At 39.3% G+C, this 144179-nt stretch overlaps 2 protein-coding genes across 9 annotated transcripts; one reads left to right on the top strand and one right to left on the bottom strand.

Moving 5' to 3' along the window:
* The first annotated feature begins 27957 nt into the window (after nucleotides 1-27957).
* Scoc (short coiled-coil protein) lies at nucleotides 27958-98440 on the top strand. 5 transcript variants are annotated; one of them, XM_046459578.2, is made up of 5 exons: nucleotides 27958-27976; nucleotides 60420-60507; nucleotides 95117-95188; nucleotides 95560-95643; nucleotides 96962-98440. In XM_046459578.2, exons 2-5 carry the CDS (start codon nucleotides 60438-60440, stop codon nucleotides 97102-97104), a joined length of 369 nt encoding a protein of 122 aa, XP_046315534.1. In that variant the 5' UTR covers nucleotides 27958-27976; nucleotides 60420-60437; the 3' UTR covers nucleotides 97105-98440. The 5 variants fall into 5 exon arrangements, with proteins under 5 accessions (XP_046315534.1, XP_058440039.1, XP_058440038.1 ...); XM_058584057.1 differs by lacking the exon at nucleotides 27958-27976 and adding an exon at nucleotides 92336-92431 and having other exon boundaries at nucleotides 60493-60507; XM_046459581.2 differs by lacking the exons at nucleotides 27958-27976; nucleotides 60420-60507 and adding exons at nucleotides 89575-89590; nucleotides 92336-92431.
* Nucleotides 98441-102798: 4358 nt separating this feature from the next.
* On the bottom strand, nucleotides 102799-143868 carry Clgn (calmegin). Of its 4 annotated transcripts, none has more exons than XM_046459576.2 (15): nucleotides 143594-143868; nucleotides 132871-133023; nucleotides 129462-129535; nucleotides 128792-128850; nucleotides 125356-125497; nucleotides 118914-118995; nucleotides 117862-118054; nucleotides 114219-114408; nucleotides 108940-109053; nucleotides 108684-108834; nucleotides 107217-107432; nucleotides 106001-106126; nucleotides 105703-105868; nucleotides 104907-105007; nucleotides 102799-103336 (listed from the first exon to the last, which is right to left on the bottom strand). In XM_046459576.2, exons 2-15 carry the CDS (start codon nucleotides 133012-133014, stop codon nucleotides 103256-103258), a joined length of 1839 nt encoding a protein of 612 aa, XP_046315532.1. In that variant the 5' UTR covers nucleotides 133015-133023; nucleotides 143594-143868; the 3' UTR covers nucleotides 102799-103255. The 4 variants fall into 4 exon arrangements, with proteins under 4 accessions (XP_046315532.1, XP_058440037.1, XP_046315531.1 ...); XM_058584054.1 differs by having other exon boundaries at nucleotides 143605-143868; XM_046459575.2 differs by having other exon boundaries at nucleotides 143658-143868.
* Nucleotides 143869-144179: the final 311 nt, after the last annotated feature.

Genomic DNA, 144179 nt, shown 5'->3' with positions numbered 1-144179 from the left:
TCTTGCCTCTGCTCACTGTATTAGTTTAGACTTTAAATGCTGGTTTGGCTGCTGTAACAAAGAGACCTAAAATGCAGTGCTTAAACAAAAGAGAAGTTGATTTCTCTCTCACAGAAAAATTGAGACAAGTATTCCAGGGCTGTTGTGATGCTTGATGGTGTCAACTACCCAGACTTCTTCCGTCTTCTTGCTTTGCCAACATACAGCTCAATTCTGGGTTCAAGATTCATACCCTAGCTGTTTCCTTCACAGCCACATTCCAACTATTAGGAAAGGAGAAGACGGAAGGGGAGGGCTTATCATCTTCCCTTGAGAGCATGAACAGGAAGTTGCCCATAACTTGTTCCAATTTCGTTGCCAAGAGTCGAATTATATGGCAACAACTGGTAGCAAGGTACATTGTTTTGTGCCTCTTTTGTGGGGACCAGGGATTAAATCCAGGGGTGCTTAATCTCTGAGCCACATCCCCAGCCATTTTTATTTTTTTATTTTGAGACAGGGTCTCATTAAGTTACCTAGGGCCTCGCCAAGTTACCGATTCTGGCTTTGAACTTCGATCCTCTGGCCTCAGCCTCCTGATCCACAGAGTTTGCAGGCATGAGTCGTCACACCTGGCTGGACTGTGGATTTCTTGAAGCCAAGAATCTTATTTTGTCCCTCTTTATGTTCCACCCTGTGGTACCTTCCTGAGAGTCTGCTACATAGCCATTCTCCAGTAATTACTTATTAATTAATAGAATAAATCAAACTTGGTAAGGTTCAGAGTAGCTGCATGTTGAATGGCAGATGTTTGTCAAACATCATTGTTTTTTTAGGAACTCTTAGAAGGAGCTCACTAAGTCTTGGACTTGCTCTGTCAATCACTTTATGTAATCCATACAAACAGCTCAGGGGTATTTGAACTGGGATGCACATATGGGCTTCAGGAAATGCGTTTTTCTGGCAAGGAGGTCTGTGAGATTTTCAGTGATTGCAACCTAAGGATATTTAAGACCCCCTGACAGGGATAGAAGGATTTGAGGGTTCCAATTCATCTGCTGGAATCCAGAGCCAATTGAGCTAGCAGCTGACAGGCAGGAGGCCAGTGCCTCACGGGTATTACCACAAATGATGCCATTCAAGAATGTGGCTCGTATGGTTGTCAAGTGGTCTTCCTACTACTGAACACTAGAGTCAAGCAACTTGCCCACTGGACAGTCCCGCCATCTTGTTCCCTTCCACAGAAGTCTGTCTTCTGTGGAGGAGACAGACTTCCTGCAGCCAGTGATTTCCAAGAAAAAGAGAAGAGGAAGAGGCCCTGTGGTCTGTACCCATTTTCTTCTTCTGAAAGCCCCATCATTTGAAGTGATTTTTTTTTCCACTGGGGTAAAGTAAATGGGAGGTGGAGGTTCAGGCCGGGAGGTCTATGCTAATGGGACTTCTTGCATTGGAAGCACACGGCAGGTATAGGGAAGAAGGGCACACTCCTAACAGTGAAGGCTAGGAAATATCATTTCTAGTAATGAACCTCTCATTTCTTAATTGGAAAAATGAGAGAAAAAGAGAGAAAGAAAGAGAGAAAGAAAGAAAGAAAAGTGTATAGGTTAGACTCTGTAACTCCAAAGCCTTTCCCAGCCCCACACATAGGAAACAACTGGCTTCTAATATCATGGCTTACCTTTCTGACTGGGTTATGGGAAGTGTCCTTAGGAAGTGCCATATTTCTGCTTTTTAGCCCAGTCTTAGAACCTGCCTGTGCCCTGCACAACTGGCCAGTGCTGGAGGACAGTTGGCCCTCCCCAAATCTTTAGCCAGAGCCATTTTGGGGGAGGGCATGTGGACAGCTTCACTTGGATATTCTTTCTGCCCCTCAGCTTACTTAGGGAAAATAACAGAAAAAGTAAATAAGAGACAATTAGAGAGTCTGGGGAATGGGGGATGCATGGGGGCTGAGGAGCCCCAGTGTTCTAGTCTCTCACCTCGGTTATCCCTGCTTGTTTGATGCTTTTTCCTGTTTTGAGAGCTCTCCAGAGGGCATCCCTTGCAAACGGTAAGGAAAGTGGGCATCCAATATGCATATAAATAGCATCCTTAATCATCATTGACCAGATATGCTACATCCTCCTTCGGATGTTTCCAAAAGCAACCAGGGCACTCCCAGGGCCTTGAGAGGGATTTTCCTTGATTCCACAAAGCCCTGAGTAACACTGAGCCTCTGTAATAACACTGAGCTGCTTTTGCATTTATTCTAGTCTTAGCTTTGAACATTATAATATTAGTTGTTTAAATTTTCATAGAGTCCAAGGTTCAGAAGAGTTCTAGGGAAAGTCATTTAAATTCATCCTCCTGCAGGTCTCTGGGTAGGACTGCAACTTGCCTAACAAAGACAAATCGTTCTCTATCTGATTCTGAAAGGTCTCCAGGGGGAGATTCCATAACCAACCACAGTAATCACGAATTGCTAACACAAGTGTGTCCCACTTTAAGAAAACCTGACATGTGAAAGCTTATGTGGCAGAATAATTTATTGAGATACTAATCTGTGCTTTGTTCTATATAATTTGCCTGCCCTACCCTATCCCCCCTCCAGGAAAGTAGCCAGTTCTGTTTCCCCACTCATGGAGGTGATAGAATGTACTTCTGCTGTGCTCCTATGGCTTTCCTGGACAGAACACAGAGAAACGGGATTCTCTGGTCCCTGTGCTAGTTCTAAAGTTAAAGTCTAACTCCTCCAGTGACCTGTAAGGACGAAATGTTTCCTGGAGGATACAGCACCACTGGGGAGCAGGGGCACCGTTCAGTCCTGGCTCTTCATTAGTGAGCTATGTGTTCTTGGAAAATGGTTTTCATCTCTTTGCCCTCTGTTCAATCATCTGTAAAATGCAAGGTTGATTTAATGACCTTCCATACCTCCCTGCTCTTGATTCTATAGGGTAATCAGATTCCTCAGTCCTCATTCCTAGGACTGCTCTGGAACATTTGTTTTAGGCCTTTGGAGTAGGGAAGCTAACTTTAGCAAAAGGAAGAGGACACATGAAATATTTGTACATATTTATGCTAAAGAGTTATTTGCTATTTGAATTTCACATTTAAGTGGACATCCTCTATTTATCTGGCAACAGTCTTCCGGGGACACCTGCATTTGGGGAGATGGGAGGCCAGGGGTGGAAGAGGTTGACCTCTTTTCATTTCGCTCTAGACTGGATCTAGACTGGATCACCAAGCTTGTGTGTTTTCTCTCCCTATGAGCATGCCCATTTGATTTTTATATTTAGAGAATGGAAAAGCTTGAAATGAAAACTATCCTAACAATAATTGTCTTCAAAATCTTCAAAATAAATATTGAACAGGAAAACAATAAAAGGAATCTACTCATTTTACTAAAGGTCATTTTTTTTTTTCAACTTTATAGAAATGAGAGAGCAGGCTGCCGAATCCTCAAGCAAGAAGAGAACAGCTGCTCCACTGATCAAAATAATAGAAATTCTTTCACATCACCTTTCCCAGGGAGGGCATGACTGGTGTGACCAGTGGGAGTTATATTTTTCCCTGTCCTCAAAATTTCTATGACATGGAAAAGCAAATGGAGTCTAAATTCTGATTGCTTTTTCCTACAACACTATAAGCCTTTAAAAAACGGCCTCACTAAACTTTTCATCCTTTAATTTTGGAATCGCATTTAATGTCACAGTATGATTTAAGGAAATTATCTGGGAATCAAGTCACCCTTGATACAAGCTGAGCTCCCTGTGATTTCCAGACACAAAACAGGTTAGGATCTAAACCTGGATGTGGAAAGAAACATGATTTATATTTCATCCAATTAGTGCATATATGACCTTCGTGTGAAAGGTATATGGCCTTGGGTAAGAGGACTTTCATTGATTTATCCCATTTTTAATCAAAGTAAGGTAGTAACACATGTAGGATGCAGTAACTCACAGACTCAAGATTGAATGCTGTTAAAACTTGCAGCAGGTATAGCATCAAATATATCCTCACCCATAGCAAAGAGGTCACTCTATTAGCCTGAGGGTTTGGGCACAGTGTTGGGAAGTCCGTTGTCCAGTGGAATGGAAAGCTTTGTGAATGAAAATGATTGATCCTCTGATGCCCTGTGTGCATCTGTATTTGAATTGAGATTAACCTAAGTACAATCTGCAAGAAATAAGAACCATTAAAGATACCTTTCCCTCCACATACGTGTGGGGAGGGGGAGGGATCTGACAGACTGAGTGAAAGCAATTCATCTATCAATGTTCAGTTTTCCTCAATGTCAACCTGATCTCTCTCTCTCTCTCTTCATACTTTACAATCTAGAAACAGGTTTCATTTGAGTCACAGGAAGTGTCAAAAAAATCTATAACTTATAATTTGCTTTGTTGAGAGATTTGGCTTTACTTGCATTCATAGGAAAGGCAAGTGGGAGTATTTCAGGACCATGAAAGAACCCACCAGTGTGATGGGCAGGGAAATTTGTAAGCGTGGTCCAGATTCAGGACCCTGCTTCTCAAATGCATTGCAAAACCACTTTACATGCCCAAGCATTTACTGAGGGACAGGACTCTTGCTGTATAAATAAAACACTCCAATGTTTGCCTTGGAGAGAAGAAAAACAAAAAACAACTATTCGGGATTTTAGTTAAGTGTTTAAAAGGAAAATGATATAGATGCTTAGCATTGGTGATGGTCTGATGCTCAGCAGAGGTGGAGAGGGTAGTGTGAGTTGTGCCCTGAAGCGGGGGAAGCAGGTGCTGGGATGAAAGGTGGAGAGAACTTAGATCAGACACGATGCTGCCTAATCAAGGTGAAGCCTTAGTCTGTTGCCAGGGAGAGGAAGAGTCAGTGAATCTGATTACATAATTGTATTTCTTCTTAAAAAAAAGGCAGCGGAAGAAGAAAGGAAGGGACAGGTTTAGACTCTGTAGGTTATTTCTGAATAATGGAAATGTTTTAAATTCTTGTTATAATTAATCAAATCTATGTTCTTTCGGAGTAGAAAACTAAATGAATGCATCATTAATGGCTTACTGTAAAAGTACAATCATGCAAATGTAACAGTCTCCTATTCATTCCAGTTGAAAACTCAGCTGATAATAGGAAGGAACTTCCTCCATGTGTCTGATGCTGTGTTGAGAGCTCTGATGATTTAATTTTTCTCAATACTATGGATGAGGAAACTGAGGCTTAGAGAATGAAAGCAAATTGCCCACATCTCAGGGTTATATGTGGTGTCAATGGGTCTGGAATCCCAGAGGTCTTACTCCAACATTGTGTTGATAGCCATTATGTTATATTTTGTCCCCTACCTGCCATTGACAGACACATCCATGCAATCAGGAGCAGATTTTTCTTAAGGAATCAAAGGAAAGAAGGGGCAATTTAGATGAAAGAAGGAAAATTGTAGCAGGGCACACCTCTGTCACACACAGGTCTTTGCAAATCTCAGGTGACTGAGCTGAAATGAATGGAGAGAGTGGACTCATTTGATGCGGGGCATGGTTTACTGCTATACTGGATCAGTGATGGCCAAGGGGCCAGTCCCTTGAAGACACAGACTGATGACAGAGCTGGCAAGAAAAAAGATCTTGGTCACTAGGCTCTGGGTTGGGAAAGTATATAACTGAGGTATTTTGTTATAGTTCTAAATTGTTATCTTTCAGCTTATTTACAGAGATGCCAAGAGAACTAATACGGAATTAAGGCTTTTCAAAATTTCAGGAGGTCATGAAATGAGAATGTAGCATTTTATTGTGATAAAACAGAGAGAGAAAAAACTAGGTAGGAGAGAAACTCTTCCCCTATTGGTTGAACCAAAGAATGCTAAATAATAAGCACAGCATAGAGGGATCCATGTTTAGTGGTGCAAAGGGCAGGAAGAGCCAGCTGCCCAGCTACCCACCCCCCTCCTCAGCAGGCAGGTCCTTCAGCCTCCAGACTCAGTTTCCCCATCTGTGTGCAAGTCTGGAGGCTTACCTTGCTGGGTTGCTGTGAGGACCAGAGATCACATGCAGTCATGTCTGGCCCAGATGACGCCCTTGATAATGGGAGTTATTATGGGCCTACTGATTTTACCAGGTGGGTGAGAGAAGGCTAAATCAAGAAAGGAAAAAATATTTAAATGCTGGAGGAAAAAAAAAAAGAGGGAAAAATTGGGTGGGATGGTCGCATCTGGCCCATGTGCCCTGCTGCTGCCCCTCCCAGTTCTGTCCTTTTAATGAGCCATATGCAGCTTCCAACAGATGAGATCTGGTGTCTGCAAAGACAAAACAGAGCCAAAAGGCAATGTAACATGGAATTATGGACGGCCTTTCTCCTAATGAGCAGGCTGCTGCCTTAGAACGCAGTGCTATTTGGAGCCCAGACCGCGGAGTGTGCAGCCGCGCGCCCACCCCAGCTCACGTGCACACGGGTGGCCTAAGCACACGAACATGACTGCCAATATCGCGGTTGGTTAGCTCCCGGCCCAACACTGGGTGGTGTGATGCCGCGGGGGGCGGGGCGCGGAGTGGCTGTCAAGGACACTGCGGGAGGCAGTCACTGCCTCCAGCTCCTTGGGAAATGGACTCTCCTCAGCCAAAGGCGCACTCAAGAGCCCGCTGAAGGAAGAGGTGCCCTGGGGAAGAAGTGAGAGAAAGGAGACACTGGCTGCCACCCAAAGGGCCCACTCGGGCTCAGCTGGAGACCACACATGCCACCCACACTACACACACCACACAGAGTACACGGCACACAGAGCATGCACACGTGTGTACCATGTCACACAAGCCACCAAAAATGTAAATAAGTACATGCTGCACAAATAGCACATGCCCCACCCTCGTGCACATGCCCCTTCCCACAGCACACATAGGTACACACACACAAACCACATACACATGCAGGTATATATACTCAACGTAAAAGATAACAAATGCATACCTAGCCCAACCACACGCACACACCACACACATACTCATACTACACACAACACATAAAAAACGTGCATATTATACATGACCATACCATATGTTTACCATACACCACACACATGTACATTCATTAGATACAGCACACATGCACCCACCCATGTACACTCACTGTATATATCACACACACAGAAAAAAATCCACTCACACTGCCATACATGGAGAGTGACGTATTCACCTCTTGTCACACATACGTATGCAACCACACATGACTCCCATGTACTCATGCCACACATACATGCACACCTCATGCAGGCTACACACAGATATATTACTCTTGCTTATACTCGCCACAACTTTAGACTTATCACATAAGTACATATCACATCCAGCACAATACATATACACATATGTATCACACACACATAAACAAATCAAAACCCAGGACATATTAGCACACACACACTATGTATGTAGATATCACCGAAGTACACAAACCATCCACATCCCACACACATACCACATTTGCATACATGTGCCATGCCCACACTTCTAAGCATAGTATGTACATGTAGAAACAGACACCTCCTAAATACATCTCCCCACAGATCACACGTATACACGTACCTACCAACCACATGCCACACAAATATTCACAGCACACACCTGTATACATATCACACAAACCCCACTCCCACTGGCTACACACATCTGCACCCACTTTGCAGGCAGCCCCTGATCATGGGGGCAGACTTAGGAGTTTTCAGCTTTGCAGTGGTGGAATGTGTACACATGCAAGCATTCTGGTTTTCACTTTCAGTGCAATATTCAATTAATTACATGAGCTATTTATGCTTTGTTGACATGTAGGCATTGTGCTAGGTGTTTGGCCAGCTACAGGCTAACATGAGTGCTCTGAGTGGGCTTAAGGCAGGCGAAGGCAAAGGTGATGTCTGGGAGGGTGGTGTATGAAAGGTATTATTGACTTAATATTTTCAAATTATGATGGGTTTACTGGGACAAAACGCCATGGTAAGTTGAAGAGCATCAAACCACCTTTGGTCCCATCGTCCACTCCCCACATATTCATACCACAAAGACATACATCAGACACCACCTATACCTTATGTGGCATACATGTATTTGCCAGATACCTTATAGGCATACATGTGTATCATTATACACACGGCACACATACCTTGCCACCTCATGCATATGCATGCACACCATATATATATATATATATATATATATATATATATATATATATACCATACATACATGTCACACACTACCTCACACACATATCCCCTCCATGCACCACACATATGTACATATATGCAAATAATACACACCCCATCATGTACACACACCCTTAATGTAAAATATAATACATAGATACACAGCCCCACCACAAATACATATCGCATACATGTACACAGCCATATGCCACATACCTGATCACATGCAACATACGTGGCACACACATGCAGACATATCTTCTATGTCCACACAAACAATATGAATACCCACTACCACCCACACAACACACCTGAACACTCACACATGCACTCCATGAATACACCTAAATAAGAACACACAGACTGTCCCTTGCTGTGTCCCCTTGTGAGAGCATGCTGCTTTAAGGACCATGACTCAGCCTTGCAGAGACCTGAATGTGGGGACAGAAAGTACAGATTGCACTAGTGAGTTATTGGGAGTGATGTTAAGTAGAGTCACTCTTGCTTCTCCTTGTTGATTCCCAGACCTGGGTGTCTTTCCTACTGGGGACACAACACCACTGGGGCCCCTGCTGAAGGTGTACACTGCATCCTAATGACTTCTGATCCTTGTGGAGTATTGTCTCTGAATGGGCATTCGGCTGCTCTTAGAAGGTGGTTCCAGAATTCAGAGGCTGGTTGCTTTCAGATGATGTGGTTGGTATAGAATAGGTCCACTCGTGGGTCCACCCCCTTATTTCCTTCATTGGGACAGTTGGTCCCCTGTTGGATGACTTGTTCTTTAGCATTCTGGGAGTGTTGATCAGGGTGAGTGTTGCTGACCGAGGATTCATCGGTAGGAAAGGGAAGTTCATGTTGAGATTGGTATCTATCCCTGTGAAGGTGACCTGATGACCCTGCTAAGATGGAAGGGGACCCAGTGCAGGCATTTTTTTTTTCAACAAATGGCCCATTATCCCCTTGATGAATAACGACACATTGGGGTCTCAATACTCATCTCTACAACTGACAGTTGTGCAGCAGTCAGCTCTGTTAATTGGAAATCAATGCTGTTTGGTCCACCACGTAGCCACCATATTTGTCCCTGTGGCCATTCCATTTGTGGGTCTATTATGCCTGCCCTGAGATAGCTTGTGATAAAGAATGGCCTGCACCAGCTGGCTGACTCACTTTGTGTATTTGGTTGGTCAGTACTTCTTGTGTGAGGACACTTCAATGGGTATTAAAGTGTGGAGCAACAATCTGGACATTCAACATCCAATCCTGTGTGTCCATCCACATGCCTCTGCCCTAGGACTTCTCGTCAGCCTTCTAGTTCTGGCACTCCTGGGCTTCTGCCCTGCCAAGGAATCATGGTATCTTCTCATCTTGGGTCACAAAGTGCTCACTTCCCTGCCCATTGGTAAGATGTCCCTTCTCTTCTGCCTCCTGAATATGGCTGTAATACAGCTGTCACCCGCTTTTGGCTTACAGCCCATAAGAAGCCAGGAACCTCTATTATTTCTGCATGTTTGAAAGCAGAGGTCTTGTTTTAGTTCCCATCCACCTTCTCCAGGATTGCATAGTGAGTAGCTTTGGATAATAGAGAGCGTATCTCCCTCCATAGGAAAGAGCAGGCACGCTCACTACCTCTTACACATGGGGCTGTATAAAGCTCAGAGTTTCTCTACTGGAATGTAAGCCACTGTACATGTGGGTGTGAACCAGCATTTTTTGCAGTGCCTTATAGGAATTGGAGCTCAGGGAACTGATGCAAGAAAATGCAGGTACTCTGGCTACTGCTAGGGTGCTGAGTAATAAAGTTCTCTCTCTCTGATCTTATATCTTCTGTGGGTATCCAGGCAAGAGTGGCAGGATGACTTGTTAGCTCAGAAGCAGGGCAAAAATCTCAGACCTTTCACAGTTCATAAAACAAGCCTGGGCTCCCTTTTCCCTCCTCCTTCTGCTGGTCATATGAAACACTCCTCTGGCAAGAAATAGGGATGGACTCTGGTGCACCCATGGTGGGTGACAAGGAGCTCTGCTCCCTGTTCATGCAACTTCCTCGTGGCTCTGGTCCCACTCCTTTCCATCTTGTGATAGTCTATTACTGAGCTTTTTTTGCTGCATGACTTGGCAGTTCTGACTGAGCCCTGACTATCAAAATGGACTCCCTGGACACATGCTCACTTGACACCCGTCCAGCTTTCCATCACAAACATGTGGGAGCTTGTTCAAAAGGCATATGATTTTGTAATGGGTGGCATACCCATGCTCCAGCACCCCAGATAACTACACAGTTGTTTTCTCATGGGGACCTGCTGCAATCTTCAAACTATATCTTTGTCTATTATCAACACTTCCAGCACCATCAGGCCTGCTGGATCATATGGCCCTGGAGGCTAAAGCAGCTCATTCCATAGCCTGGGCCTGCTGCAGAACCCACTGAAGGTTGGCTGTCTTCTGTGCAGCCCAGTATCTGGCTAAAGTGGTTTTCCTGGGTGTGCCATGTGCTGTCTCCAGAGAGGCCAAAGAGACCTATCAGGTGTGGTCCTTCCTTTTTATGATATGGCATGCAAGACATGTGCCTTTTACTTCAGGGAGGATGTTCTGCACCCCTAAAAACATCACTCCAGTGGAAGCTTCCTGATTCTTCACAAATCTCATCCTCTGGAGCACATGTGTCTTCACAAGGTCTCCAGTGCATGGAAACCTCTTGTTCATCTCGCTCCATCAGTAGGCTGTCACCATTGTGATGGATCAATGTGATGTTCTGCAGAATATCCAGAGGGTGGGTCCAGATCTCTTGGAACTGTGCTATAGCAGAGGGTGAGTTTAAAAAAAATTCCAGAACACAATGGAATTATAATAAATATTGGGTTTTAGACATCAGATCAATGGCCATGTACCATGTACCTGGGGTTTATAATTTCTTCTGGCAGTGAAATCACATCTGGCACAACTGTTTTGATGGGGATAACAACTTGGCTACATCTGTAGTAAACAACAGGCTTCGTTCAGGATTCACCTAATTTTTGCAGGGACAAAACTGGTAAAGCAATCAGAGATAAGTTGGGCACCACTCCATCTATATCTTTTAGGTCTTAAATGGACTCAAATATCCACACCTATAATATATATGTTTTTTGTTTTCTTTCTTAGCTGGAGATGTGGTGGAGGTGGGAGCAATTTCAGTCATTTATCTGGCTTACAGTGATAGTGAATACTAACAGGCCAATGGTCCACTGTGGAGATTATACCAACTGCCAGGGTATCCATAGACTACCCAGAGGGTGCACTGTAAGTCGGATGTTAGCCAGGATGACTTTATTTCATGGTCCTATGAGCCTCAACTCTTAACAGATAGGATGTGAGAACAGTATCATTGCCAACTCTGCCCCTGATGTTTTCTTTTCCCTAGTGTATGTAGTCTCCTTAGGAAAGGACTGGAGGAATAATTATACTATATATTTGCTCTGGTATTGCCATGGTATTTGTCCAGATCTAAACATTTTCAGTCAATGGTATCCAAATTTGAAAATTTTTGCAGATCTTGGAAATGACCAATCATAACTACATATTGGAATGGACTCCCTTTGCCTACTGAAGCTCCCCTCTTGCCTTTTTTCTGTGTCTTTTCTGGGTGTAGGTATTAGGCAACACTTTCACTGCTTGGCCATCCATTTTGACCTCAGTATTATATTCACCAGGGGTCTGTGCTGTCTGTTGCTGGTTTATGCTAACTAATTCTCATAGCTGTCTTTCTTTCCTTATCAAACTTAACACATCCCTGACTAGTATGCTGAGATTTGATCTTATTGATCTGATAGCCAGAATAAAAGATGGAGTGGCTCCTGAGAAGGGCAACTGTTCACTTACTGAGTGCCCCTTTGCAGTATTTTTTCTGAATTAGAAAAAAATAATGCTAGTTCTTGCTTTGGGGGCCATAACTGAGAGGTCTGATGATTTGAGGGAGTCTGAAGAATCAAACATTCATTTTAGGGTCTCATGCTTTTCTAATTAGTGTTCTGATCCCGTGGGTCTGATGTAGCTGGGGCTTTACAACCTCAACAATCAGATTCTGAGTTAGTTTCTCAGCTGGGTCTGTCTGCTCTTCTACTGGAGATAAGAGCCTCCTTTTAAACTGCCTTCCTCATAAGATTTGCTGACTACTACACTTAGTTTAATCTGTGTGTTAACTTCTCTTAATTTCTTATTACTCCCCTGCAGGACACCTGCACAACTTACAGCAACCAGAAACCTCTACTGTCCTTGTAGATCAGGTTTCTCTTATATCTTTCAAATCTTTGAATCATTGCGTAGGAAAGAGCATTATTCCCCAACAGAATGTTCTCCCAGGCAGCCACACGTGAAATCCTCAATAATTGGGCTGTCATCCTGTACTAGGGAATATCCATATCTTACTACCACTCAGGATGAGATCCTCTTCATGACCCAAGTGCAAAACTGCATCTTACTTTCCCTTTTCTCAGACCACTCCTTGCATCTCCTGTGTCTTCTGAGATGTGAACACTAAGATAGGAGTAAATATGGAGTAAATTCATTAGGTAAATGCCTGTATAGAATTGAAGAGGAGCAGGAATAGTAAGCAGAGGGAGTCTGAATATTGTTTTCTTATTCTTGAACCTGACTCCCAAAGATTTTTATTAAATAGTTCTGTGGCAGGGACCCAGGAATTTTTATTTTGTCAGCTCCTTGGGTGATTTTCATGCATATGGTGTTGTACAGGTCTGACACGTGTGGAACAAGAGGGAAAGAAGGACTGGGTAGGAAGAGCGGTAGACCACAGTACAGTTCTACATAAGCCTCGTACTGGTCAATGAGAAGACCCTGAGCTAAAGTCTGTTATTATGGAATTCCATGTTGGGTGGGCATTCTGGTCCAGTACCCCTACCGTTCTGTCAGTGGCTGGGAATAACTCAGAAGAATGCCACAGTGGATTCACTCCCAAACACCATAGTTGGATTAAGATTGTACCCTCTTAATGTATCACAGTGAGGATTAACATCAATATGAGTTTCGGAGGGGAGATAAATCATCTTCCCCATTCAGCCAGAACTGATTACCCCTTGATTAAGCTGAGAAGAAGGTAAAGAAGACCCTTTATCCAAAGCACTTTAAAAAGAGGGATCAATAAACAGGGCCCCGAGCCTACTGGCAGGTATGGACTGTGACATGTGGAAGGAGAATAAGGCAGTGTCAATATCAAGGAAAGGCAGTGGTGGGGGTGGGGGTTGCAATTCCACAGGAGTTTTCAACAACTTCCCATAGAGGTACCTGTTCCAATGTGAAAACTAAGTGACCTGACTTAAGACATTACTGCCCAGTGATGTGCTGAACACGAAAGTCCCTGCATGTGTAAATATAAGTCTCTATCTAAACATCAGCTGGGGTCCAGGAAGAGATGTGGGCACTGGAGAAATTGTCTGGGTACATGTTAATGAGCTGACTAATGACTGGCTACTCCTATTCAAAGACATGGAGGAGCTAGGCCCAGGGGTGCACACCTATAATCCCAGTTACTCAGGAAACTAAGGTGAGAATTGCTTGGGCAACATAACCAGATACTGTCTCAAAAAAGAAAAAAATAAACAAATTTGTAGGGAATGAGTCCAAAATCTGATGATAGGAAATTTTAGTGGCTTTGTTCTGTTTCCTGGGCTAGAGGAGATTAAGAAGAATCACCCTCATCTCTAGACCCACTTCTAGCAAGTAGGTTTCATGTTCCAGGTTCATGTTCAAGGTTAGGAAGAACCATGTCACCCAAGCTCCCATGACTTGCCATGTTGACGTCGCTGCAATATAGAAGCGTGGACCTGATGCTGCCATCCATATCGACTTTAGTATCACATTGGCTTCCCTTTGTGCTGATCTGGACACAGCTAGAAGTTACTAGCCCATGTTCTGGCTGGTTTAGCCATTTGTTGTCCAAGGTTTTGTGTTGAAATATCTAGATTTTGTGACTAAAATAGTCTTACATGCCATCTAGTTAACACAATGAATTTGACATACGGTCTGATGCTAACTTCTCCCAGCCACCCCATACATTTCCATCTCACCATGCAATCAGCTGATATATGGCTTAGGAAATATAAGCCACATACCAGTAAAAACAGGGCATGGTTAGGAAGCATATCTCCTGTCAAGGAAGCATGCAATTAATTTCAAAGTGAAAAATAATTGGATTATCTGTGCCATGGTTTTCTTCATTAGTGCAGATAATTGGGAGATTTTAGGAGTATGTTTCCTTCCTTCTTGAAGAAAATGCTTACAATGTAATGATGGGCGCCCTCCCCTCCCCTTCAGGTTTGCACTGGGTGGGAGCTCGTAGAGCCTTGTCTGATATCTTCTGTCAAGGGGTGAAGGGTAAAGTACCAGAGAAAAATAACCACGGTTGCGTGGACCAGGAAAACATCACCAAACCCCAAGTATCACTCCCCAGGTGAACACAACACCTGGCACAGACAACTTCTGGGGTGGAAGCCACACAGAGGCGTGCTTTCCAGAGAAGCCAGTGATCAGCTGTGGGTGGGTCAGGTGGGATCTGGCAGTGAAGTAACAGAATAAATCTAGGGTCCCAAGGGCAAGGAGAGTTGGTAAGAATGGCAGGGAACAAAGGAGAAGAGAAGAGAAATAGCTCCAAGATGTCCTTCCAGCTGATTGGGTTGGGCTCAGGAAACGCTTGCTCAGTGTGGTCTCAGGACCACTTGCTTGTAAATCACCTGAGGAATTCATGCAAATACAGATCCCTGGGCCCTAGTCACAGATCTATTTCCAGTGGTACTAACCACTGGAAAAGAGCCCCAGGAATCTGCATCTTAACATGTTTCCTCCGTGATTCTTATGTGAATGAAAATTTCAGACTCCCCGCTTGCTCAGGGCACATTGTTGCAAATTCTGGGTACATTCTTTCAGGGTTGTTTCACATGCCTAGGTGCGAATCCATATCAGGTTGTGGCAGGTGCATCACGAGAGGGGGTCCCTGCAACCCCCACTGGCATCAATATTCACAAGGATCAAGTCCAAAATGGATTTAATGAGCATGTTCTTTTTGAGAAATGCTGTTTGGAAATCCCAAACCAGCCATGGGCAATCTCTTAAGGCAGAAAGGCTGAAAATAAGCAAAGATTTATTTCCTCAGAATTGGTGAGGGTAGGGCGGCTGTCTTCTCTAGCTGGATGTGCTGAATTAGAACCATGCAAAACAAATACAGTTCCCCTGGGGCCCTGTGCATGATTTATTTCCAGATTTAATGAATGGCCACGTGCCTGGGTTGTGGAAAATAACCAGCGGACTGACTCATCCCTGAAGTGCAGTGGAAAAGCCTCTCTCCCTGATGTCACTGGAGGACACTGACCCGTTTCCACATCCTAATCTCCCGGTAAAGTAGGTGACATGGCGGGTGGACAAGGTACACAGGCTGCCTGTTTTGCCTCTGAGAACACAATTTCCCCACATCCTCTGGAATGTCTATTGATCTGAGCATGTAGCTGATGTCAACACTGATTGTCTGAAGGGAAGGTACTCAATATCACAAGGTCACGACAAGAAAGGGGGGAAAAAAACTAATAATTCACTATCCTTGTACACAAAGGACAGGGCACATTGTCTTCTTTCTTAATAGTATCTTTCTGTGGCTGCCGAGTGACTCTCTGCCTGTCACTGCCCTTGCTGTGGGATTTAGGTCTTACATTCGCTTTTATTTACCTGTTTCTCCCCTGGCTTAACTTTTCAGATTCATGTCACAGCGAACATCTGCTTTATATGCTATGTCCCTTCTGCAGCCTCATCTCACACAAGGCTGATTTAACTCCTCAAGAGAAAGCCATCCTTTCGAAAGCCCTGGGACTTTTCGGAATCCTATTTTCTGCCTGCTAGGAACACCATCCCTACACTGAAATAATGTTTATCAGTGTTTAATTGATTTAATAGGCACCTGCCTCAAAGGTGTACTGTTGGGCTCAGCAAATCCAGTGCCATTTGTAAAACCCTCTGTGCTTTGTGGAGGGAACTGGTTACAGAGGGGAGAGGTCTGGCCACTGTACATGGGCACTGTTGTTGGTATCTTAGAAATGAGTCACATAAAGCACCACACCTCTGGGGGAAGAGCAGCCACCTGGAGGAGGAAAAGGCAATTTTTAACAACAATAGAACTAGAGTTTAGTCTACTCCTACTCAAAATTACCAGGTTGGCAAAGCCTGTAATCCTAGGGACCACTCTCCTTTTGCTTTTTTATCCCCCCCCAACATTTTTTATTTTTGGCCATTTGATTCATTCACCCTCTCCTGTCCTCCCAAGCCCCTTCTTTATCTCCATCCCCCATCCTTTCTCTTTCCTTCTTTTATGCATGAAACATTCCTTTCTTAAGCTCTGTAGCCAAAAAAACACAGGCTAAACTGATTCATATCAAGCGATAAGTGACTAAGAAGCTAACATCCATCAGTAGCATGTGTGTTATAAGAGGAAAATGTAAAATCAAAGGAAAAATAAAAGCGTCACGATGGTGGGAAATACATACAGCAGCACAGAGAGGAGGGAGAAGGTGGGGGAGGGAGGCTTTCCATTGTTCCAGAAATCATCTACTAATGAAAGTAACACCCTTCTTGCCTTTTCTTTGAGGTTTGTAGAAATCTGTTTCTTGGATCACACGTCATAGGCATCGATTTCATTCTACATATTCAGGTGTATCCGAAATATGATTTTTGTTTTTCCTTCTTTCTGTTGTCTTCACCTTTCATTCCTCTGGGGTTGTCGAAGTTTAATTTCAATTAATTTGGCTTCTCCCCTCCCCACCTTCCCTGGGGTTGCGTTACATTTTTGGAGGCATAGACAGTGCCAGGTATTGGGAGGGGACATCTGGTCCTCAGGATCTCTTGCCACCCATGCTGGGGTCCCTATAGGTGTCCACCTCGCCATCTGGTCTTTGGTTATTGGTTCACCAGGTGGGTGCTGAGTCATCCTTGCTACTGACCCTGGGCTCCTTACATCCAGCCAGCTCTCAGCCACTTCCACGAACGATCTTGGGCACAAAGGTATTATCCGTTTCTGCCACACAACTCTAGCTCCCAGAAATCTCCAAGAGACTGTCAAAAATCCTTCTCTATTTCTTCACCACTGGCATGAAACAAACCAGTGCCCTGTGTCATGCCAACCCCAGAGACCACTAGTATTTTATGGGATCATGTTGCTCTTCTTGGCTGCAGCTGGGAACCTATACATCGGTCCTTTATGGAGAACCAACTAAGATGGGTCAGGAGGGTTCTGTCTTTCTTCACAGCTCCTACACCTGCAGGAGGGCCCAGGAACATTTGTCAGGGACCCAGAGACTGTATGTTCTTGGAGGTGGTCTTCCGATTCCCTTCCTCTTTATGCAATGACTTACTCCTCTTTCCTCGGATTTCTGCTGGGTCATCTTTCTTAAAGACCAAAATTCAAAGTGACTAAATAATCCAGGGATGCAAGGAAAAAGGTGGACAGGGATTAGTTTTATTTCAAAATATCCAGTAAACTGTACAATATCATGCTAGCCATTGTTTTTTTTTTTGTTGTTGTTTTTGTTTTTAAGAGAGAGGAGAGAGAGAGAGAGAGATGGGGAGAGAGAGAGAGAAAATTTTTTAAAATATTTATTTCTTTTAGTTATTGGCGGACACAACATCTTTGGTTTGTTTTTTGTATGTGGTTCTGAGGATCGAACCCGGGCCGCACGCATGCCAGGCGAGCACGCTACCGCTTGAGCTACATCCCCAGCCCTCATGCTAGCCATTGTGAAGGCTATAAAGTATAGTAAGGCATAGGCCGTGTGCATGAGAAACTCACTTAGGTGTGATGCTAATGGCCAACTCAGAAGTCATGTGAATTCATAAGGAAAAGAAGTCAGTTCAGAATTATCCCCATGCTTTCCCTCCCCTACTTTATAAAAATTAGTACTCTTTCACTGCCAGTGGGAATATCTTGAAGTTAGAAGCTGAACAGAATAGGGGCCAGGGTCTATATCAGCAAATATCATAGTACACGTCTGTGATTAAACCAGAAAATCAAAAGAAATTTACTTACTTTGGGTGGTACTGGATACAAATGAATTCTAAGACAACCAAAGGATTTGTACACCCCCTTGGAACTGGAATGTCCTTTGCCTTTTTTACGAGCTACAGGCCTTTATTTCTAACACATACCACATAAAAGTTAGATTAGCAGCCACACAATTTGGGGACTGGTGTAGGAGGAAATAGTTATATTAGTTAGGTCAAGTAAGGCTTGCTGCTGTAACAAGGGATTCTTGCATGCTAGGCAAGTGCTATACTACTGAGCTACTCTCCCATACCCAAGGATGGCTCTTTTTTCCTCGTGACATAGTTCTAGGGACCTAGTTCTGCCTTTACCCTCTGGCTCCCAAGTTCATGCTGGATATCCATGTTGAGCCCACTAAAGGGGAGAAGAGAACCTGTAGGATCTCATAGGTTTACTGCCTTTAAGCCAGGCCCATCTAATTGAAAGGGACTAAGAAATGTGGTTAGCCATGGGTCTAGGAGACAAAGGCAACAATTGTGTTGAGCACACAATTGTTGTGTCATGTTCGTGACCAAAATTCCCTTACTGCATAGGGGTCCCAGTGACTAATGCTTTGTTAGAAAAGAACCAGTATTGTTCCAGCATACACAGGGAGCTGGAGGGTCAGAGAGGCATAGTACTTCCCTCTGGCCTCCTTCCCTTCTCTCCTGCCTGTCTCAGCCCATCCACCCTCTGGAGGACAAGCGAAGCCAGAGCCTGCATCTGCACATTCACCGGCAACCGTGAGCTACAGGCCTTTATTTCCAACACACACACACACTTACCATTTCTTCTGAAAGTGGAAGCAACACCAGTCAGCGCTGGGCTTGTCCTCCAGGTGCTCCAGCAGCGAGAGCCCAGATCGCACGGCACATGAATAATCAGCACTAATGAATGCCAGCCTCATCACTGGGTGCTGGCAGACGCTCAGGACAGCGCTGGATTGACAGCTGGGTGGCTGTGCTGGCCATGTGGGGTGGGGAAGGAGCTGAAGCCCGCTGAGCCGTGGCTGGAGGGCCGTCTGTGCCAGGAGGGTTCTGGTGGAAGGTCTTTTGGTCTCTCTTGTATTGTTTCAGCCAAGTACAGACCCTGTAAAGCACTCACTTTGTTGATTGAAAGGGAACCGTCTGAGGCAGAAAATGTCAACAGCGCTAGAGGGAATTCTGCTTTTGCTTTTTAATGTCTTAAGTGGTTTTAAGGTAATGGATCAACCTGGAGGTTTCAGATGAAATATTCTTCACTTTCTGTCTTTGAATACAGCATGGGTGTATGCAAGGCAGGGCTTCTTCTGGAATGAGCCACTACCTCAGGACAGAGAGCTGGTACCTCCTCAATGATGGTGACATTTATATCAATGATCAGGATTGAGGAACTGGCTGGTTTAGGCAGCCATCTTCTTCCGTTAGCCATGTTGGAAAACCAGGCCCTGAGAACGTTCCTACAATGAGCCAGGCTTCTCGGAAAGTAATAAGGGCATGTAGATCCTGGTCCAGGGAGAAAGGCAGTGTCATCCAAGAGTGAGAATTTGGGATAGAAAGGACAGAGAAGTAGCCTAGGATGTCCAGAAGGGGACAAGTCTGCAGAAGGAGGAAGAATATATCTGATGGAGGAACATACCATAGAAAGAACTTTGCTGTTCTTACATTTTCACTTCTAGTAAGTTCCAAAACAGGCATTGAATTTTCTTCCTAGGTCCTTACAGTTAAAAAAAAAAAAAAAAGAAAAGAAAAATCTATCTTTAATTCCTCTCTGTAGAGTCAGGGAGAATAGAGTACATGAAATTTGAGTCCCTTCCCTGTGACACTTTTGTACTCATAGGCTTTACAAATATTAAATCCAGCAAACTATTTACTGTTATAGATAGTCTCATGTTCCTTTTATTTACCACAGAGGGTCAAAGTCTTAATTGTAGCTTTTAACCTCAGAGATGGCAATTGCACTAAATGCTGGCTCCAGAGAGACTCCCATTTTGGTGTCCCCCAGAGCTCTGTCATGGATCATTGCTGCCAGAGAGAGGTTGGGATCATAAAAACTTTCTGCTGGTAGGATCCTTGCCCAATCCTACCTAGCTCAGAAAATTAAATGAGTCTGGGTTGTAAAGTCACAGTTACGGTTGAGCTTAGTTACATTCAAAATGTGCATTCTCCTATACACGGTCTCCCCACCATGGAATTTCAGAGTCACTTTTCCTGAAGATTCATGTTTCTGAAAAGCAGTTGCCAAATATACATAAAACATGCTTTTGGTTCCTCAAGTAATGGTTGGATACACACACACACACACACACACACACACATACACACACATTTAATTACAAAACTGTGAGACAAGGTCATTACATGTTTGCCATTTCTTTTTTTTTTTTTTGTCATTCCTTTCTGCCCTCAGCAATGAATTATTGCTAAAGACCTACCATGGACCAAGGGATAAATACCTTGATTCCGAAAATGGTATCACGAATAGAGTGCTTTGAGATTCTTGCTTTCAAAGAAGAGTTTGGGCTGGGTGCAGTGGCACATGCTTGTATCCCAGCAGCTCAGGAGGCTGAGGCAGGAGGATTGCAAGTTCAAGGACAGCCTCAGCATCTTAGCGAGGTCCTAAGCAACTTAGTGAGACCCTGTCTCAAATAAATAATTAAAAAAGGACTAGGGATGTGACTCAGAGGTTAAGCACCTCTGGGTTCAACCCCCAGTACAAAAAAAAAAAAGAAGAAGAAGAAGAAGAAGAAGTATTGGGGGAATTGAAGAAATGAAAAGAAATTATGGCTTTGATTTTGGGCCCGAGCACTGAACCATGTAAGACTGTGTAGTTATTGAAGTCCCCGAGGCTTCCTTTCCCCCATTCATACGTAAAATCGTTAGGTAAAAATGTACTAAAAATAAGCCAGATACTATTTCTAGTCTTGAAAGTCATCCTGAACTGTATCTCCAGTATGGATATCACCCTCAAAGATAATCAGGTGATTTACTAAGATTAGAAAGGAAATAAATCAGCTAAGTGATGCTTATGTCATTCACGAGAGACCAAAGTGAACATGGAGAACATTATCAAGGTGGGTGTTCCTATTCATGTAAGTGTTGAGAGCCAGTAATGAGAGTAGATGGTAAATGCAGTTACCCAGTCGAATATTTAAATGTGTCCTTACTTGACTGTGCAATCACACAGCCAAATGTATTCAAGGGTAGTTTCCTTTATAAGAAAAAAAAAGTAAATGAAATGTTCAATGATGACATTAGCTCAATTTTATGTTTGAAAACTTAATTGCACCCAAGTGAGAAAATACAAAATTAAAGTTCTCACTGCAACAACAATTGAGTCTAGTAACAAGGAGAGATTTCGCCACAAATGTTGGAACCGAATGTGATGTGGGTACTGAAACCTCAACTAGGGAACTGCCTGCAGATCTATTTCTGCCCCTCTGCTAGAGCTTAAGAGCAGCTTCTCTTAGAGGTCAGGCACAGAGCCGTTATCTGAGCTACACCCAGGAGTGCATCTGGGATGGCACCAATTGAAGGGTGGACAGAAAGAAATTACTATTTACCCAGGGTTCTGTGACTGGCTAGGCGCTTGAATTCTATCTGAAAATAATTTTGTCTTTCTTTGTCCCCTTCCCCGTGTCTGCCACAACCCCACCAATTCAGAAAGACAAGACAAAGCCCTGGTGAGCACCGGGAGGCGAACATCAGGCCCTGTGGCCCTGTTGCCAACATTGCCTGTAAGTGACTATAGAGAACCCTGGCAGTAGTGACCCTCAGTCCTTTTAATGCCTTCATGGGGATCCTGATCTGGCTTTCTTCTTCCAGCCTTCAGGAGCTTTGGGCTGCCTGGCATGGTGTCTCTGCACACACAGCAGCTGAGAAGAGCCCAAGTTCCTCCCACCGTTCCACAAGAATGTTCCTGAGTTCTGCTACGGCTTTAGGAACAATCCCAGGAGCTTCTGTCATCTTTGTGAAATATCTAGAAGGAGCCAGGAGAAGGAACATGAAGCTCCTTCTAGTGCAGTGGTTTGGGCTACTGTTCACCTAGAACTCCTGATGTGGCCAACTCCCTTCCCACTCATTTCTGTTGCATCTTAGTGTGTCTAAGGGACAATGAAAACAAGCATTGTTTGTGCATCACCTCCATTCTCTGCATGTAGATCTGCTCATTCAAGCTCTAGTGGAGAGGCTGTGCTAGCCTCCTCGGGAAGATGAGAACATGGCCCACACCCTAAAGGACTCAGGGTGGTATCTGGGATGATGCATGTACAAATACCCAGAATATCAGCTAGAATGTGAAGAGCGTGGGAGAAACCCAAGACCACGGGGCTTGGATTTGAGAGGAAACTTTAGAGAAGAAGTGGCATTTGAACTTGACCTTGAAAGGGGAAGAGTATAGCTTCTGGGCAAGGATAACGTCAAGCTGTTGGTGATATGGTAGCAGCAGACCAGGAGGAAAACCAGAGATTTTTTTTTCCCTATAGTGGAGAAAGAAGCAAGAAGTAGTTGTGCCACTGGTTCTCAGCATATTGACTTTGAAACTCCAGTTGAACATCCCAATGGAACTTTCTAGAAGGCAAAAAGAGCAGAGTCTTGAGAAAGTTTAAACTTGGGATCATACATCTGCACAAAGAGGCTTGTTGAGATATCGGATGTTGCCTAGGAACTGGAGCTAAGCGCTACAGTGAAGCAATAAACACTCCAAGCAGCAGATACTAATGTTTTCATTACTTTCAAGCAGGCCATACACCAACACACAGAGAAAATTTCAGCTTTTTCTCTGCAGAGCTGCTAGGAAAGCTCAGATACATGGGGAACTCCTGTAGATTAGAGCAGTAAGGTTGGGCTTTGGTAAATGGATAATGTGGGGGCATTTTAGCCCATGAATAAAAATGGATTGGTCCCTTAAAAAAAAGGAATGCTGCACCTTTTTTGCTCATCCAGAACGGTTTTGAGATTGGCATCACGAGTACCCCTTTTTCTCTTGCTATCTGGTGGACCCCATCTTCTCAGAATGATGTAGACACGTGTTCTGGTCCTCCTGTGATTTGTCCACTGCTGTGCTATTATAAGCATTATTGATCACACAATCCATTAGGGCACCGTTCACCATAAATAATTTATCTCTTCAGGCATGAGCTCGTCGCTGCCACAGATGCCATCAGCAAGAATCTCCTTCAGGAGGTTTGTGCTAGAGGAAAAACAACCGCATTGCAGATATAGATTAAACATGTGAGGCCTGGGGAGAAATAAAAATAATGTCTGAGCAAACCCCAGGCCTGGAGGCTGCAAGCCAGGCTAGGGGTGTGCTGTCAAAGGAGGACAGGTGTGAGGGGTTCAGCCCAGCATTGCTCCCACAGAAAGCAAGATGTCCTAACACATAGGGACACCTCGTCTTCTAGCTGTGGGAGTTTGTTTAGGCAGTATGTCAATATTTGCTGAACATACTAGAGTAGTTCTAGATGTTATAATTGCCAGGTGGCTGGAGGAAGAAGCAGGAATAAGCCGCAAAAGAAATAGGATTTGTGGTTTTGTATCTGTGTGGACCTTGAAATCCTGTTGGCCTAATGGGAAAGCACATGGAATTAAAACTACACAATCTCTGGAAAAATGCAAGAAACCAAAGAGTACAAGAACTCTAGACCTCAGACGGCATCTATAACCTGCAATCTCAGTGCTCAGATCCCTGGCTTTAAGGAGGATGACAAAGGTAAAAGAGCCACATGTGAGAAAGGGAGGTGCTGCAGTGGAGGAGCAGGATGGGAGAGCAGAAGTGTCTACTTGGGAGCTCAGGATTCACGGATGGCAGCCAACAGATGGCAGCTGGGGCAGAGATTCCATGGTACCATGCCAGAGAGTCAGAAGCCAGCAGGGTGAGGGGGCTGCTGGGCCACAATCCTTCTAACACAGTAGCAGGGTCAAAGGGGCCTTCTATAGGGTAGATAAGATCTGGGGAAATTCTACCTTTTCTTTCTTCTGAGTCCTTCTTTCATGAGCTTCCCAAAATGTCCCTGCCATGACAGACCTTGCAGAAAAAAAAAAAAAAAAAAAAACATTTAGCACACTTATAATTTGTGTATATGCTGATCTTCTGAATAAGTCAGGATCAAGAGAAGAAAATAGAGCCCAAGTCAGGTTGTTTAATAAAGGAACTGAATAGGGGAATGATTTATAGATAAGTTGAAGGCCAGTAATTAAACAGCCAATAGGAGAAGATGGGGCAGAGATTAGAGCAACAGAGATAGCCAGTACCAAGTGGAGGAGCCTGGACCACCAAGGAGGAGGTGTAGATACCCCCAGAGTCACTATGCACACACAGAGAGAGATTGGCAAACCCCCCCCCACCACCACCACCAACTTCTTCCCTCCTTCAGTCTCTAATCACCTACTAGGACTTCCTTGTGGACTGACCTAATTGGAAGTCAGTATTAAGGATACTTAAGAAGTGTGGTTTGTAAGTGAGCAGAGGAAGTGGAGGGAATGATGGACATTCTCTTGAACAATATTTGTAGATAATCTTTTTTTTTTTTTAAGAAAGCAATGCTTGACTCTATCAAGAAGATTTATACTGGTGAAATCAGGCATCAAACGAGGAAATATTTGGGGGCAAGATTTAGTGTCTGCTGTGGTCTGAATGTTTGTGTAACTGTACAATTCATATGTTGAAACCTAATTCCCAGATGGTGGTAGTGAGAGGCAGAGAAGGTGATTAGATCATGAGTTCTCCACCTCATGATAGGATTAGTGTCCATATAAAAGAGTTCCAGGGTTCATCTATTCCTCCCATGTTCCTACTCCCTATCCCACTGTGAATCAGCCTCCTTATATCAAAGAAAACATTCAGCATTTGGTTTTTGGGGATTGGCTAACTTCACCTAACATTATCTTCTCCAATGCCATCCATTTACCTGCAAATGCCATGATTTTATTCTCTTTTATTGCTGAGTAATATTCCATGGTGTATATATGCCACATTCTTTTATCCATTCAATATTGAATGGCATCTATTTTGTGACTGAAGCTGGTCTGTTTGTGCCAATGCAAACAATACTAGAGGACCCAAAACATATTTGAAAATTTATTGAAAATCAAAGAATGACTTATGGGGAAATCAATGATTCCAACATTTAATGCAACACCTGCTTTTTGTCTTCTGAACATTTTTCATTAATGGAATTTGCTTATGCTTTTTTACTGTACATACAAGGAAGTGCAATAAATAAACAAACACACATGTGCATGCAGAATATTTGTCTTCAGTTTTAGAAGAATGAGCTAAGAGATGTTCACTGTGTGGTCTCAGAGTTTTTTGAATGCTCTTTGGAAAACTTCCAAATGTAACTACAATTATACTATAATGACTTATACTTGTGATACAATTGTACCCTAATCACTAATATTCCCACCCCCTTCACTTTTGCCTCTGTGTGTCCGCCCCTCTTCCTGTTCCTTCCTCCTTACACTTCCTTGATTAGTTTTACTTTCAAGGATAATACTAAGCCGAATGCATGTTTTTAATAATTGATAATAAAATATAACTTATGCAGCACAAATCAAAAAAATAAAATAAAAGAGGTCCAGGGAGGTCTTTCATCCCTTCTGCCATGGGAAGTCACAGCAAGAAGGAGCCATCTTCCTGAAGCAGGAAGCAAGACTGACCAGACACTGAATCTGCTGGGGCCTTGTTCTTGAACTCTCCAGCCTGTAAAACTGTGAGCACTAAGTTTCTGTTGCTCACAAATTACCCAGTCTAAGGCATTTTGTTAGAACAGCCTGAACCAGCTAAACACTTGGTGCTGAGTTCTTGGGACTGAGCATGCGCTGTTCAAGTCTGAAGCATGGTGTAGGGGGGAGAGTCTGGGATTCCTGACGCTGTGACTACCCTGAGGTGAGTCCCGGTGGAGAATCAGGTAGCACCTGTCTCAACCAGGGAACTAGGGAGCTGCAGGCTCAGTGCAAGCTGATCAGGAGCTGACGATAGCTTGTCCTTTCTGCTCCTCTGACTCAATCCTTGCTACAAAGTCTTGTGGCACTGCCGGGTGTGCAGTCTCCCTTTCTTCACAGAGTTCCCTCTTGTTCCTCAGAGATCCCGAGGACCTCCGAAGAGCATTCTTGACCTTCCTAAGTTTTGTAGGTCTACTGATTCAACCATACATAATTCTATCCAAGGGACTCTATAAAACATTCCAGGGCCTGACGGACACTCCTGGAAACTGGCTGTCCCCAGAAATCCTTTCCCCAGAGAGATGCTGTTTATAACCTTTCGGGGTTATATGCCTTTACCTGAAATAGTTCAAAATTATTTCAAAGGCTGGTTATAATGAGGGATGAAAATAAGAGGACAGAGAGACTCTATTGTGGTGCATCCCAGAAAGTAATGTTGATGTGGATCCCATTGATTTCATACAGCTCACTTAATAGGGATTGATCAACCACAGGGCCAATGGCCTTATAGAGACATGATTCCTACCTTCATGCCAATTTAATCAGGGCCAAAGCCAATGTCAGGTATTTGCTGGTGGCGGGGGCTCTAAGTTCAGCACTGTGTGGGCAGAGTGGGATATGATGACTGCAATGTTCATCTGTTTGGTACTAGTGCTGCAATTCATTGCTTCTTAAACAGAGCTTGACAAAATAGGCTTGTTGTTAAGCCAGGCTGCTAATTGTGCTGGTAATTAAAAATTGGCAGTGCTGTGTTTGGCCCACGTTCCCTACTTCAAAACCTTCCAAATCAGCATTTGCCTTTCACGATGAGCAAAACACCTGCTCTGTTTCCCCCACTCATTTTCTAGGACCTTCAAATGCCACTTAGCTGATGTTTTTGCAGAGCCTGGGAGGATTTCTGGTATTTCATTCAGAAAGATTGTGTGTGCACTGGAGAAATCAGGGCTATATATAGCCAGGGCCTTCCGGAGGCCGACCTCTGAGGATGCTCCACACAGCCAAGGGCAGGGCTGTGCTCACGGCCTCAGAGCACCCTGCTGCCAGGCTTCTTTGATGACGCCTCATTCCGTTCAGATTTTCTGGCTCTGAGAGTTGGGGGTCGGTTCCTGGAGGTGGAGAGCCACATGGCAGCCTGCAGCTTGCAGGCCTCTGTGTGCATGCACGCTCACGCTGCACATCCACTCACAGCTGATGCGTCATCTTCCTATATTTATCCAGTTGCTGTTTCAGTGGCTCTGAGAAGTGTCTGCAGAAAAATAGAGCTGCCTCCTCCTGCTCTGCAAGCCATCTGAGCTCCAGAGACAGGCTTTAGTGCTCATTCTGTGTGTGTGTGTGTGTGTGTGTGTGTGCGTGTGCACGCACGCGTGCATGTGTGTGTGGCATGCAGGGCAGACCGTGGTTGTCACTGATGACATATGCACCGCTGCCCCCGTCAGCCAAGGCCTTACAATTCAGGAGCAAGCAGCTCTGGCGCTCCAGCTCCGGCCTCCCTGACTCCTAAGCAGATCTGATTAAGAGGGTCATGATGTGAGTAAGAATAGACATCTTGGTGGGGAACCAGAGCTGCCCAGCTCCCTGGGTCAGGACAAAAGGGCAGCCATAGCTGAAGTAAAGAATGAGACCTGGAAATATAGGTTGCAGATAAGAGCTGAAAGGGCTCGTTGGTGTCATCTTTCAAGACTGCTGTTTCACAGGTGAGGAAACTATAGCCAAGCAGATAAGAGGCAGCCAGGAATGAAGCTCTGCCCTTCTGAATTCCATCGCAGGGACTTTGCAGACCATGTGTCCTGTGGCTGGCACCTCGCCTCACCCACTGTCCAGCAAACATCCTTCAGAAGGAAAGAGCTGTGCTAAAGAACATTCCCAAGTCTCCACCAGGTAAGTCCACTGATGAGTGAGAGAGGAAGTGTGTTGGCGAAGAATGACTGGAAAGGTGACTGAAGTTCAGGTCCCAGGCTTCTGCCAAGGGCCACACACATCTCATATGTCCTTGTCACCACTCGGTCTTTGAGCCATTGCCACGTCTGCTGTGCATCCTGGTCACCTCTCAGGTACATCCTTTTATAATCACCACTTTACATTTTGTGGACAAGCACAGTACCCACAGAATGACTCACTCTAGAAAGATCCAAATGGATAGATTCAAATAAATGAGGGCATCTTTGCCATCTGTAACAGCCCATCACCCCATGTCAGGTGTCCAAGAGAAAAATATCACCCCCAAATCTATGCATGATGAAAATCTCTACTAACGCTTTCCTTGAGTGTGGGTACAAGAGTTACACAGAGGTGCCTTCCGGAAACCTACTACAAATCCCCTTCACTTCCTCCTCCCCCAGATCCCACAGCTCAGGGTGGCTACTCAAATTTCTCCCCTCTCTTTCAAAATCTCCAGCACAGCTGACTCTCTTGTGGGTCCCTCCTTCTTTCTCTTTTGCTATCCGCTTTGATTCCTAGATATTTTCTTTGCTTCCTGAGTGACTCTCCGCCCTTTCCTATGTAGCTCACACCTTCTTCTTACTTCCTCCAATTCTTCTTTGTACCCATTTCTCTGACCAGCACAACAAACACACTCAAAGGTACAAGACTAAGCAACTGAAACAAAACCCTTCTTTAGAAAGTGGGCAAAGGAATGGGGATAAGTTTTTGCATGTTAAATTTAAAAATATTTGCCACATGAAAGATCAAGTCAGATTGATCTTCAACTAGCTGTACTTGGAAGATTTTTTCCGTTATTGGATTTCAACAGTGCTAGAAGTGAGTCGGTATTAAAGGCTCCTTAAAGGTAATGCTGGCTTATCTCCCACAGGCTGCCGCTGCTCCTCAGACAGGAGAAACAGCCATGTTATTGGAGCTTTCATCTTTTCGAAGGCCTGGGGAAACGGAGCCTCAGGCCCTCCGGGTCCTGTTTGCTCTCCCCAGAGGGACTAGTAGTGACTTATTTGTTTGGTGAAGTGGGGAAGAACTCAGTCCTTTCTGCCCCTTCTTTGGGTCTCCCTGTCTGAGTACAGCTGTGTTTTGCTCACCTTCCACCTTGAGTGGCAATCATGAGGGGGTCAGAGCCCAGGCCTCCTCTAGGGCCAGGTCTAAAAACCACCTTCTCACTTTGTTCCAATGCAGGGAAACCGTAGCTGCAGGTGGCCTAGCTGTTTTGCTGTGTGTGTATGTTCTGCAGAGCCAACCTGCCCCTGGGCAAAAGGCATCAAGTTTTAGAGCTGGGAACGAGCTCTAGGAATCTGACTGCAGCCACAGTCAACCCCCACCTCTCATTCTAGCTTGATTCTTGATAAAACAGGTTCTATTTATTTATTTGCCTTCATTTGTCTGATTTCTCCAACTGCTTCTCAGCTGCACTTGTGATGCCATAATATCTGCATTCAATTCAGTTAATCTAATATTCAACTATCAATTCTGTCAATACCCCTGGGGGGAACATGAACTCATAACACCTTCTAATAAGTGAATCATGTCATGCAATTGACACTGCCCAATTATTCACTATAAGTGAGTCTAAAGCCAAGAAAAATGGTAGAATCATCTTAGGTAAGTTCTTAAATGATATCAAGGGTGAAGTTAAAGACAGCAAGCCCTCCAATCCAACTTACAGTAAATTTGTATTTTGATGCTCTGTAGACTGAGAAATTATCTCCTTCTTCCCCACAAACTTGGATGTGTGGACAGGCAGCTCAGTGCCATGGCTAAGGGGTGGCTTAGTGTCGGATGAACTCAAGAAATTCATCCCAAGAGACCTGGGGCTGGTTACCTAACCTTCTTTTCCTTGTGATTTCTTATCTGAGACAATGTCTTAGTATTATTGTGAGGATGAACTGAGAGAATTACATAAAGATCTTGGAACAAATGCTTCCCTTGTGGACATGTCTTTAGAATGTGTCAATGAAAAACTGGACTTTGTTTTTAAAATAACCTTGCTTTGCAAACAAGAAGGGCACTTGCATATAACTTCCTAGCTAATATGAGTTGGTAATTTACTTGTTAAAAAGCAAAAGTACTATTTCCATAGCTCTCCTTACTCATATCATCTCAGGGAATATTTCTTCACTGCTTTTAACCAAAGACATATGTCAGACCTAATATCTAATGACAACTCTCTCCTGAAAGTCTTGCCATGGGCCCCAAATGGGGAAATTTTAAATTTTGAAACAAACTATGTGGTTCAAAAGCTCCACACTTTCCAACGAGTACATGATTGATAAGACTTTCTTGTTCACTGATCAAGCTTGGAAAAAAGGAAACACAGGAGCTAAAAATATTCTGTGTTTGAACTCGGGGCACTGAAAGTAAAGAGACCCGGATTTACATATGTGATTACATAATTCCATATTTAACTGGTGGTTTGGAATAAAAAAATTTTCCTTAATCTAGGAATTTTTGTTGTCTCATTGTATAAACTTGTAATTGTCACCACAACAGAGTAAAACACCTCTTCACTGATTTTATTTGTGTTTTTAAATTCAACATACTGGTCATTATGCCAAGAAGAAATTCATCTGAAGGTCATATCAGACTTCACATGAATTTTCTATAAAATCGAGATGACATTTTACATTTTAACTAAGTAAAGGTGACATGATAAATGATGGTCATTAGGGTCTATTCCTACCCTCCAGTTGGAATGCCCATGTGAGAGGCTCTCCAGAGTCACCCCCACAGAGTCAAGCCTCCACCTCTTCATGCCAGGGGATTCTTGTGGCATTCAATACATTTGTTGTCAACTGTGATATCAAACAAATAAATGAACAGTCACGAACCTGAAGTTTACCCTGCAAGCAAAAAGTTATCAGACCAGAAATATATTTTAAACTTAGCACATGAACTAGTGCAGAAAACTCATCTGTTTTATTACAAGTGTTCCGTGTACACCTGAGAGAGAGACTGATCTCCGGCTCAGGAGCCTAAGCTCGTATCCTGAGGGACGGAGTCATTAAATTCAAGACCCTCTTGTGAGTTTACAAAGTAAAGTCCAAAGGCAGAAAAGACATCATTTCGGGAAAGAATCCGGTCTCATTCTTTATGTCCTTTTGGGACTGCAATGCTTCCCATGAGTGAGAACTCGTCCCTGTCACAGGCGCAGTGTGTATCAGAAGATAACAAATTATCCCAGGCAGAGTCTCTGTCATGTGTGCGCATCTCAAGGAGATGGGGATGGAGGAGCAGTAGACGGAGAGTTGACAGAGAAGCTGGCCAGGTGTTTAGTGGCGACAGCCTTGCGGCAATGTGAATTTGGCCACAGAGCTCGATGAGATTATTAGGGCAGAGGGACCCCTGGGGCCTTCGAGCATCAAGAGCCAGGAACGCGCCTCTGGTTCTCCCCAGGGGTGTGCTGTGTGGCTACTGAGAGGGCTCATTTTGTTTTCCCACTTTCCTATTTATTCCTATAAACTCCTACCACCAAACGAATCTGAGTCCCTAGAACCCCAAAGAATCTGACACTAGTCGCACTTTTTATCAAGAATCTGAAGACTGGGTGACAATTTAGTGTCCCCATTACATGCTGGGACTGCCACTTAAGGCTCATGGTTATGGAGCCCCAACAAATCCCTTGAAAGTAGTTGTATATTCTCCCTCTTCGGTGGGTGAAATAAAAATGCAAATCTTGACTCTTCCCCTGGGTGTCACTAGATGTTCATTTTCACAGGGGCTCATTCTGGGAAGTGACCTCTCAGTTACACTACAAAGTAGGTGACTGTGGCTTAAATATTTTACAAGGAAAATGTGTGGCCAACAATATCTAATTGATTGTTTTTCTAGCAGCTCTGCCCTGCGTGTGCATTATTTCATTTAGTCTTCACAAGAGCCCTTGGAGGTAGGTATTACTCTTGTTTCCTTTTTATATTATAGTAACTGACAGGAGGTCACACCGCTAGTAGGTGGAAAAAGTGGGATCCAAACTCAGTTTTAACTCCGGGGCTTGAACTTCTAACCAGTGTACAATAGGTAATATAAGCAAATGCTCAACAACACATTTCATCCAATTTCTGTACAGGATACTTTTGGTTCCAGTAATGTCTTCTGTTCATCAGGTCCAAGTGGTAGCCCACATCTATGTCTGGACAGCACTAGCCTGTCCCAGGGGACAACTTTCCTTCTTCGGTGTTATAATTTAGATTTGGTCTTCCCCAAAACTCACACGTGAGACAATGCAAGAAGGATTGGAGGAGAAATGATTGAGTTATAGCCTTAACCTGATCAGTGAATTAATCCTGATGGGATTAACTGGGTGGTAACTGGAGGCGGTTGTGGCGTGGCTGGAGGAGGTGGTTCACTAGCGGTGTGGCTATGGGGTATATATTTTGTGTCTGGAGAGTGGAGTCTTTCTCTCTGCTTCTTGTTCATCATGTGAGCTGCTTCCCTCCGCCACACTCTTCGGGTCATGATGTCCTACCTCACTTTGAGCCCTGAGGAATAGACCTGCTGTCTATGGGAAACCGTGAGCCCCTAAATAAACTTTTCCTCCTCCAAAATTGTTCTAATCAGATCTTTTAATCAGAGCAGCGAAAAAGCTGATAAACACTTAGCATGCTCTTTGCACACCTGAACCCAAAGTGTTACATGCCTCTACCTGGTTCTTGCATTTTGTCGCAGTTTCCAAGAGATCCTTGGCTGCAGCCTTCATCCCCCACTTCCCCTAGAGGAGAAAAGATGTACTATATAATATGATTTTATTAGATGACAGAAATATGCCCAATGCAGTAAGACATTGGGTGCTATGGTCTACTGTAGTTGTGAAACATTTCCAAAGATAGAAGCCATGTCCCACAACCAGGTTCCACAACTGTGTCTCTCCATAGAGGTGTTGCACCAAAACTCTGGAAAATGTTAGACATAGGTGTTGTCCCCTTAAGCTTCCAAACCTGCCCATCTGTGCTACAGTAAGCCAAGGACCCTTCACCCATGCCCCAGCACCAGGCTCAGTCGACAGAACTGAATTGGAGGAAGGTGATCAGGCTCTCGATTATTCACATTGGGACATTTTCATTCAGATGTTTATGTGTGCTTCACTTGATCCTTATTGTACCCTGGATGGGAGGCTGGATCAGATGGAGGACTAGTTCCCAATTCAATATCCTCTTCCAAGGAAGGAAATCCAGGGATGATTTTTTTTTCCCTCCTGATCACAGATTCACAAATAAACCTCTCTTCAGCTGCCTGTAATGCAGGTAGTGGCGTAGGATTATTTCAATCCTATGTAGATAAATGGATATTTTCACATAGGTATAGTTGCTTTACATATCTTTGTAAGAACACATCTCCTGCTTACAAGAGTCAAACTGTGTCCTTATTTTGGTGTTCCAATTGAAAAAAAAAAAAAAACAACTATGCACACAAACAAGAGAGAAGAAAGCAGATTCCCAGGGGAGTGGGGGATGATCTTGGGTGGTAGGAGGAGTCATTTTATCAGAATCACCTGGGGGATGTATGCAAAGCGCCTCTGCCATCTGCCCCACTCCAGGAAGAATTGTTATAGTGGAGGGGGTGCACATTGGACCTCCTAGATATGTTGGAGTAGAGGAAATCTTGAGTAACTACAATCTAAAAATTTTAAATGTAGCAGTGATAGCTAAATCCCTGGAGCACATAACTCCTTTTTTTTTTTATTGTTGATGTTTTTGTATCAGGGATTGAGCCCAGAGGGGCTTTCCTACTGAGTAACAACCCCAGCCCTGTTGTAAAACTTTATTTTGAGACAATGTTGCTTAGGGTCTCCCTGAGTTGCTGAGGCTGGTTTTGAACTCCCAATCCTCCTGCCTTAGACTCCTGGGCTGCTGGGATTACAGGTGTGCGCCACCACTGCTGCCCTGGGGTACATAACTTTCATAGCAGATGTCTCCATCCACAAGTGAAGATGTAAAAGAAATATTAAATCTTTTTATTTTATAGAAAGTAACTAGATTTGACTTTAATTCCTGGTGTCTCCAGGATCATGAAGAAATATAATCTGGGTCATTCATGAGAACTTCTCTTCTTCATCAAGGTCAAATCTATGTCCATCACAACAGCAGACTGAAGTGGAGGTGGAATGCTGTCATCTGTCCCACAGGTTTCCTACACCAAGACTGCCATTATCCTTGGTTGTAAGGGCCAGGACTGTTGGCCCTTGGATGCTTCCAAGTCACAACTAAGATGGGAATCTTTTCTTTTTCTTTTTTGGTACCAGGAATTGAACCCAGGGGTGCTTAACCACTGAACCACATCCCCAGCTCCTTTTTATGTTTTATTTAGAGACTGGATCTCACTGAGTTGCTTAAATTCTCACTAAATGGCTGAGGCTGGCTTTGAGCCTGTGATCCTCCTGCCTCAGCCTCCCAGGTTGCTGCGATTACAGGCATGTGCCACCACACCTGGAAGGGAAGGTGGCTTAGAGGTCCTGTCTGCCCTGACATTGCAAGCAGCTCTTCCCTTCTGTGTTCCTGCAGACTCTTTTCTGCTCTGTTCTAAGGCCTCCTTTGATGACCAGTCCTGGTGCATCCAGTTTATGAAGGCTCCTGTTTCTCCATTATCCTTTTTGTTTCTTTTTCAAAACCCTTATGCTTCTTGTACCCCAGCAAATCCTCTGAGTTTCACCACAGGCTCAGCCTTGGAAACCCAACCCAAGAATTCTTGGAGGTCATTTGTTCTTTCTGTTCTACCACATACTTCCCTTGGGGCAATGAAACATAGAATAGGCTCCAAGTTTGAGTAAAAGAAAAATACAGGAGTGAAAAAAATCGAGACCAAAATATTAATTTTTAACATTTTTATACCCTTTTTAGTAATTCCTAGTTTTAGTTTCCACATTTACCTAGAAAGATGTTTTTGAAATGTTGCAAATATAAAATCCTCCAAAACTTTCAAAATCAGGTAAATGTTAGTGAAATTTAAACTTTAAAACATAAATAATGGTTCTTGGAGATTTAAAAGCTGGAAAGAACATTGTTTCCACTCTTATTATAAGAAAAAAGCTAAATAAACTACAAAATTAACAACCTTTCTTGGGCCTATCAGGGAACGGATGTTACAGATAAATAACTAACTTAAAACCAAGAGAGAGACAAAGGCCTGCAGGGAGCAACAGGATTCAACATTTGCTTACCAAGGACAGATGCTGCCAAATGCTATAAAAGCTGGTAAGAAGATTAAGCTAGAAATGTTTAAAGAATCGCTAAAGGCCAAGTGTGGGCTGGCATGAGAGAGTTAAGTCCCCAGGGGCAGCAGGCATAAGAGGGTTCAGACCCTCTTATAGATTTTTCCTCCAAGAATAGCAGGTTCTTAGAAGGAAGATCGGGAGAAACTTTAAAACTGTCCATCATGGTGCTGGCTAGGAAAAGAGACCATCAGGTACTGTCCCAGTACTACCCTGCTACCCCAACAAACTCATAATGTACCCTGAGGCACTGGTGGAAACCAACTGCTTAGAGAGGAAGAGTGGGGTGGGAAGAAGCTTCACCATGGGGGAAAAACAGGGATAACTTCTAGGTCCAACATGGCAGCTGGAGAAGGGGCCAGAACACTGAGGACCCAAGTCTCCAGTATCTGCCCAAGACTGAGGCTTCAGAAGAACCCAAAAGGTCATCCTTCCCACCTCCTCTGCCCACATGCTAATAAGAGTTGCAATGGAATGTAGCTAGGGCACCTATAAGGTATAAACCCTCTCTGGGGTTTAGCCCAAACAAAAGACCCAAAACAAAGAGGGGAGACAAAAATAGAGAGTCATAAGAGGAATTTGAAGCCTCTGGAGTACTGAGGTCACCATAGAAACAACACTCCCAGTCTATTCTGGACTAGATTTACACAAACCCCTACATAAAGGGTCTCCCAAGAGGAAAAGCATGCTTATTTACAAGCATAAAGATAAAAATTATGTAGTATTACTGTCCTATTTGACATGTTCACTTTTCAACAAAAATTATATGGCACACAATGGGGCAATGAAAAACACAAGTATAGAAAGACAATGCAGTTTTCAGAACCAGCCTCAGACCAATGTGGGAGTTACATAGGTCAGGAAATTAAAAATAACTATGATTAATATGCTAAAGGTTAATGGAAAAGGTAGACAATATGCAAGATCAGATCAACAATTTCAGCATTGAGAAATAGTAAAAAAGAATCAAATGAAAATGCTAGAAATAAAAAACACAGTAATAGACATGAAGAATATCTTTGACAAGCTCATCAGTAGACCTGATACAGTTAAAGAAAGAATTAATGAAGTTGAATATATGTCAATAAAATTGACTCAAACCAGAATACAAGGAGGAAAGAGTGGAAAAAATAAAACAAAGTGTCTCGAGAGTTATGGGATAATATCAGGCAGTCTAATGTATGCATAATTTGAAATCCCAGAAGGAGAAGAAAGAGAAAATGAACAGAAGAAATATTTTAAAAATAATTTTTGAAAAATTTCCAAATTAGGGACAGACACTGCTATGGTTTGAATGTGGCTCCCACAATTCATGTGTTGGAAATATAGTCCCCAGTGCAACAGTGTTGGGTGGTCAGGTCTAAGAGATGTTTGGATTAATATAGCTATAAAAAGGTCTTATGGAAATTTGACCCATTCCACCTTCTGCTATGGAAGGATGCTGTAAGAAGGCTCTTACCAAATACTAGCACCTTAATCTTGAACTAGCTAACCTCCAAAATTTTAAGAAAGAAATTTCTGTTTTTAATAAATTACCCAGTCTACAGTATTTTGTTACAGTGGCAAATGATGGACAAACACATAAATTGATACCAGAGGAGTAGCCATACAAATATCTAAAAGTATGGAAGAATCTTTGGAACTGGATCTTGGGTAGAGGTTAGAAATGAATTCTAGCAAAGTCTGTATTGTGATATAAACACAGCTTTAAGGACCATTCTGATGAGGGCTTACAAGATAGGAAGAGCTGTAGGGTAAACCTTTATCTTCTTAGAGATTATTTAAGTGGTCATAAACAGAATGTTCATAGAAATATGGATGATAAAGGCCATTCTGATGAGTACTTAGACTGAAATGAAGAACAGCATAGTGGAAACTGGAGAAAAGGCCATCCTTGTTACAAAGTGACAAAAAATTTGCTGAATTTTGTGGGTGTCTGGGGATTTTATGGAAAGTGGAACTTGCATTTAGCAAAAGAAATCTCTCAGCAGCCAAGTGCTAAGGATGGTACACGGCTTCTCATAATTTCTTATAGTAAATGTGGGAAGGGGGAAATGACTTAAAGACAGTTTACAATTAAATGAGAAGCAGAACATAAAGCTCGGGAATATTCTTATCCTGGCCACATAAAGAATAGAACAACACGTTTAGGAGAGAAAACCAAGGGTGTTGCCAAGTGACAGCTTGATAAAGAGATTAGCATGGACAGAAGGAAGCCAGGTACTATTCATCAGACAATCGGAGAATGTCTCTGAAGGCATTTTTTACCTCTTTGAGGCTGCCTTGTCTATTACTGTCCCAGAGAGGGAGGCCAAGATTATCTAAGCAAGTACATGAAAGGGAGTGATATAAAAAAGAAGCAATAAAATTTAAAATAGAAAATACATCGCCCAGGTATAGAGCACATGTCTGTAATCCCAGCAACTGAGGAAGTTGAGGCAGGAGGATTGCAAGTTCAGTTCAAGGCCAGCCTCAGAAACTTAGCAAGATGCTCAACAACTTAGTGAGGCCCTGTCTCAAAATAAAATAATCAGGGTGGGGGTTATAACTCAGTGATAAAGTACCCCTGGGTCCAATACCTAGTACCAAAAAATAAACAAAAACCAACCAAACAAACAGGAAAAAAAACACACCCATAAAATCAATGATAACAAAAGTTGATTCTTTGAAAAAAAAATACCATCAAGTTAATAAATATTTGGTCAGGTTGATGAAGACAAAGAGAATGTAGACTCAATTTGCCAACATCAAGAATGAAAGAAGGGGCATCACTACTGACCTTGAAGACAATAAAACAATAATATGGGAAAATCACAGACAACACTATGTTCATAAATTCAGCAATTTAGATAAAATGAGCTGGTTTATTGAAAGACTAACTACAACTCACTCAAAAAGCAATATCTACCTTGAATACTCCAATATCTACTGAGAAAATTGAGTTTCTAGTTTTAAAACTTCCCAAAAGAAAACTCCTAGCATATATAGTTCCATTGGTAGATTCTGCAAAAAACTTTTTTTTTTTTGTACTGGAGATTGAATTCAGGTGCACTCGACGACAGAGCCACATCCCCAGCCATACTTTGTATTTTATTTAGAGACAGGGTCCCATTGAGTTGTTTAGCACCTCGCCTTCGCTGAAGCTGGCTTTGAACTCTTTTTTTTTTAAAGAAAAAAATTATTTTTATTAACTAGCTCCCAAATGTTTTCACTAGATCAGTCAGGTTAGGCTGTTGTGCTGCAATAACAAATGACCCCAAGCTTCACTGGAATGTTTTGTTCAAGCTACAAATCCATCACATAGATTAGCTATGGTACTAAGTCAGCTTCACCCTGGAATTCAGGCTGATGAAGCCAACTATCCATGACCTGGCTGGTTTGTAGGAAAGAGCCATAGTGGAACCACACAAGAGCTCTCAGATCTTCTACTCAGAGGTCTTGTATTTCATTTTCTTTTTTTTTTCTTTTTTTTTAAATTTTTTATTGTTGGTTGTTCAAAACATTACATAGTTCTTGATATATCATATTTCACACTTTGATTCAAGTGGGTTATGAACTCCCATTTTTACCCCGTATACAAATTGCAGAATCACATCAGTTACACATCCATTGATTTACATATTGCCATACTAGTGTCTGTTGTATTCTGCTGCCTTTCCTATCCTCTACTATCCCCCCTCCCCTCCCCTCCCCTCTTCTCTCTCTACCCCCTCTACTGTCATTCATTTCTCCGCCTTGTATTATTTTCCCCTTTCCCCTCACTTCCTCTTGTATGAAATTTTGTACAACCCTGAGGATCTCCTTCCATTTCCATGCAATTTCCCTTCTCTCTCCCTTTCCCTCCCACCTCTCATCCCAGTTTAATGTTAATCTTCTTCTCATGCTCTTCGTCCCTACTCTGTTCTTAGTTACTCTCCTTATATCAAAGAAGACATTTGGCATTTGTTTTTTAGGGCTTGGCTAGCTTCACTTAGCATAATCTGCTCTAATGCCATCCATTTCCCTGCAAATTCTATGATTTTGTCAATTTTTAATGCAGAGTAATACTCCATTGTGTATAAATGCCACATTTTTTTTATCCATTCATCTATTGAAGGGCATCTAGGTTGGTTCCACAGTCTTGCTATTGTGAATTGTGCTGCTATGAACATCGATGTAGCAGTGTCCCTGTAGCATGCTCTTTTTAGGTCTTTAGAGAATAGACCTAGAAGGGGAATAGCTGGGTCAAATGGTGGTTCCATTCCCAGCTTTCCAAGAAATCTCCATACTGCTTTCCAAATTGGCTGCACCAATTTGCAGTCCCACCAGCAATGTACAAGTGTACCCTTTTCCCCACATCCTCACCAGCACTTGCTGTTTGACTTCATAATGGCTGCCAATCTTACTGGAGTGAGATGGTATCTTAGGGTGGTTTTGATTTGCATTTCTCTGACTGCTAGAGATGGTGAGCATTTTTTCATGTACTTGTTGATTGATTGTATGTCCCCCTCTGAGAAGTGTCTGTTCAGGTCCTTGGCCCATTTGTTGATTGGGTTATTTGTTATCTTATTGTCTAATTTTTTGAGTTCTTTGTATACTCTAGATATTAGGGCTCTATCTGAAGTGTGAGGAGTAAAGATTTGTTCCCAGGATGTAGGCTCTCTATTTACCTCTCTTATTGTTTCTTTTGCTGAGAAAAAACTTTTTAGTTTGAGTAAGTCCCATTTGTTGATTCTAGTTATTAACTTTTGTGCTATGGGTGTCCTATTGAGGAATTTGGAGCCCGACCCCACAGTATGTAGATCGTAGCCAACTTTTTCTTCTATCAGACGCCGTGTCTCTGATTTGATATCAAGCTCCTTGATCCATTTTGAATTAACTTTGGTGCATGGCGAGAGAAAGGGATTCAGTTTCATTTTGTTGCATATGGATTTCCAGTTTTCCCAGCACCATTTGTTGAAGATGCTATCCTTCCTCCATTGCATGCTTTTAGCCCCTTTATCAAATATAAGATAGTTGTAGTTTTGTGGATTGGTTTCTGTGTCCTCTATTCTGTACCATTGGTCCACCCACCTGTTTTGGTATCAGTACCATGCTGTTTTTGTTACTATTGCTCTGTAGTATAGTTTGAAGTCTGGTATCGCTATACCGCCTGATTCACACTTCCTGCTTAGCATTGTTTTTGCTATTCTGGGTCTTTTATTTTTCCATATGAATTTCATGATTGCTTTCTCTATTTCTACAAGAAATGCCGTTGGGATTTTGATTGGGATTGCATTAAACCTATAGAGAACTTTTGGTAATATCGCCATTTTGATGATGTTAGTTCTGCCTATCCATGAACAGGGTATATTTTTCCATCTTCTAAGATCTTCTATTTCTCTCTTTAGGGTTCTGTAGTTTTCATTGTATAAGTCTTTCACCTCTTTTGTTAGGTTGATTCCCAAGTTTTTTTTTTTTTTTTGAGGATATTGTGAATGGAGTGGTTGTCCTCATTTCCATTTCAGAGGATTTGTCACTGATATACAGGAATGCCTTTGATTTATGCATGTTGATTTTATAGCCTGCCACTTTGCTGAATTCATTTATTAGCTCTAATAGTTTCTTTGTAGAGCCTTTTGGGTCTGCTAGGTATAGAATCATGTCTTCTGCAAATAGTGATAATTTAAGTTCTTCTTTTCCTATTTTTGTGACTTTAATTTCTTTCGTCTGTCTAATTGCTCTGGCCAGTGTTTCGAGAACTATTTTGAACAGAAGTGGTGAGAGAGGGCATCCCTGTCTTGTTCCAGATTTTAGAGGGAATGCCTTCAGTTTTTCTCCATTCAGAATGATGCTAGCCTGAGGCTTAGCATAGATTGCTTTTACAATATTGAGGTATGTTCCTGTTATCCCTAGTTTTTCTAGAGTTTTGAACATAAAGGGATGCTGTACTTTGTCGAATGCTTTTTCTGCATCTATCGAGATGATCATATGGTTCTTATCTTTAAGTCTATTGATGTGGTGAATAACATTTATTGATTTCCGTATATTGAACCAGCCTTGCATCCCAGGGATGAATCCTACTTGATCATGGTGCACAATTTTTTTGATATGTTTTTGTATCCGAGTGGCCAGAATTTTATTGAGGATTTTTGCATCTAGGTTCATTAGAGATATTGGTCTGTAGTTTTCTTTCTTTGAAGTGTCTTTGTCTGGTTTAGGAATCAGGGTGATGTTGGCCTCATAGAATGAATTTGGAAGTTCTCCCTCTTTTTCTATTTCCTGAAGTAGCTTGAAAAGTATTGGTATTAGTTCCTCTTTAAAGGTTTTGTAAAACTCTGCTGTATACCCATCCAGTCCTGGGCTTTTCTTAGTTGGTAGTCTTTTGATGGTTTCTTCTATTTCCTCAATTGATATTGGTCTGTTTAGGTTGTCTATATCCTCCTGACTCAATCTGGGCAGATCATATGACTTAAGAAATTTATCGATGCCTTCACTATCTTCTAATTTATTGGAGTATAAGGATTCAAAATAATTTCTAATTATCTTCTGTATTTCTGAAGTGTCTGTTGTGATATTGCCTTTTTCATCCCGTATGCTAGTAATTTGAGTTCTCTCTCTTCTTCTCTTCGCTAGCATCGCTAAGGGTCTGTCGATTTTGTTTATTTTTTCAAAGAACCAACTTTTAGTTTTGTCAATTTTTTCAATTGTTTCTTTTGTTTCGATTTCATTAATTTCAGCTCTGATTTTAATTATTTCTTGCCTTCTACTTCTTTTGCTGTTGTTTTGCTCTTCTTTTTCAAGGATTTTGAGATGAAGTATGAGATCATTTGTTGGTTTTTTCTTTTTTTAAGGAATGAACTCCAAGCAATGAATTTTCCTCTTAGAACTGCTTTCAATGTGTCCCATAGATTCCGATATGTTGTGTCTGTGTTTTCATTTATCTCTAAGAATTTTTTAATTTCCTCCTTGATGTCTTCTATAACCCATTGATCATTCAGTAACCTATTGTTCATTCTCCAAGTGATGTATGCTTTTTCCTTCCTTCTTTTATCGTTGATTTTCAGTTTCATTCCATTATGATCAGATAAGTTGCATGGTATTATCTCTACTCCTTTATATTGTCTAAGAGTTGCCCTGTGACATAATATGTGATCTATTTTTGAGAAGGATCCATGTGCTGCTGAGAAAAAAGTGTAACTGCTTGATGTTGGGTAGTATATTCTATATATGTCAATTAAGTCTAGGTTATTAATTGTGTTATTGAGTTCTATAGTTTCCTTATTCAACTTTTGTTTGGAAGATCTGTCCATTGGTGAGAGAGGTGTGTTGAAGTCTCCCATGATTATTGTATGGTGGTCTATTAGACTCTTGAACTTGAGAAGAGTTTGTTTGATGAACATAGCTGCACCATTGTTTGGGGCATATATATTTATGATTGTTATGTCTTGTTGGTGTACGGTTCCCTTGAGCAGTATGTAGTGTCCCTCTTTATCCCTTTTCATTAACTTTGGCTTGAAATCTATTTTATTTGATATGAGTATGGACACTCCTGCTTGTTTCCAAAGTCCATATGAGTGATATGATTTTTCCCAACCTTTCACCTTCAGCCTATGTATGTCTTTTCCTATCAAATGCATCTCCTGTAGGCAGTATATTGTTGGGTCTTGTTTTGTGATCCATTCTACTAGCCTGTGTCTCTTAATTGGTGAGTTTAAGCCATTAACATTTAGGGTTATTATTGAGATATGGGTTGTTCTTCCAGCCATATTTGTTTATTTATGTTACTAAACATGGTTTGTTTTCCTCTTTGATTATTTTTCCCCCCTTTAGGGTCCTACCTCCCACTGTTGGTTTTCATTGTTATTTTCCATTTCCTCTTCCTGTAATGTTTTGCCGAGGATGTTTTGAAGAGATGGTTTTATAGCTGCAAATTCTTTTAACTTTTGTTTATCGTGGAAGGTTTTAATTTCATCTTCCATCCTGAAGCTTAATTTCGCTGGATACACAATTCTTGGTTGGAACCCATTTTCTTTCAGTGTTTGAAATATGTTATTTCAGGATCTTCTAGCTTTCAGAGTCTGTGTTGAAAGATCAGCTGTTATCCTGATTGGCTTACCCCTAAATGTAATCTTCTTCCTTTCTCTTGTAGCTTTTAAAATTCTCTCCTTATTCTGTATGTTGGGCATCTTCATTATAATGTGTCTAGGTGTGGATCTCTTATGATTTTGCACATTCGGCATCCTGTAGGCTTCTAGGATTTGGGATTCTGTCTCATTCTTCAAGTCTGGGAAGTTTTCTCATATTATTTCATTGAATAGATTGCTCATTCCTTTGGTTTGAATCTCTATCCCTTCCTGTATCCCAATGACTCTTAAATTTGGTCTCTTGATGTTATCCCATATTTCTTGGATGTTCTGCTCATGGTTTCTTAACAGTCTTGCTGAGCTGTCTATGTTCTTTTCAAGTTGAAATAGTTTGTCTTCATTGTCTGATGTTCTATCTTCTAAGTGTTGTACTCTGCTGGTAGTATTCTCAATTGAGTTTTTAAGTTGGTTTATTGCTTCCTGCATTTCTAGGATTTCTGTTTGTTTGTTTTTTATAACCTCTATCTCCCTGTATAGTTGATCTTTTGCTTCTTGGATTTGTTTATGTAATTCATTGTTGAAGTGATCTTTCATTGACTGATGTCTTCCTTGAGACTCCAGATCATCTGAAGCATGTATATCCTGAATTCTTTATCTGACATTCCATCTGCTGCAGATATTACCTCTTCTAACGTTGAGTTGACCTGCATTGCTTGTGGTCCTTTCTTTCCTTGTCTCTTCATACTGTTCGCGTTTCTTTCTGCTTGGTGAAACTGTTGTGCTATTGAATTTTCCCCCCATATATTTATATTGCTCTTGTATAGTTGCAAAGTCTCCCTCGCAGGCGCGGGCGGCGGCTCTGCCCCTCCTCCAATTGGGGCAATGTGCCTACCACGCCGGCAGGCCACTGGGCCTGTTCTGCCGGTCGGTAGCAGGTCCGCCTACCTTGCAGGCGCGGGCGGTGGCTCTGCCCCTCTGCGGGCCGCTAGGCTTGTTCTGTCAGTGGTCGCAGTTCTGCCTACTTTGCAGGTGCGGGCAGTGGCACTGCCCCTCTGCAGGCCGCTGGGCCTGTTCTGCCGGTGGGTTGCAGTTCCGCCTACCTTGCAGTTGCGGGGGGGGGGGGGCGGCTCTACCCTTCCGCAGGCCACTGGGCCTGTTCTGTCTGTCGGTTGCAGGTCTGGCCTGTTCTGTTGGTGGTCGCAGGTCCGCCTACCTTGCAGGCGCGTGGGGCAGCTCTGCCCCTCCACGGAATCCTGGGCCTGTTCTGCCGGTGGCTCACAGTTCCGTCTACCTTGCAGGCGCGGGGGGAGGGGACGGCTCTGCCCCTCAGCAGGCCGCTGGGCCTGTTCTGCGGGGGGGGGGGGGGGGGGGGGGGGGGGAGGTCCGCCTACCTTGCAGGCGTGGTTGGCAGCTCTGTCCCTCCACGGAATCCTGGGCCTGTTCTGTGGGTGATCACAGTTCCGCCTACCTTGGAGGTGCGGGGGGAGGGGGCGGCTCTGCCCCTCAGCACGCCGCTGCGCCTGTTCTGCCAGTGGGTCACAGGCCCGCCTACCTTGCAGGCCTGGTTGGCAGCTCTGCCCCTCCGCGGGCCACTGGGCCTTTTTCTGGCTTTGAACTCTTGATCCTCCTGCCTCAGCCTCCCCAGCTGCTTAGATGATAGGCGTGCACCACTGTTCCCAGCTCACAAAACATTTAATCAAAAGATATCTATATGATTTCTTCCAGAATATAGAAGAGGAGGGAAAATTTCCCCCCTTGTTTTGTGAGGTGGGTATTATTTTAAGACTCAAACCAAACTGCACATTGCAAGAAAAAAAAATTACATATCAAGATACCTCATGTCGCCCGGCACAGTAATACATACTTGTAATCCCAGAGACTACAGAGGCTGAGGCAGGAGGATTGCGTGTTTGAAGCAGCCTTATCAACTTAGTGAGGTCCTAAGCAACTTAGCAAAACACTGTCTCAACATAAAAAAATATATAAAGGTCTGAGTATGTAGCTTGATGGTAAACTGTCCCTGGATTCAGTGCACAGTACAAAAAACAAAACAAAACAACACACCTCATGAATAAAAATGCAAAAATTCTCAACAAATATTAGCACAATGAATCCAGCAACATATGAAAAAGATAACATATGACCACTTGGGGTTTATCTCAGTAATAACTGGTAAAACTTTTTTTAAAAAATCAATGTAATTCATTCTCTCTCTCTCTCTCTCTCTCTCTCTATATATATATATATATATATATATATATATATCAAAAGGAGCAAAAATAATCAATAAAATTCAATATCTATTCATGATAGAATTCTCAGAAAACTAGAAGTAGAAAGAAACCTCTTCAATTTTTTTATAGAAAGGCTATGAAAACCCTACAACTAACATCAAATTTAAGGGTAAAATACTGCATGCTCTAAGACTGGAAATAAGACAAAGATGTCAGCTCTCACTGTTGCTGTTCAGCATTATATCTGAAGTTACAGCCAGTGAAATAAGCAAAGAAAAAGAAATAAAAGATATATGGATTTGAAAAGAAAAAGGAAAGCTCTCTGTCTTTGAAGATAACATGGTTGTCAACATAGACAATTCCTCAGATCTCCACACACTCTTATTTTGGGGGAGTACCGGGATTTGAACCTAGGGACACTCAACCACTGAGCCACATCCCCAGCCCTAATTTGAATCTTATTTAGAAACAGGGTCTCACTGATTTGCTTGGTGTCTCGCTTTGCTGAGGCTGGCTTTGAACTCATGATCGTTCTGCCTCAGCCTCCTGAGCTGCACTACTGCACCCGATGCCCAATTCCTAAGATCTCAAACACACTCTTAGAACTAATAAGTAATTTGAAAAAGGTGATATACAAACCAACCATATTTCTATATTCCAGAAATGGAATTCAATATTAAAAATAATACCATTTGCAATTTCATCAAAAAAGTTAACAAAATGTGTGCAGAGCCTCTATGCTAAAAACTACATTGATTAAAAAAATGTCGAAGTCTTAGTACATTGAGAGTTAGGCCAGGTTCAGAGTTTGGAAATATTGACCTTATTGTCAGTTCTTCCCTGTTCAAACTATAGATTTAATACAATCCTAATCAAAATCTAAGGAAGCTTTTTGTAGATGATGAAAAATTTTTAAAAAGTTAATTATTTAAAAAGTACATGGAAAGGCAAAGGACCTAGCATAGCTAAAAGAATTCTGAAAAAGAAAAAAGAATAAAAATAAAAGTGGTAGAAAACTCACACTGTTAGATTCCAAGACTGAAACTATAATAATAAGTCAATGTTAATGCTAAAGGCCAAATATATGGAGCAATAGAATACAACAGAATTCATAGACCCGCCAAAATACTGTCCACTGATTTTGACAAAAATGCCAAGGCAGTACAATGGACATAGGACAGCCTTTTCCCGGAACAATTGGACATCCACATGCAATAAAGAGAAAATCTTCTCATCTTGGGGAAAAGTTAACTCAGAATGGATCATAGATTAACATGGACAATGTAAAACTACACACATCTAGAATAAAATGGCAAAAAAATCTGTGTAAGTTTCAATTTGGCAATGAGTTTTTAGATGCAACACTAAACGCACAATCCATTTGAAGAATCCACAATTCTTTTTTTTTAAAATTGATAAATTTTATCTTATCAAGACTTAAATCTTTGCCTACCCAAAGATTCATCTAAGAAAATAAAAAGAAAAGGCATATGACTGGGAAAAACTTAGCAAATCACATATTTAATTAAAATTTGTATCCAGAATATACAGAGACATCTTAAAACTCAAAAAAGAAAGAGAAAGAAATAATGCAATTTTTTAAATGGGCATAAGATCTGAGTAGACATTATACTAAAGAAGACATCAATGGCAAATAAAGACCTAAGAAGATATTCAACATCATTTGTTCTCAGGAAACTGCAAATGAAAACGACAATGTGCAAGTACTGCATACGTATTAGAATTGTTAAAATAAAATTTAAAAATCTGATGATGTAAAAGTCTGGTGAGAATACAAAGTAAAGGGAGCTCTCATCCATTGCCACATTTAAAACAGTTCAACAATGTTGGAAGACAATTTGTCAATTTCTTACCATTGGCAATAACTTATAATTTGGCAATTTCTTATAAAGTTAGACATATACTTATCACAGGACCCAGAAATCCCACTTCATGATATTTGTTAAAATTTTAAAGTTTTTATAAAATCCATAGAAGAATGTTTACAACAATTTTATTCAGTCATCCCAAACTGGAAACCACCAAGATATCATTCAACAGGGTATCAGGTAAATGAACTGTGATATATTCACATGATGGGCTATTTATTACTCAGCAATAAAGGAATGTATTATTGATTTTCACAATGACATAAACGGATCTTAAATGCATTCTGTAAGTGAAAGAAGTCAGACCCACAAGGCTGTGCGTTTTTCGACTGCATCTTTATATTATGTGAAGAGCAAGTCTAGCAGACAGATTAGTTGCTGCCAGGCTTGGGGGGAAAAGGAGGTTTTCTAGAAAGGACTAGTTGGATTCATTATTTTTAGGTGGATGATACTGTTCTTTGTGGTACTGGGTTGGTGGGTACTTAGATCTCTGTATTTTTAAAACCTCATAGAACACTGAACAACAAAGCAAGAACTTTACCTGATGCATATCAAGGGGGAAAAAATAACTAGGATTTCAGGGTGCATTTCAATAGGGAACCCAGAAAATAATTATTCCTATGCAGTAACTTTTAAGAAGGGTCAATGAGCAGAAAAGACAAAGAGCAATAAATGTGGTACCTGGACTTTAAAAAGTTCCGTCACAATTTCTTCGTTCTTGTCCTCTGCGGTGAATTCTGTGTTAAAGCGAGCTCCTGAAAAGCAAGGCCCGTGTTTGTCTCCCTCTATAGGCCATGGGCTCTGAATCAGTGTTCCTCGAATGTGTGTTAAACAGGAAACCTTCTTGTGGACTTCTAATGCTGACACCTTTTAGCATCTTATTTTAAAAATGTATATATTCATGAAAATATATCACTTTTTATGCTTACTATTCATGTACAGCTATGAAATTATAAATCAGACTCAGAAAACTGTAACTCCCCCATAAGGCTCCATCTAATAGCATTAAATTAGTGCAGCTCAATCTCTGCTCCCAGGACTCTTCCTGCCACCTGTGGTCTAGCCTTTTGAGGTGGGCAGGTGTGATTACAGCTGCCACTCAATGTCTCCATCTTTACCCTCTCTTCTATCGAAGAGTTCACTCTACCCAGTACACTCTGACATCATATAGGACAACTTGAAGAAGTTGGGCTCACTTCCTATGTTAGCAACCTAGTATTGTGAAACCCAGATATGATTTTTCTATTTCCTACACCTACCCTGCGATAAGCAAATCTAAATGAAATTTGGTCCTTGTGCACTGAGGTGCCTTTATGGGAGGGGCATCATGGTGATGCAGATAATGATTGTGAATGTGGAGGAGAGAAGGCCCTGTTTGTGATTAGGCGGGACGTCTCTGCTGTCTTTATCCAGAGTCTTGGCCTGTCTAGAGATTTCTGACAGGAAGGAGGTGCAAAACACCGCCCTCAGGTGGGATTTCAAAACCTTGCACCACGACATGACATTGATCTGTTTTGAACTATCTGGAACTCCCTCAGGTTACAGCAGTGCTTTCTTCCGTGCTTTCAAGACTTAAAATAAAAATTCTTAGTGAACAGTTCAATGAGCCATTTAAATAAGTTTACAAACAAATAAAAAAACATGCTTGACACCTAATTTTGTTGATTGCCTATGATTTGGAGAAATTCACGCTCTAACAATGAATAGTCAAGTGTTCATGCTGGAGTAATCCAACACATTGTGATATGGCATATGAAAATAAAGGCTGTCTTTGAATTTGACCACAGTGCATCAGCCTTTGAGATACAAGTTGGAGTCTGCACAAGTGTTGAGTGTTGCTGGTGGCTGGCCAGCTCAGCAGATGGATACTCACAGGTCTCGGGGCTCCTTCAGTGCCCTGTAGGTGCCTCCAGCACCACCCTTGAATAGCAGATACACATAAGCCCAATCCTGGAGGGCCATGTTCGCCACCTCTGTGGACCTTGGACCTATCACCAGCTTCTCTTTTTTCCTCTTCAGGATGATTGTGAGGAGTTCAGATGAGAGCAGTTGCAGGAACTCAGGAAGGACTGTGCCTAAATCCCATGTTTTGCCAGGCTAATTGCTTTGAATGGAGGACCCTTGGGGAACATGGATGGGTACAGGCTTTCTCTGAGCTCCCTTATCGGCCTCAAGACAGATCCTCCAAAAGGAACTCAGTTATCAGCAGGAATCCCCTCCCTGGGATTCTTTTCAAACAGGGAAGATTAACTGGGATCATGGGCGAGGAGACTGGAGGTTGATGCCACACCCAAACTGTCTGTCACCTATTCTTCTGAGGGCTGCTCCAGACGACTTTTATTACCTGAGAGACTTTTTATCTGCACAACAAGACAAACTTTAGCCACCAGGACCTTCCCCCTTTACTCACTCAAAACTCCACCTGCCCCCAGCAGCCCCAAACTTTTATTCCTTTCTGCAGCTTAAGATACTATATAAATGTCAATCATCTGACTCTTCTACAAGTCTCAGATTTTATGGGACTTCATGTTTATGTACACACATATCAATTAAATTTGTAGCCCAGCCAGAGAAGCTAAAAAAGTGGAGGGAAACTGTTTTCACTGCCCTATACAGGTAACCTGCAGAGAAAAGATGAGCATGTAGAACAGGATACATCATGTTAGCTCCTGTTATTGTTACACTTAAACTACTAGATTACAGTCCCTTGTTTCCTATTTTTGCTTTCAATGCAACTGGTCTGTGAGTTCTCTGAGGGCAGGAACCATAACTTACTCCTCTCTGCATCCAGTCAACATTCAATCGATGTGTTTTGGACTGGAAAAAAAGGAATAGAATTGGAAAATTGTTTAGGAGAGAGCAAAGTGATGAAGGCAACCAAGCACAGGGACAAAAATGAGTAATTTCCACTTTGGAGTGGGGGAAGGAGTATCTGTGTGCCACCTTAGAGTCAGCCTCTGCACCCAACAGTTTTTCATCTCAATGCACTTAACAAATTACTCCTCTCAGTTCCTTTGGGTCGACTACAGGCAGTCATTCTGTAACTACAGGTTGTTTTCTTGGCTGCAAAACGGACTTGAGTGCTAAAAAGGAAACCAATTTTTAAAACCTCTTACCCCGAGGTGCTGGAAATGGTTTCGATCTGAACACTGGGTATATATTATGCATCTATGATCTTAACAATTTGCACACTTCACTTTATGTATGTCATACTTCAGTAGAAAATTTACAAAGTCCTTTCCCCATCAGTAGTGATTCTGTCTGACACCTGTTTACAATTTCACAGTGGCTACTCTGAAAGTCCTTTTCCTTGCCACCTCCCAACCTAATCCCAAACCCAGACATTTCCTGGCACTCTCCAGGAAGAGGCAAGTCACTCCAGGCTTCAAAACACTGAAGCTTTTTGTTAAAGAGCATCCAAAATTCATGTTCACATAATTTATCCACCAGAGGGAGCCAACAAAACCAGAATAATACCAACATCCTGACCTTAGCCTCAAATCAAGATTCTCAGACAAGGACTGCAAAGTTCAGACACAAACAAGAATCCATTTCTGATTTCCAGGGAAAGCATGTAAAGTTTTATTGAAGACAGATCTAATTTATGACTTTATTTTTCTCAATAGTAGACATGTTTTAATAATAAGAAGTAACTGACTTTGAGGATGTTAACACTAATAAATGTTTAATAAGGAAATGGACATTGAAATAAGGAAAAAGATTTTTACAGATTAGAAAGATTTTTCAATAGAAGACAGGAGAGTGCTAGCAATTTTTCTCATTTATACAAAGATTTAATTTATAAGTGTAGCTCATGATTGTCAGAGATGAAAAAATAGTACCCATTGCATTCTTGCAGGGTACCACTAGCATGTATGCAAATTAGAAAAAGACACACCTGTGAGGTCCAGGGCACCACTTGGTGAGCAGAGCACTGGATGGATTTCAGATCCTGCTGTCCCTTGTCAGGCAGATCTGTGCACAGATAACATCCATATGTGGCAACCCTGCAGCCAGCAGTGGTGTCTCCCAGGGGCTTCTTTGGGAGAGTTTAAGTCCACCCTCTCTCCAATGCTTTGATAACCACTGTGAATTTCATCTCATGTGAAATGTAGCTCCACGACTAGTTGCCCACGTCGCCACTTCCAATCAGAATGCTGACCTTAAATTCTTCCTATCCAGAAATTCTGACTCCACCGCTGAGCCAGGAAAGTGCACATTTCCCATGCTGTTCTCTGCTTCCAAATCACCCTGCTGGGAAGGAGCTGCTTGCAATTCCCTAGTTGCCTTTTTCTTTATGATTTCCATTCTCTGATCGCACCTCAGTTCCTTATTTCTTGCAACCACTATATCCATCAGCTGTTCTCACTGGTTTATAGGAGGAAACTGGAAGCAGGCCTTTGTTTAAACAACTTACAAGTGATCATTTCTCAGTCCTTACTTTATTTGATCTGACAACAGCGTCGAATACCACCATTGATCACTGTTTTCATCTGGCTGCCAGGACACAGCTCTTTTGCTTTCTGTCCTTCCATCTGGCTGCTCCTTCTCAGTGTCTTGCACTGATTCCTCCCTGTCTTCCCAATTTCTAAGTGTGAACAGTCATGGGCCATCCTGTCCTCTGTTCTGTCTTCACAATTGCTTAGGTGATCTCACATGCCTATGGCTTTGCATACCATCTATCAGACACCACTCCCCCAGCCTCTATGCTGAAATCCAGACCCATATTCAATTGCCTACTGACCATCTCCAGTTGAGTGTCTAAAAGCCTCTCAAACTTCACATGTGAAAATTTAAACTCTTTATTCCCCTCCCACACACAATCCTCCTCACCTGAGCCAATGATGCCTCCTTTTTAGTTATTTTTTGCCAAAAAATACCAGAATCATCCTTGGTTTGTCTCTCTCACTGTCTATGACAGCCAATGCTGTTGGTTCCAGAGCTGAAATACATCCAGAATTTAACTACTTCATACCCCTCCACAGCTGCCACGTGGGCCTCAACCACGGCACCTTCTCTTGCCTGGCTTATTGCAATAGGCTTCTAATTCATTTCCCTAACTCTGTCCTCCCCGCTCCCCTATCAACTCACCCCTCAACTTATCAATTTTCCTCACTGCAGTCAGAGGGATCCTGTTATAAGTGAGATCACATCTGTCCTCTGTATAGCATGTCTGATCTCACAGAGGGATGCCCAAGGAATTTGGAAGGGCTACTAAGGATCCACATAGTCAATCAGCTGCTCTATTGCTGGGTCCTTGAACCTTCTTTGGGTGTGCCAAACCTGCTGCCACCTCAGGGTCTTTGTCCCTGCTGATCCCTCTGCCAGTGCTCTTCCTTCAGATGTCCTTGAATTTGCTCCTACAACTCCTGCAGTCTCTGCACTGTCATGTCATCAGCTAGGCCTTCCCTGATGTGGTACACTGGACAACACCCACATTCCTATCACTCTGTCTGCTTTGCCTTCTTTTCATTTTCTCCATGGCAATTCTCACCCCTATATGTGGGTATGTTTAGGGATGTGGACATGAAATATACATGTTTTTGTATCTAAGAAGTGTATTTGATCATCGTCTGTCTTCCCACCAAGAATATCAACTCTGTGATACAAAGTGGTTTTTTTTTTTCCCTCATGCTACATCCCCGGCACCTAGCACAAAGAAGGGGTTTGAGAAATAGCTGCTGAACGAACCTACACAATTTTTAACTGACTACAAGTTATAATATAATACATGAAGTAAAATGTGCAAAACTTTGCCTCACATTTTCCTGTGTTGCCTAGGTAGAATTGGGCATCTTTGAAAGCATTTAAAGAATTACAGTGTTTACCCTTGAAGCACAGTGGATGCCACATGAATATTTGATGAATGGTGGAATGAAATCTGCCATCTTTGTGCTTGAGTAGCTCGCCTAGAGGTAATTGGGCAAAAAAAGGAAGCTACGAATCAACGTTCTTTAACCCCTTCTTGTGTGGAGTCACAAAACATTGTATTTGCTACATTTTCTTTTTGCTAATTGCTACCAACATTTATTATTCAACTGGATTTGCATATGTGCTCTATGCTCTTCTACATGACCATATTATGAATGTTCCTTTTTTATTGCTGATGCTGAAGAATTTCGCCTAATATCTTAGAAGAGAATATCCATAGATGAAGCCAGGAGTTACATCTCTATTTATCACCTAATTGCTAAAGCTAATTGTTTATGTAAGGATCCCCACCTTGATGTGAGTTGTTGGCATATTAATGTATATTTACTATAATTGAATTCATGATTTGAATAATATATTGGGAGAACCAAAACATAAATTCATTTAAAACAGAATATAATTCAGGAAATTTTTTTCCTTAAAAAATCATAGGAGCTATATTGTTCTTTTCCTTCAATTTTTATTTTATTATGTATAAAACACTTCACATGAGATCTACCCTCTTAACAAAATTTAAGTGTACAATTCAGGCTTGTTAACCAGAGGCAAAATTGCACACAGTGAGCAGATCTCTAGAATTTATTCTTCTTGCAAAACTGAAATTTTATACCCACTAAATGGCAGCTCCCCATTTCCACCACCCTTTCACCCCTCTATCCTCTGATTATTTGAGTTTGACTATTTTAGATAGCTCATTTAAATGAAATTATGCAGGATTTGGCATATGCAAACAATGGGATATTATTCAGCCTGTAAACATTTGGAGGAAATCTTGCAACATACCACAACATGCATGAACCTCAAAGACACTGTATTTGTGAAATACCCTAACAGTACCTGAAGAAGAACTCTCATCTAAAAGTTTGTGCTATTTCCTTTCTACATATGCTAGTTGTTTTAGTCAGCTTTTTCTTTGCTGTGACTAAAAGACTGACAAGAAGAATCAGAGAAGAGGAAAAGTTCTGTCAGGGGCTCATGGTTTCAGAGGTCTTAGTCTATAGACAGCCAGCTCCATTCCTCAAGGCTTGAGGTGAGGCAGAACATCAGGGCAGAAGAGTGTGGCGGAGGTAAGCAGCTCACATGATGATCAGAAAGCAGAGAGAGACTCCACTCACCAGATACAAAATTTATACCCGAAAGTGGCACCCCCAATGACCCACCTCCTCCAGCCGCACCTTACCCACCTTCAGTTACCACTCTTTAACCTCATCAGTGGATTAATCCACTGATTGGGTTAAGGCTCTCCTAACCCAATCATTTCTCCTCTAAACCTTCTTGTACTGTCTCACACATTAGCTTTCAGGGTACACCTCACATTCAAACAATAACACTAGTGTTCGATCTTTATTTTTAAAAACATTTAAACATACAACGTGCCTATTCATTGAATTGTATATTTTAATGTCTATGTATGATAGAGGCTGTCCACTGGGGTGGTCAGTGTGATCTTTTGCCCTGTCTGTGGGTCTTGAGCAAACTATGGTGTCCTCAGTTTCTATTTCCTTATAAGGATGTTGAGAGGAGTAACGAGGGGGTACAGGTACAGCAGGCAAATGGTGCTGAGCAAATAGTAATCACTCAGTGAATGCTAGCTCTTGTTATTAGCTACACATAATGAAAATAAAGTTTCACCATCACATTCTCCCTTTGTAGCTAATGGGGTGAATTAATCCAATTTGCACTAATTTGTCAAAAAATATCCAAATAGTTTCATGTGAAATTACTCCTAAAGAAAGAGAACCTTTTATACTAAAGAGGAGTGCTTAGCACCTTCTTAGAGATGCCAGTTTCTCTCCAGGAATCTACTGATTACACACACTTCAGAGTTCATAATTGGTACTCAGAGCTCCTGGAGATATTGCCTGGGTTATTGCTCAGAAACAGCCCTGAGAAAGCCCATAGAAAATGCTGGCTTCCAATGTGCCTCATTATCAATATTGATATTTTGAGATCATGACAAAGGGAGTGTAAGAAAGCTGATTAATTTGCTAATTCTCCTCATTTCACTTTTTCTTCAGTTCTGTTACTTCCAATGCCCATTAACAGGAGCACATGCATACAAACACACATGCAGAACACATTCTCATCTTATGCTCCCCACTTCAAAAATGAGAGAATATTGACCTCCGTGTTCATGCCCATGAGCTCTGTTTTAGGGAAGACTGCATTATAATAAAGATTTGTGGTTTTTCTGAACCACCTTGATGTGAGTATATTCTAGCTCTGGTAATTCTATGATGCATGGTAGACGGGTCTCATGTTGAATTTGAAATTGTTGAGTATGTTATGATTTGGGATACTTATTAACACCTCAATCATTCACACTTTGGAGAGGCATACACAATGACTAATTTTTTCCATTGGATTTCTTTAATCTTCTTTGTTTTAAATGAGGTAGGATTCACATGACATAAATGTAACTATTGTAAAGTATACAATTCAGTGGCATTTAGTGTATTCTCAACATGGTGCAACCACTACTTTGCTCTAGTTTTAAAACTTTTCCCTGATGCTAAAAATCACCTCCTTCCCATTAGGTTATCACCATTTCCCCCATTTCTCCCATTAATATACTTTCTGTCTCTATGAACTTGCCTCTTCTGGATACATCCCATAAGGGGATCATACGATATGTGACATTTTGTGTCCCACTGAATTTTCATATCACATTTTGTTTATCTGTTCATCCGCTAATGGGCATTGAAGTTATTTCTACCTTTTAGCTACTACAAATAGTGTTGCTATAAACATTCATTCACAAGTATCTGTATAGACATGTTTTCTTTGCTCTTGAGTACATATCTGAGAGTGGTTTGTTGGGTCACAAGTTAACTCAATGTTTAACTTTTTCAGGAATTGTCAAACTATTTTCCACAGTGGCTCTCTCATTTTATATCCCTACCAGCAATATACAAAGATTCCTATTTATCCATATTCTCACCACCACTAATTTTAAATTTTGTTTTGTTCTGGTTTTAAATGAAAGTCATCCTAGTAGGTGTTAAGTGGGATCTCATTGTGGTTTTAATTTGCATTTCCTTTATGACTAATGAGGTTGGACTCTTTTTTTTTTTGGGGGGGGGGGCAGGGTCTCACTATGTTGCCCAGGCTGGCCATCCTCTTGCCTTAGCACTCCCAAGCAGCTGGGACTACAAGCATGCAACACCATGCCCAGGTCTGTTGAATATATCTTCATGTGCTTATTGGCCATTTTTTATATGACTTGGTTTATATGATTTAGGTTCCTTGTCTATTTAAAAAAATTGGGTTGTCTTTTTGGTTTTGAGTTCTATAAGTTCCTTACATATGCTAAATACTAAGCATATATAAGCGATGTTTAAATCAGCTTTCCATTGCTGTGACAAGAAGACCCCAAAAGAACAATTTAGAGCAGTCTCAAGGTTTCAGAGGTTCCAGTTCATAGATGGCCAGTTCCATTGCTCTGGGCCTGAGATGAGGAAGAACATCATTGGAGAGGAAAGCAGGTCAGGAAATGGCAACAAGGAAGCGGAGAGAGAGAGAGCTCTGCTCACCAACGACAAGATACCCCCAGTGACCTATTTCCTCTCGCCACACCCTACCTACCTACAGTTACCACCTAGTTAATCCCTATCAGTGGATTAGTTCATCAATTAGGTCACACTTCTCATAAATTAATCATTTCAACTTTGGACTTTCTTGCATTGTCTCACGCATGAGATTTTGGGGGACACCTGATCTAAATCACAATGCATGATTTACAAATTTTTTTCCCATTCCCATCTTCTCATTCTGTAGATTTTTATTATTGATCATGACCTTTGATGAACAAAAGTTTTCAATTTCTATGAAGTCTGATTTATTTGCTTTTTTTCTCTTGTTGTTTGTGCTTTTGGTGTCAATCTAAGGATTCACAGCCAAATTCAAGTCAATTCTCGAATTCAAAAGGAAATGCAAGGGACTCCAAACACTCAAAACATAATGAAAAAGAAAAACAGAGTGGAAGTACTCACACTTCAAAAGATTGAAAATTTAACACAAAGCTACAGTAATCAAAACAGTGTGTCAGACATAGGATAGACATAATGACCAGTAGACTAGAACTGAAATTCCAGAAATAAATCCAAACAATTGATTTCCAAAAAGGATGCCAGTCCATTTTAATGGGGGAAAGAAATACTGCATTCAACAAATGGTGTTGGGACCACTGGATCTCCAAATGTTAATGAATAAAGCTGCATCCCTATTTCACACCCTACATACAACAATTAACTCAAAGTGGATCAATGACCTAAGAATAAGAGCTAAAATGATAAAGCTTGTAGAAGACAACATAGGAGTAAGATTCTGCACAGAGAATGTAAATCCACAGACAATTCTCGCTCCCAGTTGAAAGTGAACCTCTTTTCCCTCATACATTTTGCTCAGTGAACTTGGGGATGGCAGTGATGCTGACTGACTTTTGTCATTCCTCTAATGCTTCATGAGAAACATACTTGAAGAATATCAGAAAGGAAGCCAAAAACAATGTGTGTGTGTAGGCTAATCCTAACAAATAAGTACAATTGGCCATGCGTAATAAAAATAAAACCCATATGATATTTTAAATGAAACTCACTCTGTGGTTTAAAAAATTCATTTGCTGAGTTGATCAACTCTTCTCTTGCATGTCCTTCTTACTTGATAATGTTATTAGGAGTAGATAATGTAATAGTTAGAAGCACAGAGCCTGGAACCAGAGAGAATGGAGCCCAGACCAGGTATCACCATGGACTTAGCAGAAAGACATTTTGTCATTTATTTAACTTCTCTCTGTGTCTCAACTCTCTAACCTTTAAAAACCTACTTCCTAGAATTTTTGCCTAACCCATAGTAGGCATTTTTAAGTGTGTGCTATTATTTCTAAGACTGAGACAGGTTGGAACAGCCGAGAGAAGTATTTTTATGCTTCCTAATGAACTGGCCCATGGTTATGTCAAGGGTTACTAGAGAAAGCAGCCCGAACTGTGGCCATAAGCCTGCACCTATAGACCTCCACCTACACAGAGTGCAACTGACCAAGGGCCCCAACTGCCATGCTCTGAAATCCATCACCACATTTTCACAGGTTTCCCTCCAACTGCCAGGGACTACAAGCTGCAGAAATGCCAAGGAAGGCTATTTGGGGGAATCAAGAGAATTCCTCTTGGTCAGCTTTGGCTCAAGCACTCTTTGACAATCTTGTCAAAACTTCTTTATTATGCAGGACAAGCAGGATCTTCTATCCCACTTAGCTTTCATTCCAGATCAGACTTGCATTAAGGCTCAGGGCCTCTCCAACCTTCCCCACCTCCCTATTTTCTTCACTGTTTTAATCCCATATTGGAATTCGATTCTTAGAAGGCTTGGATTCTTGCAGTCTAGCATTCAAAGCTCTCTTAGATATGACCTTATCCAATTTTCCTTCTTATTCTCCATCTCTTACATGGAGGTTTCACTCTTGATTTCCAAATGTGCATGATCCTTCTCTCTCTCTCTCTCTCTCTCTCTCTCTCTCATTTGGAGTTTGAACCAGGGGTGCTTTACCATTGAGCTATATATCCCCTGTCCTTTTTTTTTTAATCTTCTATTTTGAGACAGAGTCTCACCAAGTTGCAAAGACTTTGGCTAAATTTCTGAGGCTGGCATCGAACTTGCAATCCTCCTGCCTCAGTCTCCTGAGTCACTGGGCTTACAGATATGCACTACCACACCCAGCTTATACTTTCCCATCTCTGAGCTTCTGCCCATATCCCTCCACCGAGAAAGTACTCACTACCTGGTCATTTTTGCCTTTGTGGTTGCATGTGTCCATTGATCTTGCATCTCACATGTCACCTTCTCTGAGACTTTCATGATTGTGTCAGCCAGATGCACTCTTTTCCTTCTCTAAACCTCTGGGACTCTTGTTTTTGAGCTATTTTACAGGCTTATTAATAGCCATAAATAAATCTCTTACTCTCCAAAGAACCCAGTTTGTATAGAATAGGCACTTGATATTTGTAGAATATAATTGAAAAATTAGGGGGAATTCTATTCTAGTGAATTTAATTTTTAACATTCATGATTTCTAGCAGCTCACATTCATTTTGTTTGATATAGCAACAATGTATTCGGGTGAATAAAAAAGAAACCCATGTATCAAGGCACTTGGGGCAGAATATAGTCCTAATATTTTAAGCATTTTAATATTGTTTGAAATGCTTCATCAAATGTGGCTGATTTTTCCCCCCAAAGGAGTAATGATTTGAAATGCTAAAATACTTTTGGGTTTGTCTGTGTCCATGTCTATGAATATGGACAAAGGAATCAGGACAAACAGTGGTAAGAGAGTGTTTCTTCCTTCAACAAAGGGTTCCCGGCTTAAGGGCTGGTGAGGCCAGTGTCCCTCCCTTTGGGCTCCATTCCAGAAGCAGAGGAGGGGGATTCTGTCATTTCAATGAATGTTTATAGGTGGCCTATATATAGTAATGCCAATGAGTACTAACGAGCTCAATGTGTAGAGAATCGTATTTCTTCACATATGCCTGATCATCTGTGATTGTCATTGTGGCTGACATTTATCAATTTTGCAAAACTGTGCCAGGAACTTTTAATCCACCTCTCCCAACAGACTTGTCTTCATATCACACACAGATTAGGTGATTGTCCCTAGGTCATGCTAGGTCCTTGAGCAAATCCTTGATAAGTGTATCACAGGGATCCAAAATATATGTGAATCATATAAAATCAGTTTCTTCTCCCCAAACTCATCCTAATGCTTTTTGGTCCATTTCCTCAGACAATCCAGTGTAAGGAAACTGTCATCATCAGGCTAAAGGCAAGGTTTGGCGTTTAGCCAGGGTACAGCAGCCGTGCCAGCTCAGCCTTGGGTAAAGGCTGTAACTCTTTAACCTGAGTCTGTAATCATTTCCTGTGGAAAATATACGCTCAGGTAAGACTTTCAGGTGGAAATCAGGAAGAGGGAGGCTAGTGCGGGGATCCAATAGCACCTGCTTGGACGCTCACCTATTAATGATTTAACAAGAGTGATCACATGGGACAACTGCTGCTCTTCTCAGCCCTTGTTTTTCTCACTAACAGGTCTGCAAATTGCTCAAGATGGATGGGTCCAGCAGAAAAGAGAAGGAGGACAGCAACTTCACCAACATTTCTCTAGTGGATGACACAGGTAAGGAAGAAATGGGTGGATTCTTCAACACAATTCAACAACTGCTAGGCAGGTTTTAAAAAATATAACCTTTATTATTTTTATTATAATGGTAAACCATCCTCATTCTAGAAAACTTGAGAAAAAATAGCTACGAAGCAGTTTTTAATTAAGAGCTGTTTTTCTTCTTTTAAATTAAGTGATAATTTTTAAGGTTCCTGTGGTTATGTTACATGAGCTTTTAAAACTAAATCAAATGAAATATAAAATGTTCATTTCCTGAAAGTTCTGGAAACATGACCTCAAAGTTGTTTCTAAACCTATGATATTATTACCATATTCTTGTTCACTTATAATCAGCTTCTTCTCTATTTTATCAAATAATTTTGTCACTTTCAAAAAATGACCTAGATTCCACTATGATTAGCTTTAAGAATTATTTTAGAAAATGTCTAGGTTATTTCAGCAAGGACAAAGTTTGCTGAGTTTAATACGGAGAAGGAAATCGAGTGGGGGGAGTGGTTCTAAAGTGCTGACGGTAGGGATAACTGGGGCTCACTCGACATCTTGGAGAAAATAGTTATGCTGAATTGCACAATGCTAACTAGAAGCATTTCAAACCTGTAAGCACCCACATCTTGGTGTGTGTGTGTGTGTGTATGTGTGTGTGTATGTGTGTGTGTGTGCGCGCGCGTTGTTGGTGGTTTTCTATCCAGGTTCCTTAGCGCAATCATAGGAGGCAGCCAGCAGACTGAGCTAAGCCATGGGGGTTACTGATTCTGATTAACAGAGAGCAGAGCATGAATATTTAACACGCACTGCTCTTTCATACAGCCACGCTTCTCCACTTTCTCCCTAAATGCTCAGATTCAAAAGAGCGTCTTTCTAAAGTGCAGCCAGACAATTAACACAAACCGCCAGCCAGAGCCAGCTTCCCTCCCAGCCCCGCGTAAACATGCTGGAGCCTTTGGAAATGGAACAGGAGTTTGTAAGAAGAGGCTTTGTAAGAAGAGGAAAGGTGCCAGGTCCCGGGCTGTTGAAGAAATGGGATACTGCTGTCCTTAACAGCTCCCACCCAGGTGTTTTAGAAAAATGAGAGAACTGCAGAAGGCAGTGAAGGAAACAAAGACAGGGAAACCTAAGTTTCTCAGCTTCCAGAAGACACGATGAGCAAGATCACGTGCCTGGGAGTCCTGTGTGCCGTTGGGGAGGGGCCGGTTCAGACAGGGGCTTGCTTGCTTGGAAGCAGCTCAGCCCACAGTGTTCCCTGCACTGTGATGTGGGCTGAGCCTAGAAGCAGGGCTCTTGGGGAGTGATGAGTCTGGAATTCTTCTCCCTCCTCCACACCATTACATTCCCTTTTTCTTCCACTTCCTGTCTCATCTTCTACCATACGTCCAGTGGAGGAGATGCAGGAGGGCAGGGAATTTCAACTCAGATGTTTAGTCCCCTGTCGGCAATGGTTTTGAGAGGAAATCCATCAGAGCTGCTTTGAACAAACTGAGTCCAGGGCGTCCTGGCTCCCAAAGAAAACCCCCTCTTCCTTGGTTAGACCAACTCACAGCATCTTAGTGCAAACAGGGCCTCAGGACCTGGTCCAGCAGGGAAATCAGTGGCAGGCTCAGGAACGTGTACTAATTTGTGCTGTTTCAGTATTTCAAAAGGATAAATGGAAATCGTTGACCAACTTGTGACCAAAATATGTCAGTTAACTAAAACACCATATTTCTTTGGCTTTGGGTTCTACCTTGTCCACTAGATGTGGCAGCCTGTTAAAAAGAGCTTCTTGGAATGAGATAAATGCAAATAGGAAGACACATTATGAACTAAAGGGAACATCATTTGACCTGTGGTGTCTAGGGACAGGGGATGTGGCTACTTAGTAGAGCTCTTGCCTAGCATGCCCTGGGTTCAATCCCTAGTGCATGTGTGTGTATAGACACACACACACAAAAAAAAAAGAAAGAAAGAAAGAAAAGAAAACGAAAATGAAAATGAAAAAGAAAAAAGAAAGAAAAAGAAAAAAATGTGGATACCATGCAAGAGTAAGAATTAAAATAATGTTGTTTATATCATAAAAAGTGTCTAGTACAATTTCTTGCTTTTCTTTTTGTAACACACACTTGTGTGTATTGTACTGTATACACACATGTAGTATACAACAAAAAGGAGGCCCAGAGAGGTTAAGGACCTTGCCTAGGATCACAGAGCCAAACTGGAGAGGAAGGAAGCACTTGCTGAATCCCAGATTCCATAACATTTATTGGATTATAGACACAATGTGAGCTATCTAGAATAAGCATCTATTAAGCATGTATTTAATCTCTACAACATCATTGGGATATTATTGTAATATTACCAATGATAATCTTGAGTATCTTGCTCAAGGCCACTATGTAGGCAATGGTAGTGCCAACGCCAGGTCCTGCATGATGGGGCATTCCCCTGATCCCTCTTTTCTCTGTACACTTCCAGACGGCCATTGAATGGTAACAGTTGTGTTGACCCACTCTTAGCTCTTCAGGAGCTTGTGGACCTGGGTGCAGGGCAAGCCTGGCCTCCTTGGTGAGACAGTGCTGATAGGCCTCATGAGAAGGTCCTGGTGATTCCCTGGAAAGAGCGCTGACTACTGGATGCTAGCCGGCTGTGCTCTTGGAAGCTGCCAGATGAGGAGGCTGTCACACAAGGACATGCTCTCTCCTTCTTCATGTGCAGTCAGGCCTCAACTCTGGAGTGGACTCCCACTGTGGCTGCTTCAGGCCTGGTCACCGCCTCATTTACCTCCATACCTACTCTGTTATACCATTTCTTATTCAGAGAATGGCAAGAGAAAGGGGGTTTGTGCTAACTAAGGTTTGTATGAGAGAGGACTGAAGGCATTAATTATTTCATTTATTTGGGGATTTTACTCATTTATTTTTATTTATTTGTTTATTTATTATTTATTTACTTTGGTACTGAGGATTGAACCCAGTGGTACTCTACCACTGAGCTACATTCTCAGCCCCTCTTTTAAATTTTTATTTTGAGACAGGGCCTTGCTAAATTGCTGAGGTTGGTCTCGAACTTGGGATCCTCACTGGGATTACAGGCATGTGCCACCACACCCAGCTGGATTTCATTTATTTAAGTAATCCTTCTCACTAGCATGAAGCCATGAGAACTGGCTATAAACCAGTAGTGTTCCATAAACTCACTTGAGGTTAGTTGTGTGGTTTTGGGAGCAAATGTCCCCATAGACACCAGGATCTAAATGATAGAACTGCACACTAGTCCATGCTGTCTAACCTCAAGGTTCTGACCAGTATGCCCAGGTGCTCCCGGGTACTAGTACAGGGTACTACACTGCAGCTCCATGGGGTGTCTCAACCTCTACCAGACACTGTGAGAACCACTGACCAGAGCAGTCCGATTTCACATTAGACTGAGCTACATTTCTTTCTATGACACTGTAATGCCAGAATCATGGTACCCCCAATAGACCTCCAGGAGCCGAATCCGATGCAGTCACGCAAGAGTCTTTATTACAAGCTCAAGCCTGGACTCACAACCGTTCCCCAATGCAGCGGTCCCAGGGAGTGAGTCCCGGTCCTCTGTCCAGTGAGATTTTATAGGTTTTGGGGGGATACTCTGTGTGTCATAACATCACACACAGAAAATCATTCCATACCACAGGAAAATCAAACAACAACTCTTAACATTGATTAGCACATTCACTGACAGGAACAAGTTGGGTAGGGGTGATTGGTTAGTACAAGAGGGGGGTTCCTTTGAACTGATTGGTTTAGGCCAAGAGGGGTGTACGTGCTGAACTATATGGTTTCCCAACATGTTATCAACCACCGTAAACTACTGGGGGGGTCTTCTGGCATCCCAGGTATTTTCCCTGTCTCATGCTGATTGGAGGTTGCTAGGGGGGTTGCTATGGCTCCTCACCTAGCCTGACTGAGTCAGGGACACCTGGCACCGCAGATCTCTTCTGTTATTTACAACAAACAACTCAGCAGGGTGAGTATGTGCCTAGGAGTACTCTGTGGGTTTTTCCAAGGACAAGGGTCACGCCCTCTTCCTTGGACAGGCTTTGCTCTGAGGTAGAGGCTGGTTTCTCAAAAATGGAGTCACATCAGTTTCTCTACCCCATCTCTTTGGCTGCCGGGTTTTCTGCAGTTGCTAGGATAAGAAGTGAATTCTGTGTGAGAATCGATGTAGAACAGGTAATAAGGGTGGTAGTTTGAGAATGTTGGGGAAGTTATATCATGCCAACAGGCGTGCACATCCCATACGCACAGGTGTTCCTTGACTTATGATGGGGCTATCTCCTAATAAACCCATCGTAAATTCAAAATATCCTAAGTAAAAAAAAATGCATTTAATACACCAATCCACTGTACAGGATACCTTAAGGGGATAGCATCAACTGTCTCCCCCATGACCACGTGACTGACTGGGACCTGTGCTCTCTGAGGTGCCCGGCATTGCCAGAGAGGATCTTATCACAGATGGCCAGTCCAGTAAAAGATCAAAATTCAAAATTCAGAGTTTGATTTCTACTGAAATCACACCATAGTAAAAGTAAAAAAAAAAAAAAAAAATCATAAGCTGAACTATTGTAATTCAGGGATTGTCTGTGATTTGTTTAAGAATGCAATTTAAAAAAATGCTTTCTTTCCAACTTAGGAGTAGTTTGTGAAGAAGTTTGGATCTAAACACTTAACACATGGAACCTGTTGGGTGTTACTCCTGGCCTTAGAGCCCTGTGACAAAATTACTGAGACACTAAAGGCACCAGTAAACCAAGCCAGTTTGGGTGTCTCTGGTCAAGCTATACCGTGGTTGGACTGGCCTCTGGCACTGCGGAGGTGGGGGCCATGCTGTGCAAAGCCAAGACATGATAGTACGGATCTCTGCTCCTGGCTTCTTTGTTCTGGCTTCCCTGGTGTTGATGCCACACCCTCTCATTCTCAGGCTCTTCTGGGGACCCATCTTCTCCAGTGTTTCCCCAAGATTTGGTTCTTGGTCTCTCCCTATGTAATCTCACCCACTCCTGGTTCCATGCCCACCGTCCAGACCCTAGACCAGTGACTCTAAAACAGCCTTTGCCAATTCAAACACTTCCGGGCCAGCCAGTGTGTATGTGGAAAGAGGCTGTTATGCTTTGGATGTGAGGCGTCCCCCAAATATCCTGTGTCAATGCAGGTATATTCAGAGGAGGAATGGTTGGATTCTGAGAGCAGTAACCTAATCAGTCCATCCTGATTTGAATGGACCCACTGGATGGTAATGTCGGGAGATGGGGTGTGACTGGAGGGGGTGAGTCACTGGGGGGTGCCTCAGAAGGGTGCATCTTCCCCGCAGCCCTTCCCTCTTCCCTCTCTCTGTTTCTTGGCCCTGCGTTGAGCTGAGCAGTTTTGCTCCTCTCAGCCCTTACCCTTGACTTGCCGCCTCACCTTGGCCCACAGCAATGAGTCTGTCTACAGACCAAGACCTCTGAAATCGTGAGCCCCAAATAAACCCCTCCCCACTTGTTCTTGTCAGATATTTTGATCACAGTGATACAAAAGTTAACTAAAACAGAGGCAATTGTAGGCTACCATTTATTTCATTCAATTAAAAAAAAAAGATTGAAATTCATCTGTCTTTCAACTGGTTTTTCACTGTGCATCATTTAACTGCACCAGACACTGCTGCCACCTTGGCTTACTGAGCAATGGCGTCTCAAGATTGATTCTTTCAAGGACAGGCTTCGTTTTCATTTTACACGTGGGAACGGTTTTCATTTCTTGCCACTATTTTCCTTGAAAACACACAGTCCTCATGGACTATATTGCATTTCCACTTTTTTCTTATTTTTCTATTTGTTTTTTAATTAACAAATAAAAACTGTATACATTGAGGGTGTGCCAAATGTTTTTTTTGTGGTAGAGTAGCTTAATCAAGCTAATTAACATAGATTAACATATATATATACATATATAACCTCACACTCATCATTTTTTGTAATGAGAACATATAAAAGCTACCTTCTTAGCAATTTAATTATCTACTATATTGTTATTAAACTAAAGTCTTTATGATATACAACAGATTTCTTGAACTTATTTCTCCTGTCCAAATGGAATTTTATATCCTTTAACCAACATCTCCCCCAATCTCTCTAACCCCTATCCCCTGTTAATTCCCATTCCGTTCTCTCTACTTCTATGAGTATGACTTTTTCGGATTCCACCTATGGATGAGATTATATAATATTTGTCTTTCTATGCCGGGTCTATATCACTTAATATAAGGATTTCCAGGTTCATCTTTGTTGTTACATAGTTTTTGTTTCTTTTTAAAGTTGAATACTATTCCACGTCTAATACATTTTCTTTATCCCTGGGACTATCAACAGGCATTAGGTTGTTTCTGTTTCTTGGCTATTGTGACTGATCCTACCATGAATATAGGAACTCAAATACCTCTTTGACATACTGAGTTTATTTCCTTTGTATATAGTAGTGGGATGGCAGGATCATATGTAGTTATAACTTGTAATTTTTTGAAGAACCTCCGTGCTTTTTTCCACAATGTTTGTATTAATTTGCACTCCCGTCAATAGTGTACAAGGATTCCCTTTTCTGCATGTCCTTACCCTCACTTGTTATCTTTCATTTTTTGGTAACAGCCATTTTAACAGTGTGCTATTTCATTGTGATTTTAATTTTCATTTCTCTGATGGTTAGTGATAGCAAGCATTTATATGACTTCTGTTGAGAAATGTCTACTTGGGGCTTTTGCCTATTTGTGGGAAGCCATTCTCACACGTGATTGGGCACCTCCCTGATTGGGTGTGAGGCGTTCTGGCTAAACTGTGTCGGAACTAATCCCCACCCTCTCCAGGTGCGAGAGCCTGTCCGTGTGGGGGTGTGACTGACCACTGACCCTGAGACCAATTACTGACCCTGACCTTGGAATGCTGTCCCCCTCGACCTTCATTGGATGGAATTTTCCCCTGAATTTCTTGTTCCCCAATAAAAGGCCATCCTCTGGCATGTTCTCTCTCTCTCTCTCTCTCTCTCTCTCTCTCTCTCTCTCTCCTGCTAGTCCTGAGTAAGCCTTGCTGCCCCACCGGGTGGTTCGAGGCAGGAGCCAGAGGGAGGGCCGTCTCAGACCTGGTCAAAGAAAAAGGTAATTGAGTCTTGTGTGTTTATTTTGATCTCACTAGTTAACTTCTATGCTACGAACCTCTTGTATGAAGCCAGCGTGCTGGTTACGCAGCTGACCTATTATTAAATTGGGTTATTTATTTTCTTGCATTTTCTACTTTTAACTGAGATAAGTGAACAGAAAATAGTTTCCTGTCCTCTTTAATGTAAAAAAAAAAATCAACAACACATTTCCAAGACACACTAGATATTTTGATACTTTGTGCTAGTTCCTGATTTTTCCGTGAAAAATCAATCATTTTTCCATGATTTTTAAATGTACTTCCTATTTTTTACTTTTGGCTAATTTTGAAAACAACGACACACAGGTTCAAACAACATGTCTGCAACACAGATGTGACTGCAGAAGAAATTATTTTCAGGCTTCTGTTCTTGAACTTCATTGGTTGTCTTCATATCTCTTCTGAATTTCTGAATCATATTTCTATTGCCTATTAGACCCCTGGATATCAACCAGGTTTCAGATGGACTTACCTTCCACCCCCAAATCTATTCCCCTTCCTGTCCTCATAATTGGAATGATGTCCCCACCATCGGCCCAGTTTGAAATCCAGGTGACTCTTCCCACAATCAAACCAATCACTGATTCTTGTTGACTTGACCCTAAAAGTGTTTCTCAAATACTTTGGCCTCTATCCCTGTCTCTGCTTCCCTGGTCAGGCCCTCAGGACTCCAGTGAACCTGGGCAGCACCTCTCAGCGGATCTTCTTCTCTCAATTCATGTCCTTTTGTATCCATCATCTGCACTGGCCGTATCACTTTCTTCAGAGAAAAATCAATGCCTCTCATCCTGTGCTGGATGAAGTTCAAGATACTCAGTGGGATATTTGAGGTCTCCCTTTTCCTGGCTTTACCTACCTCTTCAGTGTCATTTACTGCCACATGGTTTGGGCTCAGTAGGAGACACTTAGTGCTCCAGGTACACAGTGCTTAGTGGGCTTTGTACTGCCCTCCCTTTGCCTGCAATGATGCCACCCATTTTTGTCTTTGCCTGACCAGTTCCTTCTTGCTCTTCAGGACCCCATGCTGCATCACCTCCCCCAGGAAGCCTTCCTTGATCTTCCCAGGCTACGTGAGGCTTCCTTTTTGCTTGCTGAGAACTGATCTTACCTCTATCCGTGCTGTTTCATAGCACATTGTATTGTGTACGTGAATGTTTCTACCCAACAGACTGAGAATTTTTAGAGGACAGAGCCTGGGTTTAAAATGTCCAGACACACCTCGCACCTATCACAGTGGCTGGCACATAACAGATGCTCAATTCATTTTTGCTAAATAATTCTAACTGAATTAGTATGTATGTTGGGGTGAGGACGAGTTAGGTAGTCCAGCCTCCGGGCAAGAACCAGCTTCGAAGATCATTTTTCTGAAGTCATTTCTATTCTTTTGAGCTTCTTTCCTGACTGTGTTTGAGTCAGTTCTGTGTTCAGAAAACATCAGTTGAGCACCCACTACTCTAAGTCACATACTAGATAGGAGCCAGTTATCCAAAGAGTTGGCACAGGCAGTATGGCCAAAGGGCTTGAACTTCAGAATCAGAAATGCCCGGATTTGAATCTGTTTGACTTTGAGCAAGTTATTTAACGTCCCTGAGGCCCAGTTCCTTCAGGTGCAAGATGATCACAAGAGAATGTCTCAGAATCCTTTTGAAAACTGAAATGGTGCGCGAGGCTTCTTGAGCTAGCCTGGCACAGAGTGAGGACGGTGTCGATTTTGTTTCCTCCATTGCCCACTTCAAGGAGCTCATACAAAACTTTCTTAAAAGGCTTCTAGATTTGCCTGCATCAGTTCTCATGGTAACGGCAGTGTCCTGTGGACATGGCACTATAAGCCAAGACTGGCTGTTGACATGGGCCCAATAAGGGAGCTTGGGGGATGAAGGGGAAGTGGACGTGAACAAACTCCTTACACAAGAGCACGATTCTTTTCTGATAAATATAATGAAGCTACTCTCTTCCCTCTTCATCCCGGCCCTCACTGCTTCCCCAACGATGTCCTTCCCGCCGCTCTCCTTTATGCCCCAGCCTGCCTCCTGACTCTGCTTTCGAAAACCGCCCCTGAATAATATTCAAAGCTGCTTCTGCGGCTGCTTTTGGCATCAGCCAATTAGCCCCCATTGTCAGGTTGTAATGTGCTTCCCAGACAAGTAGCACAATTGTTGTGTGCTTTTATTCGGGCCGCTTCCTACCACTCTGCAGAAAATGTAACAATACCCCCTCACGCCTGCTGAAAGCAGCCTGGGTTTGAAAAGCTTTCAGAAGGCCATCTGCCATCCCCTCGGCCAAGCACAAGATCAGAACAACGCCTTGCATTAGTTAGCACTCGAAGGAAAAGGTATCAAGAGCCTGTGTTCCTTTTCATCTCATCTGCCATTATCATATGGCTAAAGAAGGAAATAGACTTGTGGCTACCCAGCTGGGAGAAACACTGAGTGGTAGCAGGAGTCCTGTCCCTGAAGAGGGAGCAGGTCTTTCTTTTCTGGTGTTGAATGGAGCTAGAGTTTGCAGACAGCACCATGCTCCCAAGTGCCTGCTGTGTGCTGTTAATAGCTTTGATGGGTTATGTTGGACAGCTTGGGAGACAGCTATATGGATGGAAGTCCCAAGTGGGTGCATCATTGAATAAGTATACAAGGATGTGGCAAGTGCCACCTGTGTGTATTTGTATGTGTGTGTGTGTGTGCACTCACGTGTTAGCCAGGTCCAGCGAAGCTCCCCTGGTGTCATCTCTATTTACACCCACAATGAATTTGGCTATGAATGTTAATTTTAAAGATTATCCAGACATTCTTAAGGGCATCAAAAAAAACATCATTGCTAGCATGCTGGAAATGATATCTTTAGTGCAATCGAACAAGTATATTCATTGCACCCGTGATGGCAGAAAGTTTCAGCAAATCTTAATTGGCATTTGGGATCCATCTAAGTATGGATAATAACATTGGCAGAGCGAAATATCTGTCCCTGTAAGCTGAAGATAATATGGACGGTGGCATTAGGAATACCTCCTCTGGCCCAGTAAAATGCCTTAGAGACTTAGCATAAGAGATTTAATAAGAAGGAGATTAAGCCCGCTCCTTAGCCGCTTCTGAGAGTGGTATGGCTCTGGGGTCGCTAATGTATTGCTAGGAATTGTAAGTGCCTTTTCTGCGAAAAAATCTTCAAACAGAAGAAATCCACTTAGCTGAAATAAATGATCTAGCATAATGAAAAAACTACTTTTAATAAACAAGCTTAAGAAATGGAGTGCGAGGGCAGTATCTAAATGTTTTCAGTAATCTAGAGTGTTCTCTAATTTTCTCATCAAAGGAAAAGTATTAATATTTTGACTCTTCCCTCAAAAGACAAAAATCATCCATCAGTTGCCTTATATTGGCAATGTGTTGTTATTTTTTTTTCCTCTTCTTTGTTAGATTAGCAAGAAACGAAAGTGGAAATTAGATTTCTTTTCACATTAAGTTAAATTTATATGAACTCCTTTGCAATTGTGTTCATTTTTGTTTCCCCCAGAGGAGGTGCCAAAAATCAGGGGTGAATTTTATTTACCTGAGCTTCTGAGGTAATGAAATGCTGGCTTTTCTCAGATCTGTTGAGAAAGGGTCCTTGGCCTGTTTCACAAAAGCCTGGTTGGACAGGATCTTTGGACACAATTGCTCTCATAGGCCTCCTGTCTGAGGTGACTTGTCCAGAATTTAAGAATCAGACCCCAGTTTTCTTTGGGACTCTTAACATCATCTGGCATGCAGAGGCAGGGAGATTATCAGCTCCCAAAGAATAGGACAGATGAGACGAACCAGCTTCTGCTGAGCTCCCAACCCTAGAGCTAGACATTTTAAATGATGCAAAAGCTGTGAAAGATCCTACTGGAAATAATAATACATACATCAATCACAGAACCAAAGTCATCCTACAGACTGTCCCAGAAAGACATGTTTTGCTCTCCTAGGTAGATTTTATGTTCATTTTTGAATGCTCAATGTGAGAAACACAAAGGGCCCAGTGGCAGCCCACAGTCAAGGCCCTGGAGATGGCGAACCCTCCTTGCTCTGCTTTGGAGTGACGTGCCTCTGCGCTCCACCAGCCTTCTGGGGCCGTGCAGTCCACAGCTGGCTCGGGGCCCTCCCCGACTTTCTGCGGGGTTAATCATTGTTCCCTTCTTCTCCACACTCACGTTTCATTGTCAGCCTGATGACTGACTCAGAGCGCTTGGCTGCGCACATGCGTGGTTCCCATCGCAGGGAGCCTGTTCCAGAAGCTGGTGTTTTAAGGCACCTTCTCTTTATCCCTCCCGAGAAGCCGCACTACCTTTTCCCAGCAGACAAAAGGCTCTGCTATTGTTTGCTCTTCTGTGTGACTCTTGCTTTCATTTTCATTTTTGTTCACAAGGTCAGTGGGCTTTTCTCAGGTCACAATAACTATTTAGAAAGCTTCGTTTGAACAAATATTTAGGGTAATTGTCTCAGCAATGTTTCTCCTCTCTCTCTCTCTCTCTCTCTCTCTCTCTCTCTCTCTCTCTCTCTCTCTTGCAGTCCTCACTGACTTGAGCTGCATGCTATGATAATCCACCTCACTGTGCACAATGGACTTCTGTCCCTTCTGATTTGAGCCCTCTAACAGTGTAAAAATGGGATTTCTGTAAATAAAATATCACTGATGTATAATTTGTGTAATTTGAGAGACTCTTCAGTGTGTGGTGACTGTTGATCCCCAAACACTAAATGTCACAGTTTGCCCCTGTGAAATACATAGTGATGAGAGTCACTACCATTGGCACATGACTGAGAGTCTGCATTTCAAGGATTCTTTTTCAAAGAATGCTTTTTTATTTTTGCAGGGTTTTGTTTTTGTTTTTGCTAACACGGATGCTAACTACTTTATTAGTCCATTTCATAATTTAGGACGTTATTCTTTTTCCATAATGTGTGATCATTTGACTGTGGGAGGAATTAGGCAAATTCACAATTAATAGATGTTGCCATGCTCTGTGATTACATCTTGAAGGGTTTTTTGTTTTGTTTTGTTTTTTTACCTTTTTTGAGGGAAGTGGAAAAGATGATTAATCAGATATCCTTTTAGGTTTCCCATAGGTTCTAAATTCTGGTGATGATTACAAAATCTGTTGGAGTTTTTTTTAAATCCTAATAATTCTTTGGATACCTGTGACTGTTTAAAAAAAGAGCTGGGCACCCAGGTGCAAGCTTGTAGTCTCAGTGGCTCAAAAGGCTGAGGCAGGAGGATGGCAAGTTCAAGGTCAGCCTTAGCAACTTAGCAAGATCTTCTGTCTCAAACTAAAACATAAAAACTGGCTGAGGATGTGGCTCAGTGGTTAAGCACACCTGAGTTCAATTCCTGGTACTCCTCTCCCCTCCAAAAAAATAAAAAATGTTATCACAAATAAAACTAAAAGCATCACAAAAAGAAATATTTGGAGGAAGCCCGCATTTTATTAACTAGTCATAGATCTCTTAGATGGATAATAATAATAACAAGCACTTGCTAAGAACTTAGTACCTAAGAAGTTCACATTTACGATCTCATTAAATCCTCACAAATATCATGGGGTAGGTATTATTACCCAGGTTTCTCAGATAGAAAACTGGGGCTAAGAAAGATTTAGTGACTTGTACAAAGCAGAGCTGGGATTCTAGCCCAGGTCCAAGTGACTTTGAAGCCTTTGTCAAATGATAATGCATCCGAGTAGAAATTACTAGATAGATGGCATAACTACATCACACTGACTAGGCAGAAGCAATAAGGTGCCCAGGCTGCAGGTATTGAATAATGAAATATGGTCCTGTACTTACATTAGGAGGTCAGTGTTTCAAAAATGTAATCACAGAATCAGAGGGCAAGAAGAGCCCCAGAGGCTCTCTAGCAATATTGGGACATGCTCAGACAAGAAAAGGAGAATATAAAATTGTATCTATGTTGTGATTACAACCATGGAAAAGTAATTTATGTATATGGACTCAGACAGGAAGAGAACCAAGAAAATGTATTTATTAGTGTGAAGGGATTAGAGATTATTAGATTTTCATGGTGTTACATTTATATATATACATATATATAAATATATTTAAAAAATAAGATTAACACTAGAGTTTTTCTAATATGTGAAAGTAAAATATCAAATCTAACAGGGAAGCTCATGAAACTAGCAATGCTCAGATTATGCACATCTATCAACACATCTTTTGCATTTTTAGTAATAGATGCAAAAAGTCTTAGAAAATAAAATATAGAAAATGGGAAATTCTACAGGACACGGAAGGTGGGGAGACAAGATATAAACAATAAATGCCATCCATTGACAGAGTCTTATCTGACTCATTTTGCCTTTTATTTTAAAACAATCTCAAACTACAGAAAATTGGCAAGTACCTTAAAAATAATTCTTTTTTTCCTGAATTAATTGAGACTGAGTTACCAACTCCATCACCCTAGATACTTTAGTAGTTCCTACAAAAAAGGTCTTTCTCCTACATAATATAATTAACACATCAGGAAAAGAACAACGGCACAGCCCTCCCCCTGAGCTTCAAAGTCCATTTGAGCTTTGGTTGTCTTGATGGTATGATTTGCAGCCAAAGGACCAGTTCAGAACCCCACATTGCGTTCATCTGTTACATCAGTTTAGCCTCCTTTGATCTGAAACAATGTCTCAATCTTTACTTGACTTTCCTGGCTTTGATGCTTTTAAAAGTTAGAAGGCAATTATTTTGTAAACTGATCTTCAACTGTGTTTGTCTGATAGTTCCTCACCATCAAGTTTGGCAAGAATATCACAGAAGTGATACTGAGTTCTTCTCATTGCACCCTCCCTGGTAGTCCTTGTTTCTAGTTGTCTCTTTAGCAGTGAAGTAAACTTTGGTTCATCAGTAGTCATCTTACTAATCTTTTTTTTTTTTTTTTGGTAATTGGGAGATATTTCGAGACTACATAAATATCCATTTCATATCAAACTTTTAATTTATTTATATATTTATTTATGTCAGAATAGACTATGTTTTTCTAATTAATTAGCTGGATTATAACCCTCAATACATTCTTAGACAAGAAGGGCTACATAATAGATTCAAATCATTCATATACAATTTTAATTTATAAAGTACTATTTTGTAATTTTACAATTTTAAAATAATATTTTAATCAAGTTTGCATGGAGTCTATTCCTACTGCCTTTTATTCAAATTCTCATTTACCCTCCCTGCATTTCTCCTCCTGACAATCTGCCTCCAAATTTCTCTCCAATAGAGATAAGCAGAGTGACCTACAAGGAAAGATGAATATTCCTTTCTTCATTCATCCATTTAACATGAGAGTCTGACTCCATGAGAGTCTGCATTGTCCTGGGTACTTGGTACAGACTGTGAATGCAGCATCTGGGCTGGGAAGGCAGCATCTCTCTGTAGTAAATGGATGTCAAGCAAGGGTAGACAGCATGTGTTCTTCTTGTCTTTGTAGCTGGACTCCCCAAAGTAGTTAATCTATTTTCCTCGGAGGTTGGATGTTTATACTCCAAACATTAGCATCTTCACACAGCTCTCAGGCCCAGGACTCACAACAGCTTCGGGGCTTACCCTCTTCCTATCAGATGTACAACTTTAGCAAAATGGTGATCAGGAGCTGAGCTGTCTGTCACCTGGCTGTGCTCCTTTTCCTAATCCTTCCTCTTGCTTTTGTTCTGAGGAAAACACTTGATGGCATTTGGTTTCATCTTCATCATTCTGATGGAGGCCGAGGGGTAGAAACCTTGTTGATTTGTTAGACCTCACGCCTTCTCTTTCTCCTTTTCTCTTTTCACCCTCCTCAAAATACGCCTCCTCTGTCCTTTGGCCTTACCCTGCCCCCTTTCCTTTGCTCCCTTGTCTCCTTCCCAACCTCGTGTTCAGTCCTCCCTCCCTCGCACCTCCCCTCTCCATCCACGAGTCCTGAGTCTTGGGGGTCTCTTCTGGCTCCTTTGGTCCCACACTCAACACACTCCCTATGGCCAAGGTTAGCTTTGTTATTTTAAATACTTGGTACAACCATTGCTGCTAATCCCGTTGACCATACCTCTGAAAGCATTGCTGCTAAGGCTAATGGCTCCTTTAATTACTTTTTTTTTTTTTAATGGAGTATACGTTTTCCTTGAGAAGCAATGAGGAATGTGTTCTCTTTTTTTATTATTTATATATGACATCAAAATGCATTACAATTCTTATTACATATATAGAGCACAATTTTTCATATCTCTGGTTGTATTCGTATATTCAAATCAATTTGTGTCGTCATACCTGTACTTTGGATAATAATGATCATCACATTCCACCATCATTAATTACCCCATGCCCCATCCCTTCCCCTCCAACCCCTCTGCCCTGTCTAGAGTTCGTCTAATCCTCCCATACTCCCTTTCCCTATCCCACTGTGAATCAGCCTCTTTATATCAAGGAAAACATTCAGCATTTGGTTTTTTTGGGATTGGCTAACTTCACCTAGCATTATCTTCTCTAACTCCATAGATTTACCTGCAAATGCCATGATTTTATTCTCTTTTATTGCTGAGTAATATTCCATTGTGTATATATGCCACTTTTTTTATCCATTCATCTATTGAAGGGCATCTAGGTTGGTACCACAGTTTAGCTATTGTGAATTGTGCTGCAGTAAACATTGATGTGGCTGTGTCCCTGTAGTATGCTGTTTTTAAGTCCTTTGGGTATAGACCAAGGAGAGGGATAGCTGGGTCAAATGATGGTTCCATTCCCAATTTTCCAAGAAATCTCCATACTGCTTTCCATATTGGCTGCACCAATTTGCAGTCCCACAGCAGTATATGAGTGTACCTTTGAGGAATGTGTTCTTAATTGATTAAGTTTCCAAGCTCTGATGATGAGGTCCCTGGAATCTAATCCTGGCTTTGCTAGCTGTGGTAATATTGGGCAAGTTCTGTGACCCCCTAAAACTTCAATTTTCTCATCTGGTTGACAACTCTACCCCATGGCTGGGTTTGCCTACAGTGCCTCCCGCCCTTCTCAGCTTGGCTCTGAGAAGGAAATAATCCCTCCAAAGTTGTTCACTGTGTACAATGAAGACTAAATTCTCTCCTTGCATCTATAAGGGTACCAATTGCATGGAATCCTTGGAAACTGAGAAAATAGTCACTCAGACCATTTTCTGAGAAAGGATATGCTTGCTAAGCAGAAAAGTCTCTCTGGAAAACTGCAAAAATCTTCTTGAAGTGATGATCCTATTTTAAGAAAGAAAGATAACTTATATTTTGGTCACTCAGAATATCTATTCATTTACACCAAAAGCTTTTTGATATCTTATAGGTATTATTATTGCCTGTGAAGAAAAGATTAACAGATTCCACTAGTATTTGGGTTGTATGTATTAGCTTGTGTTTTTCATTCAGTATTTTTACAGAATGAAATAAATTTCTTTAATGGACTCTTGGTTCTGATTATTACTGTTTTGTGACAACTTAGCTTCAGAACTTTGCATTGTAAAGCAACAACCATTTTATTTTGCTTACTCTTTTGTGGCTCAGTGATTCAGGAGGGGTTTACTTGGCTAGTTAGTTCTCCTTTCGAGGTCTCCTATGTAGTTGCCATTAGCTGTCAGCAAGGGCTGAACTCATCTGAAGTTTGGTGGGCTGGTCATCCAAGATGGCTTTTTTCTATTGTGATCAGTGGATCCTGGCTGTTGACTGGGAGATGAGATGGGGCTGTCAATCTCTTAGCCTCTTCAGTACAATGGTCAAGGAGAAGTTGTATTTCTCCTTCATGGTGAATTTCCCCAGAGAAAATGTTCTGTAGCCACCAGGGAGAGGTTGTGTGGCTTTTCATGATGGATCCTTAGAAGTCACATAGCATCACAGTGTCACATTCTACGGGTGGAAATAGTCCTAAGCCTGTTCAGATTCATTAGGAGGAACACAGGAGTGGATGTCTGTGAGAAGCTGCCAAAGAATTTGTGGCCATGTTTAAATATCACAGTTGGTTCTCTGATCATACTGGAAGGGTTAATTACATCCTTCCAAGTTCGTATCCTGCCAATTGCAAATATATTCACTCTCTCCGAAGTCTCATAGAGTGTGACATCAGACATAGACTCCAGATGTGTAATCTCAGGATGCAGATGCAGATATGGATGAGGCTCTTTGGTTCAGTTTCAGTTCTCCAGAACTCTCTCCTGCCTAGGAAAACATTAATACTATTCCTCGGTGTAGAACTGTTAATAAGATCCTGCTTTCTCTTCAGCCACCGCGGGTTCATCCCCACTGGCAGGCAGTGTGTTAGAACAGAAAGAGCACCAGGCTCGGATGACTTTCAATTCATCCCTGTGCTGGGGATTTCAGCCGATCACTTTCCTCCTCTGGGTCTCATCTTCCACACATGGTGAAATAAAACCCATACATCCCTTAGAGAGCTCTCTCAGCTCAAATATTCTGTGATTCTGTGAAATGCCAAAATTATACTACCTGGATATTAGCAGATAAAAATACTTGTGATATTTAATGTCATTCTGCAAGCAGAACATATTACTAAATGAAAGATAAAATAATTATGAAGTAATAAACAAATATTTTTTGTGTGTGAACTAAAAACTGCTTTTGAGTCAATTTTGCCACTAGAGGTCAGTAGTGTACCATCTCAAAAAGCATAAATAGGCTCAGGTCCCTAACAGTTCCCTAGCCTTGGCCTGAGGACATGACATTCATAGTGTCTTTTTATTTACTATGAATATCTCCTGACAGTTGTCAGAGGTCACAGGGTGGTATCAGTTGCCACTGTAGGTGACATTCCTTGTAAGGAAATTACTTCTTGGGTTCCTCTGGTTCTCACTGGGGTGTGATCAGGGGCCTTGAGATAATTTGATAGAAAGTAACAGGAGCTCTGAAGTGAAAAGACTGTGGAAATCCAGGTCATCCACGATGCAGCACAGATTTGTCTGCTTCATTATGACATTGAAAAAGTGAGGACCCGGAGCATTCATTCAGACAGTATTTGTGGACACACATTCAGGCTGTGTGCTGGGCAGTGGGGTGACATTAACAGACAAGATACTGTCCTCAAGAAATTTAAGGAATCAAGATTAGGAGTTTCTATTCAGCTCCCATAGGACAAGACTATGGCTTCAATTTCTGTGGATGATCACTCGAAGCACAGCAAGGGTTGGTGGATCGTTGAAGTCCATTAATTTGTCTAAGGCAATGCTAAGAGGACAAAATGCCAAATCTAAACTGGAACCACAGGGATACGTGCATGAGAATGTTAAAATGGTCACTGGGTTGGGGCCTATGATGCTTGCTAGGAAAAATCTATTAAAATGTATTTAACATAAAACTCTTTGGATGGGAGAGACAGCACTCCAACTGAAATTAATGCCCTAGAATATAAAGATCCCTAGAGATCTTCCCAGAAGGAACTTCTGTGTGAGTGAGCAAAAGTGGATTCCAGCACACCTGGGAAGATTCTATCTATTCTATTCTATTTTCCTCCAAGGAAAGCCCCAGGATACTTGCTTCAATTTGTTTCATGATGTAGGTAAAGAAAGTCTATTTTTTATTTTAATGTTTTATTAGAACATTATAGTCATTCCTAATAGTGGGGTTTATTTTGACATAATCATGTATGCATGGAATATGATTTGCTTCATTTCATTCAGTCTTCATTTCTTTCTCCCCCCACCCTACTTACCACCCTTCTTCCCTTCTTTTTATTGATTTATTATTATTTATTTTTGTTTTGGGGGGGGGTACTAGGGATTGAACTCAGGGGTACTTGACCTCTGAGCTATATCTCCAGCCCTGTTTGTATTTTATTTAGAGACAGGGTCTCACTGAGTTGCTTAGTGCCTCACTGTTGCTGAGGCTGGCTTTGAACTCACGATCCTTCTGCCTCAGTCTCCCAAGTTGCAGGAATTACAGATATGCACCACCGTGCCTGGCTGATTTATTTTTTTAATTGGTGCTTTATAGATATACACAAAGGTGAAATTCACTGCGGTATGTTCTTGTATGCACTTAGCATAATTTGGTTAATTTCATTCTGTATTTCCTCCCTTTTCTTGTCCCTTCCTCTACTCCATGAGTTTTGTAGGATTCCCTCCATCCTCCCTGCTAATTTTGCTCTAGCTTCCACATGAGAGAAAACATTCAACCCTTGACTTTATGAGTCTGGCTTTTTTATGAGCATGATCTTCTCCATTTCCATCAATTTACCAGCAAATGCATAATTCATTCTTCTTTATGGCTGAACAAGACTCCATTTTGTATATATAAACCACATTTTCTTTTCTTATCCATCCACTGATGGATACCTAGCTTGGTTCTGTAGTTTGGCTACTGTGAATTGTGCTGCTATAAATGTTGACATGCCTATATCACTATATAGTATGCTGCTTTTAGTTCTTCTGGATACATACCAAGGAGTAGGATAGCTGGATTATATGGTGGTTCCATTCCTTGTCTAACAAAACCTATTTGTAACCTGAGCTGACAATTCTGTCCTCAGGGATGAATCAGAGGAGTTCTGGACTCTTTCTACAACTTGAGGAGCTATTTTGCCTGCAGCTTAAAGGAACTTGAACTGTTTTAAACTACTTGTCAATCAACCCTTAGACCTGACATGGAAGCCTGTTCCGCGCAGGACACAGGCAAAGCCCCTCTCCTTCAGTGGCAAGACTTATTCTTGTTTTCTGTCTCTACCAGAGAAGAAAGGAAGCCTGGCCAAATCTCTGCTTTGAGCTGGGGAACCCTTGATCTGCTGTATTGTGATGAGTGTTACTAACCTGGCAATTACCAATTTTCACCAGTTGTTTTACAATGATACATGGGCTCCTCCTTACTTCCGATTGTTCCAGAGATCAGATAGTGAGAACAAAAGGTTAGGGGCAGAGCTACAAAGTATGATTTAATTCATTTAAAAAAACATTATTATTTGTGTGCTCTTGACTTCCACGGATGCTTCTTCCAACTCCAGCTAGGGGAGCTGTCTTCCTCTTTGAGTTTGAGACATCCCATCAACACTATCTGAAACTTTTTGCAGGATTTATCTTGAGATATTGCATAAGAAGGGGAAGAAAAATAGGCATTTTTCATATAACTGAAGATCATTCAAGTTAGAAGTTACTGGGAGAGGCAGTCTGTTGTGAGCCCTGAATGTCTCCGCATTTCTTACTACTGTGCCAAGATTTCAAGGCCCTGACCCAGACTTTAATGGAGCGTGTTTGTAGAGAGCCACATTAAGACTGAGGTAATGCTTCCCTCTGGATAAAGAGCAAGCTTGCTTTCACTCTCTTATAAAAGCAACAGACCCCCCAAGCTCAAGGTTTCTCTCCAGTCCCCCAACTCAGTGCTTAGGCAGGTATCCATTAGGGACCTCTACCTCACCCTCATAGGACTTGGGAGAAGAAAAGCAAAACAGCCCGAAGCTTGTGATGCTGGTGAGCTTGAGTCAGAGTCCTTGGGCTCAGACACAGGCATCTCATGCCTCTGCCCCAGTTAGCTTATAGGTAACCTGTTAGCTTATAGGTAGTGTAAACTCCAGATCCCGACAGAGGCCAACAGAGGAACGCTGCAAACTTATTCTTTTTATTATAAATGGTTGCCAGGGAAACCCAAAATGGTAAGGATTATGTTCTTACATCAAAATTAGGAAATCCATTAGCAGCCTAGAGTTTTAGAGTCTCGCTGGCAACACAGGAGCATTCTTTCATAAAATACTAGTTATTGCCATAACCCTGAGTTCTATAACCTTCAAAGCATCACTTTATGCTTATTTAAAACAGAAATCCCTTTAATACTTCTAGACCCAAATGGTTAGTCTTGATTTTAAAGCCAGTTTTTTAAAAAAATAAAAATTTAGTGGAACAGACATCCAGGTAAAATGCATGAAAATGTAGATTTGTTTTAAGAATCAGAATCACCAAATCATAAAGGTTGAAATGATTGGTGACTGTCTGAGGAAATATCCTCAGAACCTACAGCAGCTTCTAAGAGCTGAGTGGTCAGAGACAATCCAACCACCAAAGGAAAACTCTTAAATATGGAGAAACATCCCCTAAACTCATGGATAGTGTTATTTGATAAAGTTCTGTTACTTTATACTTCGCCAGGCTAAATCAGCTCTATTCCAAGCCTTCCTTTAAAGAAACAGGGGTTTATAGTAAAAGGTACTCATCTCCCACAATCTTATGGTTAATTTCAAATATTTTAGTGGTCCACAACATCTATCTCATCATGGACACCACATTAAACTTTTTGGTTAGAAAATGAATGTAGAATTGCCTGAGCTCTAGGCTGAGCCCAAACGGGAACCTAGAGTTCTTCTTGTAACCAATTCTTATGGCACTACTGAGGTATTAGAATTTTCCAAATGAGGCATTTGCATACCAACATCAAAATTGTTGCCACATTGAACTAACCATTTACTTTAAATCATTTTTGAACTTGGCTTTTGTGTTTAACAGCTTTTTGATACTGTGACCAAAAGACCTGAAAGGAACAACTTACAGGAGGAAAAGTTTATTTTGTTTCAGAGTTCCAGAGTTTCAATTCTTGGTTGGCTGACTCCATAGCTCTGGGGCCAGGTGAGACAGAATGTCATGGCAGAAGAGTGTGGCAAGGAAATAGACCAGGACATGACAACCAGGAAGTGGACAGAATTCTGCTTACTAGGCACAGTGTGTGACAGGCACAGTAGTAACTGACTGCAGTTACTACTCAGTTAATCCATTTCAGTGGATTAATCCATTGATTAGGTTACAACTTTCATGATGTAATCGTTTTACCTCTGGACATTCTTGCATTGTCTCATATCTAAACAATAACAGCTTTGTTGTAAGCAAATGGAGGGTTGGTTGTACTACTCATATATATTTTTTATTATAATAAAATAAACATGTAACTATTTTTAAAAGCTCTTCTTGTACAACTAAAGTTACCAATATTTGAGAAATGTTGATCAGAAAATACTTTGTCTAGAGAAAATGAATACCAAGACTGCACAGAATCATTTTTAATTATTTTCATTTTTGTCATAAAATTCAAAGCTTGATTCAATTGAGTTCCACTGAATTTTCACTTAAGAAACTTTAAAAACTATTCTGTCAATTTCTTACATTTCCTTTTCCTTTTAAATGAATAAAAGTGACTGATCAGGGCTGGGTTTGTAGCTCAGTGACAGAGCACTCGCTTAGCATGTGTGAGGCACTGAGTCTGACCCTCAGCACCACATAAAAATAAATAAATAAAGGCATTGTATCTATATACAACTAAAAATATGTTTTTTTAAGTGACTGATCAAATTAGCCAACTACTGGTTATTATCAGGAGATTATAATCTTGAGAAAAGTATATATGAAACATTTAATTTATAATGATAGAATGCTAAGTATAGTACATTATATTATGGTATATTATTATAATCTGGTTTTAAAATCAAGTTTCAACAAGTAGGACATATTCTTTAATCATCAACTTAAGACAGCACTTATTCTCCAATGAATTCAATAACCTTTCAAAGGAAAAAAAATCAGTAAAAAAGAAAATGTGAGTTCTTATTTAGGAGTGAAATGAAACATGTTTTGCATATCAATGAGCTTAAAGTATCTAGGAACACACCTGGTTGCCCTTGAAAGTTATCAAAATGCCTTCGTTTAGCATATTTAATCTTAAAATATCCACAATAAGTTTAGAAACATCTAATTACTTGAGACAGAAGTTTTCATGTAGGTGATGAGAGTGTGTCAGACTGGGACATCAAAATGACCCTGGAAGTTCTCCATTTGGCCACTTTTTTCCCCCACATAATACCTGTTGTGAAGCAGTTTCAGCGTGGAGTTCCTCTACTCTCTATGAAGAAAATGTCAACTTTGTATTATTTTGATGAACTGTAATATCAATATTTACACATTATAGATAAAATGTTCATCTTATAGTCAAATATTTCTTTATAATCTTGGTAGTTTCTATTTGTATGTTTCTTTTCCTTATTCAGAAGGAGACTTTTTATGGTCAAGTAATTTTTAAGCCATTTTAAGTTGAAAATTATAATGTAAATATAGTACATTTCATGAGATAAATATGTAAATTAATGAATATTCACTTTATGACCAGTTTGACAAACTTTCTAAGTCCCTTTTTGTATTCAGTTAGGTGTACTAGTCTTGTTCATTGGAAGGCACTTTTTTTTTTTTCTGCCATGCTTGGGGATTGAACCCAGGGCTTCCTGGGTGTAGGCAAGCACTATCCATCTCCAGCTCATGAGGTCACATCTTAATTAACAGTAACACTGTTTTTCAAATTTGCAACATTTGGTGAGCAATGTATTGGTTTCTAATTTAATGCCTTTTCTTTTTTTCTAGAGAGGGAGTCTGTTCTGTGCCCAGGCTGGCCTCAAACCTCTTTTCTCACATGATCCTCAGCCTCTAGAGTAGCTGGAAACAGGTGCATAGCAGTGTACAGGGATAAGACTTCTTTTAGAGTTTGAATTAACATGTTTGGTTCTGAAAATTTACAAAGTGAATGTTTTAAAATAACCATATGAAATCATTATGAAATAATTTTCTTGCATTTTTAAAATAATTTCATCATTCAAAAATGTTTTCAAAAACGCCATTTTCTGTGTATCTTTAAAAAATACTCAAAATAATATATTTTACTTAAAATATATCTATTTAGTTATAGGTTTTCTTTCTATTCTTTTATCCCTTAGTTCAATGAACTTGTTGAAGAAAAGAACTTTGTTTTTTTTGTTGTTGTTGTTGTTGTTTTTGTTTTTGTTTTTTTTGTCTGGCAGTGCTTCTCTTAGCAAAATTTTGCTAATTTTATCCAAGGTGATGGACTTAACATATTTCCCTGTCCTTTGTATTGCTACTTTATGGGCTTGATAAAGTCAGTTTGCAGCTTTTTTTTCTTTTTTAAATACAAACCTAGTTTTCTACATAGGTGGCAATGTATTCTTCTTTCATTAGAAAGAAAAATGACATCTACTGGTATCTTTCTTTGTGATGTTAGTGATATTGATGCTCCATGTATAAATCATTTTTTCTCCATCTTCTTTTTCACATTCTTCTCCTTAGAAGCCTTTTTAGACACTTTAATAACCTCCTCCCACTAATGCAATAGTCTTTTGCCAAATTTGGAAAGCCAATATTTCTTCAAATATTTTCATACCACACTCTTCTCTTTTTTTTTTAAGAGAGAGTGAGAGAGAGGGAGAGAGAGAGAATTTTTTTTAATATTTATTTTTTAGTTTTCAGCGGACACAACATCTTTGTTTGTATGTGGTGCTGAGGATCGAACCCGGGCCGCACGCACACCAGGCGAGCGTGCTACCGCTTGAGCCACATCCCCAGCCCCCCATACCACACTCTTTACCCGTCTCTTCTGGGTCTCTGATACAAATATTACATCTTTTTTTTTTTTTTCTTATCTGAGACTCCTAAGACTTTGTTCCTATTTTTCCCAATAATTTCTCTCTTTGTTGTTCAGATTGGATGATTTCTACCAAGATCCCCAAATTCACCCATTTTCTTTCACTCCATCCTGCCACGATTCTTTGCAAAGAGGTTTACATTTCATTAAAATTTTAAAAATTAATTAAATCTTTTTTTCAGTTCTAAAATTGCCACTTGATTCTTATTTTATTTTTTCTTTGTGTTGTTTATACTTCCAATTATAATTTCTGTTTGGGTTTTTTTTTTTTCATGACTAAGTGTGCAAGTATTTTTGTAATAGCTGTTTAAGGCCAGTTCTAGATGATTTCAACAGTTGTGTCATCACAGTATTGGTATCTGTTGATTGTTACTTTGTGGGGAATTGAAGTTTCCATGGCTCTTTTTAATTTAATTTAATTTAATTTTTTAAAATTTGGTACCAGGGATTCAACTCAGGGGCACTCAACCGCTGAGCCACACCCCCAGACCTACTTTGTATTTTATTTAAAGACAGATTCTCACTGAGTTGCTTAGCACCTCTCTGCTGCTGAGGCTTGCTTTGAACTTACTATCCTCCTGCCTCAACCTCCCAAGCCAATGGGATTACAGGCATGCATCACCATGCCCAGCAACATGGCTCTTTATAAGCTGCATAATTGTGGATTGGCTCCTGAACCTTTTGACTAGGGTGTTGTGGGCCTTGTTTAAATTCTATGGAGAACATTAATATTTTGGTTTTAGTAGGAACAGGAGTTATTCAGGCTGAGGTGACTACATGTTCCAATCCATCTTCTTAGGGTTATGATTCCAAAGTTATTTCAGTTTGCAGTGCTTTATTTTTACTTAATTCTAACAATGTTAACAATTCAATAAAGTATGTTTAATGATTTCCATTTTTCAAATAAAAAGATACATTTGAATTCATTCTTTTATTAGCTATATGATACTGGAGAAAACACTCCTTAAGCCTTGATTTCCTCATCTGTAAAATAGAGTTCCTGATACCTAGCTGATTGTGTTATTTGAGGACTGAGCAAAATAATAGATGCAGCGAACTTAGCATCCTCCATACTATGAAGATCCAGACCTAAGTTTTTATCTATATTATTTCATCCTATCTGCCTGCTTTCTTGCTTTGAGTTTGATTGGTTCTTCTTTTCCTAATTTCTTAAAGCGAACACTTAGATTCTTGATTTGATATTTTCCTTGTTTATCTCACATAAGCATATAATAGTAAAAGGAAAAAATTTAAATATTATTTTAGCAATATTCTGAAAATTTTGACATATATACATTTAAATTTAATTTAGTTTCTAGTTTTTCTTGTGATTGATTTTTTTTTTTTTTTAGAATTGCACGGTTTGATTTCCAACTTAGGGTTGTGATTATATACTTGGGAGATTTATGAATATTTTGTTGTTATTGACTTCTAGTTCCTTTCTGAGCAGAGAAAATAATTTGTATGACTTTATTTTAAATTTATTGAGCTTTGCTTTTTAAGCATCCATTTGGGAGATGTACATTTGAAAGAAAGCTTGCTCTTCAGTCATGGGGTAGGATGGTCTGTAAATGTCAGTTAGGGCAAGTTAGTTGATAGTATTTTTTAGGTCTTCTGTAGTAATAATTTGAACATTTGCCAGTTCTTTATACAAATCACCTTTGTAGCTTCTAAAAGCACTAATGCTTGTATCTGACTCCTGGAGTTTTGATTTAATTAGGGGTATCACCTGCTCATTGTAATCATTAAGAGATTCCCATTGATTCTAATGTACAGAGAAGTTTGAGATCTGTATTCTTTATCCTGACCAATTTTCTGTATAATTGTTTTACAAATTAAAGTGCAGAGAGTGATAAACTGTCCAATTATCATTAGGGGTTTAGTTTATTATTTCACTTCTATCAATTTTTGCATTTTCTTGATGAATTGATCCCTTTATCTCATTATTTTCACATGAATTTCCCTGGTTACTAGTGAAAGTAACATTTAAAACATAGCAAACCTTTCTAGCCATTCAGTTTTCTTTGGTGAGTAGGTAAATGTACCTACTCTTTCTTTATGTAGGTAAATAGACCTACATAAACAGGTATGTTTATTATTTTCACATATTTATCTTGTCTATTTCTTACTGATATATTTTCAGTTTTCTATATTCTCCCAGCCTGTCTTATTTTAAACCTGATTAAAGATGGCTTTTATTCTGTTTATAAAACATTTAAATTTAAAAATAATCAAAAATTTAAACCTTATTTCCTGATGCTGGTTTGTCTTCCCTGTGATAATGTCACAGGTTGTTTTATTCTAAAATTTTAGGGTTTTGTTTTTTAATATTTAGGTCATACTTCTTTTGGAATTTAGTTTTGGTGTAAGATCAGGTTCTGATTTTATATTTTTATATGAAGAGCCAATTTAACTAGAACCACTATAATTTGTGTTTTCAACAACTAAGGAACAGGTATGGTACTAATTTATTCTCTCAACAGTAATGAATAATAATACTTTCCCACTACTTTATCAACATTTATTCCTGTCCAGGTATCTTTAGCTTATACCAACTTCTAGGTATTTTTTCTAGTTTTATTTTTGTCTACTCGTGTCAATACTATGAATTTTCTTTCAAATAGAATTACCATATGACCCAGCAATTTCACCTCTGGATAAATACTGAAAAAACTGAAAATAAGGTCTTGATATATCTGCACACAGCAGCATTACTGGGAATAGCCAAAAGGTGGAAGCACTCTTAAGTATCTCTCCACAGAGGAAGAGATAAGCAAAATGTGGCCCAAATTATTCAGACTTAAGAAGACATTCTACCTTATGCTACAACCAGGATGAACATTGAAGGCAATGACCCCAGTAGGTACTTAGTGTAGCCAAACTCATATAGGAAGAAAGAGTTGTGGGAAATGGGGAGTTGTTTGGTGAGACTTTCGGTTGGTGGGAAGATGAAGAGTTCTGAATATTGGTTACACAACAATGTGAAAGAAGTTAATACCATTGAACTTAAAAAAAATGGTTATGATGGTCAATTTTCTGCTATGTATTTTTACCACAACTGAAAAAAAAGATATTTTTTTAAAACAACATGTTCTAGCCAAAAAAAAAAAAAAGCAATTTTAATACTTTTCGTTGGTTCTGCAATAGTTTCACCTCTACATGGAATTCCTTATATTAATCTTCCTCAAGAAAAAGTACTTCTTTAATCTGAGAAGTCAGATTTTTCAAAATCTTGGGAAATTCTTAGCTATTATTTTTTAAATACCGCTTCCATTTTCTTTTACTCTTCTTGGCACTTCTTTGATTTGTTAGATTTCTTTTCCCCCATTCATTTATTTACATACTGCGATGCATTCTAGTAAATTTTTTAAAACTGTATTTTAGTAACAGCCAAATGTGTAGTTTCCAAACACCAAATGGAAGACTCCCCCCCCCCCCCATGTAGTCCTTAAAAGGATTAACGCTAAGTGTCAAAAAGCTCTGCCAGAAGAACAAAGCCAAGAACAGGGCAGACAAAAAGGCTCAGCCCTACAGCTCAGGAGATTGCAAGAAGTCAAAACAAGAATGTATCTTAGTATCGCGTGATGTCTACCCTGTGCTCAATGGATATTACCAAGAAAGGTGTCGCAAACCTCCTAAGTCTGGCACAGAGTATTTTGTACCACACGTATGACCTTGAACAAGAAAAGTCTTTATTCTTAAGCTTCAAGTTTTTCTGTTGGTTGCTGGGAGGATCAAAGGAGATAAGACAAGCAAAGGGGCTATACCAAAGTAATACTAGGTATTTCTTCAACCATTAAATGGTCAGGAGCACTATAGATTTTAATAAATGGAAGGAGGAGTACGGAGAGAAACATTCCATTAGCGGTGCACTTTATGAGATTTCTGATTTGGGAAACTAAAAAAATAATAAATAAATAAATAAATAGGAAAAATCTGCTTTTTAGAATCGAGGAACTGCGTTGGTTTCCTTTTTCTATCCTGCCCCCAAACACTCTTTTCTTGAATTTGAACGCCTTCCTTCTCGCCTAGCGTTTGGTTAGACCAACCTCCTTCCTCACAGAAGTCAAGATTATCCTCCCAGATTTCTGACCCCAGTGTTTAGGGTCCAGCTGAGACCAGAACTGCTTGGCAGGGACCCACTTTCTAAGGAGTAGCTACGTTCCTATACTGCCATTGGCTGTTGCTCTTCCCGGGCCCGCCCACAACGGGCTCAATCTTGATTGGGCGTCAGTTCCTTTTGTTATGCTCCCTCACTTTGTGATAGGACGGTTGGGACGGCGGGCTGCTAATGCGCAAGCGTGCAATCCCGATTCGTGATTGGCGGGCGACGGGGCTGGGTGGGGCGGGGCTCCTTTTTCAGCGCACGCTCTGTCGGCGAAGAGGGCGGAGCTGCCGGTGTCAGTTGGTCCAGGTGTCCCGGCCTGAGACATCCTCCTGATCCCACCCCCTCCCAGCGCCTCAAACGGAAGGTGAGGGCGGTCCTGGGCAGCCGAGGGCCGGGCCCAGGGATTAGGATGTCGGCCTCGGTACCGCCGATGGTCTGGAGGGCGGGGCGGGCTGGACTGGACTGGTCGCGGCCTCGGTTCTTGGCTTCGGTGGGCCGCGGAGGCCTGGCTCCCTGCAGAACCCTTGCGCATCCTCTTCTCATTTTCTCATTATCAGGCCCAGAAGCTCCTTTGGGACAGGGCCGCCGGCGGTCCCTGATTCTGACATCCTGCTGCTGTCTCCCTGCACTCTTGATTCGGGGCCCTTGTCCAGCTTTGCGCTCAGGAATGGAACTGTAGGAGGGCCGTTTGGGTGGGATGGGACCCGACACGCCTAGACTTGCCCATGGCTGCTCTAGGAGAACCCGGATGATGGGAGAGGACTCCCGGGTGGGAAGGGAGGCTGATTAGCGGTGAAATAAGAGATGGGACATCTTTCCAGGAGCTGAAAACAGCACCTGGGTTTGTTTCTTCCTTGGCTTCTCTCCAGAGTCTACTGAACAAGTTTTGGAGAGTAAGATTTGGACAGGAGCAAGAGCATACATTCCTGAAAGGCAAGACTTCTGTTTTACAATGTATCAATCTCGGGCTGTGATGTAACAATATTAAGGATTCTGGATGTTCCCAGTACCATATCTGCCCATACCTGTGGACCCAAAAACTATACCTAGAAATCTTAGTACTACTTATTGATTAAGCTTAATATAGCTAGCTGTTGTTATTCCCCGGGGGAATCTAGCTTAATTCAGTCCTCACTGAAAAGTTACTTGATCTTGTGGAATTTGAAACTGGAATTACCTACCCTGAGAAAGTCAGTCACTAGCAGAACTTGAACAGATCCGAAGAAAGCATGATGAAGCTGATGCAGCTTGAAGTGAATGAGATTTACCTTCAGCCGCTTAGTAGGAAACTCCCAAGAAGTTGGTTGCAAAATGTTTGGCAACCTTAGATTAAGATTATAATAAAGTTTTCTTCCAGTGCACAGTGGGAAAGGGAACTGCACAGGTAGATTTGAGTTCAGATTTTTGATATAGACATTGTCAGCAGGGCATGGTGGCACGCGCCTGTAATCCCAGCGTCTTGGGAGGCTGAGGCAGGAGGATTGCGAGCCAGCCTCAGCAAAAGCGACGCGATAAGCAACTCAGTGAGACCCTGTCTCTAAATAAAATACAAAGTAGGGCTGGGGATGTGGCTCAGTGGTTGAATGCCCCTGAGTTCATTCTCCAGTACAAAAATAAATAAATGACTTAAGATATTGTTAAACATAAGGTAGATACATTTAGTAACCACATCTGTAGATTGCAATTTCCTTCTGTAGATTTGATGAAATGATATAAAGTGTTTAGCATGTTAGTGCACAAAGATTCTGCTGAAATCTAAGCAGTTCACTAGTAAATAGGTGACAGATGATGAAAATCAATTTTATATGCAGAAAGTTGAATGGTTGAAGTTGAATGGAATATTAGGTTTTCTCAAAATTTCAAATCTGAAATGTGAGCATAGTTGAGGTGGAATGGTAGAAAAAGACAGACTGGAATATTGGCTGTAGTCTAGACTCTGTGGATAAATGTTGTGATCTCCAGTAAGCCATTGTTGTCTTTGACCTTGGTTTCTTTATTTGTAAAATGGGGCAGCTGGACCAGATAGTTTTTCTAAAATTCTTTTTGTGACCCAAACTAGTGCTAAAAAGTAAAGATAATAGCTAATAATTATTGAGTGCCTACTATGTACAGAAGTATTATATGTTTTATATGTATCAACTCATCAAATTCTCACAACAAACCAAGAGTTGCATTTATATTTGTTATTTCCATTTTACAGGTAATAAAACAGTATGAGATCTTATCTTTTATTTCCAGAGATAATAAATAGCAGAGGTAGGATTTGAATCCAGATCATTTAAAACCACATTCTTAATCTGTATGCTAAACTTTCTCTTTAGAAGGAGTACTATACAAGAAGGAATATTTGGTAAGATGGTGGTATGTCATAATTTGATCCATGGGCATAGGAAAGACAGTTATTTAAGTGGATCTTGTCCTAATGCTTGCCACATTTCATAATTCTTATTTTCTTCTTACATTCTACTTCCCAATATGAAGATAATTATCAAAAATAATTTTCAATTTCTCTTCTACTAACCAAGGCTAAAGATAGGCACCATAATTTTCTGTAATTTTTGAGAAGAGTTTTAAAATATCTGACCTGAGAAATCTCAGCCATGTCCATTTCAGAGCTAAGATGGGTTTAGGATAAACAATAGCCTCAGCACCCAAATTCATTTCCATATTTGCACCTTGGTCTGGATTCTCTTCAGTTGTATTTATGTTTATAGCAGGAATTTAAAATAAACTTTTAGGAGCACATTTGGCGTGGAATTATATTGATGTGATGGCAACTATAGATAAAAAAGGATTTTATAGTTGAAAAATTGCAATATTGTATTAGGATGTAGTTCAGTACCAATGTAGACATTGTGAAGTTTGAGAATTGATCCTGTATTGAAAGAAAATAGACTAAAATACTTTGACATAAAGAACTAATCTTTTGATCATATATGTAAAATAAATCTGTTTATTGCTTTAAACCTACTGAAAGACCACTCAGTAATAGCATTTTGAGGCCATTCTTTTTAATCACATCACAAAAAAAATGCTACTTTTTATTGTTGTAAAAAGGCAATGAATAATGCTGTGGTTCACTTTATTAAAACTAATACCCTTTGCATAGGGACACCACATACAATCCAGCAGGCTCTGCAGTGTATTGCCCAGGTCATGGGCCAAACAAGACTGTGATGTGAATAGTGACCTTTGGGATTGTGAGGTATGTCCTGGAGCACTGTCCTGTGGCACTACTTCTGCACCCCTGCCCCCTCAGCCATGAATATGTTTGTAAGAGGAATTTACCCTCTAATAAGCCCTCTTGACTCTGCTTTTCTGACTTTTTTCCCTTTCACTTTTTCAGATGAAGTCAAACCATTGAGAAGTCATGTATAGACTTTCTGTTGTTTGGATTGTATGATGCAAAATTGCAGAAACTATACTTTTTCTTTACTTCCTGTGGTCAATATGGAACACTTGTGCTTTTGTAGAAGGCTTTTTACTTTAATTTTAATATTTTATTGAAATATACGCAGAGAAGAATACTCCATTCCTGTATGATGTCTGATTTCAAAATCAGAATATTGGTTACCTGGTGCTTGTATCTCTTGTAACTTTTCTCAGCAGTCATGGAAATTCTGCTCTTACTTATATTCTTAAAAACAATGGACATTTGAAATTTGAAGCCCTGTTATTTTTCTCTCTATAAGGGCCACAGCTGGATTGGCAGTTCGCTGTTGCCCAGTACTCCCAGATGGCCTGCTGTGTCAGCTGTTGCTTCCCACCTCTGCCAGACTTATCCCAGCCAGTTCAGTGCTGAAACAGTATTAAAAGTGAGGGTGACTAGTGATTTGTTAGAAGTGTGCTCTTCTCTCAGGAAGGTATTTAATCAAGTTTTCATTTTAAGAGTGATGTTAAGTGTTCCTACCACAGAAAAGACCTCTGTGAGGAAATGCACATTAATTAGCTAGATTTAGTCATTACACAATTTACATATATTTCACATGTTGTACCCAAGAAATGCTTACAATTCTAAGTGAATTAGAAAATCAAAAAAGACAATTGGTAAGGAATAATTTTTGAAGTATGGTCTTCAGAACTACAATAGATTGAATAGCATTAAAAAGAATTTTTGAAAAAAAATTTGGTACTCATTCTATTTGAATTTAGGTAGATGTATATATACCTCTCCGAAGTGCAGAGACCCTGAAAACTAAAACCATATAAAAAACAGGTGGAAAAGGCCAAGTGCAATGATATGTGCCCTGTGCTCAGCCATCTGAGAGGCTGAGGCAGGAAGACTGTTGAGTTCAAAACCAGCCTGGGCAACTTAGTGAGAGAACTTGTCTCAAAAAAAACATAAGGTAGAAGAAAGTACCTGCCAAGTGCTGTTTGGGTAAATGGAAAGATGCAGTAAGACTCAGAATAGGTTTTTTATGCATCATTGAGTTGATTGTGGTCCTTTAATAATGTTATGAAAAGGATGTTTATTCACTTTTTTAGACTGGTGTCTTACTCAAGAAGTAGTTTATAGATTTGTACACTGGACATTGTTTCCATGTTCATGCTAATAACTGAAGTATAACACAATTGTATTAATTGATGTGAGGGAATAATAAATAGTACACTGATTTCTATTGATTGTGATTCTAATTTTGGTATGCATGCATCTTTGTTCAGTAGGTCTGGGTTCTACTGCTTAGCATATGGAGACCTAACAATGCCTTGGGTATATTAGTATTCAGTAAATACTTGTTGAAAGAGGAACATTGACAAAATAGGTCTAGGTTGCTTCAGTGCAGGTTGGTTACAAAGAAATCTATTTTCATTAATATTCTGGTAGCATTAAAAACTTGAGTATACTGTATGTGAAATGGTTATTAATAGAGCAGAACATGTTTCATAGAAATTTTGTGCTTTAATGTTTTGGAGGTTTTTATTAAAATAATGAAATGTTACTATTCATTTTCTTATTAATAATCTACATCCTGATTAATCTGTTTTGGTTTAACCATAACCAGGTGAAATTGGATTTTTAAAATGTCTTCCGTATTAGTGTTTCGGATATCTAATATTTTTCTTTAGTATCATGTGCAAAAAAAGTTAAGCAACATATGTGAAACAGTATTTAATGAAGAATATTTTGAAAAAGATTTGTCTTCTTCTTTGCTATAATCCCTAATTGTAAGAGCTTTTTTTCATTTTTCTGTTTCTTTATTTATATTTGTGTATTTTATGTAATTTACATTAGTGAATATATAATTTTGTGAACATTTTTTCATATTATTTTAGTAATCATAATTATTTTTAGTAGCCATTCCATTATAAATTGCAAGTGTAATTTACTAGTTACATTGTTTCTGATATACTGGGTTGTAAATAAGATTGAAGTAAATATTTTTATGTGTATAATTTTTCCTTCTTTGTAATTGTCTTTAGGATGAGCTCCTAAAAGTAAATTATTTCATAAAAAAGGTTCTAAATGTCTTTATGAATCTTGTTTATTATTATTCTGATTCCTCAAAAGATTGCACATTTAAGCCTGTGTTCAGTATTTTCATATTTTATCATTTCATCATTAATCTTACCTTTTAAAAATGAATTTCTTTGGGCTGGGGATGTAACTTAGTTGGTAGAGTGCTTGCCTCGGAAGCATAAGGCCCTGGGTTCAATCCCTATCAACCCCCTAACCCGCCGTCCAAAAAGAAAAAAAAAAAAATTCTTTTGATTACCAAGAAGCTCAATATTTTCTCTCCTTAATACTTTCTTTTTAATCTGTCTGTATTCTTTTATTTACCTGTGGGAGTTTATTTTTTTCTTAGAAACAGTAAACTATATTTGACTGTCTTCATCTTTTTAAAAATAAACTTATATTTTATTGTGTTCATGTTTCTTTTTCTTATTGTAGATCATTCATCAAGAATTTTACATCGAAAATCTAAAAGTTTTTTACCCAAGATGATGAGTGCTGATATGGATGGTGTGTTCTTCCTTTGCTTTTTTATGTGTTTCTGGGGTTTGTTGTTGTTTCGTTGGTTGCTTTTGCTTTATTAAACAATGGGAAGAGCAGAGAAACAATTTAAGAAGGTTTGGGTCTTGGCTAATTTACTTATTTATATCCCATTTGGTTGTAGAAATAATCTAACTTTAACTGAGAAGTTGGCAAATCATTTTTCACTTTCACCTTGGTGTCCTCAACTGCATTGAAGGGATTTAACTTTTTACTTTGTGGGCTCTTGTACAAGTCAGTTGAGATAAGGAATAGAAAATGTTTTGTAGATTTTTAAGTGCTACACTAAACAAATGATATCTAATGTTAATGAATAATAAATGTGAACCTTCTCATTACAGCAGTTGATGCTGAAAATCAGGTGGAACTTGAAGAAAAAACACGACTTATTAATCAAGTGTTGGAACTTCAACACACACTTGAAGGTTAGCTTGCATTTTGTAATTTTCATGAATGATATCTGCTTAATTGAAATTTTAAGCGTTTACGTTGCTAAGTTGTTAGTGTGAATAATTTGAAAAAGCATAAACCAAAGTCCATTTTAATAGTTTTTTTCCTTCCTCCTGCCAGTAGCTTTGGCTGGTGGTTGTAAAGAACATATACGCTTCAAGGGACATCAAACATTCTGTTTCCCTTTAATGTCCAACATGATGCTGTTTAACATGAGAATTCTTTTCAAGTCCTGGCAATGTGTAACTAAGTCCACATTTAATAAAGCTTACAGTAAAGTGAACATGTCATATTAACCTCAGAAATTAAAAGGAAAATGATCTGATTTTTTTCACTTTTTAAATGCATTGCATAAATTAATAACTACCACTGAACCATCTTTTGGTGTTTAATGTATGAGGGTCTCCCCCGACCCTTGGCACTTGATTGTACAGACTTTGTCACTTGGAACCTTCCATTGGCTTCCCACTTGACAGAATTAACAACAGCCAATGTCTGTGACTTCCCGGTTACCTTTAGAGTCATGTTATTCTCTCTGCCTCATATGTTCCATCTCTATCTAGGATCCTTCCTGTTCTTCAAAATGCCAAGCTCCCCTACTTGGAGAAGTAACTGTTTCCCTCAGTCTTCTTCCCTTAGTTGCGTATCTGTATGGCTCATTCTGGCATTTCCTTTAAGTTTCCATTCAAATTCCCTTTACCAAAATACAAAATAGTTAACCCTGAAAAGCAACTTCTCAACTGCTTCTTATGACCCTTGCCTTTCTTGCTTTTTCTCCAGTCCAACTCTTAACTGTGTGACATTCTATATATTTGATTGTTTGCTCCTGATCTTCACTGTGTCCCCTGGTGCATATGTATCCACATGGACCCTTCTGCTGTTGTTTCTAGAACAGTGCTTGGCTATTTGGGGGCACCCAGTAACTATTTGTTAAATTTTATCATGAGAACTCACATCTTTTTGAATTTTTTGCTAATGTGAAAATACAAAATGATTTCTGGCTTGGAAACAGACTTCCTATATCCAGTGTATGAATTCAGTTATATTATTACATATCTTAAATATTTCTAGTAAAGACATAGTTTCATCTTTATTTGCCTTAAACAAATAATCTGATATCTTTTTTGCCCTGCTGTGGACTGAACCCAGAGCCTAGGGTGTGCTGAACAAATACTCTGCCTCTGAGCTATACCCTCACTTTGATCTTGCTTTTAATAATGAATCTTTAGCATTTTGTAATAGGAAGTCATTAGCATCATTTTATTGATAATGGCCATTTTTTTCTTTAAATAGATCTCTCTGCAAGAGTAGATGCAGTTAAAGAAGAAAATCTGAAGCTAAAATCAGAAAACCAAGTTCTTGGACAATATATAGAAAACCTCATGTCTGCTTCTAGTGTTTTTCAAACAACTGACACAAAAAGCAAAAGAAAGTAAGGGATTGGTTTCCCTTCTGTTTTAAGGAATTGCTGCTGACCAGTTTTTGTTTTTTTTTTTCCCCCTTTAAAACTTGGATAGATTTCAAAAGTTTCAGTACCTTTGTTTGTGGCTTCATTGAATATTTATGAAGATAATGGCAGATCTAGGCAAAATTAACTGCATAACAAGAGAGTTTGTGTATTATGTTAGTCTATGAAAATGTGCAAATGTATTGTAGAGACTTTATAATTAGAACTGCATATATTTATGAGACTTGAAGATGAATGTTTTATCAAATTTGCTTTGATATATAGGTTTAGCACTGTCTTTTATTATATAGGCTTAGTAAAATATATACGAAAATAACCACCATGTTGTGAAAAAGTGACCAAAATCATGTACTGAATGCACAGCTTTATGTACCCTGTCCACCATCTTGTGCCTCTTCTCCATTTGCCTCTTCCTTCCCATTTCCCTTCCCCTAAGGAAAAAAAATTTCACATTTGTAAAAGTAATTTTAATAGTTAATCACTGATGAGAGTAACATGACTCTAATTGTTGAAACTTAACCAAAATAAGATACTGTCTTAGCTAGGGCTTGTCCTGTGTGGTATTTAATAATAAGATAGGATTGATGGTTTCTCTATAAGCAATTGGTCTCATACTGGGAAGATTTGTTTAAAACTTCCTTTTGCACAAAATAACCCACTTGGGACCTGAAAAGATAGGAGTTCTGGTCATGTATGTACGTTCAAGATAGACCTATCTTGAGAAAAAATAGAAATGGGCAGGAAAGAACTTGGTAAATACTACTCCAAATGTTTTCACTCCAGATTTGTGTTCTCTCTGGCAGAATAGACTTTTGGCAGACAAAAGATAGATATGGAAGTGCATTAAGTTTGAATAACTTTATGTAAGCTACATAGGGAGACCAGTTATCATTTGGTCTCAAGGACATTTACCCAATAGATCAACTCTTGCAAAATTCTTTGAGAATTTATTAGTAACAGAATCATGAACACATGGTAGAGTATACATGTACAATAATGGTAATTTTAATCTTAGTATTTTAGCTCACTTATTCTCCCAGAATTTTCTGTAAATTCTGCCATTTAGTTTGCAGAGGTTTAGTCATTCTTTAAAATTTTTTAAAATTTAGTTTTTAGTTTATTTGGTAAGGGAATCAGTATTGGAAATAATATTAAGATAATAGGAAAAGAGACCCACTAATATAGCTTATGATTATTAGATTTGGACTACTTTTAATCATGAAATAATCTTATGTATTAGTGTAAGATTTGATATGTGACTTTAGCTGTATGAATATATAATTAAACTGCAAACATTTTGCATCCCTTTTGTGACCTAATTTACAGATATTTAAAATTGTGTTACAGTTCTGCTTTGCTGTTTAATAAAAAGCTATTTCAGAGATGGTGTGTATTTTGATACAATTGCTTAAATGAATGGGGTATAATAGATATATGGTCTATTCAGGGTGGCTCCACAGGGTAAATTACAGATAGTAAGTACCTGGTTACTGAATGTTTGGGGAGATGTATTTGTTAATGGACATTATACATTAGTTTTAAAAAATAGAAGCAAAATTGTTGAAAGAATCCAAGATCTCTCTCTAGGGGAAAGGCAGTTAAATTTTTTAAGTTAGGTAAGCTCCTATAACAAACAGACCCAATGATAAAGAATGATACAGAAGCTTCTCTCCCAACAGTGGTTCAGAAGTGAGAGCATTACAGGCTAGCAGGTTTTGCGCCTCACACAAATATTCACACTTATTAGGTTAAGGTTGGCTCTACCATTTCATTCATGGATTCTTAAGTCACTTCACATATGATTCTGATTTGGAAAAAAAAAATGTGCACAAAGGTCAGGTTTTTATGGGCTGGGCCTTGAAATGACCCATTTCTTTTTGCATTCCCATCATGTGGAGACTTAATTACTTCTAGACAGAGCTGTGGCTGGGAAACTGCCTAGCTACAAATTTATTAAAATGGAAACAGATAAAGGATTTTGGTTGCTACTAGCAGCTTAGCCTGTCTCTTGCTACTAAGTATCTGCACAACTTTTTCATATAGAAAGTACTCAAATCTTCCTCTATCCAGTTATTGATTCAGCTCAAAAGCCAGGATGTCTGTGAAGGCCTGTCAGTTTAGATGCAGCTTTTAATGCAATGTGATGGTATTAGGAAGTTGTGCCATAGGTTATAATTATCAGGGATGGAACCCTCATAAATGGTATTCAGTGCCAGAAAGACTAGTGGACATAGCAAGAAGATAGCAGTCGGCATCCTGGAAGAGAATCTTCACCAGAACCCAGCTCTGCTGGCACCCTGATCTTACACCCTGCCTTCAGAACTGTGAGAAACAAGTGTCTGGTATTTATAAGCTACCCCAGTCTATGGTATTTTGTTATAGCAGCCTCAACAAATTGAGCTACCCCTTTTCTCCAGGAGAGGACTTCCTTCAATGCTGACACTACCATTGTCTTCTTTATATCCCCTTTGGACGGGACTTATATCAGTTACTACAGACAGCATTCACTTATGTGGAAGTAGTAGGGCAAATGTTTCAAATTTGGCATTTTTCAGATTTTTTATAAAGTATTTATGGCTCATACGCTGATATGGTTTTGAGGGGCACCTGGAATCAAATACATTATTAACATTTCTCAGCCAAGTCTATCAGCATTAATACTAAGTGGGATGAAGACAGGCTACACAGTATTTATAAAAGTCTGTCTAGGAAATCAGGTGTGACTACCAAATGAGTTTTAGTGATAAAATGATTTTTAAAAAATATTTCCACTTTCCAGAGATTTTTGGATTTTTATAGAAAAGCAACCAAACTCATGAGCATTACTTTCAACTAGTTAATAATGTTGCATCTTTAGTCCTGTCCATTACACTTCCCTCTGATCTAAATGAGACATGAATTGTACAATCTAAAATTAATTTTGTGGTCCAAAGCAGAGCGAAATGGATCTTAATTCTTTAGAATGTAAATAAAGTCTTTCTTTACTTTGCCTAATACTTTTTTATTTCGTAATGCCCTCTGGTGGTTATCATGAAATACTTCAATACCAACACAACCAAAAATTTTTACCAGTGAGCATCAGAGATTAATTCTTAATCGCTTGCAAATCATGAAAGTACAGAGACTGTAATTACACAGGATATTAAGAATTAGAAGAGAATTATTTAATTTCCTTGTAGCTACAGTTTATTTCACTATATATTAATGGTATTTAAAAAGGTATATATAACAAAGACTTGTTGACCCCAGGATATCATTTACTTTATAATGAAGCAGAGTTTTGAGAATGGTGACAGAAGGTAAAGTAATACATTATAATCAATTTTTAATGTATTTTATTGCTTTAATTTTATACCTTATTTATAAATGGTTTGTCAAGTATCTGTTACTAAAACTTGAAAACTCCCAATCTTACAAAGAGTATTATATTTTTTATTCATTCATCAAACACAAAATGTGATAAGACATTATACATTCGATGTTAAAAGATAATCTTCCTATTGTGCCATTGCCCATCTTCTCCAAAACTGCCCTTAGCTTTCACTCTTCTGTGCATTTGGATCTCCAAAGAGAAACTCCAAATATGTTTCCAAATGCATCTTCTTTTCCACCAACTGGCCCCATTTGACTTGTCAGAGTAGGGGTACTTCTATTTCCAAAACTTTTTAACAGCAGTCATATTATGGAAATGCATGGGAGCTATATATTCTGAGAAGAAATTACTAAAATTTATGAAGTAATACCACTATGTTTTGGTCATTTCTGTAAAGGATTTAAGCGGTTATTTTAGCCAGCTGATATTTCATCTGTAAATCCTACTGAAGTTAAAACATAAACAAAACTGAAAAGAGAACCAAAAAAAAAAAAACCCTTTCAGAAATGCCTTTAATATACTTATGATTCGGCCATTCTGCATAGTCTACATTGAATAAACACTTTGGACTAGAATTCCACATGTTTATGGTAAATCAATTACTACTAATTCATTTTAACATATAAACTGTTCTAACCTGTGTCTCCTCCAAATGGTGACTAACACTTCAAAAAGACCCATATTATTCAACTGACATTATTTATGCCTCCCTACAGAAGTGATTACTGGATGCAAGGCTAGAAGAAAAACATTTTCAGGAGAAGCAAAGTTACTTTAACTTGGTAAAGTTAAAAAGCCTCAAAAACAAACAAACAAAAAAAACCTTTTAAGTGAAATGTATTTATTCTCCTTTATTAGAGAAAATAACATTTACGTTATTCAAAGTCAGATGAGAGTAATAAAAGGAAAAAGGCACTGGATTATTAGACTCTGCCTTGTCTACTGCATAGATCTCATACGTTATTTCTAAGTGTTAGTTTGGGTTAAACCTATCAGCCCTGGTACATCTACAGAGGGGAGCATGCACAGTAATGAGCACTGACTTGGCAAGTTGGTTGCTCAAATCTTACCACTGCAAACTCATAGGGTTTAACCAAACATTCAAATTAAAATGAATCTGCAACCAAAAAGAGAGTCAAAGCAGTTTTAGCCAGTCTTTAGAAAAAAAAAATTTACTAGATGTTTGTAAGGCAAAGTTTTCAGAAAGAATTTATTGCTGAAATAGCTATTTGAGAAACTCTTCTCTAGAATTATTCGTATGTCTAGTTCAAAGCAAACGAGAAAGTCCTTGCCAGATGTATTGAGTTTAGCTAGTAGGAAATAAATATAAATTATGCCTAATTGTTTCACCACCAGTTTGTGAAAGTCAGGATATAGCAGAGAAGGAGAGCACTTAACTTTCATTTTCAATTCATTCACTGAAATAAGGAGTGAATAGTTTCACCAGCTGTGCTCAGCTTCCTTTAGTAAATGGAGGGAACTAGGGACTTACTTTCCCTATACATAAGTTCTAAATGTACCTGTGGGAGGGAGTTGTATGGGAACTTGGGTGGGGTTTATAAAAATGTGGGGTCTGAGAAGGAATCTAAAATCTCACCCAACTAATATGAAGTTTGCTAGATACTTAGTAGTCAAGTAGTTTTCCGTCTCACATGTAAATCACCTTCTAATGGGTCCACACCTGTTACTTAAACATAAAAAGTTGTTTAATGTGATATTTTAAATGAAACGACACAGTTCCACTATAAGGTACTTCAGGGACATTTGGTAACTATTCTAACAAGAGGAAAGGCACCACAAGGGCAGCTCTGCTGCTAGAGGAGAGGCCTAAAATAGATTTGAATCTGTCAGGGAGAAGCAGGATAAAAACGTAAAGCATGATAAATTTATGTTAGCTATCAGGATCTCATAAAGAATAATTCAAAGCCTCCCCAATAATTATATGTGAAAGAGTATGTATAATTTAAAGAAGAAAAATATTTAGATTTTATTTTCAAGAGCAATATAGACACAAGCAATTTTGTGAATGGGTTAAGACACTCTGGCATATAATTACTATAAGAGTTTGAAAAAATCTGTACACCATTTTGTTTTGATAAACCTATTATCTTTGTATTTAAATGTAAAATATGCTGCAATATTATCCAGTGATTCTCTAAGTGACACACAGACATTTGTTTTGTTGACAAGTTTGTCAACAAAGCACCTCTTTAAAGGAATCTAATTTAAGTGAACAACTGACCAGAAAGCTTAAACTAGGTAAATGTGGGTCACACACAACACTTTCAATTGCTGATGGAATCAAACAACCATACAGAAACTTTATTGCCTTTAGCTCTGTACAACAGAACACACTCTTATTTGTATTATAAAACTACCAGTTCTCTTCTTGTATAGCCATTTGAGTGGAAATTCCAATAACTGATTTTTCCCATAGCAGTGAAGTTGCTACATATAATTTTGCTCTGTATGAACCAAAACTATCTTCAAACTATTAAAACTGTAACATCTAATGTTATTAATCTCTTAAATCTGATATGTAATGTGCCACTTTTATGTTAAATTCAAAGACCAGGTAACTTCAAAGATGCCTTTTTCCCCCTGAAAAGACTAAAATAAATACCTGAAAGAATAACTTTGCTAGATTTTTAGAAACAGGACATGCAGATTGATTCAAGGTCAGTCCTGGCATACTAATTTTAGCATGTCAACTCTCTCTCAGGCATTAAGAATACTTGAATGTATTTCAGTCCTTCCGCACTCTTCTTTTTCGTATTGACTTTGTGGGCCCACCTCCAGATCCTGTGCCCTCATCTGCTTCTTTCATCTAGAAAAGATAATTATGGAAATATTTATTTTATTTATGTAACTTGTACATAACAATAAATGACATACTTCATATTCTCCAAAATACATGTTCTAACTATCAAAAGCCATCTTATACATGTTTCTTGACTTTGTGAAAAATGTGCACAGGAATTGATGTATTTTCATTTGTTCACCTTTTGACATAGTTACATTTTTAGAATAACACTGCTCATCAAATAAACATGTGACAACCACTAACACTGTATTCAACATTTTATTTATGACTCAGAACTTGGTCTCAATGTCGTAGTTAATTAACAGTTATATGATATTTTTGTGGGACAATAGCACTAACTATTCATCACAATATTTCTGTAAGTAATGAATTGCTAAGCTGGTTTTCAGAACTTCTGGCACATAGTACCTCCATAAAAAATTAGAAAAGAGAAAAAGAAATCATTGAATATAATGGTTCAAGGTTTTTCATTCCTTTCTTATCCTTCCAGAATGTGTGTTTGTACATAAATCAAATTTTTGGAACAAATATTACATGGTTTTACATAAAGTCATAATTATTTATTAAGGTCATATCACACAAAATTGACTTATTTTAGCTTACTGATAAATATGTGTATGAAGACTAAAAGACTGGAAGACAGAATTAAGATATTCTTAAAGTCATAAAAATGTTTTGTGACAAATATAACTAGAAAACATCTGAGTAAACGGCTACAAGTGTCATTATTAAGAACATCACAGCTGAATCAGCAACTGTTTAGAATTCTGCTCTGGAAGAAATTATTTTTACCCAGTTCCCCTAAACATGAATATTCCCCCACCTTAGGGAAGACAAAGTTTAACAACAAACAAACAAACAAACAAACACTAGTAAATCTGGGAGTTTCTTCAAATAGACCCAATAGAGAGTCTATCCAGGGCCTGCGGCAGGCCAGGCACAGCTGCTCCCTACCAGCCCTCCGCCAGCGTGGAAGGTGGTTGGCTGGAGACCGAGGCGCAGAGCAGCTCTGATTGGCTTTTGGTTTATGCTGGGTAAAAAAAAGAAAGCTGTGGTCCTCAATCATACCCTGGATGACTTCTGATTCTATAAAAAATGACTAAAGAAGAAGCATTGTGGAAAGTTCCATTTTATATCAGAAACATATAAAACAGAAGAAAAAGCTACTTCACTGAAAATTTGAGAAAAACATGGAATCAGACAGATAGTACTCAACTACCCAATGAATGAAATATCTCAAAATGTGACAGTACTGGGACAATAAGAATGTTTTTGCAGCAGCTATGAAGAAAATTGTCTTGCAATAATCAGGATTACGATTCAAATATTCAAATCATGGGTTTATTGTAACTTTAATTCTACATATTTTGTTTTATTGTCAAAATATGTTATAGTATTTTCTCGCCTTCTTTATCAATATGTTTTAAAAGCAACATGAGACTCTTACGAAAGCTCAGGGAAATATGGCAAAAATTCCTTCACAAACTAGATGGCTGCTTTTTATTGAAATATTTTTTAGTGGATCACAATCACACTTGAAAACTAGCTCATTTTCTGTTAAAGAGATGCTTACCTCATCCTCTGATCCAGACTTATTTGATTTATTACCCTCTTCTTGCCCTTCTATAATTTCAATTTCTTCTTCACTCTTTTCCTCAGGTTCACCTTCATCTTCTAGAATAAAGATTTTATTAAAAGCAAAGACTTGATAAATTAGAATTATATTGCTGAAAAGTGTTAAATACAATAAGAGGGGCTTATTTAAATTCCCAAATAAAAAAGCAATTTCTTCCTTTCAAAAATTAAAAAAATAATGCAAGTATTCATCGTTTTACCACAATATAAATAAATCAGACTCATTAAGGCAAGGGACACATTAATAGAATTCTGTACATAACATGAAACTCTGTATGAAACATGCTCTGAGAACTTAAGGAGTGGGCATGCCATGTCCACTTCTTATTAATACTTCCCGTGGTGTGTGGTGACCTCTTTTTACCCTTCAGCATGCTGCTTACTCACACTTGTGCTTAGTGCACATGGTCCTGTGTTTGTTCTGTGACTGACTGTCCTATGTATTACATTTAACCAAACCTCCATCCATCATTACAAAAAATATATATATATATCTCACTAGGAGCTATATAAAGTGAAAATTCCTACCCCACCAAAAGTGAGCCTTGGGGAAGAGAAGTTGACAGGTCAACCCCTGTGTCTCCCTTGTGTACCTCTTGCTGTCAGTCTACATCCCGGGGGCTCAGGTGTGCAAGTTAATAATAGGCAGTGCATCAGCTTGCGCCTTCCAGGGAGTAAGCTCTTTTCTTGAGCCTGGTCCAGGGTCCCTCTCCCAAGCCACGATGCCATCCTACCCTTTTCAAGAACTTCACTGTCGCTTTGCTTTTTTTCCTCTTCCACATCTGCTGGTTTCTCCAGAGCTATTTTTTCTTTTTCTTCCTTCACTTCTTGCTCCAGCGCCCCCTTTGTTTGTGGTTTACATATGTCGGTTTTTTTATACTCTGCATCTACATATTTTTTCTGCAATAGTTTAACACAAGCTATTTTTTACCAAAAGCAAAGCGCTATTTACATATGTAGTAAGCAGTCAGTAAACATAGGATGTTTAGTTTATTACTTTTCAGAATCACAAAGGAAATTCTTTTTCTTTACCTTTACTTTTCTTGGCCAACAAAATGAAGCAATTAATGCTGCTGGCAGCCCCACTGTTGCCAGATAAATGATCCAAAGCCAGGGACGCTCTTCGGCAGCTGTTATTAGCTGTTTAAATACGGTAGGCTACATGAGAGATAAGCATAAAAATGTGACTCAAATTTTACAAACCCCCATTGGGAAACAGTCTATAAAAGATATTTACCTAGGTATTTTGTATTAGGGAGTGATTAACTTGTAAGAAAAAAAAGTTTTATTTTCCCATCTTTAGAATGTTCTCTATGTAAAGTTGAATTTAATCATTAGCATGAGTGAGACTTTGAAGTCAGAGGTATGTTACTAAGTATATGGAAACTTCTAACCTGCCAGCAAGAATAATGACAATTTTCTTTCTTTTTGTAGAACTACTCAGGATAGAATTACTTTTTATGACCATGTTATCTGGTTCCTTCAGAAGTGTACAACTTCCAGATAATTCATTCTATACTTTTAAAGAACCTATCAATTAAATTATATCTTAGAATTATTATTTTCTTTTTCATATAAACAAATTTCACAATGACCTCAATAAGGAAAACGTTTCTCTTATTAAAATAGGATCTGAAATCATCAAATGTTTTCGTTAAAAGTTTCAAAATGAGAGTCCCTTTTTACCTACTCTTTAGATGGTTGTTGCAAGTGTCCAAAGAAACCAAATGTAAGGAATGAATTTTTCTTTACAGCTAACTGATTTTAAAATTCTCCAAAATGTGTTGAAACATTTAGCTTAACCTTTTCTAAACAGTTGTAAGATTTGCAGGAAAAAAAAAAAGACAAAAAAACCCCGAAACACAACTTTATAATGTTAAATTTAAAATTTTTTGTTTTTCTCTAAGTGAAAAATAGTTAAAATGAATATTGATTAGTTGAATTAGCAAGGTAATAAAGACAGTAAGAAATCTTATTTCTATAAATAATACATAGGGATTAAATCCCATTAAAACTATCATAACTTAACAAACAAAATGAGAACATGTGCATACACGATAGATTATATAGTTTATAATGAAGTTATATATGGCAATAAATATTTTGTCCACATAAACTTAATTTAGGTATATTTCATTGGCATATAGTGATTACTGAAAATTTATGTACTACTAAAAGGACCATCTGTAGAACTTAAAACCAGGACTGAGTTCTAGTTGTGTCACTACCACTACAGTCAATACCATACCTCATTAGCATTCTCTACCATTATTTTCAATCCCCAGCCATCTGCAGCCCAGCGATCTGCTATTTCCTTTTCTGAACAGATAATAAAATTATCAAAGTAGATATCAGAAGTCATAGACCAAAGCTCTAAACCAATAGCACGGAAAGAAGTCAGAAGAAATGGATGTACATCTTCAAAATAATCTGGATTGGGAATTTTTCGAGGACTCCAGATGCCCTGGAAAAAAAATAATTAGAGACATTTTCAAATAAAATAATTTCATAAAAATGCTGCTCAAGAAGCAGCTGCTGTTGAATGAAATTATCAGCAAGTGGAGAAAAGAACTGAAAAAGACATAAATTCATTAGTAATTTATTGGAAATAAAATCTAATTTCTTATTCTATTCATGATGTTTCTTATGAGAAATACTGACTTTTAACTCTGAAAAAAAGCAAAAATCCAACAAACACAAAAACTTAATTAAATTTCACAAGTGATGCTATTCTATACAAATTTTCTGTATTTAATCAAGTTACTGGAGGCAAGATGTCATTAAATTTGTTCAAATTTGGAAGATCATTGTATAGCAAAAATAGAGCCACTTCTCTTGATGTATACCCAAGATAGGCACCAATAACAGATCACTGCTAAACCTCAGATGATTATTCAATATAAAAGCCTCATCTCAAATGGTCTTGAAGGAGACTAAATTGTCAATGAAGTCAAATAAACTCAACAATGTGATAACTCACTGACTCATTCCACCATCATACATATCTACTCTGTGCCAGGTACTGTCACTGTGCCAAATGCCAGCTATACAGTGGTGATCTAGACAGATATATGGTTCCTGTCCTACAGCATCTGAAGTCTAATGAGGATACAGACATTAAACAAAAAATTATCCAAGGAAATGCTATGAAGAAAAACTATAGTGAATAATTAGAGTGTTCAACTATTTATATATAAATATTTATATTTATATCTAGATACATAGATATATAAAATGTTAGAAAATGTCAATTTATAATTACAAAGATAAAATTGGAAGGTTAAATGAATAACAGGGACTTTTAATATAAAAATTTAGGAACACTCAAAAGATCATTAAAAAATTCTGAATTTTAATAATATAAAAAATTAAGGAGCACATTAATTAAGCACAGGCACTATTTATTGAAATATATGTGAGTCCTCTTGATCAGAATTTATTTTTCATATTTATTTCTAAAACAGAACTTTATAAGGGAACATCAATTGATTACTAGGGAAGTATGAAGTGATTTATCTTAAGTTCTTAATTTTATTACCTTAGAAAATTATTTAAAGAATCCTTTCCTTTTGAACTATAAACTAGTTGAGGTCTTTTTTCTTCATAAATTATAAATCAAGCTTCTAAAAATTAACATGATATTACTGATAAGAAGATATAAAAAGCAACAAAACATTTTAAACTTTACCCAAGAACTGGAAAAACAAGTCCTTACCTGGTAGTCAGGGTTATCAATCATGGGTGGTCTCCAAATCCCTTTGTATTTTGGGTTGTCTATCATGGGAGGTTTCCACTCACCACACCCAATCCGGCATGCGGGGTTAGCTATATGAGGTGCCTCCCATTCTCCATCCATGTCTTCATTCCTTAAGTCATCAGAACAGAACAAACAGTCACCTCAATTCTCTCCCACCAGCCACAAAAGCCAGTGGCAGAACAGATATTGGTGTTTGAAGGTGAAGAGCGCTCACCAGTCTCCAGGTTTCACGGCTTGAGGGTCAGGGATGAATTTTGGCTCATTATCCAGCCAGCCGTCAGGCTTAACGACATTTACATCTTCTATTTGGGCAGGTTCACTTTCATCCCTATAAATACACTATTTTATGTTAATTAATAATTATTCAAAGAGTTCTAAATTGCATGTTGCCAACTTCAGAAGACACCCTCACAGGGTTTCCCACCCTTCTATCTTGATGTTCTTACCACCCCATCACATGGCTCTCACCAAAGTCTTCTGCTAACTTGCTAATTCTTTATAATATATTCCCAACATTCACACATGCACCTGTGTTTATTTACACAAATGATAGCATGCTATACACAATATGTTAGACCTTGGTTTTGTCCCTTAGAAACTCACTCACTCAACAATAAATATATATTGTAAGCCTACTCTGTGTCAAGATTATTCTGTTATTTTTACACATATATCTGTTTTATTCTTAGCAGTTGCATAATTTTCTACTTTATTTCATAATCTATTTAGGTATTTCCTTCTTAGAGAGAGTGTTTCCAAAATTTTACTATTACAAACAATGCTATAATAGATTGTAAGCCATTTCTCACCTGCAAAAGTATGAGCATACTAAATTTTGATGTCTTCTAAATTACTTTCTTACGGGTTCATTTTCAGTCCTATCAGTAGTGTACAAGAGTACCAATTTTCTTGTTACCTTGCCAATAGTACTACCAAACTTTGAATTTTTGCCTACTTGATAGTTGAAAATGGCATTGCACTGTATTTTAGTGTACATTTAACAGCATAAAGTGATATATAAAAACCATTTCTGTTTACATTAAATAGCTCATTACCTCTGTATGAAGAAATTAGCCACTTGTCAGCTGTATGAATTCAAAAGACATTTTCCAGTTTCTTATGTGTTTTTTATAAAGTTTGTTCTTTTTTCTTTATCACACACAAATCATCTGCTTTCAAATGGTTGAATTTATTAATAATTCCTGTAATGGTTCTTGGATTTTATGTCATATTTGAAAAGGTCTTACCTACTCCACTGTTATTTTTCTTTAAAAACTCTCCACATTTAATTTAATTCTAATATTTCTATTTTTAAAAATAACACTAACTTAGGGAGTGAATTCTAAAATAAACATAATTACATCAAGTACTGACTAGAACTACCAATATGATTTCATCTTTACGGAAATTTTAAAATAAGATGTTCTTTCATGACTTTCCAAATAAAACTTGAGTAAAAAATTAACTAAAATAAGTGACTATAAATGTACAGACTTGAACTTGCCTGACATCAATGTTACCTTGAGTCTCTGAATGCTCGGGATAACCAGAATTTAAAATTTGAGGAAGATTTTTTTCTAATTCTTTAAAGCAAATCCAGTACATTTTGCTAGTCAGAATATGACCGTTATCTGCGATTTCTCACATTTAATGACAAATTCATCCTTTCTGGGTAAAAACTCAAGAAGCCCCATGAGTCCATGGGGAAGGAGGAGCCTTCTCTCCTGACAGCAGGAGGCATGGACAGTCACTGGCAGGGCTTCCTACTGATCTCTTTTAGACCAGGATGCTCTGCCTATGTGTATGAGGTACTTCCTATAACAATCTCTGCCTGAGAGCAACAGCATTTTCACTAGCTATCAGTGGCTCTGTTAACCAGAAAAGAGTTAACAAGTTTAGCATTTTTGATTTTCCAGGAACACCACACTACTTTCCAAACAGGTAGCAATCCTGGTGTCTACAAAAACCAAGAATGTAAGGAAACAGGGACGTTTTCTAGTATGAAGCAAAAAGAGGAAAACTATTTTAAAAACAATGGACACCTCCCTCCTCAGTGATCATCAGTGAGACAATCTAAAGTCCCGTGACATACATTTAACACAGAGAGGACACAGGAATGGAGAAAGAGAGGAACATGGGAATGTTGAAATAAATAATGGCTGAAAACATTATCCAAATTTGGTACAAACTATGAGCCCACATTCCAGAAAGGTTAAAGAATCCAAAGCAGAGAAGCGTACAGAGAGCCACACTGGGTAATGCAAAATCAACTGCTGAAAATTGGTAATAAGGAAACATTTTAAAATCAAACTGAGAACAAAGGACGTATCAGGTAAAGGAGAGCAAAGATGAGCACAATGGCCGACTTCTCTGCAAAAACGGCGGGAGCCCCAGGATCAGAGATGCCTGCTGGGAAACAGCTGCCAACCTGGAGTTGACAGGTAGAGCACTTGCCCTGCATGTGTTGAGGCCCTGGGTTCGAAACTCAGCACCACATAAAAATAAATAAATAAAGATATCATGTCCATCTATAACTAAAAAATTATTCAAAAAAAAAAAAAAATGAAGGCAAAGGAACCATCCCCAGGAAGGCCAGGAGAATCCAATGAGGATGACCGGCTGGGCCACACCTCAGGGAAGCTTCTCAGGCAGCGGGGAGATGATCACAGTTGGAAATCCGCACTGGCACAGAAGGAACAAGAGTCCCAGAGAAGGTGACCATGGGGGTAACCAAAAGGCTTTCCCCTCCTATGATCCAAAGATGCTGAGCGGAGGGCAGGCAGATGGCCTTCCCCGTGCGCATACAAGGAAGTGCGTGGACACAACACACAGGGCGCAGGATGACAGGAGACTCAATGGGGCTCAATTCCACGTGAAGGCTGAGTTTTTGTTTGAAGTAGACCGAGATCTGTTAAAGATGCATATTGTGAAGCCTAGAGCAACCACTAAACCATAAACCACAGAGGAAAGGCTAAGAAACCAACAGGAAAGAAAGAGTGGAAAACTGCAATAAAGGAAAACAACTATCAAGTCAAGAAAAAGTTCTTATAAAGTGCCACAGAATATATGGGACACGTAATGAGATTAGAGATAGGTTACATTAGATAAGCCTAGAATTAAACACCCTTTTAAAGGAAAGACCCAGACACAGAATGCCTGTAAGAAATCCACCTTAAAAATAAAGGCACACCACCACGGGACTTAAAATCAGCATACCATAGTAACGCACCCACATCAATGTTTATAGCAACTCAATTCACAATAACTAAGCTGTGGAACCAACCTAGATACCCTTTAATAATGAATGGATAAAGAAAATGTGGTATATATACACAATGGAATATTACTCAGCATTAAAAGAGAATAAAATTATGGCATTTGCAGGTAAATGGATGGAGTTGGAGAATATCAAGCTAAGCTAAGTAAACCAATCCCCCAAATCCAAAGGCTGAATGATCTCTGTGATAAGTGGATGCTGATCCATATTTACTGTACAATCCAGCAATCCTATTCCTAGGAATCTACCCTTAAAAATGGAGAATTTATATCCACATAAAGCCCTCTCTACAAATGCTTATCACAAACCTGGAATTCATCAAGATTTTCAACAATAGACAAATGGACAATCAATTCATGCTCTACCTCCACTAAGTAAATAAAACAAGTTAATTACTGACACATGTAGCAACACCAATGAATCTCAGAAGCATTGTTCTCAAATACAAAAGCCATAAACTACATTCTGGAAAAGGCAAAATGTAGAAACAGAAATCCTATCTGTGATTGCAGGGGTTGTGGGCGGGAGAAGAGAACTGATGACTAAAGGATAGGAGGGACCTCTCTGGGATGATCAAAATATTGGAGATGATGATTGTGGTGTAGTTATACCATTGTTTCTATTCATCAAAACTCACAGAGCTGTAAACCTAAAATGAATTTCAGTGTATGGAAATCACACTACAGTGAATTTGACAAGAAAAATATATAACTCGAACCCAGCAACTATCAAAAGGATAAAACTAGGCTGGGGCTGTAGCTCAATGGCAGAGTGCTAGCCTAGAAAGGGTGAGGCTCTGGGTTCAATCCTCAGCATTGCATAAAAATAAATAAAAGCATTCTGTCCACCCACAACAAAACACTTTTTTAAAAAACGAATAATACCAAGTGGATTGTAAGGTTAGTTGGATAACAGAATGTCAATTACTATAATTCAAAAAATTTAAAAAATAGAACACACATAGTCATCTCAATAGATGCACATAAAGGATTTCCCAAAATTCAATACCAAATCATGGGGAAAAATCTCTTAGTAAATTAAGCACAGAATTGTTTTTACTCTTAATATTTATATTCACATCGTCATGTGGTTCCCTCCCAAATGTACCAGCATTGGTCTGTGTGACCAGCAGAATGAGCTCAAGTGACAACACATTCCTTCTAAGATTAGGTTAGACAGGACCCCACAGTTTCTGTAGTTGCTCTCTCCTTGTCTCAGATCCCTCCCTTTGGGGGAAGCCATCTGCCACAGACCTAAAGACAGCCCAAGTGGGAAGATGGGAAACTTCCTGGCATCAGCCACTTGAGCTGCTAGAAGTGGGCCCTGCACCAGCTCTGGCCAGCAGCTTGACCGCTGCCTCATGACAGTCCCAGGCAGCACCTCCCAGCTAAGCCCTCTGGGTCCCTGAGGCAGAAGACCTATGAAATGGTAAGAATTTGCCGCCTCCAGCTGCTATGTTTTTGGGAGACTTTGTTACACAGCCATAGAAAATAAGGTATGTTGAATACAAAGAGACAGATAATTTATCTAGCAAAACCTAATTAAGGGTTACCCATTCAGCAGAAAAAGAAATAAGATTCTCAGGAATAAAATTAACATGACCTTTACGGAGAAATTACAAAAAAAAAAAAAAATCCTAGTAAATGAGGAGATATACAGGTATCTCTTGCCATCTGAACTCAAGCTATGGGAACTAAGAAGCTGAATATATGTCTTTTAAGGAAAATATTCATAATTCTGTAGAATGGAAACAACACACACCGGGCTAGTGAAAAATTTATGGTTGAAAGCACACTGGTATGAGTAAGTCCTGCATAGTCTAATAGATATTAGACTATGGCTATTTTAAGGGTAAATAATTATCAACTGAACAAACAAAACTAGATAAAACATTCAAATGCATATGATAAAGAACAAACAAGGAATAAAATTAATAAGTTGGTATTGGCTCATGAATTTCCTCCCATAGAACTGAACACAAAAATAAACACATTGAAATTACAATAATATGCAAGTATTAATTTAAATGAAATTTTTTAAATTAAAAGGCAGGAAAGTGCAAAAGTATTTGGAAAGCCAATTTTAAAATATTTCACTGGTCAAAATAAGTCATTCTGATGTTAAAAGACTAAGTTTTGTTGGTTGTAAACATCCATCTATTACATGGCATGACTTCACTATGTGGAATAAGGCTCATGACTGAGCTCTGTGCTCACCATTCTTCCGGCTTGACGGCAGAAGGGTCGGGGATTTTCACCCTCTCATCCCATTCCTCGGGTTTCACGTCCATGGGATCATCGATTTCTCTGGGAGGATTGATAGGAGGAGCCACATCCTCTAGGAGGCTTCCTTTGTTTACAACTATTTGATCAACCAATACTTCAAATGTGTCATCTGGATTCATTACTGAAGAACAATTTAAACATTTCATACTTATCATGAAATTTTAAAGACAATGTTTTAAATAATAAAACTATCTAAACTTCATGGATAAAATTTTCTCCCAACCAGAAACAGAGGAATAATCAATGTATTCAAAATATGCTGAAATCATTAGATTTCTAAAATAAAGATAAAATTTGTTTTAAAGTGCTGTTTACAATTCTTCTCAAGTAAGGAATACACAGTAGCCAGCTGTCTGAGACTCATGCCACTCAGCTTCACCTTTTTTTTTTTTGAGATGGACGTCATGCCTTTATTTTTGTTTATTTTTTAAATGTGGTGCTAAGGATCGAACCCAGTGCCTCACATGTGCTAGGTAAGCACTCTGCCACTGAGCTCCAGCTCCAGCCCCCAGCTTCACCTTTTTAAGCTACAGATACAACCCAATTTTCCTCAGCATTTAAAACAAAAAGTGGCAAGTAAACTACAAATAACTTTTTTCCTGAACCGCTTGAGAGTAAGTTACTGACAACTTACACATCACCCTTGAATGTTTGAAGGTATAGTCTCACAAATATTTCTCCTACAAAAGCCCAATATGGCCACCAAAATTAGGAAATAAACATTGCTGTATTAATATCATTCCAGAAAGATTTAAAGATGAGGCTCACTAGCATTTCAAATTCAATGGTTCATATATTCTAGTGTAAAACATCTTCCGAGTGTTTTGAGTATCTAAGCTTACTTTTAGCACTAGGTGTGCTCCAGGTAAACTCTAGATTCCCTTATCATTTGTAATGACAAAATAAAAGATCTCTCTTCCCTCTGGGTAAAATTCAGATCTTTGGAGACAGTGTCGATTAAAAGATCTGCTTAACAGTAAATGAAAGAAGTAGGAGCTGTGGACAAGTGTCAGGATCGTCCTGATCACTAGTGAAGTGGCCACTGGCTTCTTCTGAAGAAACAGCTCTGCAGTCATAGCTATCTCCAGGGCTTTCAGTCATGACAATGACAGATTATTCATGTCAAATCCAAGTAATGCTACATGCAAATCCCAAATAACAGTACCCACATTCAGTATTTTCTCCCTGTTTTCCTCTGTTTCCTCTTCTATTACAGCTGAGATTATGAAACTACATTACTAAAATAAAGGAAAAAAATCTGAGACAGAAGCAGAGCTAAGAGCAAGATCTTAAATGCAAAAAAGTACAGGGTTCCCCCTACTTTAAAAAACAAAGGCATTTAAAAAAATCTTAAAAAGAACTTTATTCATAAATTTTGTGACTGAAATGGATTTTTTTTTTTTAATTATAGAAGGGGCTGGGGTTATAGCTGAGCACGTACCTCACACACATGAGGAACTGGGTTCGATCCTCAGCACCACATAAAAATAAAATAAAAATAAAGATATACAAATTATAGTTAAAAAAAGAAAGCATATGGCAAATAGTTATGAGTGGAAAAAAAAACTCCATTCAAAATTTTTGGCCAAAAATTTCTATTTAGAAAGAATGTTTTTAGGGGCTGGGGATGTGGCTCAAGCGGTAGCGCGCTCGCCTGGCATGCGTGCGGCCCGGGTTCGATCCTCAGCACCACATACAAAGAAAGATGTTGTGTCCGCCGAAAACTAAAAAATAAATATTAAAAAAAATTTCTCTCTCTCTCTCTCTCTCTCTCTCTCTCTCTCTCTCCCCCTCCCTCCCTCCCTCTCTCACTCTATCTTTAAAAAAAAAGAAAGAATGTTTTTAAATGACTTTATAATCAGAGCACTGCATTATACAAAGAGTAATGTTATAAAAACATAGTACTACCACAGTTTTTAAAAAAGAAAAAAGTCGTTTAGTGATCCTAGCACAAGAATCAATGTTTTTATGCATATGCATGGACTTAAGTTTCAGTTACAGCCCTATTAGTCACTCTTACTCTCTAGGGCAGCAACTTAACTAAGTTAGGTGAATAGAGACCACTGTTCACCCATGTGGTTCCAGAGAAAGGGCTGAGAACAAGGCGAGGTACATATCACATCTTTTCTTATCTGTTTACATCATCTGTCTGTTGGCCACCATTATATCCCTACAATATGGATCTCACTTTCCTTTTCCATTTTAATATTACAGGTTGAAAATCTCCTGTGCGAATTGCTTGAGACCACTGCTTTTTCAGGTTTTGGAGTATTTGCATACACTTCATTTGTTGAGAGCATCCCTTATCTGGAAATCTAAAATGCTCCAAATTCCAAACTGTCAGCCCTCAAAAATTTTCATATTTCAGAGCATTTGGATTTTGGATTGTTAGATAAGGGTTATTCAGTCTGTATAAGTAATATTCCTACTGTTAAACATGTTTGTAGTTACCACCTTTGTATTACATACAAAGTCCCCTAATGATAACACTTAGCTTGCTTCAAATTTGCAGTATATCTTCACACAGAAGTCACCTTTCTTCTAGATAACTCTCTTTGGATAAACTGCTGAATGTGGAATTTTGTTTTCAAAAAACATGACTCTCCTACAGCCTCTGATGTATTCTATTAATTTGTTCTTGGTCAGGTTTGCACAAAGTTAAAAATGTCCTGTTCTAGTTAAAATTTTTCATTCATGCTCCCCCAAATGTCCACTATTTCTTTCCAATTATTTCAGAAAAAGATTTTTCATAACATAGCAAAAATTCTTAAGGAGAAAACTGGGCATTGTCTTTGCAGACAAAATGATTGTTTCTGTAACTGCAGCCTTTGCAAAGAACACTGAAATACCTTAGTCTTAGATGGAGCTGACACTTGCGAGAAGAAGCTGATAGAGCCATTTCAAAATGTCCTGTTAATTCTGCAGTGTTAGGATTTTTAAGTAATCGTGGGCAGAACAAAGCTCTTTAGCATCCTTAGGACTAGAGAAGCAACCCCTACTATTCAAACACATCTACTCAAACCCATTTACTTAAAGGAAGCTACCTATGTCAACATGCGGTTGCTAATGCTTTTCCTAGCAAAGTTGGGTATGTGCTGCACCTCAACCACAGCAGTGCCTAATAGCAACCACAGCTGCCTACAGAAAGAAGCCTACACTCCTGCCCTGAGCACTGGGACCTCCCCTTCTGTCACTTTTCTTTCTAGCTTCCTGTTCTTACAGCACCACTGTCACAGTGCCACAAATGTCTTTTCTCCTCCTGTCTTCTACATGCTACTTATACTTGAAAACAAGTTCAAATATAATAGTGAGTTTTCTCCAAGTCTCTGCCTTTGAACTCTTGACTGTACCTCATCTGTCTCTCTCATCGGGCACTTTATTTTCTATCTGTACTATAACTACATATGTGTATGTATATGTGTGTGTGTGTGTGTGTGTGTATATATCTTATTTTCCCCAAGAGATAAACTTCTAGAAGGTAGATGAGTGTTTATTTTCTCCTAAAGCACTTGTTATGAATATATTTGTAGTCAGCAAATATTTTTGAATTAATGAATTAATTAAAAGGATATACCCAGTGTATAAAGATGAGTCTTTCTGTCTGTAAAGAACTTTTTAAGGTCTACATCTGGAGGTTTAGCATGTTTTTCTTCAAGAACTCCAGTTTTAGGATGTTTATGTCTGAAGATAAAATGAAGTTTATAATCTTCTCCGCATTTATCTGGTCCAAACATAATGGTATAAGATGTTTTATCGTAAAAGTTTTCCTTCAAAGAGAGATGAGTGCTGGGATTAGTCCAGAATTATAGAGCCATTTAATGAATTTCTCTATCCTATCCCATGAGTAGAGTTTATAGAATGTATTAAATGTTAATTTAACAAAGAACTATTTAACACAATAAAGGATACAGAAAAATGATAAATTTTACCTCAAAATACACATATTTTTTTAAAAAACACAGCTTGGCATTAGATGGTTTGCCAACTACCTTTGCTGGTCATCACCTTAGAACACCTACAGCGAGAACTTCAACATACGCTACAGGTGGCCTTTTCTGCCTGATCCTAAAAGTAACCTTTAACCTACACATTGCATAGCCGATGCAGGCCATTAGTTCTGACCAACAGCTCACAGCCTTTCTTGTCTTGTCATGTGACAAAACACTGACACAGCCTGCTGCTGGAGAAGGCGCTAAGCCATGTTCTTCAAATGGTCATTTTCCGTGGCTGCCAACATCTGGACTCACCCCTTTCCATGTGGCTCTCCACCCACTCTGTTTCCCGGCTTTGGTGTGTCATCTCATTTCTCTGAACAAACTGAATGAGTCTTATTTTGTGAAGAACTCAAAGCAGATATTTCAACAGCATTGAAAAGCACCACGTCATCTGCTATTTACATACATGGTGAAATTTTTTATTGCTAAAGATTACAAAATGGATGCCTCCAGGTAACCCAGCTTTATGTGGAACTCGAAGGCAAACTGTAAAAGCTACATCTACTTATGTTGGGAAAAGACATTCAGAGTTCTTTTTGATTTTGTTGGAAATGAAAATTTCAGTTGTATCAATTACTCCTTAAAAATACTAACTTTAAGAAGATTTTTTAAAAATATTAAAATATCATACCAGAATCAAATCATCAGTGTCTGCTAGGAGTTTAATGTATGCACCTCCACAATCAATACCATCTTGAAAATTTACTTCATATCTAAATGAGGGGAGAGAGAAACATACTGCTGATGAATAAAAATGATGGATTGCTCTTTAAAACACACGGCATCACTCCCAATGCATTCACACAGAAACGTTTTACAATGCTAGATAGCTCCCACGTAAAGCATATTTACAACCTTTAGGAAATAAGCGGAAATGATTTTCTATTATTGTAGCACACAGCACACATCATTAAAATATTAGAGTGATTATAATTAACTATACAAAGCCAACCAACTTATTTGAATATTTTCATATTGAAACTGTTAAAATTAAGAATAAGATATTTGACTAAAACTAACAGGAAACTTCAAATTCAGGTAAGGTAGGAAAATATACATATTCTTTATAAACTAAAAGAACAAGAGCCATAAAGGCCACAGCAATAGCAGATTTCTAGGATATTCCTGATAATCTTAGATATCTAAATCTAATTTGTCCTTTAGTTCAGCTATACCATGTTAAGTTTACATTTAATTAAATGGCTCTAGCAAAGAGATTTCATAATCTCAATCAATTATCTGGGGTTTTTCAGACCTAAATAGCCAGGAGATCTGGGAATTTTCAGCTATTTAGTTTATAACAGCTAAAAAAGAGTGAATTAATAAATGAGTCTTTTCATGAATTTACAACATACTGTAAGTCTTAGCAAAAATGAAAACTTTTAAGGAAATAGTCTTGCTAAGACAATGAGCATAGACAGAAGGGACACCAGGAAAATCATGAATAACACAGGATGAAAATCAGTGAGGAAAAAGACGTCAACATGAAAAACAGTAAAAATCAAAAGGATTATGATTTTGTTAAATAAATTTTAAAAAGATGAAAACCAAAGAAATAACAGGAAACAGTGGTAATTTTAATAAATTATTACAGCTTAAATGTTTCTCAAGAAAATTCAATGACAAAAAGATGGAAAATAATAGCATATAGTTTTAACAGTTTAAGTCCACTTAAGTGTGATTTATATCAAAAAGCACAGAAGAAAGCAAAATTTAAAATGATTTTCTTTGACTTTCCAGACTATGGGTGATTTCTCCCTGTACTTTCTACTGTGGTTTATTTCTCAAGCTGTCTAGAATAGTGATTAGAAGCATGTGCTTCTTCTTGGAGACAGGATCTCTCCACAGGTTGGCCCCCAACTCCTGGGTTCAAGCGATCCTCCTGCCTCAGTCTCCTGAGTAGCTGGCCCTAGAGGCATGTGTGGTGACCAGCCACCATATACTTTGACTTTAGCATCATTCTTGACTCTGCCACTAGCTCTAGTGACACCCTGGATAAGCACAAGTTATTCAAGCTCTGAGCATCTCTCTGCTCGGCTATGACATGGGACACGGCCCATACCTATCCCACCACGGACTGTAACAACCTTTATGGGATGTCAGGCACAATGACAGCTACTTGCTTGTTTTTAGAAGTGATTTATTCTCATTTTTAAAATAAGGGAGGGTTTATTTTTTTCTCCTCACAGTCTCTATTTTAAATAATAGTTGATAAATATTTTTCAAGGAACTTGTGCCTTTGAAGACTATAAAGCAGAAGACATGGGACATGATATGACTAAAAGGTCACTATTTTCAGGAAAAATAAAATAAAATAAAAAGACATTGCTTCCTGATAGGTGATTTCAGGGCAAGGTGCTCTGTGAAAGTAAGAACTGAAAACAACAGTTCTCTGATTGGCCACATGAGTGCTAACAGAGCTCTGCTCCTGGTATGCCTAAGCCCACCCACTCTGTCCATTTCTTATACTGCAGATTTTCAAGAGTTTTCAACTTTAACTTATGTCTAGCAAAAATAATTCACAATGAATAAGAGGACCAGCAAAGTACATATATCATGTAGTTTGAGTGCTACTAAACTTCAAGGAAAGAACATATGAAGGTGTATATGTTGGGCTGGGGATGTGGCTCAAGCGGTAGCGCGCTCGCCTGGCATGCGTGCGGCCCGGGTTCGATCCTCAGCACCACATACAAACAAAGATGTTGTGTCTGCCGAAAACTAAAAAAAAAAATTAATATTAAAAAAATTCTCTCTCTCTCTTTTTTTTTTAAAAAAAAAAAAGAAAGTGTATATGTTAACCCTAATTTCTTTGGACAATCATTTCCAAAACTATTTTATGAAGTAGTAATTATCGTTAAGGGTAAAATTAATTTATACCTTCAAACATGTTTAGGAAACAGTATTAATGCTAAAAACAGGTTTGGTTTGGTTTTAAATGTAGAACTTCCCAAAAAATCTAATGGGCTAATATATTTTGTAACTCTTAAATTAAGATAGTTAAGTTTTCAAGACTTCTATGATCATTTAACACATTTGAGTTGAATATCTGAAATGCCTGGGACCAGAAAATCAGATTTGGGAATATTTTTGGGTTTGGGAATATTTGTATAGATCTTACCTGTTGAGCATCCTTAATCTGAAAATCTGAAATCTGAAAGCTCCAAAGTCTGACACTTTTTGAGAGTCATAGCAGTACTCAACAAGTTTTGGATTTCAGAGAAAGTGGCTGACTAAAGGCACCTAGTATGTCTCTCTCTCCACACACACACAGACACACACACACATTACCAAAATTAAAACAAAAAATATAGCTATTATTTCACTGGAGTGTTTAAAGGAAAGTGCCAGGATGCAGAAGGTACGTGGTAGAGACCTAAGATGGTCAGGGAATGAAGCACAGAGCATTCACCATTCAGTCTGCAGAAACGAGATCAACCATTAATCAAAGAGGCTTCAGCCAGGAGAAGGTGGGCAAGCAGGAGGCCCCAGCAGTGCTCACGAGTGCTAAGGGCACCTGCTATGTGCTGCTAGCAGCTCTCACAGGCAAAGCCCAGCTTAAAGAACTGCCAGAGAATCCCCACCACTGCGTCATTACCACACAGAAAGAGCCAGATCACATTGTCCCTCAATGCCAGGCTTCTGATGAAGAGCACCACCTCAAGATCCCGCCCACCTACAGAACCACAGATCCCATGTGCAACCCTGCCCACTCACCCTCTGCCTGGAAAGCACCGACAAGTCTTCCCTAAGCACTCTTGCCCACCATAAGCTAGGAAAACAGCCAGGGCCCACCCATCCTCCACCTCAGGAAGCAGCTGGACATCCTATCTCGAGCAGCTTGGCCAGCCAAGGCCCAGAAGGCACCAGTGCAGCCCATGGACACCTATAAGCATCCTGCCCTGGGCCAGGAGCACCATCCACACCTGCCCAGTCCCACCAGACAACTCAGCTCCCACACAGTTCTCAGATATTTAAGAGCATCACCCCCAGGCCTGCTGATGTGGCCTAACCCACTTCACAACATTCAGAAACTGAGGGCTGCCTGCACCTACAGCCAGGAGTGCTACACTGTGCCTTCTAAAGCCCAAGAGGGCAGCCCAGGCCCCACGTTGTCCTCAGACACTCAGAGACACTCTACCTCTACTACCCAGCATGAGGTGCCTTCCCAGGCCAGCCTGGGCTGACAGGCAGCCTCACCCCACATGACCTGAGGAAACTAGAGGTACAACCACGTGCCCTGCCCATGAACATGCTCTTCGTCCAGTGGCAGATCTATGCTTCAGCCTGCAGCCTCGGAAACTGCCAGAAGTCGACATAGGAAACACCACCAGACACTGGTTCAGGTAATGACTTTGATAAGACTCCAAAGCACTTACCAAAAACAAACAAAAAACCACAAATAGGTAAACGGGATTATATCAAACTCAGAGGCTCTGCAAACTAGACATCTTACAAAGGTTTTCTATCCAACTCAAGAGCAAAAAAACAAATAATCCCATTGAAAAATGAGCAATAAACCAAACCAAAGATTTCTCAAAAGAAGATATACAAATGACAAAGAAGCATAGGAAAAAAATGCTAATTGTCACTAATCATTAACAAAATGCAAATTAAAACCACAATGAAATATCACCTCACTCCATTTAGAACAACTATAAAAAAAGACAAAAAACAATAAATGCTGATGAGGATGTAGAAAACAGAGAACTGATACATTGTTGGTGGGAATGTAAATTAGTACAGGCATTATGGGACATGGCATGGTGATCCTCAGAGTGAATGTAGAATTACAGGATCCAGCTTCCGGCTACTGAGTACACATTCAAACAAAATGAAATCCACATGAGACCCCTACACTCTGGTATTTACTACAGTGCTATTCACAACAGGCAAGACACAGAATCAACTGAGGCATCCACGGGCTGATGACTGGATGAAGGAAATGTGGTGTGAGATACAAGGGGATATCAGTCAAACAAACAAAATCCTGTCATCTGCAGCAACATGAATACAACTGGAGAACATTATATTAAACAAAATAAGCCAGTAGAGAAAGACAAAAAGTGTGTGTTTTCCTTCCTCACTCATATTTGGAAGCTAAAAAGATGATTTCACAGAAATAGAAAATAGAAGTTGGGTAGGGGACAAAAGGAAATTGGGTTAACGAGACCACAATGCAGTTAGAGAGGAGGCATAGTTCTAGTGCTCTACGGCATGGTAGGGTGACTATAGCTCACAATGATTTGTAAGAGAGCAGCTCAAAGGTTCCCAAGATGATGAAATGATCAGTTTTTAAGGAGATGGAAATGCAAATCACCTGACTTGATCATTACATACTGTATACAGATATCAAATTATCATTCTGTGCCCCATAAACATGTACAGTCATAACAACTAAAAAAAAGTGTTGAGAAGAGAAAACATTTACAAAATTGCTATCAGGTGAATAAGTAATCAAACAGGTTAAAAAAAGCTCTAAATTTCAGATTTCTGGATCAGGGATGCTCAACTGGTATTACATGTACACTGTTTGGGAAAAGCACCTTCTAATACAGAGACAGAATAAGTCCATAGTATTTATACTACTAATATAAATTTTCCTCATTTTATTTAGCCTGTTTGACTTTATCAATATTAAGAGAAGACAAACACTGTACTGTTAATTGTTTTTAAGCATATGAAGGTTATTCAACTCTTGATTCTCCTTCTCTTCTTGCAGAACAAGCACTTCACAATATTTTTAGTAACATTTCAGACTTATTTTCTAATCTTAACTTCTAATTTTATAAACTGCCATTTTTGTACTTGCTTAGTAGTGACTCATGCTGAAAATACTAAATTTGATTTACTTTACTCTGGAGAAGTTAAATTTTACAATTTTTATCTTAGTCATTTATTTAAACCACAAAGAGTCAAAATAGAAAGTGATATTACAGTTCACTTACATTTTAAGAGAATAAAATTATCTGAAAATTCTCAAGGAAAAAATGAACAAAATTCTGAATAATACCAAGCTCAAATATGGGTCCCAATAAGTATCTGCAATAATATTTTTAATTTGTTCAATTAATGGTCATATATTCTTTAACATTACTACCTTTAAGTCCCTTAAAATTTCTTAATAAAGTCTCAGCCAAAGCATCACAACTGAAATAGTAAGCCAATTACACCAAATGCCATTTTTTCAAAAATGTCTAAAACACAAGACAGCATTTAATTACACCAGGTAGAAATAGCTCTGACGTGCTCACAGAGAATTGAAGAGATTCTGAACTATATAATTTACAGTTAATATTTCCTTATGCTGTAATTAATTTTGGACAGCCACATTTTCTGATATAACACACAAAGAACATTTATGTATTTCCTTTTCTTTGGAATTTGAATATTATGTGTTTTGCAATTGTCTGCATAGATTTTGGTTTCATAGAAGTACAGGTGACACAACTTGAGGAATTTGCCCAATTTTGCAGCAGTACATAAGGAAGCTACATGGTTATGTCCATACTGGACAAAAGGAGAATGTCTTTGTCGACATGATGTGGAAAATGCTGATCTACATACATACGTTCTTTTAAAATAGAGTTGCTTTTATACCATGGATAATTATAAATGTAATGCATTCTACTATTGTCATGTATATAAGAAATAAAAAATAGATTTTCTGCCTTTATCATTGGCTTAACAACAATATTAATGATTCCATTCTGAATATATTGAGGTAAATATATGTACAAACATACATACCTATATGTGCATATATATAATTCAAATATGTAGCAAGTACTTTAAAGAAAACAAAATTAAAATGGTGATTTTACTGTGCACTATATTTCATGGTGACATTTTTGTACTTGCCTAGTAGTGACTACTACTGTACATGATTTTATCATTAACCTGCTTTATACTGAAAAAGTGTGCTTATGTGGTATATGTTGATTTGTATACTTAACTAAACTGAAAAAGAAAAAAAAATTATACCAAGCATAAAAGTCCAAGCTGTATTCAGATGCCAAATTATATCAAACTAATACAAATTCTGAAAAAGTATTCAAAAACATAATAAAACTTACTGAACTATCAAAGGTTTATCAGCAAAAATAAAAGGTTTTGCTAACACAGCAGATATGGCATGATGCTTTGCTCTAGATTTCAATACCAATCCTCTGTCACCAGGTACCCCGTTTTCCTTCAACTCTTCTATTTCCCATCTTCCTAAAAAATAAAGCAAAGCAAATTAGAACAGAAAATTCTGACTTAAGAATTATTTTATAGCAGTCGTAAACAAATTTTTTCTATGAAGGATGATTTGAGAAAAATAAACCCAAACTATAGGTAAAAAAAATAACATTTATAGCTGCATATACACCGGCCTTTTCCCCTTTCTTTTCTTTTTTCCTATTAGAGAATGGTTTCATTTTGTTAGATAGAACTGTGAAATCTAATAAATAACAAACACTATAGTATCTGACTAAGGCACTTCTAAAGCTGGATGAGCTTGATTTTTCTCTAACAGATTTTTTTTTGAAGAATTACGAAATATGAATTGTCTCACAGGGTCTATCAACATTGAATTTTTAAAATGAGATATTGAAAACTGCATGTGATAAAGAGCATCCTTAATTTAGTACCAGCCGTGGACTCAGTCCATTAGCATATTTTGAAACGCTCTGTACTTGTCAGCTACCTTACTTGCTCACAGTAGTAATTGCAGGAATTTAAATTTCACTTTGAAATCAGTATGCTTAACTCACATATACCCCTCACAGGCAGTGCCAAACAGCTCAGGAAAGCAGAAAGCCCAAGATCAGCACTGAGCTGCTTGGCAAAGCTGTCAGGCCTCTCTGGGTTGGGATTTCCCAGTCTAGACTGGCTCCTGCCTTCAGATCAAGGGACTGCGCTACATGTAAAGCCACGTGGGCCATCTGTAGCCCAAAACTGGTGTGCTGGACTCCATTTTAATACTTTAGAAAGCCCACCTATATTAATGTGTATACATTTATTTGGTTTTTAAAATAAAAGATATTGTTAAGTCAATTCAGCAAAAACTGGTTATTTTCCCAATATTTTGTCAACTCAAATATTTATTAGTGGGCACTTTTGAAATCATTAACGCTTGTTATGTTACTTTTTTTCTTTCTAAAAAAATTGTAAGAATAAAAAGTTTTATGAATCAAAAAGGTGATTTTTGGTCTACTGCTGGGTACACTTTTAGTATTATTAAAAATGCTTTTTAAAAAAAGTTTTTAGGTTTTTCATCATCCCCAATTTGGTGATAGTTTACTTCTAAAAGGTAAATTTATTTGGGTTTTATTCTCTCTCATTAACAATGAATTATATTATTACTAACCCTCCTCCCTGCAGTCCACCAAAATAGGTCATATATTAAGAAGTAACAACTTTTGGATTTTTCAAGATGGTGATAGTAAAAGATTTTAAAAACTATGTTGTTTTTCTTGTAATTATGTATGTATATTTAGCATCTATGAAAAATGTATCACTTAGCACTTTTAAAAACAAGGTAATTTCTACAAAGGACAAGAGGTTTTCCCCAATTTAAACAATAACTCTCTATTAACCACATTGTTTACCTAAATTCTGGAAAATACTAGATAGTATAAATTCCCTTGTTAATAAAATTTCACAAAAACTGTACATACTTTTTATAAGACATTCCAAAATTTGGTTAATTGAAGAATTAGAATTTACAACATCTACATATTTTTTAAAAAAATCTGAAATTCTTGGATAAGTCTCCCCAAATGCACAATTCTCATCTCTAAACTTAATGTTTTGTACAGATTTTCTTACTGCTGAAAAGCCTGGAGTGATTTTTTATTCAGGGGCTGTTGTATAGAAGCTCTGATTAAATACTAAGAATACTAAATAGTCTGCCAAACAACCTGATCTTGGTATCAATCAACTACCGTGTAGACAACACCACTGATATCAATACCCAACACCATCTTTAGAACCTGGAACTTTAAGACTCCACATTTTTCAAAGTTGCTTTTAAGACATTAAAAAAAGTCAGGCTGGCTATATCTAATATGGTAGTGTAATTTTTTTCAGTAACCCTTAATTTTTTAACAGTAAAGTAATACACACAGAAAACAATGTCACCCACTATTTCAGTCACCCCTGTACATGTTTCAGTATGGTCATTTCTAGGTGGCTGTGAGTTATTTATAAGCAATCTGCATTTTCACACCCAGGAGAACCTATATATTTGTTAAATTTTTTATTTACTTGAATATTTAATAAGACAACAGGTTAAAGTTGGCTGCTAAGAAAATGTTTTGTTTTACTTGTTTTTAATTTTAATCTGGCGGTAGGGGGGAACTAAACACTAAAAGCTGTTTTGATAAGTAGTAAGTAGACAGTTAAACTTACCCTCAAGAAGGACCACATCTAATTTTTAGGGATGCTACATCAATGGATTCTTACAAAATACATAGATGAAGCAAATACTAACTCAATGTTCTGGGAAAAAACTATAAAGTATTTAAACATAGATGTATGAGACCAAGCACTCTGTTTGATAATGTACCCTGTGTTTATGTGGATTTATTTTAGGAAGCATCAGATACCTCTGCAGACTCACTGCTTCCCTGGAGGAAACAATTCTATTCTGTGAATGGACCAAATGCAGTATTGTTTGTTCTGAGCATATGGAGGTACCCCTTTTGGAGTATATAAACACATAAAACCAGGAAGGATTTGCAGGAATGAAGAACACTTTGAGCAAAGGATGATACACAGACATGATCTTTACCCTCCACTAAAATAAAATAAAACTATAAAAAGGAAGTAGACAGCTGATATCCAACACATACCCTTACTGGTTTTGTTCTCATATACCTGCCTATCAGGGTGGAAGTATGATGAGTGAAAATTCCATTATCGGCCACCTTGAAAGTAGCTGATCTTCCCTCAGGACACCACAATTGAGGAGGCTGGTTGTGGACTCCAGGGAATTCTTTTGTCATTCTCTGGGATGGTCTTATTAGGGGGAAAGGAGACCCTTGCACGCAGGACAGTTCTTTCTATAACCATGCCAACGGTGATGCTATCAGAGATCCTGTGATAGTGGATGTAGGCTGGAGACCTGGGATCCATGAGTAGCCATGTACCTTGTAGCTCACATTATTAGCCTCTGACTGGCACTCACTAGGAGAATCTTGCCATAAATTAGAACTTGATCTAGGTGTACCCAAGCTTGAGGTAACAGTGTAGGGAACAGCTGTGGTCTGGGTAATAACTGATTTAAGACTAACTTCAATAGAGTGAAAATTCAACTGTTTGAGATTAAAAAAAAAAAAAAACTGGTCTGTGGCTTAAAAGGGATTTCCAGAAGTACTGAAAAGGGATGAGTTAAAAATAAAAAAACTGGACGTTTTATGGCAAAGCAGGATGGGTCCTCTAGCCAAATAATTTAATGACAATATAATCTTAAAAGCTAGTGAGCTCTGGATCTCAGTGGTTATATCAAATATTTAAATATTTTACCATCATATATAGAAATCTCTGCATCCACATCATCTTTTTTTGCTTTTGATAAGACCCATCTGTAAACAAAGTTGAAAACACATGTTTATTTATTCAAAATAAAACTAGTATTTTATAGACAAAATGCATATTAGAAACATAAAAGATTATCCAACACTGTCCCTTTTCATTCAAAAATAATGAATACTTACACTGACTCTGCAAGCCTAGAGTCAGGCCAAATTCAGAATCTGCAATTAGCCAACTGTATGATCACAAAGCCTCAGTTTCCTCACCTATAAAATGGGGCTAAATATAATAATTACCTATTTACCTCAGAAAAAAATAATAAATATTAACTTTCATTGGTTTACCATTGTATAGGCCAGAATAGTAACTACTCCAATTTGTACTCTGAACTTAAGATTTTAATATCTTTTTCTAGGAAATGAAGAAATGTTTTGTTTTTTCTTTACATTCAAAATTTATTTGTATCTTTCTCTGCATAAATAACTATACAAATTAAACATTTTATCAGTCAAAAATACTTGAATATTAGCTTAAGCTGTCAAATAAAGTCCTGTAAAATTTTTTATAGCTCTATAATAGGTCTAATTCTCATAGGCCAATAACCAATGACTTCAAAAAACTAATCAAATCAAGGAAAACCTTCTGTTGAGTGAATACTCACCCAGCTAACTTTCCACTATCAAAGGTTTCTGTAAAATACACTTCTCCTTTAGGCTGTGGTGTCTTATATTTAATCTAAAAAAAAGAATTTTAAAGTTACACATCTTTGCAAATATTTTAAATAGATAATCTATCTAGTCATGAACCTAGTACAGGATGCATATAAAGGTAACATGGAGATGAGGTGGCACGGCTCTGATCTCAAGACTGAATCCTAGCAATGGTAAAATACAAGTGAATAGAATACGGTGACAAGACCCACTGACCTCTGCATCCACTGGGAAAAGGGGGGTAGTTAGAAAGGCGTAGGGACACACTTGAATGGTTTCAGGATTCTGATAAGTGACATTATTTTTGGATAAAAGTCATGAGAAGCAAAGGAAATAGCAAAACAAAAAGCATATAAATTGAAAAGCTTAGTAAACGTCTAGACTAGTTTAAAACTAAGTCTTAAATCTCACTGGTAGGTGACTAAATGATAATGGTGCCATTGTCAGAGGCTGTGACCCTGAAGAAGAGACAAATCAGAAGGAGGCAGCATTGCTAAGTGGCCATCAGCAAAGCACTGTCTCAAGTGCCAGGTAAACGCAGGCTGTTCTGATGGGGTGGGGACAGGGCATGCGGTGGCACAGGTGGCTCCTTGGAGGGAAGTGCTGCTGTGGTGCCCACTTACGGAAGATGAGACTCTAGGAAAGAGCCTCGCAACTTGCCCTGGGTCACACGGGCAGCTAGAGGCTTACGAATGGGCACAGACTGGCCCCAAGTTCATAGTCCCCTTTCCACACGACACAGACTGTGCCAACAAAGTAACTTAAAAGATTAGGTGATCGACAGATTATCAAAACATAACTTGAATTGATGATGAATGGATAAAAATTTGCCTAAAGTAATAGATAATCTGGTACTTTATGAACCCAACTTTTGGATTCTGTCTGTATGATTAGCTATAAAATTTCTCCTCTCAGCCATTAGGGAAAAGGGTGCAGAGGTACTTTTTCTATTTTCACCCTATCCCTTGTAAAGACAGTAGAATGGTTTTTTATCAGTTTAAAAGAAGAATATCATTAATTAAACACATAATTTCTGAAAGGGTCAAGATTCAGTTACCAAAATTGCTAATTTTCCATGAAGTTTACCCATTTATAACTTCACTTTTCTCTATATTTTTGTAGACTGGTTAAATGGGCATAGGTGTCACAAGAGGCTTCTTTTTTTTTTTTTTTTACATTTTTTTTATTGGTTGTTCAAAATATTACAAAGCTCATGACATAATCATCTTTCATACATTTGATTTAAGTGAGTTATGAACTCCCATTTTTACCCCAAATACAAATTGCAGAATCACATCAGTTACACATTCACATTTTTACATAATGCCATATTAGTGATTGTTGTATTCTGCTGCCTTTCCTATCCCCTACTATCCCCCCTCCCCTCCCCTCCCATCTTCCCTCTCTATCTAATCTGTTGTTGTTCAGTTCTCTCCCTTGTTTTTCCCCCCCTTTCCCCTCACAACCTCTTATATGTGATTTCCTATAACGTTGAGGGTTTCCTTTTGTTTCTATGCAGTTTCCCTTCTCTCTCCCTTTCCCTCCCACCACTCGCCTCTGTTTAATGTTAATCTTTTCCTCATGCTCTTCCTCCCTGCTTAGTTCTTAGTTGCTCTCAAGAGGCTTCTTTTTCTTAGATTGACCTTAAAACACCAGCAGTTTGTTTTGCCCTTTATTTATACTTTATGTATCTTAATTACTCATGCTATAAATTTAGAAGCATTAAAAAATTGTACTTTTCTCCACTGGTCAGTGGAGTAGAAGGAGATTGGTGGGGGGACAGGAAAAGAAAGGAACTTTGGGATGAAATTGGTCAAATTATGCTATTTATACATAGGAATATATATATATATATATATATATATATATATATATAAAATTCACCACAGTGAATTCCACATTTATGTATAAAGCACCAATTGAAAATAATTAACAAATAGAAGGAATATCAGTACAGTAGAGGAAAGGGAATGGGGAGGGTGGAGGGGAGGGACAGTGGGAGTCCTGGGGACTGAAGTGAAGCAAGCTATATTCCGTGCATGTCTGATTATGTCAAAGTAAACTCCATTATATGCACAACTATAATGTACTAATAAAACAAATTTAACAATTTTTCTTTCCCACTTCCTATCATCTTCTCAGATTATCACCAAATATAGTTAAGATGTGGTGAGTGTCTGTCAATTTCTTTAAAGCCTGAACTCCAAAGACCCCTATGGTAGCTGTATCTAAGTCAGCCTGTAGCCCTTCAAGCACTTATTTGCTGGTCACAGAACTAGATTTTCAAAGACATGTCCTTACAGAGCTTAAAATTTAAGAGGGCAAGCAGAATATCCACTTTAAATAGCTAAACAACACTTACATTTAAAAATACAAAACTCCTAATAAAGGGAAATGAAGCAAAGATGTCTATAAACAATTATTTCCCTTAGCCTTGAACCAGTGCCTGGCACAATAGGAAGATGATACAATGAATGCTTTCTCTAAACTTTAAACAGCTCCAATTGTCACAAGAACATTCCCCAACAGGAACACTCTCCCCTCCTCCTCCCTTCCCACCCCTCGCCTGCCCCCTTCCCTCTTCCCCTCTCCTCCTCCTTTTTCTTTTTTTTTTTTTTTTTGGTACCTGGGATTGAACCTATGGGCACTTAACCACTGAGCCACATCCCTAGGCCTTTTTATTTTCTATTTTGAGACAGAGTCTCGCTAAGAGGCTTGGGGTCTCCTTAAATTACTGAGGCTGGCCTTGAACGTGAAATCTTCCTCAGCCTCCTGAGTCACTGGGATTACAGGTGTGTGCCACCTTGCCCGGCGGCGGGAATGCTCTTCTGCATAGTCAGACACCAGTCCCCAGACTCCCATTAGCAGCCCCCTCAAAGCACACATCTCAGAGATGCTGAGGCAGAAATGTGGGTCAGTCTTCCCGCAGGCCCAGATCATCTTCACTCTCCTTTCTACTTCGCCTTCCTTGTTAGCATTTTCTTCCTCCAAGAAATCTTTACTTCCTGAAGACCACATGTTATACTACCCTTTATTTCACTGACAGTGTCAGAAATAAAACTTACAATAACCTTACTCCTAGCTGAAGTACTTGGTCCTCTTCAACCAGTGATGAGCTCCTGTTTTGGCAGTAAAAACCTTCTGCATATTTATTTAACAAAACTATACTAGGAGTCACATTAATTTCTGTTTATGTAGGCACTTTAAAAACTACAGCAACAAGATAGTCAGGAAAAAGCAATGCTTTTCTATCTATTTGGAAAATGAAGACTCTTAGAACTGAGATGAATCCTAAGAGACCAGTCACTTCTATGCATCTTGTAAAAGAATAATTCATAATTCATTTCTCAATAACCTTACCTCTGAGGAATGTTCACCTTCATTAACATCAATTTCTTCTGAATGTTCACTGAAGTCTTCCACCTCAACACTGTCATCCATAAATTCTGCATTGAGTGAGGTGAACAGAAGACCCAAACATAGTCCAAAGCCATGGAAATGCATACTGACTACCTATAAAATTAATCAGTGAAAATAAAACAAAATTATAAAAGATTCATGTTAAGTATTGTAGAAAGAAATGACTTCTCCTTAATACTACCTTTATTCTAAGATAACTTTTAAAACCAATCATCAACAAAATTATTTAAATTTTACTTTGAAAATAAGACACAGACCTCAAATTATCCAGCAAGCAGATTCTATTGCTGCGATCTTCTTCTAAAAACAAAGAGTCAATAGCACAAAATCTAAAGATACAAGTAATAATGATTTTCAAACTTAAATAATAGGTAGACCACCTTAAAAATATGAAAAACTATGATTCCTAAATGTTCACTGAAATTGTTTTATTATAATGCTGCTTAAGTGTATATAGACAACTGGAAATTTTATAATTATAAAACTAATATACATTTACATTTAAGCAGAAGCTAAAGGAAAAGAATTTTTATCACACATATAATGGAATGTTTGCCAGAATCAAATAATACCTAAAAGACCAGACAAATCTGGGCCTTGCTGCCAACAAGCTGTCCACTATAAAGAATGTTCTTTTGCATTCACCATTCCTATAATTCTGTGACTACGCAATTATCCGACCATTCCTCTGTTCCAATATTGCAAAACTTCTGTTCCTTATGGCTTTGAGATGAGTAGAAGACAAACACAATTTGGCTGACTTGTGGCAGAAGTACATGAGTTACATAATTACATCCTCCTATTCATCCATTAGCACATAAATTCAAGTTTTGTTTCTTGGTACAAATAGACTTTCAAACAAGTAAATGTGAAGATTGATGCAGTGTTGCAGGCTTTGATTTATACAGTTCCAGTCATCCAGATAATCCAGAATTCAGATACATTACTCTTTTTCCAAAGTTAACAGCCAACATGAAAGAAACTTTTTAAAAAGTAATTGTTAGCACTCTTAGACCCTTCAGAACATACCTTTCGATGTATATGGGTTTGCTTAGGAAACAAAGGCTTAACAATGAGAAAACACTCTACACACACCAGAATGGCTATGATAGAAAAGAGATAATAACAACTACTGGGAACATGGAGAAATTGGAACTCATACACTGTTAGGAGTGTGGGACTTTAAAATGTTATCAATAGTTTTGGAAAAATAATGTGGCAGTTTTTTTAAAAAAAGCTAAAAGACAATTATGACTCAGCAATTCCACTCCTACACATCCAAGAGAAATTGAATGTCCACATAAAAACTTGTATACAAATGTTAAAATATTTTTCATGTTAGCTAAATAGTGGAAACTATCTGTCCATCCAACAAATAGTCCTGCAGCTTATGAACTGACAATCCAAATGTCCATCAACTTATGAACTGATAATATTTAGAATAGCATATTGTGAAACAGCATTCTACAATAAAAATGAAGTAAGGATATCGCCACAAAATATATGGACATCAAATGCTGAGTAGACGAAGTCAGTCACAAAACCCCACATATTGTATGATCCCACTTGGAAGAAACAGGCAAATCTGTAGGGTTTGCAAATAGATTGGAGACTGCCTAGAGAAGGGTTGAGGGGAGGGTTAATGGGCACAAGGCTTCTTTTTGGGTGATGGACAGTTCCAGTATTGGAATAGGTAATGGTAATATACCAAAACCCACTGAATTACACATATTAAACAGGTAAGTTGATGGTATGCAAATTAAGCATTAAAATAAAGCATTTTCTTAATTAGCTCAAGTGATAAAAACCCTTTTCAATGAGATCAAAACTTTACATTAATGTATGGGCCAGTTAACTTGCTTTCTTCCACATACTGGCTATGCCACTACAATTTACTTTGAAAATGTACCTTCTCAAAAACACTCTACCTTACAGGAGCTTTCTATACTCAAGTATATGTTAATACTGCCTCTTCATAGACAAGAGTCAACCCATGAAAAATTGATTCATTTGTAAGGGGCATTTGGTCTCTCTCAATCATAAAAGAGGTGTAACTGGAATAGGAATTAGGAGATCAATCTGAGTAACAACAGTAAAGTTTCTTAATTTTCAATTTACTGGCAGAGAAAATAGGATATTTGCAAATGGCATATTGTTAACCCAAAAGCTTCATTGTTCTAAAAGTCTAAGTCTTCAGTAGTTTATTATAATGCAATAAAAGGTGTTTTGTGTGATTTGCTAGCAATAGCTGTTAAGTAAAACAGAAACACATAATCTAATAGTAATAATAATTTAAAAATGAACATTAATATTACTATAGATCCACATTTTCTCTTTTAAAATGAACAATGCTCAGGTTTCCAACAGTTAATTTGTTGAAAAATGCACTCTAAGTGCTCTGATTGAGCTCTGCTGCACAGCCTGCCAGGCAGAGAGCAAGGGAGGTAACCAGGGTGAGCCCTCTGGCACTCTAGCTTTAACTCATCTAGAGCATCCGCTGTACTTATTCTCTGTAGGCCAGTTCTTCTGAACTTTCCCTTAGAAATAGTACTGATGCTTCAGAAAAGGCTCAGGAAGTGCTTGACCTTCAAAGTTTGGTTTTTTTCCCCTAAAGTCTAATGATCTTACATTTACATAAAAGGACTAGCTAATTTAATTTTTGTAGACAGGATGTATTATTAAAATAGCACAGGTATTACATTTCTAATCTACAAAAGGAAAACAGACTTACTTTTTAAAAATTTTTCAGTTGTTGATGGACCTTTATTTTATTTACTTATACGCGGTGTTGAGAATTGAACCCAGTGCCTCACACATGCCAGGCAAGTGTGCTACCACTCAGCCCCAGCCCCAGCCCAGGAAAACAAATTTAAAAACTTGATCAAAGTTTTCTTAAAAATGTGAAAAACATGATTAGAATACAGAACTTTTTGCTAGTATACTGTTATATTCTCTTTCCATTATATACCGCTCTATTATTATATGCATAAGAAACCATACAGATGCAATAAAATACATTTAAAAACCTCTAGGGAATTTAAAAAATTTGGAGTAGCATTATGTTGAGAAGTTACTTACACAGAAATGGTTCTATCTACTTTATTATGGACATGAAATATGTTTAAAATGTACTGTAATCATTCACAAAGCATTCTGTAGGATAATAGTCTATAGGATAATAGTCTCCTTTAAGAAAATGTCCAAGGTTATTATTTTGGTGGGGGGTACTGGGGATTGAACTCAGGGGCACTCAACCACTAAGCTACATCCCCAGCCATATTTTGTATTTTATTTAGAGACAGGGTTCTCCTGAGTTGCTTAGGACCTTGCTAAATTGCTGAGGCTGGCTTTGAACTCATGATCCTCCTGCCTCAACCTCCTGAGCTGCTGGGATTATAGGTGTGCACCACTGCCCAGCCAAGTCCAAGGTTATTGTTCAGACCTAATGGTTTCTAATAAATTAATTTGCAGTAACCCATCTATTCAATGATGCTCTGGCTGACACGAATTAGATCACAAAGCTCGTATCTATCACAAAAGGTGCCAATGTGTCATTCCATTCCAAACACAACTAAGCCTTGTCACCTCTCGTTTCTTAATTACACTGTCAGGTCTTCCTGAAACCTTGAGAGGTCTGATGATAGGGAATACTACAATACTGTTTCTATGCCAGTCCTACACTAATTTGATTGTTATAGCTTTATAAAATGTTTCAAAATCAGGCAGTAGGAAACCTTCAACTTTATTCTTCTTTCTTAATAGCTTTGGCTATTCAGGATCCCTTGCAATTTCACATGAATTTCAGAATAGATGTTTCTATTGCTTCAAAAACTGCTATTAGTATTATGATAGGGATTGCACTGACCCATATATCTTAACAATATTGCCTTCCACTCCATGAATGTGGATGTCTTTCCATTTATTTAAATTTTTTAAGTAGTGTATTTCATAGTTTTCAAGTTTTACTTCCTTGGTTGATTCCTAAGTATTTTATTCTGTTTGATGCTATTGTAAGTGGGATTGTTTCCTTAATTTCTTAGTTATTAGTGTACAAATATGAATTAATTTGGGGGTATTTATTTTGTACCCTGCAACTTTAGTGAATTCATTTGCTAGTCCTAACATTTATTACTTTTGTCTTTGTCTTCTGTGTGTGGAATCTTTAGGGCTTTCTACATATAAGATTCATGTCATCTGCAAAGAGAGACAATTTTACGTCTTTTTAATTTAGATGCCTTTTAATTCTTTTTCTTGCCTAAATTCTCTGGTTAGGACTTACACCCCATTGAGCAGAAGGGCCCAAGTCTTTTGTTTTCCTTAAGGTCCAGAGTAAAAGCTTTCAGTCTTTCACCACCAAGTCCAGGGTCACTGTGGGCCTTCACATGTGGCCTTCATCATGTTGTGGCAGTTTCCTTCTGTTCCTAGTTTGATGCTTGTTTTTATTATAAAAAAGTACTGAATCTTATAGATTGCTTTGCATGAATCCATAGAAATGACTATGTGCTCCTATACTCTGTCAAGGTGGTATGGAGAGCCATTTTAAGAGTCTGGATTCTCCAGAGAAACAAATCAATGGGATAGGATGCATCGATTAACCATATAGGATTACCTGACACAATTATGGAGGCTGAGAAGTCCCAAGATCTAAAGACAGCAAGCTAGAGACCCAAGAGAAAACAGCTTAGTTCTAGCCTGCATCAAGTCCTGAGACCTAGGAGAGTTGATGGTTTAGGTTCCAGTCTGAAAGCCAGCAGGCTTGAGAGCCAAGAAGAGTCAAGGTTTCAGTATGGGTCCTAGTCAAGCAGTCAGGCAGGAAGAATATCTCTTCCTGGAAGAAAGGTCGGCCTTCATGCTCTATCCATGTTTTCAACCGACTGGAAGACAGCCACCCAGGTTAGGGAGGGCACTCTGTTTTATTTCAAACTCATCCAGAAACACCCTCACAAGACACACCAAGATAATGTCTGATCAATATCTGGGTAAGTCAAGGCCCAGTCAGGCCAACAGATACCATTAACCAACATAGCCATCAACTCCTCAGGAACACCAGACTCCAGAAATGGTGCTGAGTGTCTGAGATTTTAAAAATTTTCTATTTGAGTGTTACCTCTTATCTAATACATGCTTATAAATGACACTGGGCATTTTCTTCTAAGTGGGAAGGACCTAGAAACAAGTGAAATACCTCAAGAAATACAGCAGAAAGTGAAAAATAACCTTAACAACAAAAATAGTAGTTGAAACACAGACTTCTTGAGATTTAAGCAACAAAGTACTACAAAGCAACCAAAGGAGTCTGAATCTGATCTAAGTGAGAAACCCAGAAGGTCAGAGAGTGATATTATCAGAGATACAAACCTGGATATAGGATTACTATTTCATAGTCCTTACCCAAGCACGAAAATTGAATTAACACCAGGTAGCACCATGTGCAAGATATTATATTTATATAAACATTATGATGATATATTTGCTTATTTATTTAGGACTTATACTACTTTATATGGCTCCCCAAAAGCAGCATGAGACAACTTACAAAACACAAAACAGACACAAATAAAAGCTCACCAGAAAACACTCTGATTTCTGCCTTCACAGTGTCCCAAAGCACACTGGTACATGACAAATGGGAGCACATAAATGTTGACAGAATGAATGATGAAGGGGGTGGGGGAGGAGGGAGATGGGACGGTATCAAGCAAGCAATTAGGATGATTATTTTTTTGCTGCAGTAGTACTGCAGCAATAAAATTAGCAAAAGGTTTCTAGGCAATTAGAGGAAAACCAGAAATAAAAGGAGCTATAAAAGCCTACAAGATCCTTGGGGAAAAAATCCTTTCCTACAAATTAACTCTTAGAAAAATGTATGCAATTAATCCTTATATAGAGGTATCTTAACAGTTTATTATAGATAAGTAGTTGTGTCAAAGCTTAGACTAGGGGGCCCTCTAATATTTGGGGGTATTCTTAAATAAGTGAAAGCATTTCTGTATTAAGAGAAAACAGTGGTCCAGAAAGCTTGTGGTTTTATGATCTGACATAATAACAGAGGAGCTAACCATATTTTTAAACTGCAATCTACACTTTTGAAGAAACATCTCTGAATGTGAGGAATTTTCATCTTGCCATAGACATGCCACATTTCCACAACTCGACCATTATTTATTTTAAAAGACCTTAAACAAAAAAAATATGAAAATGATTTGGTATCACATCATACAAATAATATTGCACACTTTTACCAAGATTAGAGGTTATTTTTTGGAATTATCTATCTAATGGGCACACAAAAAATTGACTTTGAAGGTCACAAACGAGACTAAGGGACAGGTAACAATGGCATCTGAGACAGCTTCTTCCAAAGACATTGCAGACTTGATATGAAATGTAGATAGCTTCACAGAAGCAACTAGCACCACTCAGAATAAAGTGTACCAGGAATTTCGTTATTTCTCACTGGCTAATGTTTCACTTAAAAAATTCAGAGGAGGTCAGTCAGTGCAGAACAAAACTCATTGAACAAATATTCATGATGGGGCTGGGGCTACAGCTCAGTGGTAGAGCGCCCACCTCACACACATGTGAGGCACTGGATTCAATTCTTGGCACCACATAAAAATAAATACACAAAAATATTCATGATGATAAATTATGTCAGGCATTATGTCAGACACTACAATTACAGAAATTAGTAGAGCATACATGGTTCCTGATTTTAAAAGTGTATAGTCCAGGATGGAAAGTAGAGGATAAACAAATACCCATGGTTATCATAGTAACAGAAAAGTAAAGAACTTGTGATTGTTGTGGTAATTAGGAAATTGAACTTAAATTGGGGAAGGGTGGTCAGGACAAGCCTCTTTGAGAACATGGAATATAAAGTCCAGAAGCAAAGGACAGATTGATTTCCCTGGGCCAAGGACAAAAGAGAATAAGAAGTGATGTTTGGGGTACTTACTGTGTTTCCAGCACATTAATCTTTAGAGCACCTTATGATGAAGGTTCATATTAACATGCCATTTTATACATAAGAGAAGGGAGGCTCAGGGAGATTAGCACTTTAGCAAGGCCACACAAGGCTACCAGACAGAAGAGACAAGACTCAAACTTAGGTCTAGCTTCACAATCCACATTCCCAAGATTAGAACATTAACCTTTAAGGTTAGATTCCAATATTTAATCCTCACTAAATGGCACTAAAGTTTTGGCCTACAAAATAAAGAACAAGGTTAAATAGTTTCTTATTGTGTTCCGTCTTTTAGACATACACTTCAATTAGTGTGAGTTTTATTTTTTTAAGCTGTAATTTGATGAGTATCCAAATTATGTTTTATACATACATCTTTAGTTAGCCGTAATGTGGTCTTTTTACATCCAAGACTTTAAAGCGTATAAAAACTAACACTCCCACTGTATTACCTTATATTTGTATGGCACTCTAAAATTTCACAAAGGATGCTCACACAAATTTCAGGATATTTAGGCAGATACTTGCATTTCTTAGTTCAAAATTCAGGAGTAAAGAGTAAAGCTTACTATTCAGAACTGCAGATCACATGCTAGATAATCTAAACGTGTAGGTGTCTCCTTTCCCTAGCAACTAGGTTTCTAGAAAGACTGTTTACATTAACTGCTAATAGTTCTAACTTTCTATGACAGACTGAAAAATAGTCCCCCAAAGATGTCCACACTGGGTCCCTGGGAATGTAACTGCATGCAGCAAAAGGGTCTTTGCAGAAAGAATTAAGATTGCAAATTAGGACCTTAAACAAGGAGAATGGCCTTGCTTATCCAGGTGGGCCCAGTGTAGTTACAGGGACCCTTCAAAGTGGAAAAGGAAGTCAGAGAGAGAGAGAGAGAGAGAGAGAGAGAGAGAGAGAGAGAGAGAGAGACAGGGAGGAGAGATTTCAAGAGGGAGAGGCCAGGATTCTACCTACCACCGGAGGCTTTGAGGATGAAAGAAATGGACCATTGAGTCAAGGGCATGGGTGATCTTGAGAAACCAGAAAGAGCCCTCTGCAAGGAAACAGGGTCCTTAAGTCCTACAACCTGAGAGACTGAATTCTGCCACCAACTTCAATAAGTGAGGAAACAGATCATCCCTGAACCCTTGGCCTGAAGGTTGCCTTGCTGACACCTTGTTTTTAGCCTGGTGAGACTTGTGTCAGACTTGTGTGCTATGGAACTGTGAGAAAATAAAACTGTGTTGCTTTAAGCTGCAGTGAATTAGTGGCAGTGTTATGGCAGCAGGCAAAATTAATATTCTTCCTATACTCTATTTCTTGCTTCTCTGAAACTTATCTTTGGAACTGTTGCTACTAACAAGTCAAGTTCAGGAGCATTTCTGCAGATCACTATTGTCTCACCCTTCTGACCTCATGGCCTGCCGCCTCCTTGGACCTTCTCCGCCCTCAGTTTCCATGGTACACCTTCTTGCCTCTTTCCCTCTTCTGTGCATCTGTCATGGACACCTTCTCTAATCTTCTGAAATGTTGGTATTCTTTAGGGGTCTGTGTTCTCAAGCTTTCATATATATTCTTGGTTTCAACCTAAAGCTAGCTAAAGATTCCTAAACCTTATCCACAGTTCAGAGGTTACTTTAATTCCAATGAATCTCCACAAAGATGTCCCCAAATCTCCAATAGTTTGAACTTGTTCTTTCCTCCAAAACCTGCTTCTCCATTTTTTATTCCCTTCTCCTATTAACAGCACCTCTAGTCAACCAAATCTGTCGCTTGTACCATTTTCCTAAGAGTCTTCTCTTGCTGATTTCCTACATCATTGGTAAATAAAGCCATCTGAGTTCCCCTAGAATATCTCTATTTTTATACCACAGCCTTAATTTTAAAACCTATCTTTTCTGAACAGTATTAGTAAGTTGCCACTTTATGCCTTCATTTCATTTCTTGTATGATTTTTTTAACACAAGTCTTCATTTATAACCTGTTTATAAAAATAGCCAATAGTTCTTGAGAGTTTTCAGCATAAAATCCACTCTAAGACTCATTTCTTTCATTCTCAGCACTCATCTATTTAACATACACTTCCTTCTATATGTTTTTTTTTTAATTTTTTTGATGCTGGGGATTGAACCCATGGGTACTTTACTACTGAACTACATCCCCAGTCCATTTTAAAAATATTCTTTGAGACTAGGTGCAAGTCGCTCAGGCTGGCCTCAAACTTATGATCCTCCAACCTCAACCTCCAAGCCACTGGGATTCCAAGCAGGCACTGCCATGCCCCACCTATATATATGTTTTCTTCTAAATGAGAAGTCCTTCTGCTGTTACTCAGTCATATAGCTGACTGAGGTACTGGCCACTGCTGGCATACACCAGGAGTGGTGTCTGAAAATTGCCTATAATTTAAAGTTTTCATTGTCATGTCACTTCAAGAACTCAACTCAATGACATAAAGCACTTTTTGAGCTTGACACCATAGCACCAAGTTTCAAGCTCTATTATTAAAAGGGCAAGTGATTCAACTGCTCTGGGCCTGTTTTCTCATTTGTGTAGGGAAAGGGTTGAACTAGATGATCTAAAGTTCCATTAGAGTTGACAGTTGCAGTGTTCAAATTAAGAATACTAACGTTATTAGTCAGTGCACTAACACATTATTAAGTTCATTTACAGCACTAGTCAATATCTACAGACCCACCAACACACCTACATCCTTTACACACAATAATTAACCTTATGAACAAGATAAGTGAGACGAAGAATTTAGAGTATATTTTTCAAAGAACCTGGGGTCAAAGTCTAAACGTGACTTGTAAAATCAGACCAAGAAAATACTAAGGCAAAACTGCACATGGAAAATAAGTCAAATTTAAAATTACCAAAAGGAGGGCTACCAGAGTGATATAAAATCTTAAAAACAGGCAAAAACATAATACTAAGTGAAGTTTTGCTGATTTTTATGCATCAGAAAGTTTCAGTATAAATTCGCTCTAATTTGCGACTTCTTCCCAAGGAGGCGTTATTTACCTTCTCTCTCTGCTCCTGAACTTTATTGTCTTTTGCTTTAAAATCCCAAGCAAACGCCTCTCCCTTGTTGCCTGGGAAGATGCTATTAATAAATTCAGCTAAAGTGTCTGATTGATAGTAAACAGGCTTTAGGAGATAATGAGTCTCCAGTAATTAGGGCTTCATTGGATTCAACACAACCCCTTCGCGCGGTCCCCAGTGACGCACTTTGGGATCCACGAAGCGTATCTAAGGAGTCACTGGCCACCTCCACCACGAGGGTTGGGTCCCTTCGCCTTTACGGAGGTGGGATGGATTAAGCTAAGCCAAGTTTGTTCTTGTTGGAGCTTTTAGGAGGAGCAGCCAGTGCGGCGAGCAGCGCCCCCCGGGCCCTCTCTACTCTCCGTGGGGGCGCGTTTCGGTGCTCGAGAGTGGAACGGGGCAGGAAGGATGACCGCTGGGATAACGGACTTAAGCCCGCAGGGGTAGGCCTGGCTGCGCGGGGCACCTGGCCTTGCCCGCGCCTGCCCCAGCGCAGCAGGTGCACACAGCAGTTCCAGAGGACCCAACCACCGGGAGGTGGCATCCACTCCCTCTGCCCAGAGCTGGCCTATGTGCCCACGAGGCCGCCAGAACCTACCCAACAGCAGCGCTAGCTGCACCCCCATGCTCCACCTCAACATCCACCTCCTCACCTGGCCCTAACCTGTTCAGCCTTTCCAGTCGCAAAAGAAAAGGGTGTGGCCCAGGAACCCTCACCCTGGGGCGCAGCAAAGACTGGGATCCTCACCCCAGCCAGAGCGCACGGCGGCAGGAAGGAGGCCCGATGCCCACACACTTGTCTTGCGGGCCAGTTTTCAGCAGTGGCAGCTCAGGTGTCCAGACTCGCTGCTACTCGGTCTCCGCGTCTCCCCAGACAAATCCCGCCGGCAGTCGCCCAGCAGCGGCTGCTAACCGCGCATGCGCGAGCGGCGTCCGGCGGCGAGGCGGCCGCTGTCCCAAGCGCGTGGAACGCTCACCTGCCCCTGGGCGCTCAACTGCCGCGGGCCCTGAGCCCGCAGTAAAGCGCGTCCTCCCCGGCTCGCGCCGCGCCGCTCCGAGACAGCGGATCCTGGGCGCCTGCATCTCTGGGCAAACAGTAGGTTCCATAATTGGGCCCTGAATTTTATGTAAATTGCACCATAATTGGATCCTGAATTTTAGGTACATCACGTTTTTGGATGGTGCTCCCTTAACAGATACAGCAGGTTTAGATTAGCATTCTAGGTTTCTTCTAGAGTT

This window comes from Marmota monax, unplaced genomic scaffold (genome assembly GCF_021218885.2).
Source record: "Marmota monax isolate L192 unplaced genomic scaffold, Marmota_monax_Labrador192_F-V1.1 WCK01_AAM20220418_F8-fsc00039, whole genome shotgun sequence".
Taxonomy (NCBI): Eukaryota; Metazoa; Chordata; class Mammalia; order Rodentia; family Sciuridae; genus Marmota; species Marmota monax.
This window is presented reverse-complemented; position numbering and strand designations above follow the sequence as displayed.

Bases quoted from the DNA above. Each gene is read 5' to 3' on its own strand.
- Scoc (XM_046459578.2), top strand. From the start codon at position 60,438: ATGGATGGGTCCAGCAGAAAAGAGAAGGAGGACAGCAACTTCACCAAC. The intron at 95,189-95,559 runs GTGTGTTCTTCC...TTCTCATTACAG, and splicing joins GATGAGTGCTGATATGGATG to CAGTTGATGCTGAAAATCAG. The intron at 95,644-96,961 runs GTTAGCTTGCAT...TTCTTTAAATAG, and splicing joins ACTTCAACACACACTTGAAG to ATCTCTCTGCAAGAGTAGAT.
- Clgn (XM_046459576.2), bottom strand. From the start codon at position 133,014: ATGCATTTCCATGGCTTTGGACTATGTTTGGGTCTTCTGTTCACCTCA. The intron at 129,536-132,870 runs GTAAGGTTATTG...TCTTTTTTTTAG, and splicing joins AAGGTGAACATTCCTCAGAG to ATTAAATATAAGACACCACA. The intron at 105,869-106,000 runs GTAAAGAAAAAG...AAACTATTGCAG, and splicing joins GTTGGCCAAGAAAAGTAAAG to AAAAAATATGTAGATGCAGA.